The sequence below is a fragment of the Passer montanus genome, unplaced genomic scaffold, assembly GCF_014805655.1.
Source record: "Passer montanus isolate IOZ18808 unplaced genomic scaffold, ASM1480565v1 scaffold31, whole genome shotgun sequence".
Lineage (NCBI taxonomy): Eukaryota > Metazoa > Chordata > Aves > Passeriformes > Passeridae > Passer > Passer montanus.
Genome location: NW_024367819.1, coordinates 2461599 through 2605777, shown reverse-complemented (window position 1 = coordinate 2605777; position 144179 = coordinate 2461599). Strand labels below are relative to the sequence as shown.

General features: G+C 34.8%; 1 protein-coding gene across 5 annotated transcripts; it reads right to left on the bottom strand.

Annotated features, from left to right (window-relative positions):
- Window positions 1-39132: 39132 nt before the first annotated feature.
- Window positions 39133-134003, bottom strand: CDH10 (cadherin 10). 5 transcript variants are annotated; one of them, XM_039714813.1, is made up of 13 exons: window positions 133885-133998; window positions 133489-133703; window positions 95835-96212; window positions 73793-74087; window positions 63306-63425; window positions 62518-62685; window positions 57331-57518; window positions 54216-54469; window positions 52537-52673; window positions 50146-50267; window positions 43229-43337; window positions 41093-41344; window positions 39695-40207 (listed from the first exon to the last, which is right to left on the bottom strand). In XM_039714813.1, exons 3-13 carry the CDS (start codon window positions 96063-96065, stop codon window positions 39714-39716), a joined length of 2370 nt encoding a protein of 789 aa, XP_039570747.1. In that variant the 5' UTR covers window positions 96066-96212; window positions 133489-133703; window positions 133885-133998; the 3' UTR covers window positions 39695-39713. The 5 variants fall into 5 exon arrangements, with proteins under 5 accessions (XP_039570752.1, XP_039570747.1, XP_039570749.1 ...); XM_039714815.1 differs by lacking the exon at window positions 133489-133703 and having other exon boundaries at window positions 133885-134003; XM_039714814.1 differs by lacking the exon at window positions 133885-133998 and having other exon boundaries at window positions 133489-133870.
- Window positions 134004-144179: the final 10176 nt, after the last annotated feature.

Genomic DNA, 144179 nt, shown 5'->3' with positions numbered 1-144179 from the left:
TGCAGTAGTTTCACAAAAAAATGTTTAAAATGGGTGTTTCTGCCAGAATATAGATGTCGACTCTTATGGCCAGTCCAGTTGTCTTTGCCATTTACAAGAGATTAACTACCAAACACATGAATTTCTTTTCTTTAACCCTGAATGCAGTACAAGAAAAGAGACTTCTGAGTAGCACTAGAGGATAAAGTGTTAAAGTGTTCTTTCCTTCTTTAAAAGTGTTATAATATATAGCATAGAACATAAAGAGAGCATGTCATCAACAATTTTTTTTCACACAGTAAATCACAGAAGAACACTTCTGACTAAAGCCTCAATTATTCTGCTCTTACAACTGAACTTGCATGTGACAAAATGCTGTGCATTAGCTGATGGGACTTCACGAGCAACATTTCACGCAAGCTAAATATTATGCTTAACAAATATTGCTGAAATGAGATTAACTGACTGAAATGAGACCAACGTGTTAAGATCTTTCAGGGAATCTAGGGTTTAACTTCACAGTGGTACAGTAGGAAAAAGAGCTACTCAGCTCAATATTATTTCATCAGAGCTATTTTATTTCAGTTGTACATTATTGAAAGCAAACCCAAAAGCAACCTGGGCAATGGTATGGCAATCTTAGGAAGTAAATAAGAAAAGTTAAAGTACTGTTTGGTACAACTGTAAATTAATAACTGGTGCTTCACTGTACTCTAGTGTTGGGGTGCTCTTTTCTGCTCCTTAACATAAATAACTAGCAGAATTAAAAGGAAGTTTTAAGACCAGATATGCAGAGGAAGAATTGTTTTTCTCATGTCACTTTGGAGGACATCTTTTAAAATCTATGAAGAAAAAAACCTAAAAAGAGTGTAGGAGGGATTTTGATAATTTTACCCCTATGAAAATTAATGAAAATTATTGTTGAAATTTAGTGTGGAAACCTCAACTCTCTGACATCCAAAAAAAAAAAAAATGGAGCTCTAGTTGACGAACTCTGCAACAGGAATATGAATAATTTACAATATTTTTCAGGAATAAAAGGAGTTATTGGAGAATATAATAGAATGGCAAAACCCTAAAAGCTGAAATTCAGCTGCCACTGAAATTCACACAGCAGGATTGTATCATGCTCTTATCAGTTCAAAATAACATTAGGGCTAGAAAAGAGACTACTTCAGTGTTTGAACTTGAAATATAATAAGCACTTTAGCAATAGAGACATGAAGTTAAGGCAGAAGCTTTTTCCTGGGGGCAGTGTACATAAAGATTTTAGAGAATGGTTTTGTAATGATCTGATAAAAGTGAAAGTTTCTAGTGTTTAAGAACATTACTATTTAATGCTCTTATTTAATACTAAGTTAAAGTATATTTCAGCAAGTAGACTGAATACTAAAATCATCTATCTCAATCTTAAGTGCTTAATGCAAACTTATTTAAAAAGTCAAGACTCTAAAACATAAAAAAAAAAACAAATGGAGAAATCCTAAAATACTTTGAAGTAGGATACAGCTAGAGTTTGCAAAAAAAAAATTATAAATTTGTTATTAACTTTAAGATAGTGGTACATAAACATAAATTTTTAGTTGTGCTGAAGGACTGACACTTGACAGTTGGATTCAGTAGAAGGATCAAACTTTTTGCAGAATTAAGCTATAGTATGTGCTTTTTTTTTTCCTAGTCTCTGCCTTATTTATCTAATTTCTGAGCACTGTCACTCAGTAATATCTTTCCTGAAAGATCATTCACTCCTGCCATCCTAGCTCTGCTTTGGGCTGAAATGTAAATGAACCATGTACTTCGTTTTAGTTTCAAGTTCAGCAGTCAATCAACTTGAGGTAAACTGATTGTAAATAAAAGCAAATAAATTTTATTGTACTGTTCAGTGTAGTGATCAAAAGTCATAATGATCTATATATGCAGATATGGAGCTTTCCATGGCCATCTCAGTCACATAATTTTTCAGTCTATTGGATAGGTCACTAATAATTAGGGCATGACAGATTTTAAAACTGCATGTAAAATGCAATCTGGAAAATTATGGTTTTTGATCTAATCAAGTTACATGTTGCTTTATCATTTTAAATGTTTTTATTCTCTAGCAAATGGACATAAATGAGCAATTTAACAATACATTGAAATATTTTGTGCATGATAGTTTACTTCATCTGTAAATTGAAATGTCAGAAACGTTTCTACTCCACATTTTCAAAAGTCACAAGTGATCTATTTTAGCTCTTATTAAAAAAGCTAAAAATCAATTATATATTTGAGAGATATGAGGATGCAGCAAAATGCCTCTTTAAGCTATATCAGCAGTTTCATGGATTTGGCATATCTTTGGAGTCCTCTGTGTCTTTCCTGCTTTATTTTATATCTTTACTGATATCAGTGGAATATATAGTTGTAAACTGCAGAATTCTGTTTATGAACTCTGCTTAAAATTATTAATCATAATGGGTTTGGTTTGAAGGAAACTTCAAGATCATCTAGTTTCAATTCCACTGCTGTGGGCAGGGACCCAGGTTGCCCAAAGCCCCATCTAACCTGGCCTTGAACACTTACAGGAATGGGACCCTGACAACTTCTCTTGGTAACCTGTGCCAGTGTCTCATCACTCTCACAATGTAGAGTTTCTTTCAAATATCTAACTTGAAGTCACTGGCCCTTGTTCTATCACAACATATGCTTACAAAGAGTTCCTCTTCAGACTTCTTTTGGGCCCTTGCTGGAGACCCTAGACTGGACACAGCACTCCAGGTAGGCTCTCACTGGAGCAGAGTGGAGGGGAAGAATCTCCTTCCTCGCCCTGCTGGCCACGATGCTTCTGATGCAGCCCAGGATCCAATTTGCTTTCTGGGGTGAGAGTACCAGTTCCTGTCCAGCCTCTCATCCACCCGCACCACCAAGTCTTTGCAGAGCTGCTCTGAATTCGTTCATCCCCCAGCCTGTGCTGACACTGCAGGTTGCCCTGACCCAGGTACTGCAGGGTGCACTTGGCCTTGTTGAAGCTCATGAGATTCCTATCAGCACAATTCTCAAGATAGGCCAGATCCCTCTGGATGGGATCTAATTCCTGAGGTGTGTCAACTGCACCCTTCAATTAGGGGTCATCTGCTGAGAGTGAACTTTGTCCCTTTGTCTATGTCATTGATGCAGCTATTAAATAGCACTGGTCAGCACACACTCCTGAGGGACACCTGTCATCACTGATATCCATCTGGACTGAGCCATTGTCATCAATACTTTGTATGGATGTGCACCGAGTTAGTATTTGAAGCTGATATATGGAGCCCTTTACTTCTTTGCTGCTTTTCATTTTCTTTTCTTCTGCCAAGTCTTTAGAAGCAGCTCAGAAAGAGGATAGTTCAGAACTAGAAGAAAAGAGCTATTGCATTAAAAACTCCATTGCTGACCTCCATTCTAACCAACAAGCTGTCCCCATTTAAGGGAAAACTGTTTTGTCAAGGGGAGATTGTCAACAAATTGATTAAATCTAATAAAGATTCACTTCAGGTTGCCAATCAAGCAAAGGAAGAGGAATGACAAAAAGGACTGGAAATGGACCTGTTTGATTGTTCAGCAGTTAAGGCTGAGGAACACCATCTGCATCCAGAAGAGAACAGAGGAAGGATCCCTAGACCAGTCACAACACCAGTGCACACACAGAAGCATGAAGCCCTTTATCTTTGAAGGGTTCTTGCATTCTTGCCATCAGGTGAAACAGAATAAACGTGTCCTTCACTAGCAACCCTTCAAATGGCTACTGCAAAATACTCCACCATATTTGCCCTGCTAGTCTTGTCTCTTTATTCATTAGGTTTCCAGGTAATACTAGGTAGTTGTTTGGTCTGGATCAGAGATAGTGATGATAGGTGCTGTTGGAAATATTTTATAATTATGTCCATTTCCAGCTGTCTTAAGCTTCTGCCTTCTTTGCTCTAATTCTTACACATAACTTATGTTTTTCCACATGCATCCCCTATCCCATCATGCAACTCCTTTTGTTTTCGGTTTTCCCTCTCTATCTCCTTGATAGACTTCCTGTAAGTATAAGATCTGCAGACTAGTATGCACCAAGCATGACATCAACTGAATGAGCACAAGTCATGTCCATCCTGGAATAATATTCTGATGGTTCATAAATAGTGGTATTGCCAGAAAAAGTGCAATTTGCATTGATTTGTCATATAGTGAGTAGTTAAATTGAGTGTATAATAAGTGAGCAAGAGATGTTTTCTCAGGAAATGCAGCTGACAGGAGGAGGTGAAATAATCTTCGGAAGGAAGTGCTAATTTTTTACACACTTATCTCCATTTTTCCATCATCTGCAACTCTAGGATCCAATTTATAGCTGACATTACTGTTTGCCATCCAAGTTTTACTATAAAAATAAGCAATTTCCATTTTTTTCTTAGCTGCTATATTAGATCAACATTAAATTCAAATGTTTTGTGGACCCATGGAAATATGAAACAGCCACAACTTTTTCTACACTGATCCCCAAGCCTTTTCCTTCCTTTTAATGCACAGATGTAGCATATTGCTTTTATGCACCTGAGTTGCTTAATTTAGTTTAATCGCAGTGAGAAATTTTTAGATATAATAAAGAGAGATGCTTGCCATTGATGATTGTAGGTTTAAACTCTACCAAATTTTGAGTTGAAGATACAGTAAATAAAAAAAAAATTAAAAAGTGGTACAACTATAAATTCTTATTTTTCCTGATTCTTATCTGAGTAGTGAGTTGAAGCTGGCTAGTGGCCAAACACACTTGCCACCTCCTGATCACTCTCCTCTCCATTGGGCTGGGATGAAAATCAAAGGAAAATGATAGGTCATGGATTGAGAAAATGACAGTTTAATAAAGAATGAAAAAGCTGTGTTTTCAAGCAAAAGAAAATAAGGAATTGATTCACTATTTACTGTCCCAGCAGGCAAATGTCCAGCCACTGCTGGGAAGCAGGGATTCTGCATCTGTAAATGTTTCTTGGGAAAAGAGCAGACCTTTGAAAGTCCTGCCTTCCTTCCCCTTTCCCTGAGCTTTTGCTGCTGAGCACATTTTGTAGTTTGGAATATCCCCTTAGACAATTTAGATCAGCTGTCCTGCCTGTGTACCTTCCTGACATCTTGTGCCCAAGTCCGTTTGCTTTGGGTCAGAAAGTGGGAAGGCAGAAAGCCTTGATTTTGTGTAAAGACCATTGACCCAAAATACTGATGTGTTGTCAACAGTTTTAGCCACAAAGCACAGCACCATATGGGCTGCTATGAAGAAACTTAACTCCATCACAGCCAGACAGAGGACAGAGCATATTTTACTGCTGAAATTCTGTATACTTACTCTGTAGTCTGTGTCCATGATGACAAAAACAAGAGGATGGTGTTTTAAGGCAGCCAGGACAAGTTTACTTGCAAATTGTTTATTCCTTCCAAGTAAAGTATTCAGTAATTTTATATAAATATGTTTCAAATGTACTAATCATACTCTTGCTATGTGTTTTGCAATGCAGGATTAGATTTTGTAAAAAACAGTGTAATTTACTACATTTCTTTATAATGCATTTCCCAATGCATGTTATATTCATTTGAGCTTGTTAGGTATGACATTATTTGCCTACCAGTTAATGTAGGAATTGCTCAGGAATTTATTTCTATTTTGAGATTAAAGCATTTGTCTTATGTTCTTGATTTCCAATTATTATTTATCACTTTTTATCTATTTCAAATATATGAGAAGCAATATTTTGACTTCTTTTCTTAAAGACCATAACTACTTAGCTCATACTGTATGAGAATAATCCCCTTAGTAAATTGGCAGCTTCATTCTATATTAACATTCCCTCATTTGAAACTGTACATATTTTACATCTTTTAAAGCAGTCTAGATGACACTATTATTTCACAGAAATGTATCCTTTACTTCTCTGTTGTTTTCATAAAACTGTGAGCGCAAATTTGTTTCTCTGAGAAAAATCATGTACTGAATATTGTTCTCATGTTCTATACAAAGAGGGGGGTTTCTTAAATTTGTACTTCCACTGCAAGTAAAAATAGTCATATTAAGAAAAAAATCCTTCCGTGGAGCAGGACGATGTATTATAGAGACACAGTCTAATTTTAATGTGTTCTGTGGAATATTGGAATCATTTTATCTAATAAATATTCTATTTTTTTAAAGTCAGCAATAATTACCTATAACTAGCTCTTGTGATGCTTATTTAATTTTTTTCAACTTTTACTGCCATTAAAGATACTCTGACTGAAAATATTCAGCTTTAACACAAAACAGCTTTCAATAACATCCCATTCTCCCTCCTTCTCTTTCATGTTTAAGTCACCAGCACTTTATGGACTGGGCCTCATAAACTGTGTATAACTGGACCTTATTGAACAGGAACAGATTGAGGGTGAAGGGAATTTTCAGTATCAACTCTGTTGCCAAAGAAAACATGTAATTTAATTAGCTCCATAGAATTATTATCTCCAGATAATATTTTCAAAATTCTTAATTTCAGTTCTTTCTTTCTTGAATACTTACTATTTTTATTACACAGCATTTTAATTTTCTATATCCATAAAATACAAAAAATATAAAATAGATATCAGAGTGCTATATATATCTGTTACATGACAGAAGACAATATTAATCAGCTTAGAGAAACTTTAGGCAATTATGAGGACTGTGATTGGGCCATAACAGGGAGTATTCAAAAAGATATTGATGTCTGTTTCTTTTTTCACTATTATGTCTTTTTTCGCTATTCTCTCTACAACTCCAAGTATGAGCTATGATAACAATACAGGTTTTTAAGCTGGATTATTTTTCTTTTTATTTATAGGTTCATACATAGGTTCATGCATATGTTTTTATAGATATATGGGTATACATGTGTTTAAATACATAAACATCTATTTATATGTAAATATATATGTATAGATGTATACATATACAAATACATCTGCATGTATACATATATAGATATCAAGGATAGAGTTAGGCTTTTTTACTAATAATTATATATGTATATTATAAAGACCAATTTTGGGAAAAGCATGAAGTTGTCCTTCTGAAGAGAGAAAAATGAAAATTATTTTTATATCTATTTTTAAAATATAAAATTAGAAAGTTGTTAGGGACACCATCTATTTGCTATGCATTTATTAGTTTAGTCAGGATTTGTTTAAAAGGTCAAAATCACAGTTATCCCTGAAATATCGTTTAGGTGCCTGAAAGTACCACAATCACTACTCAACATTTTGATTCAACCATCTCTTGATATTCATGTCAGTTTTCTGTAGTAGCAGTAGCAGCAAGACTGAACATTACTCAGTAATAATTCAGTAAGTAATTATATGTTGGTTCAGTTATACTTTCGGAGAGACTTTATTTTGTAGGAAGAAGGATCAAAGTTCAAAAATCAAAACAGGGTGAGCTCTTGTAAGCCATTGCAACCCACTGTTCCACAGGGGATGTATACTCAGATGGGGCAGATGGGAACATTTCTAGAAACATCTGTTGTCCATCATTCTTCTGCTCAGCCACCCAGATGCTGTTGACAAGTTGTATGTAAATCGTGCTGACAATTTGTTCAATGTCTGTCCTGCTGTGACTGAGGTTGTTCTGGTGATACCATCTATCAGATATACAAGACATTGTGGTCCTGAGAGAACAGCTCCAACTGTTTTGTTGGTCAATGAGCAATGGTAGTCATTAAATCAGTGAAAAACTTTCCCTACCTAGAATATGTCTCTATCTTTCAGAAGGAATTGTTATCTCTTTCCCCCATTCTGTGTGAAATTGAACATTAGTTACTGAATGTTATGCACACTAGAAAATTCTAAATTGCTTTCTCTGCCTTTTTCCTCTACTTTTTTAGTGACATTGGCAGATATTTCTCTACTCTTGTGTTTTAAAATTATTTTCATCTTAAGCATGTGACATACAAGTGGGAAATTATGCATACATTATTGTATAAATGTCAGGCTTCTTAGTTTGGAAATGCTGCTATAAAATCTTTACATTGATAGAAAGATGATTTATACTCCTTATCAGGCTTAAATTTACATCTTAATTTTTTACCCTGAATGAATCAAAAAGATTTTGATATGTGTTAGGGTCAGGGAAGGAAAGAATTTTAAATGTTTGGGGATTTTTTAAAAGTAGGTTCCCCAAATAATGAACTAAACCAGTGGATTTTAATAGCTCAATATAGAACTGCTATAGATTGTTTAAAATCTCCTCTGTTGTGAGTGAAAAAAAACCAAAACAACCAGGTGTCAAATGTTATCCTACTTAAAGACATGGGGATATATTTATGGACTTTTTATAGGATGGGTAATGCAAAGTTCTCATGTGACAAATAAAGCCTTGAAGATTAGTTTTCATTGAGTTTAGTATACTGACATTAATGGCTTGGTGGTTGGACTCCCATGGTCAAATGGGAATAAATACAAGTTTCACAGGATGGTCTGAAGAATCACAGAAAAAAACATATAATGATCTCTGAGTGCTCCCTGAGAAGTACTACATATACTGCTAAAATTATGTAACCCTTAATGCATAAATATTCCAACAAACTTTCCAGGAACATGTAGAAGAAGAAAGACAGAAAACATTTTATAACTGCAGTCAGTCTGTCTATATTTAATGAAATCTATTCTTTATAATTAAGTTAAACTTATGTCAATTGGACTATTCTTTGAATAATGTAAATTTGCAATGTTTCCCATTTAATGATATCAAAAAAAATTTGCTCCATTCAGAAAGATATTCAGAAGGCCAGAAAAAATAATCACAATGGTAACATCGTCCCTAAAACTTCACAGCAACATCCTTTAAGAATGCACATATATAGGACTAACATATATTTTAATAAATGCCTGGTAGTTATTTACAAACGTTATTTCAGTTTGTTGAAATCTTTTAAAAAGTTAAAAATTGACTCATTTTAGTCCAAGTTTCTCTATTTTTATTTCCTTTATGTACTTTTGTTACTAAAAATCTTTTTAATATCAATAGCAGATGTACTATTTCTAAATAAATATTAATCCATTCTAAAATAATTCTAATTAGAAAGGTAAAAAATAATGGTACTTATTCAGAAGCGCCACTATGTATTGGTCTTCACCATGATTCTAATGGATTTTAAATGTCACTAAAATTATTTATTTTGCAAATCAAAAATCAATAATGATTTGGAGCCTAGTTTGCAAGAAGATTAGAGGTAAAAAATCAGGCACTTCATATTTTGTGACAGATATTTTTCATAAATTTATCCTTTTAATAGAGTATTTCATCACACCAAATAATAATATGTATTTGTAACAAGATACACAACAGGAATAGCTCTCGAGATGGAAGATTAATGCAGCATTATGGTTCTACATCTTGGTTCTAGGTCTGAATGACATGCATTATCAGGAAACAAGTAAGAGGTCTGCATTCTGCAAACTTTTCTGAAATTAGGAAACCACTATTTCCTATGTTTCCAGCTGCAATCAGAAATAATAATTAAACTACAATAATACAATAATAATAACAACAATAATTACAATAATAATTATAAAATTGCAAAGGAGATTGAAAATAAACTGCATGGAGCAATGAAGCCCTGGTTTATTAGATTTATGTATATCATATAGTGTACTTAATTTCTGTTAAATGGTGCAGAATACCATGCAATAAAAACATTCATTCATTGAAGAAAGTAGAAAGTGCAGTAGGCAGATAATAATTTGTAAACTTCTGTCCAGTAATATACCTAAAAATAATATGATAGTTATGTCTGGGACGATAAAGCCCAAACATCAAAAGCTTAACCAACAAAAACAAAACAACAATAACAAAACCGCAAACAAACAAACAAAAACAAGCCAGAAAAACACCCCAAAATTAGAGTTTATTAGTGTGTACTTCTAATTAATGAAAAGTGACTCTGAAAGATTTCACACTTTTTTTTTTTTTCTGTTCCAAAAACTGTAGTTGGCACATTTTATTTCTCTACTGCCACTCATCTAACCTCTTCAAATGACAGGGCTAACGTATTTTTACAGTCTTTTTAAGAAAGCAGCAATACCTTATGTGTGCATATTGGGTTTGTGCGGCTGGATTTTGGTAGTGGAAGGACTACAGGAGTGGCTTCTCTGAGAAGCTGCTAAAAGCTTCCCTGTGTCCAGTACAGACAAAGCCAGAGGGCTCCCAGGCAGACCTGCCTCTGTGATAACACCTTTAAGAAGGGGAAAGTTATTGCATCAGAACAACTGGAGCCAGAGAGGAGGGGAATGAGAATATGTGACAGAAACAACTGCAGACACCAATATGTTAAAAGCGTAAAGCACGAAACAGAGAGATCTTTCAAAGGTGGTTCTGTCACTTCTGTATTCTGATGAAAGGGTACTCAACGAATGTTATCAACTGCATACATAGCACCTATAAACTCTTTGCAAATGTGGACTAAGTAAAACATTGTGATTTTATTTACCTTCAAGTAAATAAAATTCTATAGCACCTGCAGACTCTCTTGGAAATATGGACTAAGTTAAAATGTTGTGATTTTATTTAGCTTCAGGCTTCTGCTAACTTTTAAACATGGCCACTAACTGTTACTTGCTGAGCTGAACAGCTGCAGTACAGGCACATCCTTCAGCAGAGTGGAGATGAATTTCACAGCAAGTACAGCAAACTTCTGGAGCCAGGGGATCTGCAGGAGAGCACTGAGACCCCCATGGAGACAGCAGCTTGCCCTAGGGTGGTGTCAATGTGAGCAGAGCCAGCCCTGACAGCGGCTGCACCCACTCTGTCATATGGGGCCCATAGGGAGTGTGAGTGCCCAGGAATGTGGTGAATGGAGCAGGCAAACAGGGCATGGTGCAGCAACTTGCTCAAGTTTGTGCAACAGGGAGGGCTAGTCTCTCACCATCTGGGAACATCTAACAGAGGCAGTGACCAGACCCAGAATTTTGTGACAAAGGGCACAAAGGAGGTCTTTTCATGACCAGTCTCATTCCTGTATTCTTTGTCAGCTCTGGTTTTGGCAGGCTGAAGGGTTCATTCTCCTGTCCACTGTACCAGCTGTGTCAGAGGCCTCCAGCCAGATCTTCTGATGGTAGATGTAGCTCTCTAGATCTCAGGTTGCCCAGCATGCCTGATGTCTCTCTGGGCTGACAATCATTCCTTTTTGCAGAAGGTGTGCTGTTGTTGCTGAGCTCTGCTGTCAGGTGAAGGAGACACAGAAGGAAGAGAACAGGCTGTGAAGCATTCCTGAGAATGAGTAAGAGAAAGGTAGCGTATCCAGAGAAATACTACAGTCTCAGGAATCTCAGACTGCCACTGGAGACACATCTAAACTTAGAACCCTGCCAAGTAGTTAGTCAAGGGTCTGTTTGAACATGAAGGCTGGAAGCTGGTCACTGCCCATACTACGAGGAGGACTCCTACTGCTGAAAACTTAGAATCATAGATTCACTTCTTTGGTACCTGCACAGAAGTGCAGTAATTTTTGTTTGAAAACTGAAAAAAACCACTGGGATCAGGATCTAAAATATAGGTCTTCCCATCAAGGTGAACAGTTAGTTACAAACTAAAATCCGTTATTTTAAATCACATAAATCTTGAATTTCTCTCTATACCATGATCAAGTTTCACTAGGCAAGGAGAAGAAGAGACTTAACCTATAACTGGTTCAAAACCAAATAAATTCTTTTTGTACCTTTGCATTTTGAAGACTTTATGTTTTCTGAGAAAATTCACTCAGTGTTGAGGAGTTGCTGTAGTTCCAAAACATATTATTGCTATTTCTTTATAACAGAAAAGGTAATGAAAATAAGTCACTGCTTGAAGCTCAGAAATCAACTAAATTTTGTTTGGAGTCTTCTAATGACTTATTTCAATTATGTTATCTAAATGTTGCCCAACTGTATGGCAATATCTATGCTACTTCCTCAGAAAGACTGAAAAGCTCCTATAAATACCCAGTTTGGGATGCACTTGTGGAGCAAGTCAGTCCTCAAGTTATTTCGAAAAAAACCACATGGCTCTTAAAATGGATTAAACTGCATCCTTTCTGCCATGTTGAAAGTATTTTTGTTTCAAAAACAACAACAAAAAGGAAACTTGAAATGTTAATATACTACTTAATATTTTTGCAAAGCAATGACAAGTTCCATTTCCTTCACCCCAAAATGTAGGGCAGTTGAATCAAGAAAACTTACCAGACATGTTAATGTCTATAAAGACATACTAATGCTGATATAAGCTAGAATATCAGCAAGTTTATTAAGATACTGACAGGCATGAAATAGTTCCAAATTGTTATTTAATATTCAACTTATTGGCTCATGTTTTTTTGCTAAATTCCTAACATCTCTTTTTAAAATTATTTGAAATAGCTTTCATATAGAAGTCAGAGCAATTTTATAATCTCAAGTGTTAATTTCATGTTTTTAAGATACTAATGTTAGTTCATGATTCATTTCTTCAATATAGCCAATGCCAAGAATCTTTGCAGGAGTGAGAAGCTTTGTTTGCTTTTTTTATAAGTATTTTTTCTTTTGTCCCATCATTTTATAGTTCTTACTATAATCTGTTAATGCCTTTAATGAATCAATTCTGTGTATGACACAGTAAAAATAAAACTATTCTGCAAAGGAAGAAAATATGGGAAACAATATATACCTATGGAAAACGGGTGAAATAAGGTTACTTTTGTTTTTTAAACTTATATTTCACAGGTGATATAGACCAAAGCTTTGGAGTAATATTCCAGACTTGATTTTGGTATGTAATTCATTTGCTTACTTTTTTTCCTTCACAGTCCTTTACCTTTTAAAATTTTCTTACTATAATACCATTTAGTATTTAGGCAATTGGTCTTGCAGCTAAATTTGAACCCAGAGTGCTTCTTACTCTGCAAAGCATTTATGCCTGGATTTGAATATGATAGGTTTGAATTTGTTTTCTAGTTTAGACCAGGTCCATTACATTCAGATTACTTCATATTTCTGCTGTGACATTAAATTCTTTGCTGTAATGGTGCTCATTACTTGAAACAATTTATATAAGTATCCTTTCAGCAACACTGTTTTTAATTTCAGTAATGTATTTTTTTTCCTAGAGATGAATGCCAAAGTCTTTATTTCGGTTTGTTTTATTGTCCCTGTGAAGGAAATGAAAGCATTTGGGAAATCATTACAAGTAGCCAAACATTTGTCGTAACAGCGTGAACAACAGCAAGGTTTCCATCACTTGTTCTCTTTCTAAAATATTTAGAAGAGTTTTGGGGGGACAGTAATATTTTTAGCCCAATATAGGACATAAATTATATAGGGCTAGTCAGGAAACACAAAATTGAGGTTATAGATCAGTACTGATGACAGTAATAAGATTCACAAAAGTGAATTTTCCAGCTTTGGATATATAAATGGGAGGAAAAAAGCACTATTTTTAGAGGCATAAGTCTATTTCCACATTTGGTAGGTACTGGAACATGAATACTTCTTATTTCAATTTGGTATGGGATTTTTATAAGTTTTCCTCTGAAAAGTTTGGTAAAAAGGATGCTCCAAATGAGTTACAGTCAGATTGTCACAACTATTCCTATCAGGCGATGTACAGTGAAAACAATTTCATGCAGATCTTCTTTCTATTATTTTTTTTTTCAGGAATGACTCTGAAGAAACAGATGGAAATATCAAAATGGATGGAAGTCCATGGACTGATTTAGTTCTGCAAGTCTTACTGCTTGATATACTGAAGTATGATTCACAGTACTAAAGTTCTCTAGAAACTTGTGATATTTTTGCTGTCCTCTTGATGGGGAAGGAAATCCCTGTAGTCACATGTAATTCAAATTGAGTGAACCTCCCACCAAATAAGCCACAAGGTCAACAGCTTTCTTAATAAAGATAACTTTTTTGTTTGTTGTAGGGTTTTTTTGTCATATTCTACTTAGGAAAGCACAATTATTGCTTTAAAATGCAATGAGGTAGAAGCATGTTCTTTGTGAATTATTCTCTGAAAGATAAGCAGAGCAACTTTAATCCAGAAAATGGATATTTAAAACTTAGAGATAATTAAACTTATGGTATTTGTTCTAAGTTCTGTTTAGAATGGTTTCAAATTAACTTTTGGTGAGAGGCTGCTATTATCAGAATTTTTTTATTAATTTCTAAAGGAAAAAGAATTAAGACATCAGTGTCAGCCTTCTTCCTTTCAGTTCCCATTATAGTTTTTCAACCTATGAACACTCAGAACCAAATTTCTCAGAGATGCAGAAGTCATAGAATTAACTTCATATGAGTTAGACAATTGGAAGACAAGTAAAAAAAAAGGAGAAAGCCTCTGTGACCTCCAGAATGCCTGTTACTTGGTGTCTGTTGTTCAGGAAAGAAAATGTGGATACTTTGATAGAAATGAGTCGAAGAGGTATTGGAAGAAATACAGGAAATATAAGTAGGAGGAACAAGGTCCCTGAAAAAATGAAGAAGAGAAATATGAGCAACTTTTTCATCTCTAGGAAATTAGGTTTAATTATTCCATATGCCCTTGCAACAGCTTCTTTATTGTTAGGAAAAAAATGTACTGGAGCTGCTCTGAAAAGTGAAGTCGGTTACAAGAAAGAGCAAATAAGACAAGGTACCTTCCATTTCATGAGAATCATTTTATGACCCTGCCCATCCAACCATGATTTTCAGCAGTGATTATTCATGTTATGATCTTTATTCTTCTAATAGTCAATATGAGATGCAAAGGACCTAATGGTCAGCAATTACTAAACACAGCCTTTGAAATGTAGAATCTTTTTTTTTTTTTAACTGAGAGATTATAGGTAGAATGCTTCTTCCTTTCAGCCACTGCCATAAGAAAATTAAAAAGGCTGGTTGCTGTCAGATGAACCATGTTGTGCTTTTATTTTCATTCTACAACTGTCTTGTTTAGTAATTAGGATTCTTTAATTGGTGAAATATTCCCCAGAGACATGTACATTATACTACCTAGAGCTACACTTAACAGTTATCTTCACAGTGTTTTCTTCCTGATTTTTTTTTTAAATTTCTATAATAAATAATTAAGTAGTGCTGAGATTGCCAGTGTAAGGACGCAATAGTGTAAGCTAGAAGATATAAACTTGAAATGCTGTTTGTAATATAGATGGGAAGAGAAAATAAACTAACTGGGATTTCAATATGCAAAAAAATAACAAAGACTGAAAACATTACTAGGGTCATCATACCTAGTCAATTATCTATCAGTCTATAAAACTGCATCATAATTTTCATAAATCTCATTAAGAAAAAAGATACAAAGCTATATCAAAAGTAATGCATTATTAAATGAAATGCAGTACTGTCCTAGTTTCAGCCAGAACAGGGTCCATTTTTCAGTAGCCAGTAAGGATGCATGGTCAGACCCAAGCATTATTTAATGCCTTATCATGTGATGAGATGCAAGGGGCAGGAGTAAGGGACTTACTCCAGGTGTGAGAAATCAGGATGTGGTGGGGAAGAGCCAGTCAGTATTTTGTCACGGTTTTTCTATGTAAATAGTGTCTTACTCTAATACCTTTGTAAGAGTGTTGCTGTTTCTGTTTTTTATCTTATCTGATTGCTGTTTCCAGTAAATTGTTCCTGTCTCAAACCTTAATTTTCACATTTTAGAGCCTCCAGTTCTCAACTCCATTCCTGGAGTGTGAAAGTGGGGAAGAATGGGTGGGGAATGTGCAAGCAGCATCTGGTTTGGGAGAGCCTCGATTGCAGGGGGCACTAAGATGCAAAGTGCCATTCCTGAACCATGACAAGCACAAACACTGGAAGTGTCATCTTACAAGTACTGGAAGTCTAAAGTTCATGTCTACTAGTGCCATGTTTTGTGTCTGTAACAATAAATAAGAGGCAGGTTGCTAAAATGTGCTACTGCTGTCTAGTCTCACCCACTTGTCTACTTTGACTGTCAGAAAAAGTTCTCATGGAAATTCAATATTTTGATAGCTTGAGTTTTGTGTATTATTTTGTATAATATTTCATACATTACATATGTATATTTTATTTCTGCATACATACAGACTAATACAGAGAGAAGCAAAACACTATATAAATATGTATAAAGGGAAATAAAAATTTGAAAAATCAATAAAATCAATAAAATATTAAAATTATTGAAATAATTATTAATCATATTAGACTGATTATGCTTTTATTAATTATATAGACTTTGACCATAACTATGATGAAGCCAAACTGTTCCATATATGTTGTTGAAGAAGGTATACCCATAAGATACTTCAAGGTGTTCTGAATATCTCTATTTTATTCTTAGTCTGGTGATTGTGCTTTAATTTTCAAGTAATTTCATTTCAATATGTCATTGTTGTATAATGCATGTCTAGGAAATAAATGCATTTCCACCAAAAATCTGTTTTTGGAAACAATTACTGGAGAAAACGATTTTATTTTTTGGAGGATAGCTTTTAATGGAACTTTATGCCCTGAATACAGATCAAGTAAGTGTTTTGACCAAGCTGAGTGAAGGATATGTGCTATTCTTAGGATAATCCCTCTGTCCCCACCTTTATAAAAGGAACCTTAGAAAGAAACACATCTAGGATGTGTGATGCGGAAATCTGTTTAACACCTAGCGTTGTAATTGTGTAGCCATTATTCAATCACCCATTTTTCCTCTAGAGACACAAGAAATGGGTTCCTACCCCTCCATTCAGGAAGGATAATTTTGCCAGGAAGACTCTTGTGCTATATTACCATTACACTATATTACCATTTTCTATGAAGAAATATTGCAAAAGATAGGCTTAATTCTTAGAAATCTGGAATCTAAATGCTTCTAATCTGTAATAAACTAGTAGGCTTTATATATCTGTTAAATGTTTCTCAACATTTTATTTTTGGATTGCTCACACTTAATAACAAGATTTTGCGCAATTGCAATTTTTGTTGCTCTTATTTTCTTCTCTCTGTGAGTCTTGTTCATTGCTGTCTACAAGTCTCGTTTTTAAAAGCTGTTAGGGCATTAGTTATTGATGTTTGTTTTAAGTTGGGCCCTTCTGGGTGCTCCCTGGATGGGGGAAACCCTCTTGTAGCAGTTCTGTGCCAGGAAAAGTAGATGCACGGGACTTTTTCGGTCTTCAGCTTCTTGTTTGTTGTTATCTTATCTAAAGTCTTGCACGTTGTCCACATCATGCTTAGCGCGCTGGAAAAGCACCGCAAAATGGCCCTGAAATGTACAGTTTCAAGGTCTTTTAAAGTTGTCCCATCCAATTAACTCCTAAAACATGAATTATTTCTCTTTATCTACCAATAACTCATCTCTTGACTGTCCACATAACCTTTGCACTGTGCTTCCATTGACCAATCACCCTGTGCCACTAACACTGCAGAAAATGGAGTAGATGAAGAGGAAGACAGGGACTACACCCAAATTGCTCCATCTTGCTTCTTATCTACACCATAGTAAAAATCCCAAAACATAGATTTCCCCCCCAAGTGACATACTATACTACTCTCCATTATCTATTTCACACTTTGGTAAATTCTGGTCTATCTCAAAGCCTTAGAAGCCCTCTCCAGGGTTGAAGGTTAAAGGCAGCATTTCTCTGGTGGTCAGAACACCTCAGAGCAGACAGAGAAATATTCCCTGTGCCCTAGATTCCCACAGAAGCCTGCTTTTTTCTTGGTTTTTTTTTTTTTTTTTCCTTTTTTTTTAATTTTTTTTTAAAGTTTTTTTTTTTTTATCTATTTCACACTTTGGTAAATTCTGGTCTATCTCAAAGCCTTAGAAGCCCTCTCCAGGGGTGAAGGTTAAAGGCAGCATTTCTCTGGTGGTCAGAACACTTCAGAGCAGACAGAGAAATATTCCCTGTGCCCTAGATTCCCCCAGAAGCCTGCTTTTTTCTTGGTGTTTTTTTTTTTTTTTGCTTTTTTTTTTTTAACTATTATTTAAAGCTTTTTTTTTGTTTGTTTGGTTTGGTTTGGTTTTTTGTTTGTTTGTTTTTATTAAAAGCATATTATATCATATTACTTTTTTACAGAAAAGAAGTTAGAACTGTATTTGTGACTGAAGAAAATGTTAAATTATTTTCTTGTTATTATGAATAAAACATGCATGAAGAAAATTATTTAAAAATTAATAGCCTAAGCATTCTTATAGTACAAATATTCAACAACTATAAGGATGCTGTATGGCTCTCATTTATTATACATAATCACTAACATCTCTATGCTGTGCTCATTGTTACAGCCTATTATGTAGTAAGAAAAGTTCATACTACCTTTCCATCATTTAAACATCTTCTATATTGTCTTGGTCACCCCATGACATATATGTCTTATTGAAATGCAATGACTCTTACAGAAATGTTGTACATCTGTTATTAATATTATGATAATAATTTGAAATATTATTTCTATTATAGATATGTAATTAATATGTCCATAATAACACCTTTGGCCATGGACAGTCCTTCCTCTAGAAGATGGCTGCTAAGAAGACCAGCACGTGTTCAGGCATCATGTAATTAGCATAACTTTAGTAGCTGTTACACACCCAACACCTTCTGTACAGGCAGTTTTGGACATGGACTGTCAATTCAAAGATTTCCTTGATGTAAAGTTTTTGAAGGTGCACTGAAGAGGTGATAAGTGGAAATGTATATCCCACACAGTGGAAGAATAAGTAATATTTCGTCCTGACTTCACATTTCATACTTCTAAAGCCTGACAGAATATAAAGATGTATTGAAAAGCGCTTGCAGGTAATTGAGAACTACCTGACAGTACTGAGGAGATTAGGTCAGTGCATATTTGATTTTTAATCTAAAATATGAATTTTTGTAATAATACTAAGGAAACTGTAATCTTCCCACTCATATATATTAATATTCTGACGCTGGCAAACTGTGTGAAATATATTTTCAGCAGACAAGGGATAGTAGAGATCCCATGAATGGATAGTTGCAGAAACTTCCTTAGAAGATAATAAATGAATCTAATTTTAAAGAGATGTTGTGATGATCCTAAGTAAGGTACAAGCTTAGCCTACTTTTTCTCTCACATTTTACTTAGAATGTTTTGTGCTAGCTAATCAACTGATATTAATCATTCAAGTACCATGAAATACGTACAAGCCCTAGGGGCAGTACTGTTACATTTATCTTATTGTGACAGAACTGGTGCAGAACTGCCTTAAGATATCTGTATTCCTACAGTGTGTGTAATGTCACCTGGAGCTACCCCATGAACATGTGGCAGACTAATCAATTCTGTGAGCTTGCTCCTTCTCACTCGTGCAAAGAGGGTAGAATGGAGGCAGAAAGAGAGGAAAAATTATTACTTTAAAGTAAATGTCTCTGGAAGGGTGGAAAAACATGGAGAACTCCCATTTGTGCAGGAAGTGTCATATTTCTACCCTATGTCATAAATGAAAAGCTAGAGGTCTTTCTTTTTCTTTCTTTCTTTCTTTCTTTCTTTCTTTCTTTCTTTTCTGTTGATCATCAAGCACTTCCTAAAATAATTGTTCTTTTTCATTTTCCACTTGATGCTTTTTTGTGAAGAACAGGCACGTAAGAGGGGTTATATTTACTGAGTAAGGTTGGCAACGAAAGGTTTTCACTACCTGGATAATCCATTTAAAGTTTTAATGCATTTTTTACAGCCTCTTCCTCCATATTTATTGAATGGGCCAAAGTACATGGAAACCATTCCTCAACTACAGTGTGTCAAAATGAAAAACGTAGCTTGACATAAGGCACATGAAAACTCAAATGTTAGTGGTGTTTTGATATTTGTTTGACTGTTTGCTCCATTTAATTATTATTCACAATAAAAAATGTAGGTATGTGGTATTTCTCAGGCTTTTGCCAGATGAAAAGCTGTGGCCTTGTTCATATCAATTCTAGGTCAATACTATTTTGTTTAGAGCCTGGCAAAATATTATTTGATGTGATTTGATCTTCATGGGTTAGAACAGTGTTCTGACCCCTTGTGAAGGTTGTATATTTATTTTGTTCTTCTAGTACAACTTCTTGTTTCTAAATGTGTTTCTTCATAGACACACAACAAATTTGCCAACTTTTTACATTCTCAATAACATTGGAAAACTGAAGATGGATTAATCTAGAGTCTGATTTTAACATTCTTTTTTCCTTTAAATGGGACTTGAAAATCAAATTACAAGTTCTGTAACCCTCCTTCTGTTATTTGTTTGTTTGTTGGTCATAATAATATGCACTTACTGCAGAAAATTATAAGTCAAGAGAAATCTTCAGACTTGTAGCTCTAGAAATTGGTTTGTACAATGATAGAAAAATCTTGGTGAAGAAAAAAATTCAGGATTTATTTCACAAGAATGAAACATGTAGAAAAAAGCTGAAAGAAATAAGAAACTGATTTCCCTTGCAACAGGTTTATGCTACTCTTTTAATCCCTATATTTTTAAGCTTTAGCAGAATTAATCCTGATATGTAGTAATTTAAAGGTAAGCAAAAATCATATCCTAAGATATCCTTTCAAACAATAGCCTGATGAAGGTATACTCTGGCACTCTTAGCTTCAAGCAAGTAAAGATTTGTAAACAAAAGTATCAAATTCCTTAAAAAATATATCTATTTCATAGGGAAACTAGCATTCCTTCTTATTCAAATAATGTGCATCAATCACATGAAAATTCAAAACTCTTTTGACTGTTCTAATTACATATACTGTTCCTATTCAGATTAATGCTTCAAGGAAATATTTAGATGCTTTTGCTTTTAAATTATTTGATTTAAGTGAAAAACTGAAGGTTCTTTGCCATATAACAATCTCATTGCTATTCTTGGATCCACACAGCATAGGAAGGAGTGGTATGGTTTAGTAAAGACCTGCAGTCAGTGGAGTGGAAAAGAAAGTGCATTAGACCAAAAATAGTAGCCTCTAAAGGAATTGTGCCATCAACACAAAATGTATTAATGTCATATACAGCAGAGTATTTGAATTTCTCTAATACACTTTGTACGTACAAACATACAAAACCCGAAATATTGTGAATGTACACATATAAAAATAGAGTTTAGAATAGAATATTCCTGTTCATGAAGAGATGTTTAAAGTAAATTACATCCAAATAGCTAACACATGCTACTTTTCCCCATAGCAAAATGAAAGTTTTCCCTGCTAGGCTTAAAATGGGTAATGACTTATTTTCTAATGGTTGATGCAAATAGATTAACCATCTAAAAATTTCTCTTGATTCTTGTGATGACCTTAGTCTAAGTCAGAGCATCCTAATCCTGTCTGCCACCTTTTCTGTTGTAATTTCAATTCACCTAATTTCTTCATACTTAAATATTTCTACAAAGTTTTTCTTTACCTACTGTACCCTTGGGTGTATTAGGTTCCCTTTTGAGGGCTCATAAAACCCTGGCCCAACGAAACAGAACCTAATAACCTACACCTGGATAGAAAAATTAAATACTCCAAAACATACATCAAACTCAAGACTCGTTTTGAGATTCTTCTTGAAAAGTCAGCTTCTCTTCCAAGTAAGTCTCTTTGTATTACACATATCTCAAACATTAACTGGGTATTTTTGCATTGCATTGCATCTTATGTGAGCTGTCAGATCAGGTCCTGAGTTCATCTTAATCTTCATATAACTGTTTTCAGATATAAGCTTGCTGCCATTAAAGTTGCTTTCCAACAAAAGCAAAGCACATTTGCTTACTTCTGATTGCTACCTTTCCAATTGTTCTATTGATTCTATGATTTTTTTTCTGACCCAAATAGGAAAAAAAGGTTCTGCGAGGCTGCTGTGATTAATTTACTCTTTGTTTGTTGCATTCCTCAACAGTCAAGTTTAAGTGTCAGAGTTGTCATGGAAGCATAAGAATGTTGCAGAATTTCAGGAAATTTCAGGCACAAGAGAACCTTGTGAGGAATAAAACCTCTGGTTTTGGTGTCAGGAAGCTACTAAATGGATCACCTGTATTTTTTAGCCATTATCCATTTCCCTGTTTACTAGGCAATGATTTCAATAGTCTTACATAAATAAACATTTGTGATGTGGTTCAGACTTCTTGTTTGCTCTACCTGTGGGTTTGAAAGGTTCTCATAAATACATCTGTGATTTCATCAGACAGAAGAAAACCACACACCAAACAATTCAGTACCTTGCCTGTCTTGATAACACAATGATGATACTTATATTGACATATTTCCTGTGGTCATTATCACTGTCATTCTCTTGAAAGGTTAATGTCTTCACAAACTCATTTGGACTCATTTAACACACCAAAAAAAGTATTCTTCACTTCCATCTGTGCAATAAAATTAAATCATAATATACTCAAATTATGAGGTCTCTGCTAAAAAAAAAAAACAAACCCCAAAACAACAACAAAAAACCCCAAACAAACAAACAAAAAACCCAAACAAAAACAAACAAAAAAACCCCACAAAAAACCCACAAAAAACAAACCAAAACCAAAACCAAAACAAACCAAAAACCGAAAACTAATTTCCATTGTTTTTCAGAGTTCTGATTTCCATTTGTGTCTGGCCATCTTCTCCAGAGTAGACTAAAAGCAGACATGTTAAGGGGAAAAAGAGGAGTAGAAGCTATTCCTGTCCAAAATCCAAACAAGAATATGCTCACTGGGTTCCAGATCATGAAAAAAGCATTGTTTAATTAAAAGCTGTATTTAAGAGAATACTTTTATTGTGGTAGCTGGAGCTGTGTGCTTTAATTCACCACCTTAAGGACTCTTCTGGTCCAGTTATTAATTTGTCAAAGAGATACAATGAAGAATGAAGAATGTACCAAAAAAAAATGTGTTCATCACCTATAATGTAAAGCTGCTTTGGATTGACACATTATTTCCAAGTTTAATGCATCTAATAATGCTTTATTTCCTATTTTTAAGCATGTTAAGTTGGCATTTGGACAACTTTGAGGATACTTCTTGTATGCCTCTCATTAAGAGGATAGGTACTTTCCAAGGGTAAACATGAAAGCTGATAAAATTGACACCAGAAGCAATGTATAATGAGCTAAGAAAATTCATAGGGAATGTTAGGATTGTCTCTAGGACCCTTGAGTAAGACATTGTCAGCTGAAAATGAGCTAAGACAATTCTTCTAATTGCTGAAGGGATACTTTGGAGATTTGCAAGTTATCACCACAATTTCTTTTTCAATCTATGCAAAATGCATGTGTGAAGTGGTACATGCACATTAACTTGCTATATCTAACGAGAATAAAATCACTATATATCTGGCTCGGAGCCCCAGCTGTCTGTTCTGGGGCCAGCTATTGCCGGTCACTACCCACAGAGCAGAAGCCCAGTGGGGAGAGCCGGAGGCTGGGATAGCTCAGGGGGAGCTCAGGCAACCTAGGCAAGCTATAGTGATTTGCAGCTCTTAGTGATAATCAGCTCTTTTGTGATCTCCAGCTCTTTTAGCTTACTAGGTGCCGCGGCAGCAGACACAGGGGAGAGAGGAGAAAAAGCTGTATAGGGTTCCGCAGTTCTGGACTCTTCGTGGAAAGATTGAGATTTGCAAGTTATCACCACAATTTCTTTTTCAATCTCTTTCAATCAAACTCGACCCTTCGAGTTTCCACGAAGGGTCCAGGGACAGCTCTTCTGCCGAACCGGGCAGAATTAGGGGTTTTTATACCCTACAGGGGTTTTAAAAACTGCCCAATAGTAAGGGTCAGGGGCAAGTGACCTATGGGCTTACAGGGAGATAAGCAGGGTCCGAAAGGCAGAAGAGAGGGACTGCTGGGTCATGCTGACTTGGCATTTCCTAGCTCTTAGGCCTCTGATCGCCAAGGCCTTGCAGGCCCTGTGCCTGCTACAACTATATGGCAGTTTTCCATTACTTCCAGCCCTAAATAGGTAAGTACAATTCTACCCCTCTCTGCTGAAAGACTGCTCACAGTTGGAAAACCAAAATGATGTGAAAAGAAAGGCTGGAGAGATGGGACTCACAGCTGAAGAGCCTGAAGAGCTTGAACCTGAAGAGTTTGAAAAACACCAGGTTGAACCCAGTCAGTTTAACTACTGAGTTACCTATGTTTCATACTTGCAGAAGGTATCTTTGTATCAAGAGTGATCAATGACTTTTTATTCAGTAATAAAACCCAGAAGAAATCAAGAAAGATGGAGCATTTTTTCTTATAAATAAAACCAAATCATAGAATCATAGAACCCTTAAGTTTAGAAAAGATCTCCATGATCACTGAGTTTGACTGTACACCATAATATCAATTGAACCACAGTGCATGTCTTGTACACCTCCAGTGATGGTGGCACTACCACTTCCCTGGGAAGCCTGTTCCATTGCTTAACCACCCCTCCAGTAAAGAAATTCTTCCTGATGTCCAATCTGAACCTCCCCCTGGAACATCTTGGGACCATTTACTCTTGTCCTGTTGCTAGCTGCGACTGAAAAATGGCAACTCCCACCTGGTTATGGCCTCCTTCCAGGAAGTTGTAGAGAGTGGCAGGGTCTCCCCTGAGCCTCTTTTACTCCAGGCTGAACAATCTCACCTCCCTTAGCTGCTCCTCACAGGACTTCTTCTCCAGACCCTTCATCAACTCCATTGCCGTTCTCTGGACATGCTGCAGCACCTCAATGTCTTTCTTTTTTTGGTGAGGGACCCAGAATTGGACATAGGACTTGAGGTTCAGCTTCAGCAGCACTGAGTACATGGGGACAATCACTGCCCTGGTGCCGCTGGCCACACTGCTGCTGACACAGGCCAGGATGCTATTGGCCTTCCTGGTCACCTGGGCACTTGCTGGATCATGTTCAGCCAACTGTTGACCAAGCAACCCCAGATTCTCTTCTGCTGGGCCACTTTCCAGACACTCTGCCTCCAGCCTGTAGTGTTGCATGGGGTCATTGTGAATCAAGAGTTGGACCTGGCACTTTCCTTATTGAACTGCACACAACTGGCCTCGGCCCATGAATTCAGCATGTCCATACCCATCTGCAGAGCCTTCCTACCTTACAGCAGATTAACATTCCCACTAATTTAGTGCCATTCCCACCAATTTAGTGCCATCCTGTATGGATGTGCTCGATCCCATCAAACAGATCATTGACTGGCCCCAGTCCTGAGCCAATCCTGGGGTACACCACTTTTGACTGGTAGCCAGCTGCATGTAACTCCATTCACCAGGTAGACTAAAGCCACAATTTTCGTTTATCCACTGGGTGGGTCATGAAGTTTTGTTTACTTAAATTCTTCCAAATATCTATTCCAAACTTTGTCAGCTGCAAACAGTATGTTGGAACATATACTCGTTCTGTTGTTTTGCTTTGCATTTAAAAACAAAACAAAACAAAACAAAACAAAACAAAACAAAACAAAACAAAACAAAACAAAGCAAAACAAAACAAAACAAACAACTCAAAAAACCCCAAGCCTGTCTACAGTGTAGTGTCTCAGAACATATTTTATGCATAAATGATAATGGCCCAATTTTCACATTCCTATCTGGAAAAGTTTTTCCACCCTCACCCTGGCAAAAGAGCAAAAGTGTTAATGTGAATACCACAGAATAACAGACAGGTTTATGAGACCTCTGGTCACCAACATTCCTTGTCCATACATTTAAGACAAGGAATGTTGACCAAGCACCCCCAGAGAGACACTTTATTTAATCACACATAAAGAAAACTTCTCACAGGAGTATTGTGGTCTAATAAAAACAATTCTGGAGGAAACATTTCATATCAGCGTTTTATATTTTTCTCTATGATAGCACTGTATGTTGGTGGACTCCACGTGCAATTGATCACAACTGTCTAATTCTTTGCCAAAATCTCACAAATTACCAAGAGAAAAGAAAACAGCATGCAGAGAGTCAAGTCCTGCAAGACAGCATACACAGCAGTGAGTGTTTCAGAGAGTCAGAATTCAGGTTTTGACTTTCATAGAGAACTCCTGCCTCACAAGAATATGCCAATCACTTTATAGTGCAAACCCTCTCACAGTCCCTGGCAAATAAAGACCTGTGAAAAATGTGTGAAATAACTAATTAGCATGAAAGTAAGGAGCAGTTCAGAAGTTATAACATCTGCGGAAATGAGGTGTGAAATACTTTTTCAGAAGGGTTAAATGAAATAGTAATCAATGATTTTCAAAGAAAATTGCTGGCTATTTCCCCCTACCCTGAATTTTGCCAACAAAAGATATTTTTAGAAAAAAACCCACTCAATGTTTATCTGAAAAAAGTATGCCAAAATTTGATTTTTTTTCCTGTTAAAAACCCAAAGAAAATAATTGAAATGTGCTTCCTTTCCTTCAAAATTTGCATGGGAGGAAATTAGATCAGTTTCACTGCTGTCAATGTTATGAAGGCAGAAGCTGAATTGGTGAAATCAGGTATTTTATTGCCATATTTTAGAAAGTATTTTAGAAAAGATGAAATGCTATACAAAATTGTATTTTTTCTCAGCCTGAAAAATGTGTTCCATAGCCTGCAACAGCTGATGTAGCTTCCTTAGAGAAATAATATATCCTAACTTTAATATTGCAAATGCCATAGTAAAGCATGCTTCACATTTAATCAGAAAAGAATAAGACTTCAGAAAAGCTTTGAAATCATTGCATCATCATACTTTGTTGTTTAAAAAAGCAATATAGGTCCTTTAGACATTAAATGAACCTGTCCAAAGGTTTTCCGTGGAAAGAATGAATAGTTACAGCCTGTGGCATTGTTATGAATAAAAAGTTATCTATTTTTTTTTAAGGTTGTAGAGTTAAAACAAGTTGGACCTGTTGCTGTTATGTTAGCTTAATTGTTAAGAGTTCTTCTTCAATTACCTGTTAATGGTTGGTGATTAACCATTGTCTCCCTGATGCTTGCAGGGAATGACACCTGGACCATGTAGGTACCAGGAGAATGGGAGTGGCATCAGAGCTAGTATGCAGATGAGAAATGCATTGCACCAAATTTTGCAGTTTTCCAGGAAAACTCCTAAAAATAACGAGCCAACATAGAACTAGGGGACCTAAGTGATGTCTAAGGATGGGAGTGTAGTCCAGTGCCTGCTTGGATCCTTTTTGCTTCTCACCCTAACCTCAAAAGATGTTGACTAGAAAGAGGACCAGAGATGTTCGACCGAAAAGGTGGAATCTCCTGATGTCTCGTGAGGGCAGAATCCCCAGCTCTGCCTGCAGACCAGCAGACAAAGCTGCATCCTCCTCCTCCGTGCGTCGTGGGGGCGACCCATCGATTTCTCCCCACCTGAGCTGATTCTTTTTAATAAAGGCATTAAAAAGGAGAAAGATCTCCTGCCCATTTATTTCAGGCATCAGACATTGAATTTGACCAAGAATGAACAGCCAAGTCATGAGCAGGATAACATGCCAAAAAAGAGCTAAAAGTGTTCTGAGACTTCAACCCAGAAGAGATGGTATAGACCCACTTTATTTTTTTTTTTTTTTGCCATATTTACAATGGTGGTTCTTAATAGAACATCACTCAAAGTTGTAGTATGGGGTTGAGATATGAGATTTATTTTCTATGAAGATAGTATTATGTAATATGAACAACAACAAGCAGAAAAAATGAAGAGCATTCTAACAGATATTTCTTTAGTATGTAAAACCACTGAACGGACACCTGGATTCATCTTTTTCTAACTCTTCCTAATGTTTTAGGTTTTGCATTGATAACATTACTACAGGACATCTAGTTTTGAGTATATTTTAAATAAAAATCTTAAAATAATAGAATTGAAAAAAACCAATTATTACAGCAATATAATCTTCCATGAGGGGTCAGTTTATGCCATCATTATGTGATTGAGTCGAAAACATTAAGGTGAAAGAAGTTTGGCAGCATTTTTGCATAATATGCCTCTGTTTGAAGCATCAATCCAGTTGAAAAAAGATGATGTTTGAAGGGGGTGGGAAATGGGGGAAGGCAGATTAAAGGCACAAAAATCAGAATAGGAGGATTTGAAGCCCATTAAAAAAAAAAAAAAAGCTTTTCATTTCCAAATATAGAGCATCAGATTTATTTCTTTTCAGTTGGCACATCCTACTGAAAAGCACTAGAAATGTTTCACCATGTACTGATGCATTATCCTAAAGCAAAGCCTCACTAAATTAATAAAATGTACAATAACAGTTTTGAATATGTTAACATAAACATATTTTAATTCTCAATGTAACTCACTTTTTTCTCCCACAAAACAGTGTTGAAGGCAAATATTCTATATGGGAAGTTGTTCACTTGGGCATGAGGATTAGTTGTCATTAATTCAAATAATGGCTGATTTTGTATTTGTAAAACAAGTTTGTCTAGAGAAGAAATTTCAAATACTCTAATTTACAGTTTGTGAGCCATTTCCTATTGATCTGTTAGTGAGATAACAATATGCATGTCCTGTGTAGTCAGAAATCTACAGACGTTACTTGAGCTGTTCCATCTTTGTGAAATTGATACTTCTAATGATGTGCTGAAATGTGTCAGATATGTTTCAACAGAGAGACATAATCAGAGCTCTTTTATCAGAGAGGAATGATACACCTTCATTGTGAAAATGTTATGAAATATACTAATACTTGTGAAAAATTATTTCTTTTATTCCTGTACACTTTTAAAATGTGTCTTCCTAAAACAAAATGTGCAGTTAACATGGGAGTCAGGAGTTCAGTTTATACAAGCTCTTGGTGATATCATAAGACCTAATTTTAAGTAGCTTTATTTTTTTCATGCTGTAAAAATATCATTGTTGCTTGCTGAATATTTGGCTTTCTATTTAAGTATACTCAAGATGATATAACTGAAATATGCTGATATTTGCATATCATCAAGAAAACAGATGACAACTTGCAGAGACATTAGAAATATAGAGCTTCTCACTGAAAGTCAGAAGTATTTGGTTGTATAGAATGTGTTTTAGACAGCTGTACATTGAATCCCTCCTGAATGGCTTAGGTGATATTTTTGAAATGCATACATTTCAGCAGGAGCACCAGCAAAGTTCAAAAAATGGAGCAGGTTTGTATAATTCTTGCTGTTCTTCATAAGTCTTCTGGTTAAGAAGAACATGTAACCAAATATGTTAGAATCAAGTAATAGCTGTGCTCTGCTATTAACATATATCTGATTCTCAAAGTAACTGTGAAATATTAACAACAGAATTTCCCTGAAATATAGTAATAACAGGAAGAGATACGGGTCATCTTCAGTCACAGTAATGCCAGGCAGAGATATAGATAATTTTAGGTCTCAGTTTTCTGAAAGTAATAAGTAAAAAGAAGAAAAAAAAAATAAAAAATTTATATTGCTCCTAGTTGTTTTTATGAATCAGGGAAGGGTCATAGACTTTGGACTTGAAATTGTCTTTTCCCTAGACTCATTTTGCTCCTTATGCATCTGGAAGTCAGGCCTTTAAAGGAAATTAATGATGCTTCTCTCTAGAACTGCACCAGGATATAGTAGTAGAATCTACTACAGCTTCTTTTCAAATGCAATTCCCTTCATGTCCAGTACACAGCTTAGTTTATGCCCATGTCCAATGAAGAAGAAAGTTAAAAAATCCATAGCCCATTGTTTTTCTTTTTAAAACTCAGTGACTGTTCTTCTTTACTGAAGTACTAATGAGGGAAAAGTAGACTTTTAGAATTAATAAATTAGCTGATTTTACTAGTACATACTGGTTTCTCAAAACAAATTTGTTTTAATAGAAGGTTTTATTTATTCATATGTTTTTATCTTTGCAAGTTCTACTTCCTTGATTGTGCATGACAAATCCCACAATAGTTATGAAAGAGATGAAACACTCAGAAGTCATAAAGTAAATGGTCCTGACTAACTCAAACTGGATGCTTCACTTTAGGGTTCTACTTTCTTTAACATCAGCAAGGAATATCAAGGTGCCAACAGGGACAAAGTCCTAAAAATATTCAGTTAGGCTGTGAATGGATCATTTGTGCTTATCTGAACAGAACTGAACCTGTTAGAGGTACATCCACTGGAAGAAATAAAGGCAAGCTAATGATAGCAGGAAATTCACCATTTTTTCAAGTAATACAACAATATTTTATTGCTACATTATTTTAGTACTTTTTTCCTGTAATAACACTTTAAAAAAAACCAAAACAAAACACACCCAAAACATATTTATCTTTCACTATTTTATAAATAAAAATTAATTTATATTCAACTTCTGTGGCAGCATGAATTGCTGTTAATTCATTTCACAGAATTTGGGTGCTAGAAAAAAACTAGGCTGCTTCCCTCTCCTGACATTTTACTTTTAAACATAAAATGTTTTTCCTTTAATATCTTATGTAAGATAATTGTTCATTAAATGGCTTAGATATATATAAATAGCTGACAGTGGCCAGGAGTAGTTATTTTCAGGAGGCTTAAAGATATTTTATCTGCACTTATGAATGTTGATTGCTATTGTTTTTACTTATATTAATTAAATTAAGTGATGTAATCACAAAAATATTTTTGTTTTCATTGAAATGGACAGACCTGACAAATAGCTATGAAGCTGAATCTTAACTGTGCAGATTCTCGTAAGCTGTGTAGGTTGATTTGTTTTTCCTTATACGAACTTTGAGAAAGGTTTCCTCTGTTTTTCAGTTACAGGTCTTCAAACTTATTCTCAGTTCTGGTTTTAGACACCTTCAATGAAGATTACTGGTATTCATTTTAATAGCGTTAAGGCATTCTTTGGGTGGTTTGTAACATGATGTACTTGATGCTGAAAGAAATGACATCCTTCTGTAATGAGCATTATCAGGCAGGTTTGTAGCTCTGGAACTACAAAGATTTGAATTTAGAAAGCAGATACACAGGACTGCTTGCATGCTGTCTCAGTAAAAAAAACCAGTTTCAATTAGCAAACATGTATTACATCTACAAAAATGTGTATTGAACCAAAGGTAGAAGACTAGAGCAATTTATAAGAGCAATTTCACATTACATATTTGATTTTATTCTGGCAGTTCTTAGGAGTAGGGGTAAGGCCTATGGTATTAGTCAGACCATGCCTGTGAATAAATATGACAGCAATAAGTCATACTTGAGGGTTTCTTAATGTGTTATCCGAAAGCACTAAATACTGAAAAGATTGTTAAATCTACTTTATAGAATGTTTACAATTTATTATTCAATCATGTTTTTAACCTATGAACTGGAATTTTGGGGAAATAGAATTTGCTTTTATGTCTCTGCTGATAAAAAGGCTTTTTAAAAAATGTTTTATTGTTGAAGGTTTAGGGTGTGTTTTTTTCTATTTTCCTATATGACAGATAAGAACTCTGAAGTTTTACTAATATTAATAAAAGATTCTATTTTTTGCAGGAAAAAATAATCTGGCAGGCCCTTATTTACAGTAAGAAAAACAAACAAAAAACAACTTTTCCTTACATTTTAAATAAGCTAAAACTACAAGGGAATCTTAAACCAGTCACAATTTCCAATTTTATGTATGAAATGTTTCCTCATACATTACAATACCAGTATAACTGAATTTGTAAGGAAAAATCTGATTAACTTTATCACATAGTAATGGAAATAAAACTCCAACTTATTATTAGTTAACAAAATTAAGTCTGTAAAAGCAGCTCAGAAAATTATTTTCTGTTATTGAGGCTGTGCTTCTTCCTTTGTTTTATGTGTGTGTTTGTGTGTTATAGGTGAGTTTTACCCATGTGGTGGTTTTTTCAGGTTGCTTTTTCTCTGCTGAAGGAAAGCTGGCTTGCAATTCATAAGTCAATTTCAAAGTCAACTATTGACTTTGTCCAATGAGTAGCCAAATATTTAACTTGCCTTATTCTCCTTGGAAGGGGCCAGAAAGTATTTTGCTTTGTTTTGGTTGTTTTTTTGATTTCTTTTTTTTTTTTTTTTTTTTTGGAGGGGGGGTGGGGTGGTTTGTTTGTTTGTTTATTTTAGCAGACTTATTGTGCTTGCCACTACAGAAGATCAGTGTTAGACAATTAATTGAACAATAAAAATCCTCATGGTCCAAAAGGCTTATTTATATGCCTTTTACAAATAAGACCTGAGGAATAACTACTAAAGTAAGAAAATACCTCCCAGCTGAGATATGTAGCTGTGAATTCCAGGTTTGAAGGACTGATGGTTTTGTCACAAGCTTGGAGCTCAGAAGTTCAAAACTATATAGGTTATGGTTCTCAATATTTATTTTATTTTAAGACTCTCCAGTAGAAGTAGAAATAGAAGACTGCTTCCTTGGGAAGTGGTATTTTGTTGGAATATTTTTACTACAAATGACAATCTCTGTGTGAAATGAGGCAAATCTCTACAGAAAATAGTCATTTTACAGTAGCCTCTAACTATTCCCAAAACAATTTTACCCAGTGTGGAACTGTGGAAAATAGAGCAAGCAGAACTAAAATAGGGGAGCATAAGAGTTACCATAATACTTGGAGTATATGGAAATTTGCAATAAGGGAGAAGATTTTTCTCTCTCTCTCTACTGCACTAGTATGGAAGAAGGCCAGACCAAGGCCTTAGCTACAAAGGAATATTTCTTTACAATAACTGTTTTTATATTATATAATTAAAGGTCAGAAGACAACCTTCATTATTTTCTTTTTTTCTGTCATCCAGCCTCATTTGTGCCAAGGCTGCTCAGGTCACTGTTTTGAGTTGGTGATGCAGGAAGGTTTATATATCTTTGGTATAATAGTGCATAGCAGCTTCCTAAAGTTTCTCTGCTGGGAGTGTCATTCAGAAAGGTTACTGTGACATTTCCAAAACTGTGTCTTATTAATAGGAATGAAACATGGTTGTTTCCTTTTTCATGCATCAGTACTGTATATACATTTATCTATGTTGTGATGTGTTTATCTAGAACATTAATACATACTTGTATATATATATATATGGAATATTGATGTTAGAAATAGTATTTTCTTTGGGTTATATTTTGCTTTGAATGTAACATAAAGAGTAGTAAGCAAAACTATTTCTCAAACATGAATAATTTGGAGAGGAGAAAGAAGTTGGGCAACAGTTTCCTTCAAATAATACTTTTCAGTAGTGCCTGAGTTATGAACAAGGTTTACCAACTTCCATTATTAAATAAAGTCATGCTTATGGCAGCTTAATTAACTATAATATCCTCGACTATGCCTGACGGAATTTCATGTAGAGGGAAATATTTTAAATTGCAATTTATATATCATCTCATTAAACCTACTATTTGCTAGCTGTTATGCCAGCCATGTCTTAGAAAAGTATCCACTAAATTTTCTTAGAATAAATTTATATTTTGGCTCCGCTTATATTAAAGTGCAACTGTAGTGAAGGAAAGGTGAGTTTAGCTGAGTAAAGGTAAAATAGAGCTCTTCTGTCAATGCCATCTAGCATTTTCCTGGTCTACTCCTCTTCTGCATACACTTTGCGGCATGACAATTTAGCAGCAGTTCGAGTTGTATTGAAAGAATTTCAAGGCTTTTTGATCCATTTGATCCATTGAGAATTATATGGTGGGATTTGTTTCTGGGGACAGAGGGAAGGTCATAAAAATGAGACTATGTAACAGAAAACCAAATGTCTAGGTCATCAAAGCCTGTCTTTGGTGGTGGCCAGCCGTGGATGTTTATGAAGAGTGAAACCATAAAGAAAGCATGTAGTGATAATTACATACAGAAGTTTCTTCTAGGATCACATGCAGTGTAAAATTGTGGGGCTTCTTGGTTGATTATAACTTACATGGAGGGGCTTTTGAAATATTTCCTTCAACACTTTTTTTTTGTAATCCATTTAAGCAGCTGGCATCTACAAAATCTTGCAGCATGGAAATCCACAGTCTAAAGTGTGTTTTGTATCTGAAAAATAACATCTTTTTTTTTTTTTAATTTCAAAGCTGGTATTTTTTGGTTTTATTACAAAATTCCTGATTGTGTTATTGAAAAACACAGTGAATATTAGATCCTGCATATAATTCATGTTTTCATAGACATGAATTTCCTATCAGCTGGAAAATCCCAGCCTGCCTTCTCCTTCATAGAGAAACCATTTTCTGACTTTGATCACTGCTTGTCCTCTTCTTTATTTTTGCTAGATGGAGAATACCTTGTCTGAGGGAGGACATGCTAATGACAACAAAACCTTCACTATAAGGACATGACAGTTAGTAGCATAACATTTTTTTCTTCTTTTCCTAATAATTCTTAATACATTATTCCCTTTATTTACTTAGCACTGAGGTAATACTTTCCCACAATTAGCTGTTACAACTATAGGATCTCATTTGTGAGTAATCATGTTGTACCACTTCATCAGTTCACATTCTTTTGAATGGCCTTTTTATTTACTCATCTTAATAACAATCTCAAATAAGCTCTCATACCAATTATTCATTTCCTTTGCCAGATCAAAAGATCAGATCTAGAAGAATTCTACTTTTGCCTATCCTCTATTAGGATCATTGAATATTTACTTTAATTAATTTTTTCTGTATTTTGTTGAGGAGAAGATTTTCTAGCTTAATTTCTTTAGAAATGTTGATCATAGATCCTGTCAAATATCTTCTGGAAAGCTCAGCAGAAACTCCCTCTTCAGATGTAAGAAGTGTAACTGCCTTGATTCATAGCATGCAAATGAAATTCCTGAGAGTGGTCAAATCTTAATTTCTGTCCTTGTGAACAAGCAGGATACCACACTATCCAGAAACCAGCCAAAATTAAGAAAGTTCACTGATTTTGTAATGTTTTACAATTCCGAAATTAGTAGGATGAGACAAACAATAGCAACATGAAATATGATGGAGATATTTCTTATGCACCTATGTTAAATACACTGAAGTAAATTAAAGTTTTTTAACAGCGTCATGACTTCCAAATCTTTTCAGGTGTTACTGATCAATTAATTTGTATTTTCTGTACTTTCTGTGATGGCAAAGTTGGAAATCATGCTACCTGTTTGGAACATAAAAGATACTTTCTAGATTCAGCTACTGACTTTCCTCTGACCTTTTAGTGAGTATAATAAATTAGAATTTGTTCTGCTTCCCTCAAAACGTTTTTATAAAAATTTCCACACACAGTAGCTGGACATGGGTAAAAAAATACTTATAAAGTGCTTACTTTCCAAAACTTAATTAATAAACAAAATACCATTCAGCAAATATTAATGGAAATGTACAAAATTATTTTGTCAATATAAGTTCAAAATGTATATGATTTCTGGTTTGTAGTCAAAAAAGAAAGGAATATTTCATATTTCTTTCCAAATATATATTTTAGTTTTCCTTGTTGATCAGTGTTTACATCAATTTAAAGACAATGAATTTTCTCAAAAATTAAATTCTTGTTTTGATTTTTTTTGGTGGGAAAAAAATCAAGAGAAACTGACATTCTGAAAAAAAAATTGGTTTAAAGACTGTCATTTTGATTTCATGTTTGACTATATTCGTTTAAAATGGAAATAAAAATATCTGTGAAGAAGGAAAAACAAAAGAATTTAAAAAATAAATTCTGTCTGGCTTATTTTATTTGTGAATTCCCATGTTACTAGTTCTGTCATGTAGAAAGTGACTTTTCATCCAGCTTAACCTTATTAGAATAGAGTTTAAATAAGCCTCTCAAAAACTGGAGAGACAATAGAGAAGCCCAGAATACTTTGTTGGAAAAATAAAAGTTGTATTCACATGTCTCCTTATATTTCCAATTATCTCCTTATGTTTACTATTTATAGGATGGCTTTGAATGTAATAGAAAACACTGTCATGAGTAAGTGAAATTGTTTTAGATTGAACATCTATTTGTGCATCTTGCTATGAACAGATTACAGCTGAGTGATTTCTGTGCCGTTCAAGTGAGCTGGATAATGATAACACAGTGTTTGAAGGCTTCTGGTAACTTTTATTTCCTGATCTCCAGTTCAACTTACTTGACACAAAGTAAGGAGACCTAAACTCTTTATATTCTTATATAACATGTATGTTACTAACCAGCTTCTTGACAGGTTTATAAGTTGTTCTTTTTTTTGGTTTGAGTAGTGATGGGCCAAAAGAGAGTATTGGCTTTTTACTCAATATTGGACAAACTTAGAGGAACATTGTAAAAAATTTTAATTCTGAGAGAATTAGGGCAAACCAGTCTGAAACAACCTAGAGAAATTATTCCCTTTCATTTTCTCCATCATTCATGATTATTGTTGTAGGTCCCTTCCAACTCAGAATATTCTGTTAATAGCATAACAAGCAGCTCTGTAGCCATTAACAAATGTTTATGTACTTAACCCAGTAGGAGCAAATTATAATAACAGGGTTGAAGGGAAATAATGTAGCAAAATTGGTCCTCTTTCTTCCACCTCTGTGTGACAGGTAGCACAGGAGGAATTTAAGAAGTCATAGGAACATGTGATTCAAAGGCAACAGAGTCACACTGGACAATGAATGAGAGGAATGAAGGGTAAACTCTTGACAGGCAGTAATGTAATTGATAAATAGTTTGACCTGGGAACATTATTACATATGATTGAAGGAGAAATTATGGAAATATGATATGCTGTAAGAGTGAAAAACATCTGCATATACAGAGATGGAAGTGGGTGGATATTACCCGATGTTTGCAATGTGAGGATTTTGTTGGTTTAAGTGCTTGTTTCGTACTCTGGTGTTTTTTTACTCTCCTTAGACTGTTCTTCCTATCAACTACTTTCCTGAAGGCCCTATGAAATACTACTCTTTACATTGTTGTCATTAACACAAGGTCTTGTGCACATCTGCTTCCATAAAATCCCTTTAAATGTACTTTTTTTGCCACGGACTCTAAGAACTCACCGTCAATTGCATGTCCAGTGGCTACAATAGTTTTTATATACTTCTGACTTTTTAAACATTCTTAAGGTGTCTTGTTGTAAATAACTTGTAAGCTCCAACTGAAATGCAATATTAGTGTATTTTCTTTGTTTCTGTGGTCGGGTGACAATTTTGTCTTAAGAACACACAGAAAATTCATTCAGACTAAACAATACCATGATTTTGTTTACTACATGTTGGTATATTTTGTTAATTTTAATCTGATTTTATGTGGCTAAGCTTAGCAGGTACTGCTTGGGAAGCAGGTATCCTGATTTACAATTTTTCCACTTTGAGTTGTCTAGGAGTTTCACTTTCCAATTCCTCACTATTTTATGCATGCAAGAAGACATTGTAATAGTGCCCTTGATTCCTAAAATTTCCTAAAATGTACTGAGAAATAAATGTCCAGGGATACGGTAACAAATAAAAAAAATATATACTATTGATATAATAATATTAGTAGCATGTTTATATATGGTTATATACTTTCACAATGTATAATAATATTTTATTTAATAACACACACAGGATTAAATTTTAAACATCAGATTCAGATTCTGCTGAACAGTTATAAAATAACTTCCTCCAACACAGTAATAGAAAAATATTTCCTTATAGTTACTACTTGGAAATTAGTACTGTAATGTAAATCAAGGTCATAGAGTCTTACTTGATGTTTGCTGATATAGGAAGATGTGTGTATTTGTTTTTTCTTTGTGGAAACAAACCAGAGATTTTTACTGAGTTATATGTAGAAGTGTTCTCTGGACCTGTTCAACCTTTCTTTTTTTTTTTTTTCTGTAGGCAAAGAGGTAAAAAATCCAGATGTTTTGCAGCCTACTTCATCTCCTGCCCTAGTATGTACTCAGTGAAATACATACCATATCACTGATCTCAGTGTTGCTGTAGACAAAATTAGTTTTGGAAGAGTGCCTTTTGTCTATTTCTATATTTAATGGCTGGATATTATTTGTTTGTTTCCTCTTATTGCATGCTGTTGAAGGATTAATGGGGATTTGGAAGAAAAAAATTTGGTCCTCTTCACTAAGTGATCATAAAGAAGATCAACTGTTTGCATCACCTGTAAGACTTTTAAAAAACTTTGTAATGCTGATTATGTAAAACATTTCTCAATATTCTTAGATTCATATTCTACAAAGGAATATAAAAATTCATTAGTTAATTAAAGTACTATTGGTTGACATGAATAAAATTCCATAATATTCACAGTTTGCTAATAGATCAAATAGTTTAACTTGATATCAAGTCAATAAAAATTTGGTCTCCATTGCACCAAAATAGTTTGTTTAATGGTAGTGTATGCAGCTTTCAACTTCATTGGGTTTTATCAGCCCATTAAGGAGACGAAATATCCAACTAAAATTGAATGCAGCATTTCACTTTTCAAAGGACTAATATATTTCCAATATCTCTTGGTGTTATGCCAATAATTAGTTAAGAGAAAGTGAGGAGAAATAAACCTTCAGGTGTTTTTCTCCCACAGTAGCTAATACAGACCTTTTAACATACTGCTTTGGCTCTGAAATTGTTTAATCTCAGCAGTATTTCAAAATTCTCTTCAGTGCTTGTCTAGTACAAAACTTGTGTAACCTAAAGATTAAGGGAAAAGATGAAGCATTTCAAAATGTTTTCAGATACCTAGTCTGTTTTGTGATAGCTTAAGTATATTTTGGTTACAGTTCACTAGTTGCTCAGGTTTCTTTTTACCAGACTTGAGAAAACTCAGTGAATTGAGGGGAGGAGAAGCTAGTTTTTGTGACACTTTCTCAGTCTTCAGATTGACAGCTTTAAAAGCGTTTGAAAAACAACACATAGTGCTTGTCAGCAAATTATTTGTCTTTGGAAAAATAGAGCTTAAAAAGGATTGAGCATCTTTTTACGCTTTATCTGCTGCACTTACAGATCACTTCTGATAATGTAAGTATGATTCAAAATGGAGAACTATAGAACAAATAAACTGAGATTTTGAAACTAATGTTATGTGTTTGGATAGATAAACTGTGCCAACATGTTTTTAGAATAAGGCTGTTCGAGGTGACACAAGATAGTATTTCATCTTTCTAGACTAGAATATGATTAGTTTAGTTAAAAAATAAAACCAAAAAATTCTTATAAACATTGAACTGCCGAAAGTAGCACTTCTGAGCAAGCAGGTGACTGTATAACTTGCTCCTGTCTCAGTGAGCATAAGCACTTCAGATTGTATTGCATGTATGGAGAATACTTCAGCACAGAACTATTAGCAATCGGTTGTGATGTCACTGGAGAAATTCCATTTTATCCTCAAGCACGAAACTCATGGCGAGAACAGGCAGGCGATCATTAACATAGTTGTAAAAACTGGTTTATTTTTTAAAAATAAATACAAAAATATAAATATAAAACATTGGCAGATAGAATTTGATGAAATGAAGTTGCACAAACTTTTTTTTTAAACCAGCTGCATATTACACTTATTAACACCACGTGTACATTTTGTTTTATTTTAATGTACAGAACAGGACATATTGGATTTTTTTCTTCTTCGCCATCTTAAAAGCTGAACTTGCAGGAATAGGACATGTACCTAACAGAAGCGGCTTGTACATGAGGTTGCTTAAGGGATTATCACCCTGTTCAAATTTCCGAAGGTAAGATATTTTTTATTTTACTTACTAAAATGTACAACACTGAATTTCCATAGCTTTGGCTCTTGGAAGTTTGATTAAATAAAATGTTGTATATATTCCAAGTGGCATCCTACTAGAAAGAATGAATGACATTAATGGACAAGTTTAAAACAAAATTTAAAAGGAAACCATTGTGCTGAGTGGCAGGAAAATTTTCCTGAATGTTAAATACTGTTGAGTGCAGAAGGTGTCTGTAAAATTACTTCCGCTCAAAGGAAAAGAAAAGTAGCCTACTGTAGGTTAAGAAGTGTCTTTGTCACTTTCTCCTCCACCGTACATCTCAGCTAGCTTATTAAACCGAGGGCCCCACTCTCGGAGGTAATCATAGTTTTGGTCTCCTTCAGTAGTACCTGACTCCAAGGAGCTCAAGGATTCAGCTATGGAATCATTTCCTTCATAGGCATAGGTTGCAAGTGAGTCGTACGGCGGTGCAGAGGGATCAGTGTCATGCTCTTTTAGCCTTTGGTTAATGAAATCTCGGACATCCGTGTTGTCTGGTGCCGAAGGAGTCCTCCGTGGCACAAATAATGTTTCAGGGATAATGTCTCGCCGAAGCTTCTTGTCTTCGATAGCTGCAGGATTCCTCAGCGTGCCGATATCAAAGGCTTGGGTGTCTTCCTCTCCACCGCCTTCGTCATTGTAACTCACAATGTTGTCTCTGATGTCCTCTTTAGAAAGGATCAAAGGCTCCTTCTTTCGTTGCCTCTTTAGAGCAGCAAATAGCACCACTATAACTTAAAGAGGGAAACAAAGAATGGGTAAAAATCTCTATTTAACAATTTCTTAGCAGCAAATCCACCGGGTGCAAGAACTATATTTCAGCTACATTTCACCAACTCATTTTTTTTGATAACTGGATAAACACCTCTATCTGTATAATGGTAGTACAATAAAGTCTATATCAAAAACCTATTTTACACACATTGTATGTTCTGCCTTACAGGACCATGAGCTTGTCTGCATGCTCCTTCTGTAGCTGTAATGAGCATTAAAAGAGCCAGGTCTATTCTGAAGATATTTTTCCTTTTTCAAGCTCAAAGGATATTGTTAAAAAGTGGGTTTGAGTTGAATTATAGGTCATTAAGTGTTATTCTGAAAACCACAAAATGGAGGTATTGCAAAATTTTCCTTTTTTTTTTATTATAGCCGTGAAACCACTGCATAGATAGGGCTTTGATGTAGTAAAATTGCTGCTTACTGTTATACTGTTGTATTATATGTGAAATATATACTGCATATTGATTTTTAGTAGTTATTCAAATGAAAAAGGGACTTTTCCTCAAAAAAAAAAATAAATGAAAGACATGAAAGCAATTTTTGATTATACTATTCATCCTCTCTGAACTTTCTTTTTTTGCATAACTTAACAGAAGAACATAAATGAGCTTCTGGTTGCACAGTGATAGTTTAACAGTCTGGGAGCTGAATTCTTACTTACAGTGTTAAATTAGCAGATAACGAGGGTTTGCCTTTGTTTTTTCCTTTGTATTTTAAGCTGCAGTTATAGTCTTCTTGCAAAATCCAGGATCATTAACTCTATCAACCTGCATAACTTTGTGAAATGAGTCGGGCCTTAAATATTTGCTCCTGGGTAGGGGAAGACGCGTTTCTCTTCTTACCTAGCAGGATGATGATGCAGAGGAGAATGGCCACCAGTGCCCCCGTGCTGAGGCCGGCAGGGAGCAGCAAGGCCTCGGCGCTGCAGGACTGCATGTTGCCCCGGCTGTCACAGGCACACACGCGGATGGTCAGCGTGCCCGTGCTGCTCTGGATTGGGTAGTCATTGTCTGAGATCACCACTGGGAGAAGGTAAGTACTTATTTCATGTCGACTAAAGCCATTCCTCCTCGTCAAAATCCTGGCAGTGTTATCTAGATCGATTAAAATATACTGTTGTAGGCTATACAAACAGAAACCATATCATTTATAGCAGATGCAAATTATCGTATTTTATATGACTTCAAAAAATAGATCCTGATATCATAGTGATATCTGTTTTTCTAACATTCCCATTTGATCTGAAAGCTATTTATAACATTTTAGGTACATCTGGCCTGCTTCTCTGTGCCTCTGCACCACTTTGGCATGTGATTTGAAAAGAGGATTTCTCAAAGCTTAAAATGTTTTATAGATTCATGCATGCAGTGTGTGACACAGGTAGAGCTCAGGGCCGAAACCCTGAAATGCAGAAACCAACCGAGGAAAAATAACCTTCCACTTTGTGCAGTTCAACAAGTACTCTGTTCTAGAAGATTCTTTCTATGCATCATCTGTGACAATACTCACAGGAATGCTGTCAACTCAGTATGAGATTTGCTAAACCAAACCACTTTCAACACACTGTAGAACAATGAATTATGTACCTTAGCACATGAAGTAGGGCTTTTTTTGGATTGAAATTGTCTTAGGAATTCAGAAAATGTGAAAGATGGTAGGTATTCCTGCACATTATTGAGAAGTGAACTTACTAAACTGTATTTGTAGCAGATAAATCTTAGTGTGTGCAGGATATGTCAGCATCAAAAGCTGTCCACTGAGTGGCCAGAGGGAAGGGAAAGAATGAGTAACAGGGAAAGACTACTTCTTCTACTGCTAGAGCTACAATGCTAGAGTGGCAGCCAACACCAGAGTTGATAACTGTTTAGTCCAAAAGAAACAAAATACAGTTTTAGTGTGTACTAAAAGGAAAATTTAATTTTCATCATATTTGAGGGTTGCCTGAACTATGTGGTCAGCTCTCTTGACAGCTAACTTCAGGCAAAACTAAAATAATCCATGTGCATAAGGAAAGAAAATTACAAATAATAAGAAAATATTAAGATCTATACCTCTCTGTACTGAGGACCTAATCACCAAGATATAACCTTTGTTTAAAATATTATATCATGTATTTTTTCAGACTTCAAGATGTGAAGCACAAAGATTTTCTTTCTTGCTTCCCTTCATTGGTTTTATGTATTTTAACATTATTTGATTTCACTCAACATCAAAAATTAAGTGCCTTTAGGATCTTTAAATACCTCTTCTGCAAAGGATTTTATAAGGTATGCAAAATATTTTATTTAATTACTCCACTTTCACTACCATTAGAAGTTTGGGGTTTTTTTCTGCTGTTGTTTGTACTCTACTACATCCTGAAAATTCATCAGGAACAGAGGATTATTCCCTTTGCCTTTGTGCGTTTGACACATTTGAAGGCTGATACCACATCCCCTCTCATTTATGTCTTCTCTAATCTAGAGTCCTCTCATTTAGTCATACTAATAATGAAAGACAAAATTCATAGTCTCACTTCCCCAACAGAAGCTTCTGAAAATTTTCTCTGATAAGACAGATTGAGAAAGGATCAAAAGAAAATCCAAAGTGGCTCTCAGAACCATTATTTTCATTAATGGTTAGAAAGAAGCAAAACAGAAGGCCAGGGGAATCAGAACTATGTCACAAAAGCCTAAATTGAAAAATCTCAACTTGTCAGATGAAGGCATTTTTGAAAGCTTTTTTTCTTTCGTAGTCAAGTATTTCATCTGTCTCTTACCCCAAGCCAACACTTTTCTGATTTTCTTTATCACTTTTTTTTTTTTAATCACATTGTTGTTTTATCTACACAGATACAAGTGTAGAAGTCCTAAACCTCATTCAGGTAAAGTATTCTTGATAGTAGTAACCTTCACAACTTCTCTACATATTGATAGACATCAAAAGCAAATATATTTTAGGAATGTAAACTCCTTCCTTGGAACAGGCATGAATTTTACCTTCGTTATCCTGAACAGTGAAGTTAGGGTTAACGGCAGCTAAACTGAAGAAAAATTTTTGTCCACCAAGAGGGTCATCTTTGTCTACTGCACTTATGGTCTGAATAAGCTGCAGGAATAAAAGCAAGCAAACAAACAACAACAACAAAGAGACCAAATGCACCTAGGTTTTTGATAGAGCTATCTGATCAAAGAAGATGAAAAGCATTGGAATCACAGAGCATTCACACATATTGACTTAATATTTATTCTGTAAAATATAAAAACGAAACAAATGCTCAACAAGTGTTTTGTAAAAGTTTTTTTGAAAGAAAACACCTGTATTTTTCATGTGATAGTACATGTGCACCTATATTTTTGTAGCTACATAGTGGACAAAACTTGCCAAAATAGTTTTAGCTGTAGTTGGTACTTTTTATACTTCATCTTTGATTCACCATTTTAAATTCAAATCAACACCTAAGACAGTAATTAACATGAAGTTTTCTGGTTTTGTGATAAAAATATCATTTTATCAAACAAATATTTTTTGAAAGAGAAGTTAACATTTCAAATTACATTGCAACATTAAAGAATTTTATCTTAAACATGGTATTTCTATTTATTAGTATAGTATATATATTTTTCTTTATATTAGTATAGGAGAACACACTAACATGATTCCTGAGATTAAAAATGCCAGTTATATTTTATATGTATTTCTACTCTTGTAAAAAGTGTAGCACACCCTAGAGATGCACAAGTTTGGAGTGGGATGAGAATCAGGAGTCATAATTCTCAGAGTATGCTGCACCAGGTCAATTCCATACTCAGTGCTTTCTTTAATGCCTACAACAAATTTTGGGTATTTTTGGGGAAAGTAATGGTAGCCCCTTTATCAGTACTTATTTTCCTGTCAGGTAAGTGAATATGTGGCTTTTTGACTGAAATTTCTATAGCTAAGAGTGGCTAAATATTGTTTCCCAAGCAAAATGAATTTCTTTACTTTTATTTTTGACTTTATTGCCTAAATTCAGTCTGGGGATTTTTTTATACCATGGTATATAAAGTGAATTTAAGTCTGGATTTTTGTGCATCCATGCTTGAAGGTTCAGTTATGTTCTTAAGTTTAACTTCCAAATATAGATTATCTTTAGTCTAGGTCATTTTTATTCTTAATTTCTTATCCATCAATTTAAATTGCACTGCTCTTTCAACCATGGAAATATCTAATTTTTAACACTATTCCTTCCCTGTGGTGTACTTGTTAAACCCTGTTTGTTTTTCCTCTTCCAGTTCTTCCAAATACAGCCATTTCTCTTAATATCATAGCTTTTGTCAGGTCTGATCATCTTTCACATCAACTGCAGTGCACTCCTCTTTGCCTTAATGCTGTTTTGGCTGAGACCCCTTGTGTGAGGACATGAGGCTTGACTCCATTTTCATCAGAAGGCTGATTTATTACGTTATATATTATATTAAAATACTACATTAAAACTATACTAAAAGAACAGAGTGAGAAGATCAGAAGGCTACCAAGACAAGAATAGAATAGGAATGCATAATAAAATCCTGTGACTGCTCACAGCCTTGGCACAGGTGGCTGTGATTGGTCACTAATAGAAAACAATCCACATGGACCAATGGAAGATGCACCTGTGGCCTTCCACAGCAGCAGACAGTTATTGTTTACATTTCTTTCCTGAGGCTCTCAGCTCCTCAGGACAGGAAAAATCCCAACAGAGGCTTTTTCACTAAAATATCCTGGCTACACCTTAAAAAATGCATGACTAACTCCTAACTTCTCTCTTGTCCATCCAGAAAAATAGCAGTAAATATATTGATGAGGCAAAGATGGGATTTCTTTTAATATAGCAGCTTCCTTGCCTTTTCAACAGGAGTTTGGTCTTTCTCTAAATCTGTTTTCTTACATAATCATCCAATAATTTTTAAATGAATAAAACTGATAAAGCAAGCACAGAATATTATTTGTTTTTGAAGAATGAATATTTTAATTATTTAGTGGGCAATTAGCATATGAGTTTTCATAGATATTTACTAAATGAAATAAAAAAACTCCACTAGTTTATTTTATTTAACAACTAGAGACCATGAATACGGTTAATTGTAGGTGTTAGGCTGCTGAAAATCAACTGATTTTCTGAGTGTTCATTATCATAGTTTTTTTAAAAGAGTGAGTAGAATTGAAAGAATTACATTGCAGTTCGAAATCTGTTTCCTGATAATATTGATTACTATTTTAACATGATAAATCCTGTTTTACATGTGGTTTCAAACAGATTTTTTTCTTTTAGACCTGGCCAGCCATGGGAAACCCCAATTACCTTGTAAATAGGGGTGTAACACTCTAAGTTGCCACCACAAAGCAGTAACTGGGAAGCCAAGGACGTTACTCTGTCTGGTAACAGTCAGGAAATTAAGGGCACAGTAGCAATCATGAGGGTCCTTAGCCACTAAAAAACTGACAAACCACTGTAAACAAGTTTGCTGTATGGTCTGTTCTAACAAAATCCATCTTTCTGCTTGGTAGGACTTCTGCAAGCATCAGTTCAAACAATTGTTTAGGTAGATATTTTCTTCTTAAATATACCATTCATTTGCTTTTAAATTCAGGACAAAGAAAATATAATCTGCTATTTAGAAAAAGAAAGCAGAACTCTTTAGAAACCCTACATCAATTTGCAGTTCAAAAACCTTCTTGGCCAAGTGAAAATAAAAAAACCTTTGAGAGTTTTTGAAAAAGTAAAGCAAAGACAAAATTCTGATACTCGTAAAACCACTGGAAGGTATGAAATCTATGGCTATATAGTGAAGAAACTAAAGTAAGAATGAATAAGGGGAATTGGGAAAAAAAGAGAACAAAATTTCAAGTAAATTGATCACAAATTGTCATTTGTCAAAAGAAATGAAAGATGCAATAAACACAGATAAAATAACACTTCAGATTAAAAGATTTAAGAAATTTTTATAGAAGTATCTGAAAAATAGGAAGGGAAAATTGAAAGCTAGAACAAAAAAAAACTTCAGGGATTTTTGTTTTTCAAAAGATATGAATTTTAGCTATTTACAATTTTTAGAAAGACACTTGGTGAATATAACAAGGATGGAAATATGAAGATCCCAGAAGCCATGTTTAAGCAAGATTATGGTGAGAAAAGGATATCCTTTTCCTGATAAGGATTGTCATATGGGTCAAATGAGCTGATAACATGAAGAGCAGCATAAAAATAATTGGTTCAAGAAACCTAGTGTGTTTATATAATCTATATTGAATTAAATTACAGGAAAAAGGAAAATAGACCCCATGATTCAAATTTTAAAATGTTTTTGAAAGGGAATCCATTACAAGCTAGACCTATTTACTTAACATTTGGCCATGAAAAGGATGGATTGGGTAAAATGAAGGCTACTAACAGCAAGATAATAACAAGCCATTTGTTATGTTATTTGTGTTTCATTGGCAGACAATAACTTTTACTTTGTAAGACCTGTATTCAGTTCTAAATTCTAGAAACTACATATTCTAAAAACATCACAGTGGACTTGAGTCAGTTGACGGTGACCCAGTGCTGCCGCCGGGGCTGTGCCGGCGCTGCCCGGGCCGGCCCCAGGCGGTGCCGGCGGCTGCAGCGGCCCCAGCGCAGGGCACGGCTGAGCCCCTCAGCCCCGGGGAAAGCCTGGCCAAGGGAGGCCAAAACGCTGCCCGGCAGCCAGGGCTGAGCCAGGGGAAGCGAGCGAGAAACAGCCCTGCGAGCCCCGAGGGGACAGCGGGAGCAGGGCCGGGGCAGGAGAGGCCCGGCAGGGATGGCCCTGCGGCCTGGCAGACAGCCTGGCCCGGCTGCGCTTTCCCTGCGGACCTGAAGGCGATCCCAACTCAGGCTGCAGAGTTATCCTGAAGGAATGCAGTCCGTGGGGAATGCTCACACGGGGGCAGGGAGAAGTGTGAGGAGGAAGGGGTGTCCGAGAAAAGAAAATCAGTAGTGAAGGGGGAAGGTGAACCTGGGAAGAAGGGGGGTATTAAGGGAAGTTTAGTTGTTTCTCACAATCCTACCCCATGTTTAATGGACAGCATATTAAGTTACTTTTCCCGAAGTTGAGTTTGTTTTGCCAGTGATGGTAATTTGTAAGTTTGTCTTAAGCCATTTATTTTTCATCTTTTCTCCCCCTATACTTTTGAGGGGGAAGGAAGTGGCTCCTTGGGCACTTGGCTCCCAACCAAGGTCAACTCCTGCCTTCTTTTCTTTTGGCAGATCATTTACAAATAGAGAAGAAGGGCCTCTGTTCTGCCATCTACTATAGGGAAAATTAATATATAGAAAAGTTATACTCAGCTTCCATGCAAGATCTCTCTAAAGCAGGACTGACTTCTGCTTTCTAAACTGATTCTTATCCTTTACATTAGCGGATCTTTGGAGGCTGGCAGCTGAGCTGCCAGACATATGGCAGCTGGAAGCTGACAAAACCAGTGGGATTCCATCTGTCCAGATGCCCAGCTCCTGGCTCTTCTCACCTGGGGGCAGAGGACAGCTGAACTTCTTTGGTTGCAGGGCTGCAGCAGTCTTAGCATTTTGCTGCTTTATTTCCCTGAACTCCTATTGAGTCAGCCTTGTGTAGGTCACATGGATGCCTGTGTCCTCTTTATGCCATCATACCAAGACTGTCCTCATTTTTGGGAGGGGTCAAAAGAACAGCAACCACCAAAATAGCATTCTGCCAGAGGTGCTGCTTGTGTATAGCTTCAGATTTTTGAGATAGGGTATTTGCATAGTTTGTAAGTTCACAGTACGATCTGACATCAGCAGTAATAGCAAGCAGGAAAACCATGACAGGCTCTTTCAGTCATTCAGTCTACAAAAGTCACATTTCTCTCTTGCTATATATTTGCATATATATGTATATTTGTATACATGGATTTATGTGCACCTCCATAGGTATCATATGTAGTATGTGTATGTTTATATATATGTATGTATAAAATTTAGGCTTCTGTACAAATTAAGTAAATGGGAAAGTCTAATATTCATTATAATATCTGTCTTAGTAGATGGGAAATGCTGAAATGAATACTACAGAATTTGTGACTGATGAAGCATCATTACTTTCAGTTACCTAATAGATATAAATTTCATGGATCAAATGCAATTATGAAAACCTGAAATGGAAGAAAAATAGCAGAAATGTGGGAGGAATCAAGCTCAGAGAACCATGTTCAGTTTGGATTGATTACATTCTCTCAGGACAGATTGAATTCGAAAAATAAAAAGTCTTATTTATGAGCTGCCGGTAAACAAGGAGAATATAATTGCATTCAAATAGATTATTCATGTTATCCTGCATTTCATTTTTTCTCTTCTTGTGAATTGTTTTCTTTAGCAATCATTTGCAACTCAGATTTCTTAAAAAACGTTTATATTTATGGCCTTCTCAATAACCTTGGCAGGTTTTTTCTGGTAAAGATACTATTGAGCCCTATAACAATTTAAATAAGCGTTTGTGGATATATATACTCATTTAGTATCTCATTTAATAGTTATAAGTGATTAGTGCTATTTTATTCAACTTTTTAACTGACAGCCTATTCTGACTGTAAGCAATAAAACAATGCAATGTCAAAATAGTTTTATATATACTTTTAAATTATACTGACTTTTATAGTCTAGATAGCACAGAAAAAACTGTTCCATAACATACATTTACATGGAAATTTAACTGCTTTCTTAACATTTCCTGTGTCTAGACCTAGTAACCTGCACAGAAAAGAATCTGAAACCTTAGATGAGTAAAAGTTGCAGATTCATGTTTTTGGGGGTTTTTTTGGTTTTTTTTTTTTAACACAGGAAGGTTTTTTGTGAAACTGGAAGAGGAAAATTCTATGTTTTTCTTTTACAAGTCTTAATCCACATATCATATTAAAAATTATTAAAATATTATTTTAGCATTTATAGTAAACACTTCAACTGTCCAAAATTCTACATTTTTAGCCAGTGGTTTCTCTTTATCTAACACCTTGAATTGTCTTGTGACTGCCACAGCAGACAAAGCACTTGCTCAGTACCTTTAGATATTTTATGCAATATAAATTTGGGCCTCAAATTCTTTGTTATAAGTTCAAACTGATGTCACTTTGGAAGGAAGAATGGCAAGCTCAATGCGAAATTTGCAGTACAACCTGAGTGTTATCCCTGTGGGACTCCAAGAGTTAAAACAAGCTGGCACTCTTACCACATTCTATTCAAATGTACTGAAAGGGTTGCACTGAGGTACTACTGCTACCATTTTAAAGGCTTTATTATGCTCTGGGATGTGTAATAGGAAAACATTTTTTAAACAGTTCTAATAAACAACTGCCTATTAGACATTAGGTATTACGCAGTCTTTTTACTTAAATTGAAGTACACACTGTAGCCTCTAAGAAGCAAAAGAAAATATTATGTTGCCTTTAAAAAATGTATGTCTTTACAGAAATTTCTGGTGTGATAATGAAAGATGAATCTAACAATTGAAAAAAAAAAAGTGACAGATTTTTGGTTTGTAATCACTGTCAGCATGAATTGAAATACATCTGATTTTTGCTATTGGAGAATTACTAAAAAATACAGATCAAACTTTTTAGTTACATATAATGTTCTACTTTGTGAAATTAAAGGCAAAATGAATCATGACCATGTCATGGACATGTCTCATTGGGATTTACCAGCAGTACAAGGTTAGTAAGGAAAAGTGGTCATTGAAAACTGATGCACTTGTAACATATTGACATTTCACTCTAAGCTTCACTTACAGAGCTTCTTTGCTTTAATTTTTAACATTTCAAAAACTAATTTAGATATAATATTTCTTAAGCAATAGGCAGGAATGATCTACAATTGAGTTCTGTAGCAAAACTGGATAGTGGGAAGTGTTTATCAAAGGCATACCTGTCCAGCTCTTGCATTTTCACAGACAAAAGTGTCGTAGAATACTGCAAACTGTGGGGCATTGTCATTAACATCCAAAATTCTTACATAGACAGGAACACGAGTAGTATCTTTGGGGTTGTCTGACAGTAGAAGGCAGAAGAAACATGAGATTATTTTCTTATTAAGAGTTTTCTGTTTTCTTCCAAATTTCATGAGCAATATACATGCAAGATGAAGTCTGAATCTAATTAATATTTAATGTGCAAACCAGTAACAAGTCAGAATCAGGCCTTCTGAAAAATAAGGAAATTTTTTGTATGGAGTAAAAAAAAAAACCAAAATATTGATATCTAGTGAGCAATTAAGTTTTGCATGAAGATAGGGGGCTGCAAATGTTAATAATATATTCAAATATTGTATATAAAAAGTATGCCCACTACTACAATAGCAAATTTGATCACTTGGTGGGCTCAAAGTTTTGTAAGGTTTTGATCTTTAATTTTAAAATTCTTTGTATATCTAGTTTGTTTTACAGAGAAAAGGTATCAAGTACATAATTTGTGAATTGTGTTTGTTTTGGCTGGGATAGAGTTAATTTAATTGAGGACATGCATACATATTTTGAAAAATTTTCAAGTCAGACTTTTCTCTCTTACCCCTCAAAGAAATTCCATAAAACAAACTCCTCCAAATATTTGATAAAGAATTTATTAGAGTAAGATTTTTTTTATGTTTCAATTGTCTTAAAAAATATGAATGTAGATTTTTAGACCTTAGGTTCAGAAACAAGAATAACCTCCTCCTTACGAAGTTCCAAGATACTACTATTATTTAGAGTGCTCTTTTGTTACTATATGTTAATTCAGGAATACAAGTGTCCGTGTTCTCACTTGCTGATCTTGTTGCCATATAAAAAATAATAAATAATAAATAATACCTGGGTGTAAAAAGTGCAGATGTTTCTTGGAATTCTGCTGCATGGCAGCTAAGCAGCATATGATTTTTTAACATTAATGGAACTAGATAAGTAACAACAGTAACAGATTGTTCCAAATTACTGATTTTTTCCCCCTTTTCTTCTGCTTTCAATAAAACAAAAGACATTTAGGAGCAGCTGGATTACATTGGCTTTTTATTAGTAACACCTCTGCTAAAGAGCGTGATGTGGATCATTTTGACATCCTGAATTATTTCAATTTCCAGGTTTAGGATGTAGTTTTTCATAGACTTCTGTATGTTTGTACTAACTTTTCAAATGAATTCTAACACTGCTTTCATTCTGTCATGCTTCACGGGTAGCATTTTAAAATATTTAAAGATCTAAATATCCCTTTTTACTTCTTTATCCAAAATTCACATATTTGTGGAGAATGCTAGCTACTCCAGATACGTCCACAATGTAAATTGCTCTGAATTCCTGTCAAGGAGATAAGTTTAGCACTAAGATCTAGTTCATGCAAGGATGCTAAGTTTCATCATTATATAAACCTGAAAATAATTTGTACAGCATTGGACAGCACTCTGAATGGTTGCAAGCTCAGGACAAAGCAGAAAAAAAAAGGTTTTTGAAAAAAAAAACAAACCTCTACTCTTTTTTTTTTAATAAACACAGAATGTTTGATTAGCAGGACACAATGTTCCTTTCATTTAGTCCTCTGCAGTGTAGCTCTTGGCAGCCACGTTTCACTGCTGACCAGTATTTTTTCCTTACTTTTTTTAAACTGATACAGAATTAGCCCTAAAAAAATTAGTGACTTTGAGAGGAAGTGATTCTTAGATGCTGGTTTCAAAGAGCAGACCTTTGTCCCTTAGAAAATTTTCTGTCCATTGATTAAAGCACAGTAACTCAATAATGTAGTAAGTTTAGGAGGACATCTGCTCTTCTCTTTATAGTCTTAACATGAAAATATCCACAGACAGGTGTTTTAAATGGTCCAAGAAATGCTACAGCTTCAGGATGAAGCTGAATGGAACTTGTAAGATATATTGATTCTGAGAGTTGTAGGTGTAGATACCATAGGAAGAGATAATGAAAGTATTTCTAAGGAAATGAAGGAAATAATAGAGACAAAACCATAGATTACTACGCTAAACTCGGCTATTTTAACAGCAAAATCATGTTGTTGTCCTCCAAGAAAAGGAATAAAAGGAATTACTCCAGTCTTATAATTCAACTGGCTAACACTTCAGAAGTAACTTGGACATTAAAAGTCAGTGATGGAGGTAGGTGAGCAAGAGAACAATGAGGAGACAGCTGCTGTTAGCTACCCCAGAGTACACTTTTCCAGAACATCTAGTATAAAGGGACAGAGGGAAAATAAAGGAGAGATGTTTTCATCACAAAGCTGCAGCTGTAACTTTACAGGCTAAGGAAAACTGAAAGGAAAGAGAAAACCCAAATTAGCTTACTTATCTCAGCTGCTATAACACTAAGATTGTGCCATTGGGATATCTCACGGTCAAGTGGCTTAGAAGTATAGATGGACCCATTTCCAGAATGAATGTTAAATATCCTGTCAAGATCAGTGTGACGATCCAGAGAAAACCTAAATATGACAACAAAATAAAAAGTATCATCAAAATTATAAAAAGTCAAAACAACCCATGTATTTCACAAGTCACTACATGTTTTATGTTCTATATTGCAAAGGTTGGTTTTGCAAAGACATATATTTAGTTTCTATAAATACTTCTGAAAATTCTGAAAATTAGTTCCATAGAACAAGGAATTAAAATTTTGACTTTAAGAATGTGATACAATAGTGTAATATTTGATAATTGGAGCTTTTACAATATAGGAGAATTATTTTAAAAAATCAGAATTTCAGTGTCTACTTAAATAATTAATTTAATCCTGAAAGGAAAATGGTCTTTGATATACTGTTTCTTCAGACTGAGACTGACAGCTAATTTACAAGCTGTTCAAAAGTACTGCTATAAGCTCAGCTTCTACTATTCAGGATGTATTAATTGACTAAGGATCAAGATTAAAAAAAAAAACAAAACTTGTATAAAAATAAGTCAAAACTTTTGCGAAACTTTCATGTATAGATGTTAAAGGACCTTCTATATTTCTATAGTTGCTATACTTCTGGCAGGCATGATGTCCACTAACTTGCTATGGTAATGTCAAACTAGTATCAGAAAATTTCTCTCTCCTCTTTTTTTTTTTTTTAATATTTAACATTACCTTTAAATTATAATTAAGCCTTTGATTTGGAATTAAATGTAGGATTTTGCCAAATACAGAATAATTTTTAGAATATGTGTCAGAATTGGGCCAATTTTTTTTAAAAGTTAAATAGCACACTTGTATAGTACAACAGAAAAACGCTTATGTTTCTATGAAAATTTATGAGTGATCTAAACTGTTCATCAAGTGCGTCTGGTTTCATTTACAGTACTTAACTAAATTAAGCCAAATAAAAAAATGCTGTCATATGAAAATAGCATCTCTGCAGTTTTGGTGGCTGTTGTTTGCTCACTCCACTACACACAACTGCAGTAAATATGAAAGACAAACAAATAAAACCCCAATAAACAAGTCAACGCCAAAATGAAACAACATAATAAAAACAACGAAAAAAAGGAAATTAGAACAGCCAATGAAAACTTCTGATAGTGCAATAAAGGCTTACTCAAAAGTTTTTGGTTTTTTTTTTACTACTCACTGACTTTAATAACTCCTAACTAGAATAAAATAAAATCCTGCTATTTTCTAGAGAAATTATATTTAAGACTGTTTGGCTTATATACATGATGTTAGTTTTATTGAAGACTTGAACTTGTTTCATCAGCACTCTAAAAGCTTTTCACAGTGCGAAGTAAAAAGTAATCCTGATGGGCCTACTTGAAATCAAGTTTTTATGAATTGTGGCACTGGAAAATATTTTGAGTGTCTCTTGTGTGCAAGTAAATTGCTGTTGCCTGACATATTTTTAGGTTTACAGATAGCACCATTCTCAATTCTGTCTATCTCTGGGACACTAATAAATAATAGAAAAAACCTCTATGTGAAATTAATGTTGTATTACTATTTACCTTAATTTCTTTAGCAAATAATGTATTTACAGACACTGAAGTATTACCTTATTGGACTTGAGGCAGAATCAGGATCCCGTGCCATTACTGTTCCTATTATTGTCCCCAACTCAATATCTTCATGCACCTCAAAAAGGTAAGAAGACCTGCTGAAAACAGGAGGTTCATCTACATCTTCTACAGAGATTTTCACAATAATTGTGTCTTTGAAAGGCCCAAGGTAATAGAAACGGGGATCTACATGGGTATTTTCAGCTTCTACTTTCAAAGTATAAAGTCGTCTTGTCTCATAGTCCAGTGGCTGAAAATGAAAATTGTGATAAATTTTATTAAATTAGATATACATATTGGCAGATGTTGACGTATGTACATAATGGAAACTGAAGAGGGCTCAAGCCTTATCAGATCCTGCCCCTGCATTGTGGGAACACCAACACAGTTAATATTTTCCCCACCACGGGAGTCACTTTGTCTAATAAGAAATAACATTGTTTTTAGAAGAAGTATCTTTTCCTGTATATTAGTTAAATTATCTGAGCATGAATGACAAGATTTTCAGTGAAAATTAACCAGTTATTCAGGGAATTCTGCAGCTATTTCACAAGAATATGGATTTAAAACAATCATATAACCATGCAAAACACATGAGATACTGACTAGAAATACAAACATTCCAGAACAAGGTATTTAACACTAATGGTTCATGAAATTCTGTAAACTCTTGGATAGTCAAAATAACCAGAGTATTCTTATTGTCAACCCCATATAGCGGGCCTTAAATATCAGGAATATTTTAGGTGTCTTTTGAGGAAGGTGTATGTGTCAAAGCTCTCTATATTTAGAGAAACAGTGGGGTTTAATCTTGTTCCATTTCATTTAATTTAATGAATCCGACATCAGAGGGTTTTTTTTTTTATTAATATATTTGACATTTTTGTCAGCAGTTCCTTTTTAAAATGGGAGGAGGAGCAGTTCACAGTTATAATTAGAAATCATTTTGGATAGAAAATAATTCTATTCCTTCAAATTTTTCTAGCTGTCATAGATGAAAAGTGTTAGCTAATTAATGATTCTAAGGAACTGAGCAAGCTGAAAATCTACCTTTTTGACACAAAGAAGACTTTATTAACTCCCACAGATTCTTAGAGAGATATAGAACTGGTGGTTTTCATTCATTAAAATGGGTGGTTGATGGCTTATTTTTTTCTGCCTAGCTGCTTTTAAATACTAATTAATGTTCACTAAAGATGCCAAAGTGACAGGTTAGATATTTAAATACACTATTCAAAAGCAGAAAGATGCAGTCCAGCAAAAGAATGAGTTTCCCCACTGCCCCAGACTTGTTTTAAAAAAGTAGTCAGAGCAGATGGGAGCGTATCTATGAATACAAATGAGAAAAGCAACTATTTAACCTAGATCTGAGGCTATTGCTGTGTCTGTAAAGTGTATCACTCAGCTGTTAAGGGACACTGGCTTCAATCCTAAAAGCAAAGAAGACATGCTAGTCCTGATTTATTCTAATTGGTTTAATCTGGCAGAATGTGCACCATGAATATGTAAACTTCCTACTATAACATTCACATCCAATTCGGGCATCTCTTCCACCTACAGTGCAAAACATGTTTATGAAACCTGTGGATTATACAGGCATTCAGCACATCCACAGTAATGAAGAAAAGTCTTGCCCAAATATATGAAATTGTGGAAAATCAATTATTTTGTCTGTGACAAATTGTATAGAAAAATTTGTATAGAAAAAGTTATTTTACAGTACATAATAAATTCAGACTTAATAACTTGCAGGCTTTGTAAAGGAACACAAGCTATTTGGAGTTATTCAGCACTGAAAACAGAAATTACAATCAAAGTGGATAAATAACAACAAAAAAAGGGACTATTTTAATGAATCAATGAACTCAGCATTCTCATCTCCTTCCTTGCTTGTTAGTGCTGTTGTCTGTGGTATTGAATAAGCTACTTATTCATGACTGAGAGAGCATCCTGAAAAATGCAAATTCTGTCAGACTGTTAATAACAAAATCAGAAGATCTTGTTCATTAGTATTTATTGACGTTTTTGGAATCACTGTATTATAATTTAGGAAATTTCTTGTGCTTGATTCAGCTACTAGACTTGTTTTTCAAGATGCTATTGATTTAATATAATTGTGTAAAAATCTGAAGCAAGCAAGAAAAGAGCATCTCAAGAGAAGCCTTCACAAACTAGGAAAAGAAAAAAATATAAGACCTCAAACTTTGGGGTTTTTTTCCCAGATAAAAAACTACACTGACTATGAACACAATAAAACACAGAAATTAAAAAGGAACACTCTTTGCAGAACTTCTCTCTTCCTTGGTTGCCATTATCAAGAGATGTGAAGGTATCTTTTGTATCACTATTTATTTCATTATTCTAGGCTTAAGGACATTTGTTTGGAAAGCTAATATAAACAGTGATTTATCTTAAAAATGGTGCCTGAACTCTTTGAAGTTCATATCAAAGTCCCAAAGACAAGGACCAAGGGACTTCTGGAAGGGCAATTTTTGAGTAGGAGAGTGGCATCTCTACTTGTGAGATCTTGAAGACAAGCATCTGAAAATGTTCTGACAATGCAAGACAGGGGGCAGAACTGAAGCTAGTTCTGGACCAGGAACAACACCTTCCATACATACACATTGCTCATGTGGCAGCCCTCTCTCACATTGGAAACAGGAACAAAACCATATCATTTGCAACTCATATCTGTGTTCTGGCACACAGATCTCATTTCACTCAAGTAGATGAGAATCTCACAGAGAAGGAAAATCTGTGTCTCTCATTAGTGAGTGAGCTGCTGGTTGCTTGCTGAAGAAAACAGGTAATAGAAATATATAAGAAGTCTGCATTTGAAATAACAGAGATAATTAGTGATAACACATTGGGGCTGGTCCACTTTTTCAGACTTTGTTTACAACAGTGCTTTGAACCTATGATGCATCTTAGATATGGTCACCACCTTTTATTTCCAGTTCATCTTAAAAGGAAATACTACCTTTCAGTCACTGATGGTGGTTGCTTGCAAATGTTAAGCAATTAGCATGTGTTATCACATAATGTAAGCAATGAATGCTTGTGACATAATATTGACATCAAAATTATTTAGTGAATGCTGTTAATAGACACCTTTCGCACAGTGATGATGCCTTCCTGCGTGTCCTTCTGTGTCACAATATCAAACATATCGGTCCCATCACCATCTATGATTCTGTACTCTACTTCTGCATTTTTCCCAGTGTCCGCATCTGTGGCTTTAACACTGCCAACGGCTGTCCCAACCGGGGAGGACTCAGGAATGCGGAGATGGATGGTACCTGTCAAAGAGACAAAGAGCCATTCAGGACCCCCACAAGCTGGTACACGTGCATGAAGTAACACTGTGTGACACAACAGCTGGTAACATAATTTTGTGTATTCTTTTGTTCTAGAGAACTTGCCATTCAATACCGAGACAATGGACAAAATATGAGGCAGAGAACTATCCAGAGGAAAGTTTTATATAGAAGACTGAAAACAAAATTGTAGAAAACACATTCATAGAAAATAGGGTTGAGAATGACCTTTATTCTGTCTCAGAGAAGAATCAACTATATCTGCACTCATCTTGCCTTTCTTTTCCTTTTAAGTTTCTTGTCCTCGTTTTTCTTTCATTCCTGAAATATCATCTGGAAAGACTGGTTAGTGCGCTTGCCAGGTTTCACACTTCTTTTTTACCCCTTAATATCTAAGGGCAATCTTTGAGATATATGTTATATGTATTTTATCATGGAAACAATAACAAGAATACAATTCTTTGATTTTGCTGGCCAATTCTATGCGACAGGCTGTCAAAATTAGATAGGAAGATATCATATTAAATAAATTTGAATAACACATTAATGCAGGGGGAGGTGTTCTAGAAATCTAGGAGCAGAAATTGTGCCTATACTGTTAAAGCAGTTAATTCAGACTTAAATAGGCTTATGAATATTACAGTTCTTAGGTTGTGCTACTTTTCTTATCTCAGTTATATCCCTTTATGGTAGTGTCATACAGCTGATAAAATACATAGGAATAAAACTGTCATCACTCAGACATGCTGCAGTAAATTGAAATAAGTATCTTACCATATATTTTAGCATTCTATGTCCTAGCTGTAGTGTGAAAACTGTAAATAAGCATTGAGATATTTGATCCCATCTGTTGGAACATACGCTAGAAAAACACAGGGGGGACATAATGCGCTATGAAGAATTCTCAGAAAAAGTATTTCAAAATTAATGCATCTACAGTTGTCATTCCAAAGATGAAAGTGAATTAATCAAATCTCTCTTGGAAAACATTTTCTTCTATGGCCTTTGTTAAGTTTTCCAAGATTTTCTGTTCTACTGAGAGACTACCTAAGTCAAAGGAGTTAGAGGTATGCTTGAAATAACACAAAAATGGAAATAGTAAAGGGCAGCAACCACAACAGTAAAAAGCTGAACAGGCTGCACAAAAAGTGCAACACATAAATACACTCCCCAAATAAGTAGTACAGAAAAGTCCATTAAGGGCATATTAGTTTTGTGCAATCAAGAAGAATCATGGGGAGAGATTGGCATGGCTGTATGGGAAGGTCACTGGCAATGTGATTTTATCATAACTCAGGAAAGCATGAGTCATTTGAGGATTATTGGTGTATTATAAGCCTGCTACAGAGTGATGTTTACTACAAAAATACCCTATTATTTATTGGGTCATTAGAGATTTTTTCTGCTTCTACAGAGTTTTTGGGTTTTTTTCTGTTCTATTATGTTATTATGTTCCCACTTGACTAAACCTAAAAAAGCAAAAATTCAAAAATTGAAAAATAAATGCACTGACATTTAGTTTGTAATTAAACATTGAATGAAAAATATTGAAATATTTAAATTTAATTTCTTAATATAATTTTACTTAAGCATATTTTATTATGAAACAGACCTATAGCCGCTGAATGATTTTTTTTATGGCCATGTACACCCCACATTCTATTTATATATGTTTATTTTGTCTCAGTCACATTTTGATGTTCAACTGAGTATTTTATCCTGCTTTTCTCTAATATTTTCATTACCTTTCTCTAATATCTAAACCTGTGTACTTCACTAGAAGAGAAACTGTAATCACCTAATCAAAAAAAAAGGCAAAAGAGAAATTATCCCCAGTTTAGTACTTAAGCAGCACTGTAGGACACTATGGTAAAAGACTTTTTTTTATCCCCAATTAATATTTATAAGTATTTTTATGAGGTGTCAACTACTCTTCCACATTTTTTTTCCTCAGCACTCCAAACTATATCCCTGTGCCTTGTGGACACTACTTTGACTCCCAATTTAATACCCAAGTCATTATCTAGTCTATAAAGTGGTAAGAGCTCATGTCAGTAATTGCTAATAAGGTGGTGGAAACAGAGAAGGAAAATAACCAGAAACTTATAATCTAAAAGATAATTTTTAATCTAGCCCATGCATTTCTAGAAATCTCCACCACAATATGAAACACTTCATTTTATTCCTTTTGTCACTGTATACATTTAATGCATTAACTAAGTATGGGATGCAGTGCAGCTTTGGACACTGTATCAGAATACAAAGTACACCAAAGTAGACTCATCCTTGCAAAACTCTGCTGTCAATCTTATTACACTTTTCTCAAGGAAAGTAGTTTACTCTTTGCATTTACTGCAGTGAATGATGTTCTTTCATTTGTCTGTCAGGAAAAGGAATGGGAGAATCAAGGAAAGGAATACTTTTCCATATACTAAGGAGAGCAGAAATCAGCTTGAGGATTAAAGTCTACACACTTGGGATTGCAAATACTTCAGCCAGTCATAAAGAATGAAAAACCAATCTCATTTTTCCATTTATCCTTCTTCCCATTTACTCTTGAATAGGCATATAATGTAAGGGCAACTATTATAAAGTACTACAGGCTATAGTCCCACAGGATACATGGGCTGCCATAATTCAGGTCCACTGAGATTCATTCAGACTCAGGCTTCTAAGTCCATAAATCACATTTTCCATTTATCACTGATCAACACTATCTCCTTACTTCTGAGAACACCTGAAAATATGATAGTTGAAACAAAGATCCAATGTCTGAGGTCTTTGAAGACCTTTCTGTAGCACCTTGAAAAAGTTTAAAATCTCATCACCACTGTTATCTGTGTGGGTTTTAGTATATTTTTTAGAAGAGAAAATATTCTGAAGAATCATCCTTGCTTCATAATGTAAACAACAGAGGAATCAGGGGTTCTTCGATATTTATTTTTTTGGAATGTATGATACAATACATTATGTTAATTTTTCCACAATTTTCATATGAGTTTCTTGTGAGTGACAAATAAACTGATTTTAAACATTTTATTGAAACATATAGCTGTAATATGCTGAATCCTGTGGAAATATAATGGGCATTCTAATACTTAGACTGATAATTTATAAATCAGATATAAATATTATTGTTTCATTAACCTATACGTCTGATTTTTTATTATTGGAATAGAATAAGAATGATTTAACTTTGTCAGTTTCAATTCCAGCTGTCTCATTGAACTCTGTTAAAATAATGAATCATTATAATGTCTATTTCCATTTTGAGGTTAAATATATGTTTTTTTAAAGTCAATAGCTATTTTTACTTTCACGTATCTAGCAAAATATGTCATCTTTATAAATGTTTTAGTTTTCATCTCCAGTAAAACATGCATTTATATCTAACAAAGAAATTGGCAGAGAGAAAGTAGAGAGAAAAATCAAACAACAACAACAAAAGCCCATAAGAGCAAAATTAAGTTTCTTTAAAGCAAATGACACATTTGATTTAAACTGACATTAAAGAAAAATGCAGAGATGCTGCATCAAATCCTTCTCTATCTCAAATACTGTGTTGGAATCCCAGATAAGTAATTTTAAAATGGTCTAGAAAGTTGATTCCATCATTCTAACTTCTAATGTAACACGCTGTTTAAGAAACAAGAAAAAAGAGAAAAAGAAAAGTATAAATATGCACTTTTGAAGCTTCTATGCTGTCTTAAGATTAACTGTTTTGGTTTTTTTTCCTGTAAGGCTTTGAACATGACACCTCTTTGAATAGTCTTCTTCCGTGTGTCCAGAGAGGAGTAATACAGCATTCCTGTCCTACACAACAACGTAAATACCATAATCTTCAATATACAAATGGAAACAATAAAAACAATAAATTAAAAAATTGTGGAAAAATGAAAAAAAATAAAACTATAAATTAAAAATAAATTCTGTTCAGAATACGACCTTTGTATAAATGCACAAATTCTACTTACTCAACGATGTATGACTTTTTTTATTTCAAGTGTGTATATGAAATTACATGCTGATAAACATCTTAGCTGAACGCATATATATTAACTTCAATATTAAATTGAGCATAATTAGGTACTCCAGTTCTGCCATAAAGAGCATAATTTGAAGCTGATTCTGTTATTTTGATCAAGAAGAGTGCATCAATAACTACTGGATTGAGTAGAACTATACAGAGTGTATAAAATGTGTGGTGAGGATACTCTAAATCCTTTACGTATTAAGTAAATCTAAATCATCGTGCAAATATTGCAACTTCAATTTATGCAAAAGGCTTCAAATGTATTTAAAATGCTTAACTGTTACAAGTTCAATGCTACATAGTTTCATATTTCCATATCAGATAGAGATCAAGAATATTTTTATATTTTGGTTTGAGGATACAAAGACTTGACAGCAGTATTATCAAACGGCAAAATGCATTATAAAAACCTTCACTAAAGCTGTAAAAAACCCTAAAAAAGTTAAATGTAATTTGCTTTAATTTGGGAAATTTTCTATGTTGTTTCGTAGTTCTGTAGCTGGAAAAGTACAAATCTGTCTGATTCCCTTTGAGTAATTTCTTTTCCACATTCATCATGATTAAATATTTAAGCAGATACCTCAATTCAAACATTTCTGCGTATCTAGAATTACAACATGTTTTATTCTCCAGTGGGAGAGCATGCAGGATTTAAGCAATAGGTAAGGAAAGCAAAAACATTGCTCTAATGCTCTTATGAGTCCACCTACTATTTGCTCCCCATATTCCTGGGAGGAATTCCAGGTTTACTGCAGTTATATTTCATCATGTAACTGTTTCTTAACAAAAAATAAAATGCTTTAACATTTAATATACTGCTTTAATAACTATAATCAGCACATAAGCCTTTTGTTTATGTGTCCCCCATAATCTAGATTTACTCTAAATTAAACCAGATGGTGATTGCTTAACTCTTACTGCACAAGTCAACTATTAAATGCAGCTTACTCTGGGGGAAGCGAGGTGGATTGTCGTTGACATCAGTCAGTGTGATGTTCACGGTGGTGGTCCCTGATAATCCACCCATCTGGCCTCCCATGTCCTTTGCCTGAATAACTACTTGGTATTGCTCCCTGTTTTCTCTGTTCATGTTCGGCAACGCAGTCCTGATGATGCCTAAAAGAAATAAATTGGAAAACAGAATCGCTAATAATGTATTTGTTGCTTATGTGCAGCAATCTGCTGCATCTTTTGTTTATATTAGTCTTTAAATAAATCTTGAAAATAGTCACTTAATATTTCAAAGTACAAATTTCTATCCATAAGTTTTACTATTGTCTTATAGTTATAGTACTCTTTGTTACAGGCTATTTCTTGGTTGAGTAATTGTTTAACATCACAGGTACTTTTCCAGTTTCATGCAAAAAATGCTTCAAGATATTTGTGCCAAAGGTTTAGGAGAAAGAACACCTTTTATTAATCTAAGTACAATCATTAGGGGAAAAAACCCCAATATTTTCTAAGAAAAAAACTTTTATTCCTGCCTTTATCAGAAGTCTTGTTATTTAAATCTTAAGGAATAAGTAGTCCCACTGTGAAATTACTTATACTTCATAATTTCAGATGTCTTGAGTTTTTATATATGTTATAAAAGTTATAAATCATGAGAAAAGGCAAGAAATGCTCTTTCATTTCAGTTAGTTTTTAATTACATTTTTAATGTGATCTACAGTCTTTTAAATTAAAGAAAAAGTTTAAAGTTTATTGTAAATGAAAATAATGAAATTTTTCATTACCTGTTTCTGGTTCCACAGAGAAATATGGCTGCCCTTGAAGTATGCTGTAAATTATTCGGGCACTGTTTCCATATGAAGGGTCATCAGCATCAGTAGCTGTAACTTGGACCACAGAAGTACCTGAAACATCCAAAGCCAACTTAGTTGCATGCGACACTATATGGAGGTGTCAGAGCATCAATTTCCATTCCAAAAGACACCATAGAAAATTTAAGCTCATACTGATTGGATTTTCCAAATACATTTGTGATCTTCTAGTCAACATTAGGTACATTCTTCTTTATTCCGGGTCTCCTTCTGCATAAATTGAAAATAAACTTCCCAAATCCCACAAATATGATTAAGATTTAATAAGAAAATGTAAACAATAGCTATGTCTGAGCTGAATTCTTATCTTACCTAGCTACAATAATTTCATGTATTCATATCCTCTTTGGAGAAGATGTTGTTTTTAGTGGAATAAATACCTTAATTCCATTGCCTAGAATGGGTTTGGGGTGTTTTGTGGTTTGTTTTATTTTTCTTATCTTTTGTTCAATGATATCAAGATGATATGAAACTACACATGCAGAAACATGACAGAAAAAGATGATTAAACCGGTAACTGGAACTTGTGAAAAACAAGTCATCCGTTCTCCCTGCTTTCTAAGTGTTACTATAGATATATATTACCGGAAGAAACATTGTCATATGAACTTTGAAATCTGCTGCTTATTTAGATTACAGAAAATTTCCTAACCTTAAAAACCTTCTCTAAATTTTAGTAGAATATACCAATACTTTAAAACATGAAATGTTTAAGGCTGAAATAAGATTTTAAGGAAGGAAAAGAAAACATTATTGCCAAGGACTGAGGGCACGTTTTAATCCCACACCTCACACTGCAGGGGATGGGTAATGCAGAGACACCCCAAAGACACGCAGAACACTGGGCAGAAGGCAGTGCTGGGTGTTCTCCTCCCCATCCCAGCTCTGTTCTGGGACAGTTCTGAGATCTGGTCCTACCGTGAAGACATTGAATTTTATGGTTTATTCATAAAAATCCTGATTTGATCCACAGCTAAGTGCAGTGAGTCCTGTAAATGCTGGACAGGGAAATAGTTTATGAGTAAGGCCCCAGTTGTGAAGCTTTTATGAACAGTGGAAATCTTTTGGGCTGATAGTCTAGTGTTCAAAAACTGTTACCATGAATAACAAATCTTAGAAACATTCTAAATTTGTGACACTATTTTCCAAATCCATTTTTTCTTATTTTAAAGTACTTTTTACTTGACTGAGATATTGCCATTGCCACTGATAGTGCTTCCACAATCAAAACATTTTCTACATCTTGTTCAACTTTTCCATTACAGAAACAAAGTATGAACAAAGATCCCCCTATTGTGCATCCACAAAGTGCAGACACTATTTTAATTATATAGGAAAAATTGGAAAAAAAAAAAAAAAAAAGGAAAAACAATCACCATAAGCGCATGACTGGCTAGCCATGGGCTAATCTGAGGATCAGAAGACTTCAAAACTTGTTTCTCCTTTTATCCTAATTCTTTCAAAATTCTTTTCCCCACCAAATATGAAAAAGGCACCTGTAAATCCAGAACCCTTGGCACAACTATTTACTCCCTTGCATAATCTGCATTGTCTGTCTATATTACATAGTTATTCTAAAATACATAGAAAAACAAGTAAAAGTAAATGCAGTTTCTCCATTTATTTGGGATTTTAGGTCATGACAACAAACACGCTTTTTACAAGTAAATTGTTCAATTATAGCACCATTATATGAGCATGTGCCTAACTGTTGAAACAGAGATGAGTTCTCTGAAATATTCAGTTTTCAACTGCTACAGAATCAAAATACTTGATTCAGTGAGTCCCTGAAAGTACTGGCTTCTCATTAGGAAGGCAAAATGGGCATATTCCTGGTTATATTATTCCTATTAAAATTGAGTGAATCATGAATTGGAATGAATCATGAACAGACAAAAGACTCAAACATAAAATAAAATTTAAAGAATAAAAATTGCTATACAACTAAAAAGAAATTAAGAGAAAATAACTTTCTATTGTATTAAAGATTGTTTTGGTAACCATCTAGAGTATGGCTGAATCCAAAAATCTCAACTTTTTTAAAAAAATAAGAATATGGGGATGATGGGTCTGTTCTAAAAGCTTTGTCTCTATGATTCACAAAAGTCTCATGTCCTCAGCCACACTGAACCCCATGTGTAGATATATGTCTGTATAACTATTCTGCAAAAAGGTGAATAGGCCTTTCTGTTTAATATATTTAAGTTCTGAAGAGTGTTGTCTTGATTCTGAAATGCACTTTCCATCCTACTACTATAGAGAAACTTCAGTGCTGGAATGTGTACTTGTCCTAAAGAATACCTTATCTGAAGTAGCAGTTGTGTAAAAGAAGGACAAGACAAATCATGTTCAGTAACTGAAATGCTGCAAGTTAAAAAAAGGCAAAAAATCCCCAAGCCACTGAGTACACTAACCAACATGGAATTGTGCAAGTAGTTTACAGCTCCTCTATTTCATATCCATAACAACAGAGAAAGTCATAATCAAGACATCTGTCACAACAGCCTGATGTGTTAATCAGAAACTTCTACATTGTAAATACATGAAAATAAATACTTTGTCTGTGTAACATGTAACTGAATAATTTCTTTTTTATAGTTTACCCATTTCCTTCATCTGTGAAACTAGACATATCTATTAATAGGTCACTTGTATGAGACCTTCATTTTAGTTTAAAAATATAAGGAAAATCAATTTTGAAGAATGATTTGGAAGGAAACGAAAGTAAATGTTTAATAAATTTAAAATAGATTTAAACCAATTAAATTTTAAATGTAATAATATGTGTCTAACAGGTACTGTTTTATTTGGGTGTCATAATGAATATATTAATTAATACTCTCAGTGCACATGCACATGAAACAGAACAAATTATATCATCTATGCTTCTCTCCAGCTGGAATGAACATGGCTGCATACATACACCCCAAAAAAACCCCAAACTATCAGAAACTTCTGAAAAGTGTAGATTTGTACTTATTCCCTTTAAATTCTGTGAAAAGTGACTTTTGCTCTTTAATTTCATCAATATCACACTGTGCAATTGGTGGGTTATGATCAGGACAATGTACACTCTATTACCCAAATGCAGAAAGGATGAACTTTACTTTTTAATGTTACCTCAGCTCTTTGTCTTTTATGGGTCAGGTATCTGGGAGGAGAAGTGCAAGGGCACTATTACACTTTCAAGTGCCATTCAGGATGCAGAATTCCCCTTTGATCTCAGCCCTTGCTATGAGAGGAAAATACATGCGCTCCCTAGGCTTCCACAGGGGGATCAGCAATTCCTTTAAAAACCTGACAGAAGCCACATCAAGGAGTGAACAGGAGTAATGCTATCAGTGTATCAATTACATTCTGCACATCAGCTGTCAAAGCACCAGCTGGTTTTTCTTTGCTTCAGTACACTGAAGACCACTGATGCTCAATAAAACAAATGAATTGTTTGTTCTGGTTTGAAACCTGGACCAGAAATCCAAAGGCATTGAAGATGATCAGTTATGCCAGGGCTTAAAAACTTCAGTGTACGGATCACTTAATGATAATCACTTGGTCTAGATCTTGTTCTGTCTTTTACATAGTCACAGGGTGGTTCTGATGAAGCTGGTCTTTGACCTTCAGAATTTAAAGCCTAATCCGAACTCTATATCAGTGCATAAAGGAGGCAGTGATAACATACAGGAGAGATGGAGATGAACATTTTACAAGGCCATGTAATAGGACAAGTGCTTCAAACTGAAAGAGACCGGGTTTAGATTAGATATAAAGAACAAATTTACTGTGAGGGTGGTGAGGCATTGGAACAGCTTTCCCAGAGAAGCTTTAGTTGTCCCATCCTTGGCAGTGTTCAAGGCCTGGTTGGATGGGGTTCTCAGCAATGAGGTCAGTAGGTGACATCCCAGCCATGGCAGGGTGGTTGGAACTAGAAGACTTTTAAGGTCCTTTCCAACTGAAGCCATTCTATGAATCCATGAATAAGGCACCATCTATGTTATTAATAACACGCTAGTGAATTCTGTTATTTTCTGCTCGCATAATTGCCTATTTTACATACCATGAACTAGAAATCAACAGTGGTAAACTTGGCCCAGAAACAAAGTCTTTTGTCAGATTATTGTAGTTCTCAGAAGGCACATTTTAACATAACTTTAATTATGGTGTTTGACTTTCCCTAGAGTCTAGGGCTATAACAGTAATTAATATATTTGGCCCTTGCTGCTGTTTTCTGCAAGCATCTTCAAGCACAATACAAGTATTAATGACTTTGACTTCACAATTCATTTATGATGCATACATATTAGATCAAAACCACTGGAAATAATTATCTAGGAAAAGGAATCCACAAAATATCCACTGTAGAGCTGGATTCTAAACTTAGGTTTTATTTTCTTTACTCCCAGCTGAGTTATGTGATACTTAACTAGAGCAAGTACCCTCTACAGTAAATTATCCATACAAATAACAAGCCAAATTAATAGAAATTTTTTGCTGTTTTTAGTGGAAAAGACAGGAAATAATGACACCTATTTTGCCCAGAAATAATGACACATGTTTTCCTCTGAAATAATATATTTCAAGCTGCAAAATACAGAAAAGAACTGAAAAGGGCTGCGTGTTAAGAGACCTCAATGTCAGAAAGATCTCTGACTATAAGGTAGTCCTGTAACTTAGAAAACAGTAAGTTGCAAACAAGCACAGGAAGGAGTGGATAATTTCAATTATTTTAAGATGTCCTTTATAAGTAAAAATAATGTTTTACCTTGGTGGGTTTTTTTTTTGTTTGTTTTTGTTTTTGTATGTTTGTTTGCTTGGGGTTTTTTTTTTTGTTTTGGGTTTTTTTACTTTTTGATTAATCTCCTAATGGCAGGCTTTGTGTACAGAGTGAAATAAAACTCTGGAAAAAAATTTTCAAAAATCCTGATTTGGGTTTTTGAAATGTCCTAAGTCAGAAGATGCAAACGGGTTTGCTGAGAGAACTTTATTTTTAAAAAGAAGATTTTGAAATCTCTTTGTTAGTGGGAAACCAGAAGGAAATTCGTAAGATGAATCCCATGGCAGAGAGGATAAGTATTGGGAACTGGTGAATAGCACTAATGAGGGAGTATAGAAGAAGGCAAGGTAAAAAGTTAAGCAGCTGTAACTGCTGTCTAAAGAGAAAGAAAAACATATAACAAGAGGTAGACATGACAGGCCAACCTGTACGTCACATCTAAACCCAAAAGGAGGTTACATCTTCTGAATCATATATTGATATCCCTAATTTAGAAGCAGAAAAGTTACAAGATGCAATAAGGATAAGGAATGATTATAGAATATATAGGCTGTGAAGATGTATAAATATAGAAAAAAGAGATCTAAATAGAAAGTTCTGAAAACTTTTCTAAAATACACTAATAGGCAAAATCCACAGGAAAATCCATCTAGAGGAAAATAGACTATCTGCAGTTCTGAAAAGAAATCTCCAAATGAGCAGAAAGAGATGGGTAAAAAATATGATGGACAAGAGCAGCAGACTGTCATAAAAACCGTAAGAATATTCTGGGTCACAAACTCTGAAAGTAAGGAAAGGAAGAAGTGAAAGAAGATGAAAATCCAGTAATCAGTACAAAGACTTTAGGAGAATAAGTTGTCTTCTCGGATATCGACCCAGCTGCGAGATCCTGAAGTTGGCCCATTTATGTCTGCCTTTTCAATGTTTAATAAGCAACAAAAGAAAGATGAACAAGACAACAAAGAATTTATGGGCCTTTGTCAAGACACTCTATTTGATAATAGAAATAGCCATATCCTCCGGTGTCTGTCTGGTTAGTACCACAGCTGGAGGAAGAAATCAAAATCGCTGTTGTGGTCTGAAAGAGGCTGATGTATGGCTACATCATGATGGGATAAGGTTTATGGATGGAGGCATATGGAGTAGATAAAGCCTAAACAGTGTTTTTTCTGACATCCTGATCACCTGTTCCTTCTAGTACAGGGAACTTCAGGATGGAGCAAACCCTGTACTCCAAGGGTGCACAGATTTCAATCACTTCAAGTTTTTGGTATATTAGTATTTAATTCTTTTCTTTGTATTATGTGATACCATGTTTGTCTTCTTTCTGGTATCCAGATAAGTGCATACAAGATTCATATGAACACCTCGCCATTGTAGCTGCAGTACCAATGTGTAGAAGTAGACAACGCAGTGGCAAACTGCAGAATAATTGACTTTTTGGGGTTTTTTGACTTCTTAAAGTGGACATAAGATTAAGCCCATTTGAAACACTGATATTCAGTACCAGGACAGAGAATCCAGTCACCAGGTGACAGCCAAGGTTTTGAGAACACAGTCATAGCATAACAAGGCACAGGTACAAGTTGTAAGTTAGTAGTCATATTAAAGACTGATATGGATTTAAAGTGTAACAAAGAAAAAAAAAGAGTAAATATTTACTATCAAACATCACTTGTGTGGTGAAAATACATATAAAAGATTATGACAACTTCCACAGGAATTGGAAACAATGAACAAAGATAATTGTTTCAGTGTTGTGTCCTCCAATAAGAGGCATCACATGTGATTTCCATCTGCACCATCTATATGCACAAGATAGTGCACACCTTTGATAGTGAAAGCGGCATGTATTTAATTTTTCTTTTCATCCCATTTTACTATTGCTTCTCGCCAATCCTGCTTTTATATATATAGATCTTTCTCAGTGCAGTTGGTTTGAATAAATGGGTATCTTAAAAAACACTGTTTGGGTATGTTTATGTGTCTGTCTAGTGGTCCAGCCTTCACATCTGATTGACAGTAAATTATTGAACTTGGATGTACCAATAGCAGCAGGAGTGCAAGTCATTCTCTAAAAATATCAATGTATTTTTGGTGGAAAATTCTACATGGAATAATATCATATACTGGGTTGGAAAGGACCCATAAGGATCATCAAGTCCAACTTCCTGCTTCTCATAGGACTACCTTAAACTAGACCATATGACTAAGAGAAGCATTCAGCACAATCTGACACTTTCCTGGGGAGCCTGCTCCAGTGACTGACCAATCTCTTGATGAAGAACCATTTCCTAATGTCTAATCAGAGCTTCCCTTGACAGTTTCATTCCATTTTCTTGTGTCCTGTTGCAAATCAGCAGAGAGGGGAGATCAGCACCTCCCCTGCAAGGGCACCTGTGACAGCAAAGTAGTCATGGAACAGATGCACCTGCAAGACTGGGCACGAACTTGTCACCGTTCTCCCCTATCCCTGAAGTCACGACATTCAGCGAAGTGGAACAGAGTGAGGATAGGGAATCCTTCACATGGTGTTCTGTCTGTTTGGCAGGTCTGACCCAGGAAAGGCAGAGTGTGGTTCCAGCAATATCTCTCTTTCTCAGACTACCAATATATAGCATAGTGCCACACCATGCTGAGTATCCTGGGTTAGATAATGAAAATATTACAGTCCTGATAGTACCACACTTTTTATAGAAACATATAACTCATCCGTATTCAGGTAAGGGCCATAGTAATTTAGCTTTGTAATTTCTCTTTCTGGTACCCATCACTGTGAAAATATTAGTATCATAAACTCCTCTTAATGTTTGCAGACATTTACAGAAAAATTTACTTTTTCTACTTTCTCACAGAAGTGACTACTACAGGGGACACTCAATAGAATGTGTAATTACATCCAAGACTGCAATTTCTATCTGCATTCCTTACGTCAAGCCTGACAATTTCTTAGCCCATGGCCAACAGCACTGGGGAAGTAATGGGCTGCTCACAATACTATAACTAAAAAAAAAAAATAATAAAAAAAAAAAAATAAAAAATCCAGAGGCAAAAAATAGAGAAATGTAGGAATTTCTTCCTATTTTCCTTTGAATGGGGAAGTGAAATTGTAATAAAAAATGTAATTGTTCATTTTTTCATAAATTTCTCACGTAAGTTGCAGTATTAAAAATTCCTGAATTGTATGATGCCAGAAAAAACACTAATTTAAAAATATTTTCTAATAATGATGTGATATATTGGTGCACCAAAATGTGAAGAATTTTAATATAATGACTTCACAATTTCTGATTAATTTCCTATTTTCTCTAAAGTGAGAAATAAGCAGCTTATTCTTTTAGATTTCTCCCCTTCTTCACTTAGCCTTTAGTTTTCAGATTACTGAGCAGCTTTTTTTAAGTTGGAGAATTAAATTAGCATTATGAAGAAATGAATCAACTTTGATGAATACTTTATAAAATCACATCATTCTCTCATGGACCACAGATGAATATAAACCTCTAGGGAGCAGACATAAAGCTGAAAGTAATAAAGCTAGAAGAAATGCTACCTGTCAGGTAGACAGTCACTCTAGCAGCTGAATGACTGCATTTTTAAAATCCAGGAACATGATAGATTTGAACTGAGTTATAATTCTCCTAATTATTATAATTTTCTTGACAAAATGAAGTCCATTTGTTTCAGCACAGCTATTTATGTAAGATACAAGGTTAACACACTAAGCAGACCCAAGTTGGTGTTTTTGTTGCTCTTTGTTTTTCTATAAATTATTGATTTCTAATTATTTTTTTTATCATGTTATCTCATTTTTGTTGTTTTAATGCTGACATTTTTCAGTTTCAAAATTTTAGGATCTATGTACAGCTGTACATATACACTGGAACCTTGCAATCTAAATACTTCAGAACCATTGAAATAATGCCATGAATGTATGAGAATACTTAAAGAAAAAAGTTATTTATGAAATTGAGACTGATGAAATGAAGAAACAATAGCTTATAACTTAGTATTATATAATAGCATAATATTTAATGAAAACACTAAGTAATTTTCTTATATTTTTCCAATCATATTTTAAACAATGCATTTTGGAATTTACAGAAAGAACATGAAAAATAAAGTTGAAACTCTGAGACATACTTTTTCAGCCCTCCTGTTATCTTGACAAATGCTTCTCTAGAAAAAGCTCCAGAAATGTTCTTTCAGGATGCACTTTCAAGATGCTCTGACTAAAGCTGTATATGTTTATGGAAATTTAGAAAACTGACCAGTACATTAGTAAACTGATAGTGCATTTTGTCAGATTTTGGAACAGTAAAGGTGCAAGACTTTTCAGTTCTCCTCTTTATGTGGGCTGATTTGATGAGATTTCAGTACAGGCCTAGACAATCATCTGTCAGATTTATTATTTTTCTTTTTAAAATTTATTTTTCTTTACCTTGCTGAATGCTGGAATTTTAAAAACTGATTGAAATATTGAAATATTTAAAAAGCAGATAGAAATATTAAGAACAAAAAGCTATAAGTATTATGCTTCCATACATTGCTGCACAGATTTGCTAAGGCCATTCTCTTTCAATAATTATCTATTTTTTTTCTCTTTTAGCATTTTCCAAGGTCCTGGAAATTAAATACTAAATCATCAATATCTGTATACATAAAACATCTTAAAAACTTGTAATCTCAGCATGCTAATTTAGTCATCTAAAATACCTGTTTCACCTATTCAGGCAGTAGAAGTGATTAAAATGGTAATAGTAGCCTAAAATTATATTGAATGCATTGTTTGTTTTATGATTCTTTAGAATTTAATATTATAGTAGCTACACTTATACAATTAATTAATTAATTAATATTAATTAAAAAAACCCATAAGATATATTTAAGTTTTTAAAAATTGTTCTTAATTAATTGTATGCACTAATATCAACAATAACTCATATTCCAAAATGTTATTGGTTATAAAATTCACCAGCTGGCATGATCTAGGCCACAACTTTGTAGTTAAGATAGGACCTGAAAATACATTGCAAAGAGAAGAAAGATTAACTCAAACAGCTGTTTGACATTCATGAAGGTGTGACTCGTGGATGGAGTTAAAGGAGGAAGTGAAAGCACAAAAGGATTTGTCTATAGAGTAAAAAAGTGAAAGAAAAGAAAATAAAGAGGGTGTCTACCTTCAGACAATGCATCAACATGAATGAGTCAATATATAACTCTCCTCACCCACAGAGGGAGTGGAGACAGCTCTCCATTCAGTGTTTATCACCACTGGGAACTTTCAGTGAAAATGAAAGAAAAAAAATACTGAGCTTTCAACAGGCTAATTTAGTCATCTTATTCTAACAGTTCCTAAGGAGGAGGATGATTCACCATTGTCTACTGTCTATAATATTTATATTCCAAAGAACTGTAAAGCTAATAATTTGGACATTCCAAGCAGAAACAGATCTTAGATCATAAAAAACTGGTTCTGAATGCCATTCCAGTATTTGAACAAATATGTCAAAATGAAAAATACTTAACTCATCAAGTAGAATTCTGCGCATGACTGACTTTTGAAAAGATGGGGAAATAATTCGTCAAGTAATGAAGAAAAGGCATGTGTGCCTCAGTACAGAGAACTCACCTACTACTGACATTTCAGGAACACTAGCAGTGTAAACTTCTTCTGGAAATGTTGGTTCATTGTCATTGATGTCATGGATCTTGATGACAAACTCAGACTCAGGTTCCACTGGTCTCAAAGTTCTTCTGTTGATAGCTTGGGCACGCAGAGTGTAAAATGCTTTCTCTTCCCTGTCAATTCTCCGAGTTGCATGAATATCTCCTGTTTTCTCATCAATTATAAAAAGAGTACCAGCCCCATCTCCTGACAAAATGTATTTGAGGGATCCATCTCCCTTATCCTGGTCAGAATGAAGCTGAAATGGAAGAAGACAGTATTTTTTTAAGAAGCAATTAAGCAAATGGTTGTTTTTAAATGTTATTATTATATTTTAAGTTATTCTGTATGTAACATATGTGGTTGATACCATTAAGAAAGTAATTTTTATTCACCACTGACTGACAGCCAGTTTCCTAACTTAGCTCCAAGAATCTTTCAACTTGGCTGTACTGGAAGATTTTGCTTTTGCAGGAACACCTGTTCTCTGCTAAGAAAGCTCTACACCACATTCTTAAAGAAGATTTTTATGTTAATACTGACCTTTTCTTTCCTTGAAGAGATGCTATTAAAAATTCACAACTGCTGTGCTAGTTGTAAATTCACTAAGCAGATAAAGAACATGGCTAAATACAAGACAATTAAGGAAAACAGAACCATTGGTTTCACAAAATAATTTTTTTTAAAATTCTATTTTGTATTATTTATACTCCTCCCAAATTGGGGAACATTTCATTTTAAGTCATTATCACTTGCACTCCATCAACTAATGTAATTAGACTAAAGGAAAAACACCCATATTTATTAAGCACTCAGTATTATTTAAGTTGTATAAATCTTAACTTCACATATATAACTTGCAGTCCTGACTTCCTTTATATGAAAAAATATTTAATTATGCTTTGCTGTTCAGCACAGCAATGTGGATGATGGCTTATTTGATCTTTTGGAAACATTTAGCGTGATTTCTCTAAACACCTTGTTGGAAAGGTCCTTCCAATCTCATTGCTTCCATAATTAACTGAAAGAATCTGGCACTCATATTTATTTTCACCATGAAATGGATTCTGTTTAGTAAACTTATTTTTGAGTTCAGCAGAAGGATCAAATAAAGTAGAAACTCTTATTACAAAACTGAAGTGCAAATACATTTTTTTTAAATCACACCCAAGATATATCAGAATATTCCAGTTTAAGAACTGGTGCATTTTTTTCCTTCTAAAATAGTTATTTGCACACGTAATAACAGCATCAATTAGATCCACAGGAAGATTGTATCTAGTCATGTGAAGAGCTTTTGTTAATTAAGACAAGACACTATTTCAGATAATGAAAAATGTTATACATGCAGCATAGTATAAATACCCCCCTTGCTATGCAGCCATGAAAATATTCCTCTTTTTCATCTATGATGCCCTTGTATTGTCTTTCATAGCATGTTTCATGTATTAGAAGTAAAAAAATTTAATTATTCTGGTTTTGAATTTGTCTTTTCTTGTCTTTTGTGCTGAAACCAAACATATAGAATGGAATGGTGGGATAAATCAAAGTCAAACAGTAGACTTCTATGTTGTGAAAAATTTTCAAACACTGAATATTTCCCACAGATTTGATGTTGTGAAAAATTTTCAAACACTGAATATTTCCCACAGACCTGATATATGTGGAACAGACAGAACTCACCAGGCATCTTGGATGAAAGCCTTCACGGTAGAAATTTGAATACTATCATGTTCTGAACTTTGATTTTCTACATGAAAGTATTTAGACCTATTAAACTTTGCTTACACTGCACAAGTGCATGTTTACTTTACAAAGTGAGTATTTTCTTAGTGTTTCTTTTCATTCTACAACAAATTAAAAAATATGAAACTCCACCAAACATAAAGAGTAGGAAGGTAGATGTTAAGAAAAATCCTTTGCAAATAATATTTTTCTTTCTTTGTTACTCTTGATGACTTCAAACTGAAGGTTGCAAGCCATTCTCACACCTTTTTTGAGGAACGAATTTTTAAAGTGAACTTTAATCCCTCATGCTCCTCACCTGATGGTCCACAAAAATGGTGACCTTTCATGCCTCCAATTAACCCTTTCACCCTTCTTTTTAAGGGACTCAACAGCATCTTCCAAGCTGTGCTCCATTTTAAAAGGTCACTAGTGTAAGTAGTCCTTGAGTGTTTTCTTCTCCATGTCTTCCTACAATATAATTTCCCTTCAAAAACATTTTGGTCCTAGGAACTCACTGCTGGTCCATGACCACTCTATGAAATATTTTAATAGCAGAATGATGAACAGCATGATAACAGCCTGCTCTTCCATAGACCTGTGACAGAAGTATACAATAAGGCCCTGTTTGAGTGGTATCTTTAAATGAGCACATTGCACTTTTCCCAGATGCTTTCCAAACCCCAGTCTGGTATTATTAATTCTTGCAAAAGTCTTACAATAGTGTATTGGTGCTGCAGTGCCTGTCCTTTGACTCAGAAACCAGTAAGCAGCCTGACAAAATCCATTCTAACACATTATCTCCAGAACAGAGCAACTCCATGCAAACAGTTCCCAGCAAGAGCCAAATTTAACATACACATAATGCATGGAAATTGTTTTGGAGAGTGATATTAGGAAAACCATGCCAGGAACTTGTAAAATAATTTAGCAATCCCAATAATCATATTCTAGTGCCTTAAAATATTGCTTGGCACTTGAAGCCTGAACAGTGGGGTGAAGAAAACTGAATCAGAAAACTAAGAAAATCCCTGCACTAAAAAATATGAAGCTTTTGAACAAGTATATTTAGATCCAATTTAGCATGTAAAGATCTTTTAACATAGTTATTTGTCTAATATGTAAGGTACTATCATTGCTGATGATTTTCCATTGCCTCTCCCACAGCTCTGTGTAAATCTTAGAAAAGTGATTTGAAAATGTTTTTTATGCCCACAAAATTATCAACCTTTGCCAAATCCAAACTTCCTACTTGTGTGGTTCTTTTTGTTTGTGTGGTTTGGGGATTTCAACTTTGTTTGTTTGTTTTTTCCCACATATATTAGCCAAAAGTCTGGAAAAAGTTGAATATAGGACTTTGAGATATCCACAAAAAGAGTTGTAGGGAGCTGAGATCTGACCTTCACAGTAACATGATTTAAAGGAATACCAGCCTACATAGTTAGAAGAACACTTCAAACTACAGCACTTTGTTCTCTAAAAAAATATTTATAATTTCTTTTGTATGATAATCCAATTTAAATTATGTGTATATACATAAGAGTCCAGAGTTGTGGTAGAAAAACTTCAAATTCAGAATAACCTTTCAGGTCTTTTTGGGTCATCAGGAAACACAAAACTATAGATAAAATGAGCATGTCTTCCAGACATAATTCAAGGGATAAGAATGTGTAGTACAGATAAACAGATAATATCTCCTATTTTGTTTTTTTAGCTTTTAATTCAATCCAGATGTTACTAGAGGAATCAAGGAGACTAAAGACTCCCCAAGGTGCTTCACAGCTCTGTATGGTGAATCCTTACTCAACTCTGAAATGCATGAGCAGTTTGTCAATGAGTGCTGCAGAGTTTTTTTTCATTTTACTCAATACTAAAAAAAATGTTCTGTAAAATATTTCTCTGCTACTTTTAGCATAAAGTGTTTCCTATAGTTATTTTAGCTAATGGGCATCTGTGATTCATGTCAGCCAAGCTGAGAAATGGAAAGACATCTGTTTCATTTAGCAATTTCATCGCACAAAATGATCAGCTGTGAAGATGTGGTTTTGTTTTCATATCTGTCACTGGTATTTTGCAAACTCCTGAATTTCTTGCTGTTTTCCCACAGAAATACTTCCCTTTTCAGCTGCACTGGTATACCTATTTTATGCATATTTTTTGTCACTTCATAGGAAATCAGAACATCAGTTGGTATTATTTTATATAGCCCTTTTTCATCATAAGTAATTGCAATTACCATGAAAGGTACTTTTGCATATCTTCTATCTAAATTGGTTGAACGGCCTTTTTAATCCAGAAGGATTTCACATAAATAAAAAAGGAAGATCTTGTTAAACAGAAGATAATATTTACAGAGGGCCACATAGTGGATTGTTTGGTGAATACTTAAAAATGAAACTGAATTACCAATCCAAGATGGAGACTAAATCAGGTTTTAAGAGACAGATTTATTTTTCTTCAATTGTGGGAAAAATACAGAATTAATGAACATATTACATCCTTCTTTAGAGTAAATCCAACCATAAATAAATGACCTCATGAAAAGATGCTCCAATCATATTCAACTCAATAACTTTTTAGATCTGTAAAAGACCATTGTAAAAATACTTGCAGAAGACTTTAGCAGAACAACATAAATATTCAGCTTAAAAAAATTACAACACATTAATTAACATGGATTTCCACCAATGGTTCAAATCAAACCTGCCCACTCAGGATTTTGGGATTGCTCCCCATCTTCCCCCGTGAAATCCATGCAATTCTGAAATCTCCTAAAATGAGCATGAAGTAGGTGGATTTTTTTTTCTAATAGCATACACAGTGTTAATCCTATTTTCACCAAAAAACAACAAGATGCTACAGTGAAAACCAGAGAGAAGACTGGGCTAGTCAGATCTATTTTATCACGCAAGCCACTTCTGGAATTCAAAATTATTTATGACAATGACAGATAAAGGCTTTACGATTTGTAACACATATTTCTATTTGAATTTCTGATTCAGAAGTCTCGCTGTGATTTTTCAGTGATTGGTATTCAAATAACTAGACACCAGATATGAGTGCATTAAGAAACTTCCCTCTAGTTATAAAACTTACTGTAGGCATTAATGCAGTTCAAGTTATTTTTAATCTTAATTTAATATACTATAATGTATAGGAAACTTTTCAATACAGTTTAAAGTTTTTGTTGTCTTTGCAAAATCACAGACCACTTTAATATTAACTTACTAAACGGACTCTTACTCTCTTATTTTATAACAGCCATTTTTAATTTTGTAATGCAGAAAATTTTTTTCTGTTTTCTTCAGCAATGTGTCAATATTTCAATTTAATCCTGGTATCATAGGAACAATGAGACCTCAGGACACTCTTAAATTACTCTATCTTTAAGATTTTATACAAATAAGTCCAGAGTGTCTCCTTATTCTGAGGATAAATTTCAGGGCAAATTGTAATGTATTAGCTTTTTTCCTAAATAATTATATTAGCAATGTGAAGCCGAAATACACCATAGAAGCATTTGCCATTTCATTCAGTGTTCTAGTACACATTTAGTATTAGCAACTTGACTGGATACTTAGTTGAATAATAATGACTGTGTCTCTAAACACAATCAAAACAGTGGGCAGACTTTACATGAAGTCAGCAGAAAATAATTGATACAGAATTCCCACAATACAGATATTTAGTTTAAGCATCATGAATGAACTATTAAATGATGCAGTTGTTTAACAGCAGCTGCATTTACTGTTAAAGATTTTCAGAGCAGCTCACATCCCGAGCAGTATTCTTGACAGCATTCTCTTGCCTTTAAGACACATTTTACTCACCAAAGTTAACTTATTTAAATGTATCCAAAAGATAACATTTTAAGCAACTCTTTTCAGCGATTCCGTAATTTGCACTAAGTTTTATTCAGACATGTCACACATTAAATTTTTTCACTCAGTTATACTGTCAGTTTGCCAGGACTGTGCTATTTTGTATTATTTAAGAGGAGACGGGCAGAAAGGAAAAAGATTTCAAAAAGAATGCTTTGTGAAACTGGAAAGGATAAGGGATGAACAAACAAAAGTGTACAAGTAATGTAAGATGAGGAGTACTCTGAAATTCTTTTGCGGGAAATGGAAATGAAAAACTCCAGTCTGCAGTGCAGACTGTTTTCAGACTGTGTTTGCTTAACTTGATTCATTATCAAAAGGAAAGATAAAAAATATTTTCCACCATTTTTACTGATAAATTTCACAGTAGTTCCCTGATGTCCAAATTTTTGCTTGTTCTTAACAATGTTTTAAAATGGTAAGACATAAATCAAAATTAATATACTTTTTAGCATTTCTTTCCACATCTCTGAGTGAAATACTATCTATCACAAAGATGGAATTATAATTTTCACAGCTCCCTACAATTTTCATTACTGATATAATCCTGAAGATTCTCAATTTCCAGAAAATAACCATACAACAATCATATTTTTTCATCACTAGATTTGTATCTTTTTCCTCTTACTGTAGATTATTTTTAAGGTAAGAGTCAAGTCCAGAGAAGATAAATAGTCTTTCACTGACAAAATATTCTAGGATTTCAGGTGAGAAAGGCTGGATTTTTTTTTTTTAAGACACATCACATGAGCAGCAGCAAAAGGTCTTTCATAGATTCAGTAAGTCAATACGCCAATACCCAATCTCCCTCCTCAAGCCAAGGTCTTCAGCTGATGTTCAGAGAGCTAGAACAAGAAAGTTTCAGCTTCATTAGGTTGTTGGAGCTTCCACTCCAGAAGACACACAATCATTGAGCTAAGATGAGAGTCTAATTGAATTTCATACACCAAAAAGTTCTTGCATAAGCCAATATGCATACTGTCTTCCAATTTTCATGTAATAAATAAAATCTGTACATCAGGTAAAGACAGAAAGCAGAAAAGTGCCAGTAGACCTGAAGTGCCCTTACTTCCTGGCACCTCCAATAAATGTCTGGCTATGAGTAAGCAGAAGGGAATTTTTGTGTTAAAGAGAAGAAAAAAAATCCTGACCCATGGCAGTTGTTCAGGTCCCCATTCATTAAAACGCTGGACTGAACAAAGAAACATTGTTTGGCTTTCCTCCTACTGAAATCGATATGGCACAAGCCTACATTCCTACTTCTGCAAGTAGTCTCTGTACATTGTCCTGTGGTCTCAGAATTAAAACATATCGGGTAAGATTTTCCTCAGACTAGGTTAGAGATTTTTTTAATATCCATGGTTTTTATGTGCAATGTTTTTTGACTAAAATAAAAATCAGTACTAAATATTATATAAAGGAATAAGCAGCTTCCAGAACAATCTCTCTATTCCACCAAGGAACAGTCTAAGAAGGCATATATGCTGAAACAGCACGTATTTTTCTTTCACTGAATTCACAATAGCTTCATGAATGTTAAAACATAGGGGTTTGTCTGTTTAGGTTGAGGGTTTTTTAAAGGAAAAGTCACCACTTATTCCTATGCTCTCTGGATTAATCACAACAGAGTGGTTGTAAGAAGCAATTGTAGGTTTGGGGTTACTGGTAAACAAGAATTATTTTATTACATATATGCTCATATTCGTTTTCCAAAAGTAGCCTAGTTATTAACAATATAACCATTGTTAATAACCTAGTTATTAACAAAATAACCAAATAACGGTTGATTTGTTTTATATCCTAATGTGTAATTTGCACTATACATATAAAGTACTGTATTTTTTTAAAACAAAAACAAAACACATTTAAAATATTGATGCTTGGTTTATTTTGCCTACTGCTGGAGGCTATTTAAAAACACGTTACACCAGATTGTCTTTGTTTCCATCTAAAATCATTGTAACACGTCAATTGGTAAGAACTTTGAAGGTTTTCTACCATTGTGATATATTTTTTTCTCTTCATGTATACTCTGTATTTATGACACAGAAATGAATAACAATGTCTGTCATCCCAGGAAGTGGAAAATGTCAACTTAAGTGGCGACTGTATATCAAAATTAAGGAATAAAAAATAAAAAATTTTAATAATCTACAAAACAATTATGTCCACAATAATAGAGTTTTATTGTTAAATTCAATACTAAGGAAGGGAAGAGAGAGAAATTACATATGTTTTTGTATGTTCAGGAGACTTCTGATGAGTGTGAATTGATACTATATTTAATCATGGCAACTAAAACAATGAGAGATAAAGACGTCCTGTATCAATCCTGACCTCATTTATATCATAGTGAAATCAGTGTGACTATGTATCCAGGAGAGAAATCCTATAACCCTAAACAGGTAGGTAAGGCACTAAATGAGTATCAGTGATAAAAAAGAGATGGAATATATATAAACTCTTAAATGCAACTCACATTTTTATTTTTCCATCAAATTTGTCTCTTCTTTTAGTAAATTATGAAATCTGTTTTTCTGGGAACACTACTCTCAAGAACAATCCTATGTACATACCAGTTACTAAATAAAGAAGTTGTAATTTAAATCATTACATAAAATTACATTGCATTGCATTGAATTACTGGCAGTGCTATTCACCCTCACAGGACAAAAACGTTTCCTGATGTTCAGAGGAATCTCTTGCTTTTTGGTTTGTGCCCATTGCCTCTGGTCCTGTTACTGGGCATCTCAGGAAAGAGCCCGGCTCTGTTCTCTTTGTCCCCTCCCCTCAGGTGTTTGTGTACATTGGTAAGATCTCCCTGAGCTCTCTCTCTTCTGGTGCAAAGAGCTGCTCCTCCCTCAGCCTCTCTTCATATGTGAGATGCTCCAGTGCCTTAAGCATTTTTGCTGTACTCTCTCCAGTGTGTCCATCTCTTGTGCTGGGATGCCTAGAACTGGACACGGCACTCCAGGCATGGCCTTTCCATGGAGCAGAGAGGAAGGATCTCCTATCTTGGCCTGCTGTGAATGTGAGGCCACTTTAATCTGTTTCTAGGCAGCCTCATCCACTTGTTCTTCTTGGTCAATTGGACTATACCAGGCACCCATTACAATGTCATCTTTGCCTGTCCTCCCTTTAATCCTCATTGATAAACTCCCCACTGGCTCCTCTCCCATCCCCAAGCAGAGCTTCACGTGCTCTAGCTGCTCTGTCACATATAGGGCAACTCCCTCTCTTTGTCTTCCCTTCCCATCCTTCCAAAAGAGTCTGTATCCCTCCATTTCAGTGCTTCAGTCAAGCAAGTCATTCCACCAAATATCCATGTTCCCAAAAAAATCAGAGTACTGCAGCTGCATGCAGGTCTTTAACTCATTGTGTTTATTACCCACACCTCATGCTTTACACCATACAAGCATTTAGGTGTGGAATCCTAGCATGCTAAGTTCCTGGAGACAGTTTGGGGATTTATCCAGAATGGTTCCTTGTAGACACCTTGTAGGCACCCCAATTATGTTGGGAATTACAATCACATAATGAAATTTAATTGAATTTAATAATGTTTATATTAATACTAGCTGTATACGTAGCTATAATTACAATTAAAACTTTTTCTACCAAAGCAGCATATTTTATTCCACTACCAGAGTGCAAAATACCAAAATAACCAGCTTTGGGTGTAAGTCTTGGCACAAATCATACAGAGAATTGCATGTTATGGTGTATACAAAAGGACAGCATCATCAGCCCCAGTGAACTCTATTCCTCAAATACTTCTACTGGGGACAAAAAGCCCATCGTGATCTTGAGTGATACAAATTAAGAACTGTATTCCATAGTAATTATTCTCCCTTGCAATGTTAATTGCTGGTTTCAAAATATGTGTTCTGTGGACTATAGCACTCACTGATGAAAAATTATTTCTGACTTATGTGAACTCTGGTAATCAGCTGATAGGCCTAGCCAGTATTTCCATAAAGCTTCTGTGACATTTCCTGACATTTGTAAGACATCAAAAGCACCCTTTACTTAATCTCCCTTTTCCTAATTACAAATAAAGTACACTGCATTACTTATGCTGCTGGTGTTTCATTTTCTTTGTGTGGGGTTTTATGTTTTGTCTATAGAAGAAAAGAAATCTTTTACATTCTCTTTTTTCCCCCCCAGAATTAGTTCACTTCTGTGAAACTTTAGCTCTTGCCTTCTGTATTATTTGCTCCTACTTTCTTCTTTTGATAGTAAAAAGAATTCTAAACTATCCCTAGAAAACTTCTTAATTCTCTTTTATGATACACAGACTTTTACATGGCACTTGAAATAGTATTCCTTATTCCTTTAATGACTTTGTTTTCTATAGCATGTTATTATCCTTTCCTAGGAAATGTATCAGTATTACTGAATCTTCTGCCATTATTCTTAAATGACAAGCCTTGATTAATCCTATGCAGCTCTTTCCAGTGTCACAGCCATCAGCAGTCCTCTAGCTATTCCATTTATTTTACTTAGCTTTTCATAGACAACATGCCACTCCTGACACATAGAGAATGGTCTGTCACATAACCTGACCCAACTAAATAGGTAATTAAGCAGTTTCCTTATATTCCAACTGTATTATTTATACAGCAGTCTCATTATCCTTTTTGAATGACCTAAGACATCCTGCTGATTGCTAGAGGTATTTCTAAGTCCTCTGTGGCATCTTCAGTAGCAAAAATGTGTAAAAATGTGGCTGTATTTCTGCATAGCAGTTCTTAGAAGGGAGAGGCATTTTAAAAGTACAGAAGTGTCTTGTAAAAGATTTAATTTAAAAAAAATTAAATTAACAGGAATTATTTTTTTTCTGTCTCGTCATAGATTTATTTATTTGCTGTATGGCTCTACCCAAGTGGCCTCTCCTGAAGCTCATATATTATTCTACTTGCCTCATTAAATTCACTTTTTACAAGTACTTTCACTTCATTAAAACTTTTCTTAAATTTTAGTAACATGGCTTGGAACACTGCCTTACTCTATCTATTTTTCCTGTTTGCTTTTTCAAAATGGATTTTCATGGCATTTCTTTAAATTCCCACTGGTTAAAACAAAAATTTAAAAATATAACACTCTTTCTCTCCCCATTTACTTCACCTCTCACAGAGTTGCATTAATCAATTTTCTCACTGCCAAAACTTAACATATCCATGTAATTTTAATAATTTAGTATTAAGATAGATAATTTCTATCCAAGATTGCCTAGGTACTAATAGTTGTTAATTATTATATTCACTCTAAAATAATATTTCTTAATTCCTAAATATTCCTTATTATTTCTAATTTCTAATGATACCATTTATAATGAAATTTACAATCATCAACATGGAGACTCAGAAATTTGAATTTATGCACACTTCACAGCAAATGTCATACATCAAAATGGATATGCAAATGCTGTCATTAGAAGATGGAGTTCTTAATATAGAAAAAAGAAATCTGTATTACTACTTCATGTTTCTGCATATCAAGTGTAATTTATTCTATTAATTCCTATATTGTAACATATGTATTTCTAAATTACATATAATTACTAAGAAAACGATTAAAACATTTTAGGAATAAAATCAAGAAAAGCGCTTTTGTAACATAAACCAACTTCTAAACCAAATGGTTGGAAAGAGTAGTTGTTCTTGAGTGTGGAAGAGACAACGTATCCCATATTATCATCTCTAATGCATCATACAGTCTTCCAAACATTTTAAAAAAGTAGGTTTTTCTGTGGGCATCTGTTTCTTTGTACTACTTTTTGCCACCAGTTTCACCCAGAAATATTCCAAATCATCATTCCAACCTGCTTCTTGTTGTGTTAATAAATGTTATTTGTTTGAGAATTACTAAGAAAGTACAAACATTCTCAACAAATAAACAAAAAAAAGAACAAAAAAACCCCCAACCAACCAACCAACCAAACAAACAAAAAAAACAAAACCAAAAACACAACCCCAAAAACCAAACAAACCTAAAAAACCCAACAGGAATCTCAAAAAACCTCAGATCAGCAAACCACTGGCAGTGAAGGACAGTGTGATTACTCCTAACTTTATAACAAGAGTAAGTTTAATTTGCTTATGTCTTCCCCCCAACTGCTTTGAGATACATACTTAGGCAAGTATGAAAGGAAAGGCAGGACTGAAGAAATATAATTTCAGAGGCAGGGAGAGCATCTACACTACTAAATGAAAATCACCAGAAAAGTTAATTTGGTATAGGTTTGCATTGTGTGTGTGTAAGACAATAATTCTACATCCAGGTAGAATAACTGGACTTTAGACCACAGATCTAGGAAACAGATTAAAGGCACAGCCACTATGAAGAAGCAAGGCTTTTCTACAAGCTTGATAAGTGGAACAGAAGAGATGATCAGAATTGCTGTTGAGCACCAAGGTTTTCTTCAGCTGTTACATGTTCTTGCAAGTCTGCAGTCTTTTCCCACTCAAATTTTGCACTCCCAGTCATCTGAGTATACAGTGCAGGCAGCAATCTTTGTAACTTCTTAGTTTCAGAAACTACAATACCATGAATATCCCAGAACATTCTCTTTCTTTGTTTAGTGCATATTTTCCACCTAGCTCTTTGCATAACTCTGTTTATGCATGCCTTTTTAGGATACCAAGGCTCCTAACTTTCACTAATAATTTTTTAAGCTCTGACATGTGTTCAGATGTGTAAGGTACATTTGTACTTGCCTTTCAAGCATTTGGGTGGTCTGTGAATTCAATCTTTGAAACAAAAACAAGACAGCTTCTGTTCTCAGGCTTTAAGAGATTAGGAACTCATCTAGGGTTATATGTTAAAAATTACTACAGACCAAAATATTGTAAAATTAAAGAATAAGTTTTTCCCTCAGTGGTCCTGTCCTCCTCTAATGCTCTGAAGTAAATAGCTGTTGAAAAACCTCAGGAATCAGAAATAACTGTTTGAGAAAGTAACACTGATGAGTTGGACAATGATGTTAATTTACCCCTGCAAGCAAATCCTACTCTGTCTTCAGGGACTTCAGATACTTACTGCCTCAAAACAAAAGGTATTAGAGACTTTGGAAGAACTTAGCAAGTTCTTCCAGTCTTTTTGTTTCAGCTTATTTTAATTATCTTGAGAGACAAAACCACTCAAAATATAAGGAAAACCTTCTAGCAGGAAGACATTTTAAAAGGGTAAACATCAACTTTTAACTTCTTAGAACTCTCTCCCTCATGGGTATTTTGTTGCAAGTCACCAATTTTTCCACAGTATTACTCCCAGATCTTACTTGCTATCTGTGTATACAGGATATTTAAAAGGTCATCTGCATCTGATTTAACAAAAAAAAAAAAAATCAAGAGAAGGAAAAGAAAAAAAAAGAAACCCCTAAGGAGAATCAGACTTTGAATTGCTGCTGTAACTATTGGCTATTTACACATTTATAATTTCAAATAAGGTATAGGTCAAAAATTTGTAATGCTCTCTTTTATGTTATGTTTTTTAATTCCTTGAGTGAATGAATGTACTGTGATGAAGCGGACTCTTCCTTTCCTGAGTTGTGGCTCTGAATATAAATTATTTCACTTTTATCAGTTCTTTCCCTTTTTGACTTTTTCTGTAACAAGCAGATAAATTTCTAAAACCAAAAGATAAAATGAACTGAAAGGAACTGGAGAATTCAGATTAAATTATTTCCCAGTTTCTTATACCATTTTGAATCATGATGTTGTTTTAAGTACAGTGCATAATCAGATACAAACTCTAAATAAAAAACACCCAAGAGAGCTATAGGTGTTCTTCATAAAGGCACCAAAATTGGTGATTTTACACCTGCTGGAAGTATGTCCATAATTTAGACTATCTTCCTTCTAAATATTCCTGACAACTGGTATATGTTATTTCCCTTTGTGCTTACACAGATGAGAATTATCTATTTTATAAATTATTTTCAAAATTGCAGAATACTGCTACTGGGATTACTAAAATAAATATTAAAATCTACAATTTAAAAATAGTTTTCTCAGATATTGAGAAAAGGAGTTTCAGGAAACCTGCCTCCATGTCTATCAGAACCGTATTGACTCCTCAGACTCATTTACCAGCTCTCATCAGATTGATAAATGGCTTGGACTCAAGTATCAATGTAAAAAAGAAAAATGGAGAAGTCAAATAATATTATTCATTCTTCCATCAAAACCAGATAATTTTCATTAAATTATTTAGGTAAAGCTAGCCTGCCAGAATTCAAGAAAGATTGGACAATGCACTCAAGCACATGGTGTGATTCTGTGATTCTTGGGGTTCTGTGCAGGGCCAGGAGTTGAACTCAATCCTTGTGGATCCCTTCCAGCTCAGGAGATTCTGTGGTTGTGTGATTCATACATTCCCAGTGTTTTTCATTTATCATGCTATCTCGAAGCAATCAATAACATTAGACAAGCAGCTTCCATTTACTTGACAGAAGAGGAGGAAAAAATATTTAGCTACTTGTCCCTACTCATATTTTCATTCTTTTATGAGTAGACTTGCAAAGTATTTGCATAAGGGTAAAGCACTTGCAAGCAATTAGATGGATGGACTTGGAGACACATGAAGTGAAACACCCACACTTTTTTGAAAGTGGTATTTGTGAAGCACTCATAGCAGATTAAGTATGAACATAGCATGTAATTCTGCAATACTGAGAACTATTGACACATGGACAAGGAAATAATAAAAAGCTGTTTTAATATACATGGGATAAGCATGTTATCATATATAGAGCAGGTGCCTGGGCAGTGGCAGCGGCAGCACTGGGGGCTCTGACAGGCGTTCCCTGTGCTGGGCTGGAGCTGTGCCAGGGCTGCCCTGCCAGGCTCCAGGCGGTGCCAGCGGCTGCAGCAACTCCAGAGCAAGGCATGGCTGAGCCCCTCAGGGAGCAGCAAAACACTCCTCCTGACATATGACAGCAAACAAGAAATACCTCTTAGTTCTTTACCTCAAAAGTTCGACATACCAGTTTTAGTATGCAAAAGATGTGCTTGAAAGAGAAAGCTTTAAAATGCCTGCAAAGGGTCATAGGGTCATTTTGATCAGGAAGAACAATTAAGTTCATTTAATTTTCAATTGATTCATAACTTTTTTCAGTAGAACATAAAATTTCCTTAGTATCTTCCTCCAGTTTGCATGTCCTACATTCAGTTTTAGTTTGTTTTCCTTAGGGGTGGAAAAAAATAAAACCACCTTGTTTTTGTAAAGATCTATTGCAGATTCCAATTAAAGACCATTAAAAGTATTAAACTTGGTAAGTAAAATGCTTAAGGTCCTATAGAGGCCAAAGAGATATAAGAACAGATTATAAAATTAGTATTTGCTTGAAAGCTGAGCAAATATAATTTTAGAAATTATATCCCATTTCTTTGACTGTAACTCCTTCAGTTATCATGACCTTTAAAACTGCAAAGTATGCCTAAACTACTCATGGAAGTGAAACAGGTCCTCTACTGCGCTTAGTTTTTAACTTCAAGCTGTTGAATATAAGCACATTTACATGTGTCTACCTGAGATACAGATATGTGTACCTAAGCAATTTAGTGTCTTACTGTTCTTTTTCCATGTATTTTGCCTTGCTTCTCTTTTTGAAATTGCAAGGAGTTGAAGAGCACAGTTACCTGTGTTGAACACTGCTCAGCCCACAGAAGGAATTTGCCATGAGATAAGAACAGAATGGAGAAACAGAATGGAGTGAACCCCAGGCCTCACAGAGGTGAAGTCTGGTTAGCTCATCCTGGTTAACACATCCAGGCAAAAATTCTTCCTATGGGAAACTGTGTAAGGAAGCAACTGCTTGTACAAGCAACTGCTTGCACACATACCACTGATCAAAGAAAGATCACCCCAAGTTATGGGACAGATGGCATCTGTGACCACCAACGAACACCTAGGTCCACCCAAACATCCTTCGATGCATACCCAGCACCTGGACTGTAAGAGAAGACCTCATAGCAGGAACTGGGGATAAGATAAAGGTTGTACTATTTTCCAGGTGTTACCTCAGATGCAGGACGAGGTTAAAGAAAACTGAAGGAGAAGAACATATCACTGATATTGGACACAAAGAATACAGAATTTATGGATTACAAGGAAAGCCAAAGCAGCAACTGTGGTGAATCAGCTCTGATTGGGTAAAAAGGTCATTCTGGCCAGGGGGACATCATGACCCACTAACTTAAAAAACTCAGTGGTGCAAAAGAAAGGAAAGTCTCAAGAGGCAACTGGAAGTGTTCACTTAGGTCCTATCATTTAAAGTGTCAGATAATTTGGATACTGGAAATCATCCCCTTAAGCAGCTGGGTTAAATATGCCCTCAGTATGCCCTACTCAAGTGACTTAACTTCTCTTCTGAGCAGACAACACTTTAAAGAAACCTATACACACAGACATCTGTCCAAGGCTGTGAAGCCACAGTCTTTGAAAAAATATATCTGGCTTCAAATTCAAGCACACAACTGTGGCCATTTTGGTCATCACTAAAAGACTTGTGGACACTACAAAGCCTTTGCATTCTTCAACAGTTGCAAATTGTATTCTGTGTCATCCAGGACAGTACCTAACAAACAATTCATTATTTATGAGAATAAAACCTAAGTATTCAGCCTGGTTAGCTTTTTGCCACCAGCACCTTCTGCTGCTGTTTCCTGAAGCAAGAAATCGGAACCTCCAGCATACACTGAGGTTTCCAAAGGAATAATCCTTTTGCAAACAGAAAATATCAACCCTCTGCACACTTAACAATTTAGAGTAAGTGATGAATCTAAGCATTTTAAGTCATAAACTTCCACTAAGCTGAGACTCAACAGACTATGAGAATGAACCTTTCCCAGACTCACTGAGAATCAATCAGCCTTCAGGACAATCCTACAGGAAGCATTTAATGTCTCTGATGTTATAGGAAAACAATATTACACTCTGACACTGTTGACCTGTTCTTAAATTTCTAGGAGGCCACACGTGTACCCCCAAAAGCAATCTTTCATATGCTTGAAATGAACTGGTGCCTTAAATAACCCTCTACACATTCAATATTTTAAGTCTTGCTGAGAAATAAATAAATTTCTAAATGTTCTTGTGTCTCAAATGTCAATTTCATCACACTGCAGTATCCTCAATAAGATAAGGTTTTTGAAGATACACAGCTGTGAATAACTTGGACTTTGCTTCCAGTAGAATTATACCAAAACCACCTCACATGGAAACTGTTAAAGGACTAGCTGCCCTCTTTCACCTTGACAGATCACTATTCATTTATTCAGTTTGCAGAATATCTTCCATCCCTTTCCATTCTTTTTTATTGATCTCTGTCATGAGAATCTGCTCTAGCTGAAAATTCAGCCTCTACAGAACTTCAGTGCCACAGAGCTGATTACCTTCACTGGAAGGAAAAGGCATTTTATATCTCAGTCAGATCTCCACACCAAATATTAAGCCTGCACATTAGCACTTGCTAATTCAAAACCCTACTCTTCAGTCTCTCATAGCACCAAAGGTCTTCAAAATAAAAAGAACTATGATAGAAACATCTTCAGAAACAAAAATGCAGAGATTTTTAAAAGGGTTTGGTAAGTCTTCACCTTACCACTACAATAACATCACTTCATTATATGTGTCACACCTGATGATGAATCCTTTGAAATCAAAACATGCTATTTTGTGCCACCCTCTTCAAACCAGTACTTTTGGGAGCTGCTTCATGAGAAAGAAAAATACAAACAACATCTGAGGCGTCACTGCCTTATGTCTTTCTGAGTGCTATGTGGTACATCATCCACAGCACCAACAGTTGCTGAAACTGTAACTGCTGCCCTTGAAAACGTGTCATGCTCACACAGCTTGCTAAGACTTTCCCTCAGAATCACGTCTGGGTTGGGATTCTCAAAGTGAAAGGAACTAAGTGAGGTTGATATGTTCTGCTCTTTACACCATCAAAGAGAATGACTACACTTACAACCACAGGAAAGTGAATACTGCCAGGATAATCCTTTCTGGTAACAGTTCTAATATGACACACACAAATGTTATACACATTTATGTGCAAATATATGATTAATTATCCCTTGAGATACTAAAAGGCATTATACTAAGTGTAACACAGTGTTCAGTCTCTCAAAGTGCTGAAATATTTGTCAGTTGATCATTTATGCAATAAAACTACTGTAATGGAAATTGCTAGAAAAAGTCAGTATCTATCTCAGAAAGCTAAGTTGGGAAAATATCTGCAAAAATAAACAACTGACAAGATCTGTTGAGATAATAAGAGGGGAAATGAACTTTAATATGGATAAATAATTATTTGAAAATTTATTTTTAATGACTCTGTACTATGATATTGTTGGTACACAGTAGTGCTTCCTTTAGGTGACAACTACTAGAAAACAAAATTTTGTTTTAAAAGCATTTTTTTTCTGGACATACTTAAAGTAAATTGAAGTTTTTCAGAACAGGTCTGAAAATGCATAATATTTTATAATTTCAGCACTTAATTTGAAAAACAGAAAATGGGCCTTGAAACTGTATACTAAGAAAAGAAATAAAAAGTATGACCCAACTTTCCATAATATTAATGAAGTGGTTTTCTGACATGAGGCTTACACTTCTTTTAGAATATTCCTATATTGTTTAGCTGAAACTGGGAGGACCACTGTTGCTCAGATTTTCTTCTAGTAGGAAATTTCTTCTAAATTTCTTCAGATTTTCTTCTATCTTTTGTAAAGATACCTCAAAGACAAACTGTATTTTATATATATATATATATATATATATATATATACACACATAGAGAGAGAGAGAGAGAGAGAGAGTAAGAGAGAGAGGGAGAGGTTTGGTTTTCCACATGGTTCCTCTTTGTGACTTCAGCCTTTAGTAGAAATCCAGCTGGAACCATTATTTGAGGTTCTGCATGTACAAAAATCACTTACATAATTTTGATTTCTGTTCTAAGGATGCTCTGTATTACACGAAGAAAAGGATGACCATCCTTTTTCTTGTGATAATAATAAATACTGATCTAAAGAAACCTGGGAAAACCCAGGCAATAACCAGCTAATATGCACTCTGCCACCATTTCACATAGATTAAAGAAGGCATGCTTCAGTTGTTATGAGATTATGTATCTCATTAATTCAGTGAACCCCATTTCCATCGTATTATTGTAGTTGAACATTCTCAAGATGACCCAAACAGTTAATAAATGAGTGCATAAATTGCATTGTGAATTGTAGACACTTGTTTCATATTTGCCAGTTATTAAGTTTCCCTGATAGATATTTACATGGAGGTTACGAAACAAGAAAAAATATATCAGTCCTGAGATCAGAAAGCAAAAGATGTAAACCATAAACCCAGATGAATCAGCTTTGGAAGTTCTGCTGATTTGTCCACTGGTACTGCACAAAAATTCTCTCATTATCCTGGGCCGTGAATCATTCAGTTCTCTTATTATCTCCCAAAATTTCCAAACACACTGCAGAGAAATTAACAAGGAAGTGGCATTTCATGCCACCCACCTATCAAAATAATTTTGTCTCTGGATAAAATCAGATAAAGGGAAACATCCAGAAATGTTTTGAGTATAGAACTGAGATGGTTGTTGGAAAGGTAAGTGCAAAAACAAGAGAAAGGAGATAGGTACTATAAAATTCGTACAGAAAAATTTTATCACTAATTCTTTATTTACCTAATCATTTGAGATTTTGGACTATCAGAATAAAACATTATTAATGTAACAATCATTTTTTTATTCCACATATAATTATATTTCTTTTCATTAGCTTCCTTTGTGTAAAACTCTCCCTGAACAAATACCATGCTATGATACTCTTCATTTTATATGTGTTTTCTATCCTTTTCCCAAACTTGTCACAAAATTACTACTGGAAAATTTTATATACTGTTTAATTTTAAATTTGCTTTTGCAAATTAACAACTCTTTTATTCTAAGCAGAAAAAACTAGATGAAAGCGCTGTCTTAACAGCTCATCAAGTTTCTTCTCAGTGCTGTACTCTTAATCCATCATCTTACTTATCTTTACTTACCACTACATTTTTGCACTTATTTTCTCACAGCCAAAGCAGTTCAATGTTTATGAACAGATTTTCTAATGCAGGTGAGTTAATCTAAAAAATGTTAACCCTTTCCTCTCTAATGAGTTTTCCTTCAATTATTTATGATTGGAAGAAAAATTTTAAGTAACACCACTCCCTCTTCATTATTTGAAATCATAAATATTCAAAAATAATACAATAGGAAAAAAGTAATCAGCATGCTTCTGAAGGTCCTTAAATATGAAGTTCTGGGTGCCCTGGAAAGCTATTTATTTCCTAGAACTGTTGTAAGCAATATACTTTCAACACAATAATAAAGTTTTGATATAGTGACCCTTCTTACTTTGTGGGCAAGGTCAATTTTCATAACCTATCAACCTGACCTCGACTGAGGACCTGACCTACTTGCTTTAAAACACTTGGGAGTCATCACTTTACAGTTGAGAACTGGATGAAATAAATATAGGAACTATTTACAAGACTCTCAATATGCTTTGGAAATAGCTGCATTATTTAAATGCTAATATTGCAGACTCAAGGCAACAAATAAAAAATGGCTTACTCATCCATAAGCCTGCACTCCTAAATTTTTCCTTAGTGTTTAAATTTCAAAAGTTTTAATAAGCATTTCCTGTCACAAATCCTCCAGTGTCCTTAATTCCTCCAAGAAACGTTTTATAACATAATGCTCCCGTACACCAATACAGGCTGGGGCCCAGCTGGCTGGATAGCAGTTTTGCAGAGTGACCTTGGGGTCCTTTTGAGCAACAAGCTGACCAGGAGCCAGAAACGTGCAGCAAAGGGCATCAGCACCCTGGGCTCCATTTGGAAGAGATCACCTGGAGATCAAGGGATGATCATTCCTCTCTCCTCTGCCTCAGTGAGATACATCTGTCCTCTTGTGTCAAGGTCTGGGCTGCCCATGTGAAGAGAGGTACAGAACTACTGGAAGGGACTCCAGGAAATAGCCAGAGAGCTGAGTAGGGATTTAGGGCATTTTTCATATGAGGAGATGCTGAGAGAGCTGAGACTGCTCAGCCTGCCAAAAAGAAGGCTCAGCACAGACCTTATTAATGTATATAAATACTTGTTGGGAAGAAGTGAGGGAGACAGGTCCAGTTTCTTTTCAGTGGTGCTCAGTGACATGACAAGAGACAAAAGGCACAATGTGATATACAAGAAATTCCCTTTAAATATAGGAACAACTCTTAATGTATATAAATACTTGTTGGGAAGAAGTGAGGGAGACAGGTCCAGTTTCTTTTCAGTGGTGCTCAGTCCCTTTAAATATAGGAACAACTAATTTACTGACTGGATGGTCAAACACTTGAATAGTTTGACCAGTGAGATTGTGGAGTCTCTATCTTTGGAGCTATTTAAAATCTGACAGGACACAGACATGAGGAAAATCAAGCTTGCCCTGCTTTGAGCATGGGGTTTGGACTAGCTGATTTCCAAACATGCCTTACAATCTTAGCTTCTCTGTGACTCAATGATTTTCAGTCAGTATTTCACTGTGGTATTTTGCAAGTTCAAAACCACGTAAATACTGAAAATATGCTTTATAGAAAATTGAATTTCTTTGTTTAGAACCAACATTGGTGCTAAGTTGTACCCATTACTGCTGACACTATATTTCATTTTTAAGAAAATTACTTTGAATTAACATCTGGTACCTGTTTAAATGTTATTGTGGCATTATGCATTATATATATTTTTGATAAATTCCTTGGGAAAACCTAAACATCAACAGAAAATTATTTAAAGGACACCTCCAGTGTAATTTATGTAGACCTCTAGTAAGCTACACAGTCACATGTACCAGTCTGCTGTCTTCGGCTGCAGTTTACTTCCTAACCACGTGATTTCTATCACATGGTTTGCAAATAAACTTTACTCCCTGCAGTTAATTGATTTTCAGGAAGAGGTAAAGAGGAAGAATATTATTTTCTTCAAAATAGGTTGCACTCCTCAAAGATGAGCATAGAAAAAGAATGCAATATCTTGTATAAAACATGAAATATTCACAGACAAAGCTGGAAAATTATTTTATAATGATTTATACAATATTATGCTTTGACAATGAAGACATACTGAGTGGGCTGCTGGAAGGTATGATGTTCTTAAACAAACAAGTCTGTCAAAAATATTTTCATTTGTTTCTTTCAAGTATTTCTCAGTAGCTCTAACTAGCAACACTTAGTGATTCTAGTAGGAGAAACATACTGGAAATCTGCTTCTTACAAATTAGATTAAAACACAGAATGCAGGACTGTAGAAAGAAAGAACACTTGAAAATTATACCGAAAACCTTATGAGAAACCTACCTTGCCTACATACTGATAGTCAGATCCTGTGTATTCCTCTAAAAGAAAAAACTGATTCCACATCCAGCCTCGCTTCTGGCGGTGCATTGCTTTCCCATCATTCCCTAAAGCACGTCCTCCAAAGCTTTTGGGTCTGAGATCAGGAGTCCTTCTGAAGAGCATTTCTGTATGGCAAGGATGTGGCAGCCACATCCAGAGCAGCAGAAGTAATAGGACTTGCTGTATTGTCATAGTTCTCCACTGCTGATGCTCTTCAAGCCGGTCGGCAGTGGAGCGTAAAGTTTTGTTTTTCTTGGCTTGTTTTTTATGTATCTAGTTTCTGATTCTGCCAAGCAGTTTCCAGCAGCTCATCTCTGAACTGTATACAGTAACTAAATCCTGAAAATAAACACAGAAGAGACAATGTAAGTTGAAATGCATTCACTCCTTACTGTCCAACATCACTGCTATATCACCTTCATATAAAAAACATGATGACATAGAAAGCAATCTGGTCAGAAATATAAAGGTTATCCATATAGGAGGAACACTGAATCTATCAAGTAGCTGCTGTAAGAATACTTCCTTAAAAAATGTAATAGTGCCATTTAAAAAAAAATCAATTTAGAAACTTCTGAGAGTGTTCTTTATTTAGACTGGTGGATAAATATTGCTGAAACTTACACATTAAATACTGATGCCTTTGCTTCAAATGTTTTCCACCCAATTTCATTTACAAGAATTTCAGTGTTTTATTAATCTTAGTATCAAGAGACATGAAACTCTAACACAAAGTAGTTTTAGAAAATTACAAATGGTAAAACACCAGTTCTCCAGGGTATTTTAAATGGTAAAAGGAAATATCATATGCATCAGAAGAACTACAACATGATACAAAGCAAACTTTTAAACAGAAAACCTTCTTGAGATGGTCTTGCAATATGGAGTGATGCAAGCTTAGACTTAAAATATAGGAAACATTTTTATGTTAGCCTGTTTTCCAAGTATCCTGAAATACTGAATTTAATCTCGTTGTGGGAAATTATATTACAGAGAGAGAGCAAGCCTCTCCCAAATCACCCCTTTTTTGTCCCCACTTTTGTTTTTTTCACTTTGCTTTATTTGATTTCTTTCTTCATCTAACAGAACCATGAGATGTTATTTCAGCAAGAGAAATTCAGTCAAGTCCTCCTTACTTCTATACAAGCATTTAAAGAATAACATTTTTTGTTAGTGAGATCATATGGTAATTGTTTCCTCCAGTAAATAATAAAAACCTTTGATTTGTCATCTTAATAGCGTGTAGCTTCTGCAAACTTTAATCAGGATGGTTTTGCTATTTTTCCTAGCATACCCATAAAAAACAATGGTGTTTGTTGCACTTCCTAGAATATTCTACCAGATGTGGCAAAAAACTCAAGTAATAATAAGCTTGGGTATTTTTTTCTCATCTTTTCTGATTTTAATAGGTAAGTAATGTGTTCTTCTTTCAATAACTTTACAGTATATTTCACTATAATCTTAAATATTTTATTTTTCAAAGAAGAGCTATGTAAAAAATTCAGAAAATCTTCCTGTATTTCAATTTGATATTGATATGTTACTTAAGTAACTGTCCCAGGAAGCCTGTGTTGATTAAAAGAGCTTGTAATAAAATGTCAGGATTTTTGAAGTGGGTACACTATGAAATATAGTGACAAAGTTTAAAAACTGTGTGTCTGTGGGCAGGCATGTTAATACCTGAACAGATACTTTTCAGGAACCCGTTATTGTCTTCAAGTTATATTCACTCAGGAGAACATTTTCCCCACTCTCCAAGTATTTGGAAGTCAAAAAAACTTCTCAAAGCCACTGCTTTGATGCATCCACATTAAGGATGTTGGCCCCTGTTCTCAGTAACTCACAGACACCCATTTTCATTGGTCTAAACAAACACCAAGTTATATATAATTTCATTTACCCCTTTTCCCTTTCTCCTAAAATTTTGACATTTACCTCATTTGTGAACTCTGATTAATAGACAGAACAATCTGTTCTAATATAAGCTACTAATGATGAATATGCTACATATGCTGAATTATATTAGCATGTACAAACTGGAGATGTGGCCGTCTACCTTGGAAATTATTTATCACAACTCATACTTTCTTTTAAGACAAAGGTATAATGAGTGAGAGAAGAAGGCAAAGATTTATTCTACGATAACGAGAAATATGTCTTCTCAAAGACCATAAGAAAGTCAAAGTTGAAATTCTCTCTCTCAATTTCCCTAAAATTTTGACAATTATTTCCCTAAAATTTTCAAAACTATTGCGTTTTCGTGAAAAGGATATGCAGAACTTTCTTCTCTCACTCTCTCTTTTTTTGTGTGTATGTGTATGGGAGAGAGTGTTTCCTTTCTTTTTTTCACTTTTTCACTTTCTTGTTGCCCTCAGTATATGTATTCCATTATCCACACATTATTATTTGATGTAGAAGTGTTGTTAAATGCCTCTTGGGAAATAATGCTTCAATATTAGGGGTTGTTATTGAATTTCCTTCTTGTTAAATTAGGTCAGCAGAATGAAAGCTCAGATGAAATTTGTTAAACTCACAAAAGTAGCTAATGTACTTGGCAAGCACAGCTGCTTAATGGATGTACATACCAGCAAGGACTTTTCTCTCCTTTGAGAGTCCTGTTGGAGTTCAGTTTCCTGCTTTAAATGGGATGAGTTTGATAGTAGTCTACTCTAAAGTAATAATATTTACCTTTTAAAATGAGCTAGCAAAAAAGAAAGAACAGACTAAACTAATAAAAAGCATTATATAAAGGTAAAATTTGAACACAATCAGATGAAGGAAATCTTTTAATCCATAACTACAGAAAGTAAACAGAAATCTGAGTTCTGTATTAGATTGCTTATCTGGATTCTGTGCTGGAAGAGTGAATGGAGGAAGAAACATTTTTCATTTTGCTTTTTTGGTGTTTGGGATTTTTCTGTGGTTTTCTTCATTGTTTGTTGTTTGTGTGGTTGTGTTTTTTTCTTTTTAGTTCCCTGGAAATCAAGTTGGATAACTGTCAAACTTTTGACAAAAAAAATATCTTAGGGGAGGGTTTGAGAACTCAGAAGAGTTAAAATAGCTTTGCTGGCTTAAAGTATTTATTTTTAAAATAATTTAAAGAGTTTAAAATAGTTTTAAGTAATTTTAAACTGTTTGACCAATCTTTCTCATCAAATCTATCTCTACCTCTTTTTCTAGATAACTTCTTGAATTTTTGTCACAATAGAAAAGATACAAAGGAAAAAAATAATTTTTAGTTCTATCAGATATGTCCAACTTTTGTGTAATATCCTCCTGTGTAACGCCCATATTTTTGTGTTATATCCTTTTAAATTACATTAAAATTACTACAGAAGAACATTGTTCCCAACTGTGTTCTTGTTTATACAGGTTTGTGGATTTGTATTATTTATAATGAGTTTTCTTGGAACAATTTCTAGTATGCAAAACATGGATCAATCATCACTGAAGCTGTTAAATCACCATTAACTTTCAGGTAACAGTTTTGAAACCATTAGGCAGTATTTTCCATGTTTTAATGCTGCTCAAAATGTATTCAGGTGATTTTCAACTCCTACAAAATCTGAAAAACACTATATATAGCTTCTCATTCATGCAACCCCTCCCTCCAATACGAAAACATACTTCATGCCATTTTAAAACTTGTAAGATTTAACATCTCTATAAGATGGGCCGTGAATGCTTTCAACTGATGCATATGTCGAAGGTCCACTTACTTCAGGAGATGGAACTTTTACACCAGGGATTTTATTTCTATATTAAATTATGCCTTCCTTTTGTCTGTTTTTTGGCATTCATATATAGTTACTTTCGGAATTCAGCAGAATGAAATTTAAAATAGAAAATTTAATACAGATCAAAAAACTTTAATTTTTTCTAAAAAAGAAATTTTAGTAAATTTCTCTTGTGAGGAGCAAATTTGAACAACAAAAAATTTACTTGGGATACCTACCATTTAAGAATTTTGTTCTGTAGTTGACCTTGGTCAAACTTGAACTGAGTTTTAATTATGTGACATTTCAAAAAGCTTGTTTAAGGAAAGATATTTATGCAATGCTGGTCCTATTTTCTCAATTTCTCTTTCACATGGGAGCCATTTGCATATCTAATCTTGTCTTTCAATCCTTTTTGCTATGTTTGTACAAAACAAAGAAATCTTTGGAACAAAGATGCTTTCTGAAAATTAGATTAAACTGTGTTGGAATCTCATAAGGAGAATAATATTTAATTTTATTATACTGGAGGCAAGCAGAGCATGTTTTGTTCTTGTTTTGTTCTTGCTCTGCAGAGCTGATGCCAACAGTGCCATTCTTATATACAGCCACATTGAGAAACTTTTCTTACTTTCGGTCTTCTCCAAAGTTTTGGACCAGCCACTGGTAGAGAGCTACCACCATAGTCTGTAGACCTTCTATCACAGTTCCTCCAGCCTTCAGCCCACTGCCAAAGTTCCTATGGCCATCAGCCATGAGCCATAATTCCTACCATTTTGGGTCTTCCCTGAACTAGTCAACTTGCTAAGGTGCTAAGGTTTCATCGGAACTCTGATTCCTGGCTTATGGTATCAGAAATTAAAGTCAAACCTCTGGCTAGGATTTGAAGTAATAGGGACTATTTAACAAGCTAGTAAAAGTAGAAGTAAAGTAGAAGCTAAGTGCAGAAAAATCTGTATTTTCACCGAGCCTCAGAAAAGCTCAGATAATTTAGGTGTGTCTATTTATCTGCCATCTCTATCAAAATCAGAAATTCTTATGCTTTAGAGCACAGTGCAATGAAGCAAGGACTTTAAACAGACAGCTTTGCAAGAGCCTGCAACTCAAAATGCAGCAAATCTTTCTCTCTGTATGTGTAACCCATTGGTGTAAGATATCAAGGTAAAAGAAGACAATACATTTTTATATATTAAGAATATGTGAAACAGACAAATTAAGTCTGTCAAATGATCAATTTGTAATGGATTCTAATATCATCATTCCTTGTATTATTGATTTATGTTCATTCCTTTATGTATTATATTCCAATGAAGTCAACTGATGTCATTCATAATTTAATTGCTTGATTCTGAACTACGAAGATAATCGGTAAATTGTCAAAAAGCTGCTTATTTCATAGCTTGTAGCAGAACCCTTGCACACCAGTGACCACACTTCAAGTTATTAAATTATAACAGGAATTTGTGAAGTAATCAGTTATACCTTTGAACCTTATAATTCAGTCTTTATGAAGTCCTGCAAACATTAATCTGCTTAGGAAATTGAGTTGAATGTACATAGTTCAAGGCTAAACTAAAACAAACCCCAACAACTAACATTTCAGCTATTAGGTATTATAATTTTTAATACTAATAATATTTCATAATCATCAAAACAGCTTCATTTAAAGGAGACTTTGGGGGGAAAGGTACTGAAAAACCAGCAGAGAAAAGAAAGGAAAAAGAAATACTGAACATCACAACTTTTGCTAGAGAAATTTATTTTTTGGGCTATGAGAGATTATATATAAGCATACCTTACATATTTTTAAAGTATATTTATGTACTAAAAATTCTGGTTGGTTTTTTTTTTTTTTTAACAAGTAAATATGCACTATACGAAATTCAAAGTGGAAGGTTAAGGATGCAATCCATGTTCCACTGGTAGCTCAGTAACTGGATACCCACAACAATAGTTAAGCAAACAGAAATCCAAAACATGGAAAATACAACTCCAAACTGCTGTTAAACTGAAGAGGAAAAAGGTATCAAAACCCACTTCCCTTCCAGTTCCCCTGCTGTGAAGGATATAGTCCTCCACCCTCTCACAATCTCTGTATGTCTCACCAAAACCTCTCCCTTGTCTTCTAACAGAAGAGTGAAACCCTCAGGCTTAAGACAGAGCGGGACATTCAAAGGCTGAACAAAAGACCAGAGGAAAGGCAGAAGATATTAGTAACTTATCTTGCGTAACAATTTTGACTCTTTATTAATGACGATTTTTTGTGTTAATTAGATTACCTGGATAGCTAACAATAATTGTTAGCTCTCTACATACAGTGAATATACCTTTTCTGACAGTAAGACATTGAGAATGCCACACTATTATAGCAGTTTTCTACATAGATAGTTAAATTTACTGCTGTCGCTGAAGTTTTGTGGGAGACATTATACATGCAGCAGTGACTAAATGGTGGGAGACTTGTGAACATGAAAAGGTTATTTGAATCTTTTAAATTTCTGTAAATTGTGAGGTACCCACAGCATTTCGTTACATGTGGCACTCTACTCTCTCTTCTGGATTACTCTTTCTCATCTGATTGTATATACTGAGTTAAGTTCCAGAGGGTAGCCACCCAGTACTCTTCTGCATGATCAGGATGAACAAGTATAGTTAATTTATTACATTTATAGAGTGTATATGCCCTCTCTGCTGAATTAAAGAAAAAAATCAAAGTATTTAAAAAAATAAATAAAGACACTATCTGAAATTTGCAGGATGTAGCAAAAAAGTGGAAAGATCATAATCAGTTGCACAGAATAACAATAAACTACTGTGTTGAGTTGACACAGGCAGGCAGCCAGAACAACCACAAACCTATGTGTGAAATGAAAAGAGTAAAATCATTTTGTTACTCACTACCCAGAGTATCCTGAAGCAGCACTGGGCACAGACAGCCAAAAGGGAATGCAGGCACCATCAGGCTCAGTCCACCCTGATGGACAGCAGCCCTGCTGTTTGCACACATTTGTCAAGGGCCAGTGTACATGTAGTTTACCACCATGCTCTGATCTCCTCTGTGGCTTTTATGATCTTTGCTTTGATCTCTCTCCCAAAGCAGGGAGCTCAAGCACGTCTGTGAGAATGCCTCCAAATCTCTCAAAACAATGACATCATCAGCAGTAGGTGTACTATGTGAGGTATCCCATATTGTTATTCTCCAGGCCTTGGCATTCCCAGATGCACAGTCACCTGAGCGATTCTACCACCCCCCCTTGCCATTCTTCTGCTTTTAACCCTGTCCTCCCACCTACCGAGGCACAGTTCTGGAGAAAATAATGCAGAAGTACAATAGTTCTGAACAATCTCAATATAGTGGATTTTTTATCACTTATCTTAAAAAAAAAAAAAAAAAGAAGAAAAAAAATGGGAAAGAAGATATGTGGACAGGAATATTATTTTTAAGAAGTATGAAATAATCCTTCCTCTCCACTCAAGTCTCATTGTAAATTCAGCATTCAGTTTTGAACACACATCTCATTATTTATAACATGTAAATTATTAGACATCAGGCTAGCAACAAAACATTTAGATTAAAAAAAATATTTTTAAGGGAAGAACAACTACACGTTATCCAGTCTACAAAAAGAAAACAAGAGGAAGAAATGGCTATGGTTGTAGCTTTTAGAACCACTTCTTCAAATTCAGAAATTATTTTTAATGCACACTACAGACAGTCTAAGGAATTTATTTTATTCACAGTCACAGTGATTTAGGTTAAGTGTTAACAAAAGCTTCCTATATATTTGCAGGGATACTTGGCAGCTGAAATGAGATATGACTGAAGGATTTGAAGGACAGTCTGAGCAAACTCCTTTCTGAAATGGGCTGCCTGCAGCTGGTATGACCAGAGTATTTCTCATGATATTTTCAAGCTACATCCCACTGAATTCCTTCCCTTCTTTTTCCATGCCATTATTTATTTTCATTATGTCTTCCTGTGTCTGGTGCCACTGCTACCAGTGACCACTGCAACCACTATTCTCCCCTATTCTCCTGTATGAGTATGGATTGCTCATTCCAGATCAACTACATCCTCTTCCATTTATCTGATTTAATCTCTAAAGTAGCTTTAGATTTGCCTTTGTGGGTTGAAAGCAACTGAAATTCTCTTGCTTGCCAGCCAGCATAACATGGCTTTTCCACATCAAATGATACAGTCCTAGACACATGGTTTAGAGAAAGTCTTGCTAGTCCTCTGAATTTCCCTCCATAAGATTTTGTAGTTGTATTTATCCCATAAATTTTCTGCTATAGTCTCCCCGATAGTGAATTTAGCTCTTTCTCTGATGAGAATTTATCCCACTTATATCTTCCTAAATTATTATCCTTTCCTTTCCTTTCCTTTCCTTTCCTTTCCTTTCCTTTCCCTTTTTTCTCTTATTCCTCACACGTCATCTTTGACAGACCATAGCTTTTCTGGAAATAAATATATCAGAAAATTCCACATTAATTTTGCCAAGAATGAAATCTGAGAGATCACTGAGTATCTAGACCTGGTGAATATTCCTTCTTCATGTACTGAAGTGTTTGCCTGAGCAGGGTGAATTAAAATGAATAATGCTGAACAGTTAAGAGAAAGACATTCTTTTCCTTAAGGGCAGGTGGAATTTTAAATCTCCCAGCCTTTGCTATCCAATGCTTTCACCTGCCAGCAAACTCTAAGCCTTATTAGGGAAATAGAATAAGCACAGAAGCGTGCCAAATACCTAAAAACTCACTCTAATCTCATCAGGAGTTTATATCTTCAGCTCAGGCTGAAACCTTACAGCTTTAGAGAGCAGAGGCAGTTCACTAAAGCATAAAGAATTGGGGCATTGAGAGCTGTGCCTGCTTAGAAAACTGTGTAATTTAATAAAGTGTTCATTGATGTCTACACAGTGGCTCCTCAAACTTGTGTTAGTGCCTGTGCCTGCAGCATGGACAGTCACATTCCTGCTAATTAGATGATAGCAGAAGGATTACATTCTTTCTTAGCAGTCAGGAAGAAACAGAAGGAACCATTTCTCACGAAAAATCGCAGTTGAAATTAACAAGAGGATCAAGTTTTAAGAAAGTTTGTAAAATATATGATTTTATTTCCCAAGCTCATTTGAATAAAAGTGTAAGTATTGAAAAATTCATTCAGTTATTGACAAATTTCATAAAACTCATATTTGGAAGAAAAATAAAATCTTGAATGACAAGAAGGTACATTTGCAATGCATTTGATTTTTTTTTCCTATAAATGTTTCTTAAAGTGCCTGAAGTTTCACCTTGTGCTCAAGTACTTTATAATTATTTTAGCATGCTAAAATTCTGCTATGGCTTGTTGTATTGTTCTCAGTTAATCTAGCAAAGCAAAAGTCTCCTTATGCAGTTTGTTGGAGCATGGTGATCTGATATTATGGAAAAAAAATTGTAGGGAGTGTTAATATTCATTGTACTACTTTGCTGTGGCTGGATGAAATGATCAAAATTTCTTCACTTTCAGTGAGTCAGAATTATAGATCCTCTTTTATAAGCTTGTTCATAAGCTGTTACAAATGTCAAATTATGACAGGAAATCTCTTAAGAATATACCAGATACATGTAGACAGTATAACAGTCTGTAGCCTTTTGTGCCTTACATTAGACAATCTGCAGTACATTGCAGCATGATGAAATGTTTTCAATTTAGGCAATATAATATTTTCTGTTGCCTATGCAATGTGAAACTGTCTGTTGAATGAGGTATGCAAGAAGAGCTCCTTCTTCCCAAATGGTTCTTGTTTTAAACCAGTACACAGCAGGCTGCATCTGACATTTTTCAAAATTAGTTTTACAGAGGGATTACATGAAAAAAAAACTGCAAATCAAATAATAAAATTTACTTTTTTTTTGCATATCTTAATAATGAAAAGGATGTGTCTTGACTAGAAGTGTGAAAGGATATCTGCTCTTAAGTAGCACATAAGCATGGGCATTATAAACTGATGATGGATACAGGTCAATTAGAAACTTTGGAGGCAAGTAAATTTTCACTTAATGTTTCTGTGTATGTAAAACTGTACTATAGTTACACTGGCATTCAAGGGTGCTTTTCATGCTCAGAAAACATAATTTATACATATACTAACACTGCTGTATATAAAAAGAGAGGCAAACATTGATAAAATAAATTAAATTAAGCATAGTCTGACTCTGGGTTCCATACTTGGATCAAGTGTGTTCTGAATACCTTCTGTAGTATCTGTATAATTCTGTGCTTCACAGAATCTCTGTTTATGTCTAAGCCTTCAAGGTACAAGAGGTCAGGACAATGCAATAGATTCTGTTGGGACTACCAAACTGAACTGGAAACATCAGTTAAACCTGTGGCTTTCGGAAATATTCACTGGACAAATCTGTTGACATTAAAGAACATATTTGTATTGTACAACTTCTTTTGACACATCTGTTATGTTTGATGGTTATACAGAGATATATATGTCAGTTTGCTTGCCTTCTATATGTTGTCATTTTTTGAGGTTGACTATAGCATCTGAGGAGACAGTAGTAATATTGGACTATTGCAGAGATAGCCTGAAGAGAGACACTAAATTTGTGATAAAAGTCAAATAAGGACATGCCTACTTTTTCCTGCTCAGGTGTCATCTAGGTAGAACACTTCCTGAAAAACAACAAATACTTGAAAATTATTTCAGGAAAAAATCAATGTGCTAAAAAACACTTGTAAGACCCACATCAATAATGTGAGGAGAAACTTTTCTCAACATCACTTCTCTGGAGAAGTAAATCACTGAATTCTACTTTCATCCTTTTTTTTTCTTCCATAATGTTACACATTTCACACTCTTTGCTGTGTGCTTTTCTGAGAAATACATGAGTGGAAATCAGCAATCACTTGCACTGGAAATGACCTTTCATAGGTAATTGGTAAGGGCTACATCTAGCTGCCACTAGAGAGATTTTATTCAAAACAGTTATTTCATCTCTGATCATTCTCTCCTGATTTTCAAGGGTAACCAACAAAACACCTTTCAAAGATAAACCAGAACAGAACTTCAAAACTCATCCAGGAAACAAAAACAATGAACTCAAATGAGTTACTCTTTTTACTGTGCATCATATTCTCTCTCCCTTCCTTTTTAACCTCTGTATGTCTGCAGGTTATAAACTAAATCTCTCTTTCCCTTGAGAGCTAAATATCTCTTGTTATTCTCTACAACAATATTTTCATACCAGTCTATTTCATTGGTGGCAAATATATATGTATATACATTTTTTCTTTACAGAATTAATGCAATTGATAGCTATCTAATTAAAATTAGAGAAATTTCTTCAACTTCTGTATAAACTCCACTTTTTTTATTTCAGGTAGAAAGGGTTTCTACACCTGAAAGAATATTTTGGATTATGATTTTCTTTTTTTCCAAATACATCCAGATAGGCTAGCAAAATATTTTGACATTATTAAAAGAGCTATAATACCTCATCTGTAACATCTTGGATCATTAGTTACAGCAACACTAGCAATCTTTATGACATTCACTACTGCTTCATCTATGATACAGAAAAGGAATATACTCTTTTCTATTGACTCTACAGAATGCAGTAATAAAATATTATTGTTATTCTAGATCACCTGAGATTGCAGAGAAAGTATGTGATAGACAAAAAGGCAAATTGCACCTTTTGAACTCTCAGCATACAATACTGAGTAGTCTTTCATGTAACATCTTCTGAGAGGCTTTTATCCTGTATCCTATACTTGTGTATCGCATTCCAAGCCTGCCTGGTAAGGTCATTCATATATGACTAGCAATAGACTTACTGTTAGTCAAGTGAAATTATTTGCCTCCTCAGTAAGGAGGATATGTGGTAGAAAAGAAAACAACAGTAAGCTCCTACCTGTAGGATAAACTGTGCTCTGGAGAGCGATAAATACACTGAACTTATTATAGCTGCAAAATGCAAGTAATAGAATATTATGTTTAAAATCCATGTGTTCTGTGGGGGTCAGTGGTTGGAGACAGAGACAACACACACACACACACCAAAGCTTCCTGTGTCAAACAGCCTCGAGTTTATTCCTGCAGCTCCGTTTATAGGAGCTCCAGTTACACATGTGATTGGCTGAGGTCTTAGCCCCATCCAGCTCTCTAGCCAGTGACACATCTGCATTTAGTACTGGATGACATTGGCTGAGAGTCCCCGTGTAGACTGAATCCAACCTACCCTTGCTCACCCAGGGACTCCAATGCCACAACAGAACACTGACATAATTGAGTGTGGACTAATGAGCAACTACAAAATGGAATAACAAGCAGAATCTCCTTAGTCCATAGGGAAAATATCTGCTTTGCTGCACCAAATGAAGAAACAAAACTGCCTGTCAATGGAGTATTAAGTGAAGTTATGTGGGTAAGCATAAGCAGCCCTTTTCTTCAAAACATGCAAGAAATAAGGCAAACTCAGGAGGACTTTTGTAACTTCTGCATGAGGGGACTGCAACTTGAAGATTTGTTTCACAGTTTCAGTTTCTGGACAATCACTAACTTCAACAGCACTCATACTGACAAACAGGACAAAGTGGAGAGTGAGAAGAAAAATAAAGACTGAAGAGAATCAACACCCTGCATCTCCTTTCCTACAACCAAATCTTGCTTAGCAGCAAGTAATGTAGTAGCAACAACAATGGTGTAAAGTGTAAAGATATTCCAAAGTAATGACTTTTGCAAGGAGAGGGACTAAGTAGCAACAAAAAAAGTCTGATTCGTGGTATAAATAAAAAGGAATGATTAGCCCATAGTGGTGTGTGTGGAGATATATTTGCTTAAACTCAGAAACTAGAGATCTTCCAGAACAACTCAAAATGAATGGACACAGTGATTTGACTTAAGAAAGCCTGGAATAATCCCATGTAATTACAGATGAACATGTTCTTAAAAGAGCTGTAAAAAGGAAGAAAACTGGAGAATGCCTGGGAAACTACCCAGACCTTGGCATTTATCTGAGACATTTTCTTGTGGTATGGAGAGATTGCCTGAAGGAGTATAGAAGCCAAACCAACTTTTTTACCTAGTAACTTTCTGCTATTTTGGGGGAGTTGGTTTTTTGTTGTTGTTGTTGTTTTTTGTTTTGTTTTGTTTTTGTTGCTGTTGTTGTTTGCTTGTTTGTTTTGGCTGGGTTTTTTGGTTTGGTTTGGTTTGTTGTTGATTTTGGTTAGTTGGTTGATTTTGGTTTTGGTATTCATAAAGCAATGATCTGCAAGTGAGAACTTATGTAAGGTTTACTTTGATAACATTTTACTTTTTAAAAACATAACAGTTTTTGGCCAACCAGTCTTCTAAGTTGGAACACTGGAATAGAGTGGATTGGCAATTGGCAGGTAATATACAGCATGTACATTGTTTATTGGTGTATTATTTAAAATGAGCATCGGCTGTTTTTGTCCTTTTCAGCCAAGAGAAATAAGAAATTTTTCTTTTGGATAAAACTGAAGTCTGGATAAAAATGAAGTAGTCATACAAGCAAATTAATAGTCTGTAATTATTTGCTAAAATAACCAGGATCTAGGACTAAAAGAAGACCAAGATAGAAAATAAAAAAGTTTGAGGAGCACAGAGAGAATTAGACTTTTTGACAGATTTTTAGTGTTAGCTAGTTTCTTTTACATCTGAATTCTGTTAGACAATTCCATTAATGGTTTTGGAATTGGGATTACAATACTGGAGCTCTTTAGACAGTAAATGCTTTATTTTAAGTACCATCTGAAAGGTGGTTGGATAGCTGATAAAGTTTCAAATTTCTAGTTCTGGGTACTGTTGCTTATTTGTTTTCTTTCTGTATATGTAAGCATGTGTACATGTATAAATTTTGCAGCTGTAGGGATGATTATTCAGCAAAGCATACATTAGCAGGAATATTATATGAAGATAGAAAATATATTCTGAAGAGAAAACAAGTGAAAACTAACAACATGTTCTTTTGCTTTTAATTTGTATTTTATTGTTCATTCTTTTCAATATTGTGTTTCAAGGAAACTCATGTCTGTTTCTCTGGTAAGTCCCCTCCAATAACCTCTGCTAATTTTTTCTGTGTTTTTTCCTTTCTTCCTTTCTTTTTCTTTTTTTCCTCTATCACTACAAATTCCTTCTACATGGCCGCTGACACTCATAAAACAGCAACCAATATTGGCTGTTCAACCAATACTGACCAGCCCTCTATGTCCCATGTAACACCAAGCAAGACAATTTTTTACCTAACAGCTCTTTTTAGTACAAACTGAAAATACAAACCTGCAAGAGACTCTGCTAGGCAGAGTCTTGGCCTGTCCACACCATATCCAAAGTGACAATGAGTCTTGATATTTTGGTCCAATGGAACAACAAAAAAAATAAAATCCAGAAAACAAAATCCGAACAGTGCTTATGTTGTCACATTTAGGTAGCTAGCAAGCTCACAAGAAGCTGTCTGACAGTTTAGGAATACAGCATTAGAATAGCAAGGTAATTGTTATGGTCAAAGGGAAGATGGATTCATACTTTATAGGTTTATCCAATTACTTCCTTTGTTAAACAACAAATAGTCCTAATTAAAATGATACATTTCCACAAATAGGTAGAAAATCAATATTTTTCCTAACAGATGCCTGTAGAATTACATTTATCCCAATAAAACTTAGTCATTTATAGCAGTATACCTGATGAACTGTGAATTCTGTGGTTTTAAATAAGTAATTCATGCACACAGTATTTACAACAGTTTCTAATAACCTCTTTTTTTTTTTTCTATTTTGGATCTAAGATGAATAAAATACTATTACAATTGTAAAACAAATGTTTATAGTTTAATTGCAATTGGAAGTCAGTAAGAATACAAAACATATTTCCATGTGAAAAAAAATCTCATTTATTGGTATTTAATGTGACTGAACAAAAATTTTACACAAGAAATACAAGGAATTTAGTATATAGAAATAACTTATGCCTGTCAATTATCATCTGGTCTCTGAGTTTTGTGTTTTTAAGATTTTGGTTTTTTAGAACAAGGGACTGTTCCACTAAAATATCTACAGCTAATAATTTAACTTCAAATACTGTTGTTTCTTAAACAACAGTATTTTTTTTAATGGAAAGAAATTACAAGTGATTAATGATATATTGTTCTTTGCAGTTAAAGACTTCTTAAAGTGTTACAATGTGTTACAGAAACTTATTCCTACCTTGTCCTATATTATATGCAATATTTTGATATCATTTCTGAATGAGTGATGCTGTCCTAGGCAGTATCTATACATTTTTCTCTAAATAATATTCCTCTGTAAATTTACCAAATCTCAAGAACAGCAAGTGAAATCTCCCTTGTAGAGATCACAGATGAGTAACCACAAGAAGACTGAAAAAAAAAAAAAATCTCTAATTTCAATTCTCAGAATTAAAAACATTCTCAAAGTGTCTGTTCAGTTATAAATATACTTCCATCCCAGCCTCATGACTGAAATGATAATGATGTATATACCACCCAGATACCTAAAAAAAAAAAATCTGGGAAAAAAAAAGCTGTTCTTCTTAGGACAACATAATTTTGATAATTCTGTGATTGAAGGCAAACCCTTTCAAAATGTGAAATATATAGAAATATATGCAGCATACACCTGAGATATTTTTCATATAGTTTTTTTTCACTATAAAGTAATAGTTTGAACAAACACAAAGTATTTCTCTAAAATAATTAATACCTTAAAATTTTATTAAACTAAGGCAAAAAGAAATTTCACCACTTAATCCCACTAGGTGCATAAAATACTAGAATCCCTTGATTCATTTCCTCATTGTACTGATTTTGTCTGTGGTAGAGTTAATTTTCTTTACAGTATCTTTTATTGTGCCATGTTTGGGATGTTTGTTGGGAACTGTGTGGATACCACAGGGATGTTTTCCTTATTGTTTACCATCACTTGCCTGGGGTTGAGGCCTTTTTCTGGTCCATATCCCACCCCTCCAGTGAGTAGACTGGGGGTGCACAAGAAGATGGGAGGGGACACAACCAGGACAGGCCACCCTGACTCATCAGAGGGATGTCCCATGTCGTGTTACATCATGCTCAGCAATAAATCTGGGGGGAAAAAAGGAAGTGGCGGACATCAGAAGCAATACAGTTTGTCTTCCCACATCAGCTTTACCACATGATGGATCCCTGCTTTCCTGGCAATGGTTGAACACCTGCCTGCCCATGGGAAATGATGAATTAATCGCCTTCTTTTCCTTTGCTTGTGTGAACAGCTTTTGCTTTCCCTATTAAACTGTTTTTATGAGTTTTCTCACTTTTAGCCTTCCCTTTCTCACCCTTATCCCACAGGAGGGGGAGTGACAGAGCAGCTCTGTGATGTTTACTCCCTACCAGGTTTAAGCCAGAAAATCCATGCTTTTGAAAGTTATCTTCAATAAAGTTACTCTTTTTGGATATCAAGAACCAGATGATCTGTCCATTTTTATTAGCAGATTTCTTCATCATTTACAAGGAGGAAAACACCATAGAAGATCACAAAATGTGACAGAACATCTATATGTGATAGAGTCTCCTTACAATTCTTGAGTTACAAATTCAAGAGAAAAATCTGAATCTCCCATCTTCTATTAATACTAATGTCTAAAAGCTGTCTAAGAAATAAATCCATAAAGACAAAGCTACAAGAGTACACACACTCCAATATATTTAGACACTTTCTGCACAACAAAATTCTAGAAATTGTCAATATAGGAAATGTTGACCATCTGTTATCAAAATCACTCCAGGGGAAGGAAGTCCATTTCTATCTAATGCATACCATGACTGAACTAGTAGATAAAGAATTACTATTTTATCCAATCTGCTTTGATATTTTTACAGGGTGGCATCCAGCTTCTCACTTCTGAGAAGTTTATGTCAGACTGGATCTCTGTCATATTGCTACAAACATCATTTGTCACACCTGGCAAGAAAAAGAAAGCAGTGGCCCAATGGTACTGTCAGCATGGAAGAAGCAATGCTGAACATTTTAAATTTCCTATTTTCATTTATATCTTGCTTTACAGTAAAGCAAGCAATTACAAGAACATTAGGACTTTAGACAAATATAGGAGGAAGGTTACTTGAGGTCCTACATCAATTTCTTAACATCCAATGGATCAATGGCTCCAAATAGCAAGTAAAGGTGATTCTTAGGAGGCTGTAAAGGTCACATAAATTAAATGGTAATACATCACATTGAATGTTTTCATACTTATGACTCATTGTGTTCACTTTTCCAATTTCCATCCAGTGTCACTCACAAGTTGCTACTTGCTCTAGCCTGAATTTTGAAAATGGATTTTCATTGGCATGTTGACAACTATCCTTTCTTTTCCCCACAGCTTCTTTTTTATCTCTGTGTTTCTTTTACTCTCTTCCAAACACCTATTTGAGAAAGGCAGACTAGCATAAGAATCTAATGTCAGTGACAGTACTATCCTTATGTTACTACAAGAATGTCAAGGATTTGTTCTCAGTTTCAGCAACAAAAAGCCATTACTTCAGTGAATGAAGTGTACTTGCTAAAGATATTCACTGATGCTACTCAAAGGAAAATGTGATATGTAATTAAAGTGTATATTATGATTCTGAAATAAACTATGGTGATTTTTTTTCCTGAGTGTTGAGAAGCACAGAACTACAATATTATGAAATATATATACATACACATTAGCAAAGCTTAGTGAAAATGTCAAGCAATTATTTCCTCCCTCTTCTTAAAACATTATTTTAGAGTAAAACAGATATCTTGTGTCTAATAACTGAAGAACTCAAGTATCATTTCTTCCAGTGCCTATAAACAAACCTTCCAGTTTGCAATCCCTCTTCATGTTACTCAGTGGAACTCTTTCAGACAGACAGCTCTATGACAGCAAAAAAAATAAATACCAAACCTAAAAAAAGTACACCCATTTTGAGAGAGAAAGGTGTTTAAAAAATTTCCATACACTGAGTATGATAGAAAGTCACTCTCACGCTATTGCAAATTTTGCGCCTTTCTGGAAACTAGTGTGGTGAGATGCTAAACACCATTGACAGACAATGAGGTCAGCAAGAAGTCATGTCACAGAGCAACCAGATCAGCAGCAGCACTGCTGCTGTCATTTCTATCCTCAGTCCTGACAGATGCTGCATGTGAGTCCCTTCTGCTCTGCAACTGGACAGAAGCTTCTTCAATGGTTCTGTGCCTTGGGGTTTTTCCAAATCCTGTTCCATAACCTTTTCCAATTTAATTTCCCCTCCAAAAGCTTTACTTATGCAAATTGTTGAGATCTGCTACAAATGCTCCTCCCTGCCAAGGTTTGCAAGCATTTTCCACAGTATCAACATTTGCAAAAACACCTTACTCTTTTTACTTATTACCTTATAGAGAATATTCTCGTAAGAAAAAAACTCCAGTTCTACGGAACAATATTCTGGAAATAAATCTGTGACTGATTGTGTCACCTGGACTTCTTTGCCTTTATCACTTAGGGGATATTTTTCACTGAGTTATTACATACAGATGATTCTTTTTGTCTTAGGGTACCTGGAGGGGAATAAGGAAGGAAAAAATATGTACTGGCTTAGTAAAAAGGATTCTAGAGATGAAATATGTGTATGCTAACACAAACATGTTAGTTAGGTATGGATAGGAAAAAAAAAGAATATAGGACTGAATAAATAAGAGTTGAGGGGCAAGAAGGATTAAAAAAAAAACCAGGTGATAGCAAGTCAGGGTGAAGAAGATACCACATTAGGCATCTAATCAGATGTCGTTGGCATCTGTACATTAATACAAAAAGCACAGTGAGTAAACCTAGAAAATGGCACCATTTTTTGGTTTGAAAGTTCAAAACCATATAATAAGCATCTTAGAGAGCTGGTGCAGTATCCCAAATGACTGGAAGATTATGATAATATTATGTTCAGGAAAGACAAGAAGAACAAAGAAGGAGTAACTTTTGAAAGAAACTGTATGGCACAAAAAAAAGCTTTTGTAGTGTAAAAGTGGAATAGAAAATGCAATAAAGAATAGACTTTGGCTAAGACACTGTAATTTCATTCAAAACATAGTGAAACAAACACCTCAAAAATATAATATATATTGTGTTTTTAAATATGAATATAAAGGAGTAACAGGGAAAGAAGAAGGTAAAATACACAACATCAAGGCACAAAAAAGAAAAGTCAGAGATGTCTAGGATGAAATAATTCTGTAAGAGAATTAGGAACAGAAGCAAGATTGAACATTTTGATTCAATACTCATTGGGGGAGCAGCATTTTACAGATAAATTGAACGAAGCTGGAAAATGCTGTCTTAGCACAGCAGCATTCTTTTTACAAATCAGTGTAGGACAGGTAGCTAATACAATTTCTATTGGCAGCAAGATGTTATGATCTCTGCATTAAACAGGAAAGAGTAATTTAAGAATTTAGATGTGAATGGGCACCTTTTGCAATCCTATTAGCTGGGTTACAATATGTTTTACAACCAAGAGATGTAACATACTGAAGAAATCCACAAACACTTTCTAGGTGAGAAGCGATATAAACTCTCCCTGAAGGGGACAGAGCAACACTGGACAAGGTGTGCAGCTGTAAGCAAGGCAACTGCTAAGCTATGGGATGACTCAGTTAGAAGACATTTAGAAAACCCAGCAGCAGCACATTCACATGTTGATAAAATAAAACCAGCTCAGCAGGAGAATCAGGGATTCTCAAGGACCACACACTGTTCACTGCAATTTGCAGGTTTTCAAAGCATGGGCTTAATGAATTTACTACTAGTATAGAACATGAATTGGCTGAAGCAGCTTCAGAATAATTAGTCATTCTCTGATTAAAAGTATACATTTTCCACTCCAGTTCCTCTCTTAATTCTTCCTGTGATTGAATAATTATCATGCCTGGTGGACAGAGAAAAATTACTAAATGTCAACCATCTTAATGCTTGTGAGGCAAAGATCACTGAATATGATTTAACGGCAGGCATCATCTGGATTTAAAAAAATAAACTGATATATAAGGAGAATTATTACCTCTAAGAAAAATAAAGTATATCTTCTCTACTCAATGGGATGGGCTCAGCTAAAATAATAAATTCATTTTGAACACCACATTTTAAGAGAGGGGTGGAGGAGAGAAACTCTCATGACTGTCATGGCACATGGAACAAACTGGTGCTGCTACACTACAGAAAAAAAAGCATGTGAGAGGGAAGAACAAGATACAACTTAGAAATATGAAAGACTTGGAAAAAGGTTAATCTGTTATCCATATCTACTGAATGTGCAAGAACTAATGTTTAAAATTATTTGTAGCTGAGAAGAACAACTAAAAAAAGTAAACCACAAACCTCAGCCCAGTGATTTTTTTTTTTAATTTTTATTTTTATGATAATCACATCCACAGACAGAACTAGCACACATTAACATAGTACAATTAATCTCTTAAGACTGTCTTGGAGATTAACTTCCTTCTCCACCTCTATCCATCCTTAATCTTGTAAGTGCTATACCCAAAAGACCAACCCTTCATTTTATTTAGACTGAAAAAAGTAATAAAAGGCTATTACATAATGTATGCTTTCACATCCACACAACTGAACAAAGGAGAACCAAGCTTTTTGAGCCAATCTTAATCATACTGGCCCCATTTTGTGAAAGCAAAAATAATGAAATGTTCCATTAATGTAGATTCCACATAAAATGGGTACTATTTGCAGGCTGGCTTTCACAGCTGTTCAGGGATTAAACGTAATTTGAAAAACTAAATGCTTACTCATATTTTGTTGACTAGTATCTCACCTTATGTTTGCTTTTGTACAGATGTCCCTTTAGACTACTGGATTTTCAGAAGTGCTTCATAACCTCACTGGAAACAGGAAACAGCCCAGGGGCCTGAACACAAAATGGTTAATGCTTATGTGCCCACTGTGTCTTCAAGGTAAGAAAGATGGAATGATTCTAAGCAGAAGAAATGCTGTCTGAAAGAGGAAAAATCCTATGAAAACTGTAATCACATTGCTATTAAGAATGGCCTGTCTCCAATATAACATTTGATTCAAACAGCTATTTCAGCTGTTTCAAATCACACTAAGCTCTAATGTGACACGTCATTCAGCATTCAACATAAAATGTTATGTTTCCAAAGAGACCATGGAAAGAAGCAGAGGAAATAAATCAATATTGTTTACAGAAAACTTCTTAAAAAATAAAATCATTTTATTAAAATGAAGTAGTTTATTGGAAACTACTTCATCAGACTGAAAGTTCCCAGATTTATCTTATTGTATATTGCCATGTTATTTTACTTAAGTGTACTAATACAATCCATATCCAGCAGACAGGGATGAACCTGAGTTAGGCCACGTTATTTCCAAACTCTGTGAACTATTCCCCACTCTTAGTTTTATAAATGCCTTATCTTTGTGACAGTCTCTAACATGCCACAATATTTCCATACAAAGGATTCCATAGAAAGACTTCCAAAAGTACCAGAAAATCCAAGCACCTAAACCTGGCAGTTTACATAGGTCTGCCTTCATGCTGGAAACCCAACACCAACACACTGTAGAAAGATTTTGTTTGCTTTTCACTCCTGTGTAGTGAAAAATGGGTAAAGCTGCATATCTTCAGAGAACTGTACATCATGTGTACCCTGGGTTATGTTTCACCTCCCAACACACAGCTCAGACATCCTGGTTCTTCTCTCCCCCATGAACATTTATTTTTTCTCAATGCTTACGCAAGCATTATGGCACAAGACCTCAAGGACATGGAAGTCTTCTGAAGAGGATAAGCAAATCCCACCAGGATGTGTTTACAAAGAAGGGCCCAGAGATTATACGCAAAGCAGCCCAATTATTAGGAAAAATTCCCAAGATGAAACTGATACAGTATGCTGTTTTCAACAACTATACACTTATAACTGTATTTTATAATTTTTGACAATCTCAAGTGATCAAGGAGACTTGATTTTAAGTTTTATTTGCTATACAGTGGTAATTTCAGTGCTCCTCTCTAGGCTAAATACTGATTGTTAGTTTAGAGTTCAAAAGAAAAAAGCAGTTATGGAATTGTAATTTAATTCAAATTTCACTAAATAATTTTAATGTGCTACTCAAGCATCCATATAACATTTTTAGGAGGTAACAGGACTACAGACTAAGCAGAGTGGATATAGACTGGGGGTGGCAGTGGCTGTATTCTTTAATTATATTATTTTGAATGGACAAAACATAGCCTAAAGCTCTTCAGCAATTCTGAAGCCATTGCTGTTTTGCAAACAACCAGGCAGTGCACAAACAGATAGATAAGAGGTCCGTGCCTTTGCACAAACACTGTTGCAGCCTAATAACCCCCATTACTTCACACACCTACTAGGAGCTAATAACTGATACACGATAAAAACTGACTTTTCTTTATCATTAATTATATCGTCATAAATAATAGCCTTTATACACTGAAAATTATCTAGGAATTCTAGCTGTACATCATGAAGACCTTTGAGAGCACTGAATATTTTTTAAAGCAACAAAGTACACCATAAATCAATGTTTAAAAACTAGCAGAAGGCTGAAGAAACATTCAAAAAAGTCTATTTGTAAGCCTATGCAAAGTATCATAGTGTCTCCAAGAATAATCTGCATGTGTGTGCACAAAGACTCTCTCTTTTCTTACGGATAGATGTAAAGGGACTTATCATATGATTGTTGATGTCTGAACAATTTCTCAATTTTTCTCCTTGCTACTGTGCCATATGGTCCCTTACATGGTTTCAGGGCATTGCTGCACCAATTAGGCCTGTTCAAGTTTAACCAATTTTTGTGGATCCTGGTGATACAGCCCAAGAAGGATATACCTGGAAGAGGTATGACATTACTTAGCAGCCCACTACAACAGAAGTTTTGTATGCCCAAATTAATATATTTTGATGCTAAAAAATCATGTGTTCTATGTTTTAGCTACACAATGAAGTTTCTCACACAGGACTTCAGACTCCTTTTAACCTGTCACAGTAAACCTTTTGTTCACAAGCACCAATTGTTTCAACACACTCAATTGTTAATTGAATTTCAAATGATTCAGTTGATAATTTGCTATATTACATCACACAAATGAAAGATAAACATCTGTGATTGACAGGAAATGTGAAGTGGGAAGCAATCAACAAAAGAAGGATGTCCCAGGCAAAGAACATGACACATACAAGAAACTTTGAAATACCAGTACTCACACAGCAGAGAAAACCAGGGATCGAGAACTGAATGAGAGCTGGGCCACATTGGAATAAAAGTAACATTACAAAAACATTGCTTATAATTTTGGAAATTTTATGAACAGAAACACATAAAGGATAATGCAACAATCATTAAAATTCTAGGAGTAAAATATGCGTGTTGAAAAGGATTGTAATTTGATTTCCCTAATAATTTTATATTATAGTCTTATGTGGAAGATTTAATAATTCTAAAATACTTGGCAGTATTTGACTTACCACCCTGCAGTATTTCAGTGAGGTAACTTATTAGTATTCTATTAACTATATAATTCCATATATTGCTTTGGATGTGAAAATTTCTGCTCAATATACCCTGAAGCAAAAGTGCAATTGAGCACTTCCTAGGCAATAAGAATGTTCAGCTCAGTGCAAGTTCTCATTTTGCACTTCTCTTCCAGGACAAGCTCTGATCATGCAAATTCTCTATAAAATTTAATCATTCCCACAGTCCTCTTCATTTCAATACTAAAGCAGGCTGCTCATTGTGGTCCTTAAATCAATTAAATCAACTTCCTGACACATACTTATTGGACATCACTGAAAGGCTATGAAAAAAGCCACTGCCTTCTAAGAATTATGTGAGCAATTAAAATTACCCTTTCATTAAAATGAAGGTGGAAACCAATGAAGTGTCAGAAAAATTATAAGTTCTGAACATAGTAATACTAAGCACTACCTGAGACAAATATGTAATGTTGATGGTTAACTGGAAGTTAGAAAAAGTTAACCGCAGAAATACAAAGCTGTTTTATTCTTATTTTCTGCTAGAAAATTAGTCTCAGAACAAGGCACAGCTTTGTAGAAGGACGAAGTTGCCCAAAGCACAAGTGTGTACATATCTGGAAAGAATTAAAAAAAAAGTGCTGAACTTTGTACATCTATACATCTGACCAAACCTTGTCAACAGCATTGGAAATCAAACACAAGCTTAAATAATTTTTGAACTGCTGGGGTCTCCCCTGCAAAGAAGCACTTGAGTTTATCAACATAACCCGGCCTCAAAATTCTGTTGTTTCCTGCATATAAACTCCAGGTTTGAAATATATAGTAGGAGGCGGCTTTCAGTCCTTCCTGGAGGCAAACTCCTTCCCTGTTACCGCAAAGAGGGCATCAGAAATCCACTGACAGTGAGGAGCTTCTGCAGCGCTGTCCAGCCCTGAGTCTCCTGGTTCTTCACATGCATGACTCTTCCGCCTGAACAAGCCCCAGTTCTTCAAGCGTGGCCTAACTGACACGAGCACCTGACTGTTGCTGTTAACCAAAATGCCTTTCAGAGAAGTACCAAAACACACAGAAAGGGGCAGATTAATTCTTACTTAATCTCTTGCAGGATGTTTGGGGTTTTTTTGTTGTTTTTTTTTGTTTGTTTTGTTTTTTTAATGAGTGGCAAAACAGACTAGTATGGTCTTTTAAAAGCACAAAATCTGTGCAGTCCTTGTGGATAGCAATGTGGACTCATAAAAAAGAAGCAGGAGAGAGCTGATCATTGTCACCATTCCTTTCCCATGTAAATCAGTTGTCACAAACACCTAAGGAGCTAGAAAAGAGCTGTAGACTGGTCTAAAACCATCACAAAGGCTTCTGGAATATCTGGACATAAAGGTGTTTTTTTCCTTAGCTTGAGGAGAACTTAATTGAATGAAAGAGAGACACTTTTACAGAAAAAAGGTTTAGTTTCTCTGAAAATGTTTCTACCCTGCACAAGACATTGTGAGGCTATTAAAAATCATGGTTAAATTAGGGAAAAATACATTTTAAAATTTCTTAAGGCTGGACATTTTTTCTCATTTTTAAGGAACAACAGTTCCTTTTGCCTTTTGCTTCCTCAATTCTCTTAACAATACTAAAAAGTGACAGCTATCCCCATGACAGTCTGTCATAATGCTTTACATCAGACAGGATGGATATAAATCCATTGCAGGAAAACACATTTTTATTTCTGAAGCATGTTGACTTCATCCCATCAGATAATTTTTTTCTTATTTCTATAGTCATACTTCATACAAATTTATTATTACTACTATTATTATTAATTTAAAATATTTCTACTCTGTAAAAGGTAGGGAAGGAAAAAAGTGCATCATTTGCAGGTAATACATACCTAGGTTTCTCTGTTTATCTCCACAAGAAAACAACCAAATTTACTTTGATAAAGGTAAGTTTAACTAAATGCCAAAAATCACATATCAGTGTCACTACTTCTAATTTTGCAGCTCTCTTTTCTATCGAAAAAGCCCTTCCCAGTTTGTCCTAAGAATTGCGATCTCCGAAGGACAAAGTCACAGCTACAAACTCATTCAGACTGTTTCTACAGGAGTCTGAAAAGATGGCACAGCTACATTGTGCACAGCAATAACAGCACCCATGATTGTCAGGAACCTGTGCTTTTGTGACCTTTATGTCTTGTTTAAAATTTCTGTAGGCTTGTGGGCCCTGAAACATGTCAGTTATTTACTACTGCAATTGTACAGCAGGATGATGTTTTTTTTCTTTCACTGCCACAGCTTAGGTATGTGTTGCTTAGACTAACTGGTTGTCACACCAGATATAAACAATTTTGACAGTCAGGAGAACACACCAAATACACAAGCTCCTCAGCTCAGTTATCTGACAGACGAACCCCAGAAACAGTTTTAAAAAGCATTTTTTCCTTTTGATCATCTAGACAAGTTCAGTGACAGACACTTTTCAGTCTCCCCTTTACATACAGGATCCAGTAGTTTCCAGCATAAATAATGTATTTACTTACCTAAAATTCTAACTAAATTATGCACACTGGGATTGAAAGAGCAAAATCTACTGTTCAACAGGTGCCATTTGAAGAAAGGGAACACAAGGAACTTTACAGGAGAAATGAGGAGATTCTAGCATTTTTTTCAAAAATTTATTCTGAAATTGTGCTATACATATTTCCAGGCTTTTCTGAAGACAATCGCAAAATCATTAACTTTTCACCTCCAGAAGCCCCACAAATAGGAAGAATGACTTAAATTTACTATGTTTCCTCTTCCCTCCCTAACTTCAAAGAAGACATGCATAGATTGAATCATTTCATCTTTCTAATGCATTTGCCTACCTACATATTCTTTTTAGCCCTTAAACTGATTTTACCTCCCTCTTATCCACATAATACTGTCTGCAAATTTTCTTAATCTCATTGGAGACTTTCTCTTTGGTGACTTATGGCATGCTGCAGCATCTTTCTGTACCTGTACTTGCTCTTTTGCCCATCTCATTCCACGTTTCATGTGAAGCACACTGCCTGACTTTGTTGAAGCTTTTAGAAGAAAGTACATTTTAAAAATGACTTCAACTAAAAGTTAAAAAAAAAAAAAAATCTGTCCAAAACGGATAACAGAATTCTACTTTCCTCCTCTTTTAATAATCTTTAAAATATTCTGTACTAAGTTTGTATTAAATGTAATAGAAATAAATTTACACTGACATGCATAAAAAAATGTGTATTAATCCAGAATAAGAAGATAGGAAGATATTGGCAAATATCTATCTAGAAAACTTTTTAACATTTAGTTTGTGAGGCCTTAAGCATCACACTTTTCTTGATAGAAACACTTTTTTTTGATAGAAACACAACACAAAGTAACTTTTTAACATTTAGTTTGTGAGGCCTTAAGCATCACACTTTTCTGTCTGTGTTTCTATCAAAACTTTGACACATATTTAGATTTATTGTTCTTTTAAGGGCATATACATCTCATCAATTCACTGGAATGAGCAATTACAACTCTTTCTTTAGTCTCTTACCACTTTAGTTTTGTATTCTATTACAGGAGGCAGATATAGAAAGAGACAGAAGTATTCAATACTTAACTGTTAAGGGACTTTTACTGGGATGAGGAGGAAATAATCACATTATCACACAACTGTATAAAACTGTTGAAATTCTGTATCTTATTACATTAATGTTACAATTTTTCTTTTCATTCCAGCTGCCAGGCAAAAGAGTTTTATACCTAGCTAATCTTAATCAGAGAAATCACACAATCTCTAACCAACCAAAATGAAGGCTTTACCTGTTGACAGACTTATCATCGTACACAGAACTTATCACAGTGGTATCTCAGCTACTGACTGATTACTAAAAATCACATTCTAGTGACTAACATTTTAATATTTACCATATAATTGCCAGAAAAATATATATTGAATTTTTATCCTTCTAATATTATTTTCTGTACAAATATAGAAAGCATATAGTACACAGAGAATAATAGTCATGTGTACAGAAAGTAATGGCAACATGTGACATGAAAAGAACAGGTGGGATCTTACAACAGTGTTCTCATTTGGTACTAATTCTGATTGATAGTATTTCCTTCTTCAGCTGGGAGGATATTATAATAACTCACAAAGTAAAAACCTGACAACTACTTTCAATAACTACAGCATATTTGGATGTTATTTGAACAGGACTATAAATTTCTTTTTTTTAAGAATAAAAACATCCTTGCTTTTGAAAGAATGAGAACCCACCACCATAAGTAAAAGCAGGACAGACATCTCGATTTTCTTTCCAGCTCTTTACAGAGAATAGTATATTTGCATCTGGAAACTTTGATCAAGCTGGAAGTGAGAGATAAGTAAGCAAATATGGACTATTGTAATGAAAACTCCTTCAGAAACTGAGCAAGAATGTGATCTGTACTGATTACAGATACCTACAAGCATTATCTTTAAAACCTCCCGGTATTAAGCCAGTATTTATTTAGCACAGAACCAAAACCACTCATTTTTCTGAATCCCAATGAAAATACCAAAAAAATATACAGCACTCTTGTGCTGTTCTTGCTCTTGTTTTTAGATGCAGGCTGGTATGAATTTTCCCAAGCCAAAACCAGAAAATAAAATGAAACACAAGAATGCTATCACAGATCCTGGCTTTCTGTTAAACATTACAGGATGCTGAAGTGAATATAGCCTTGAGCTAGCTAAGTATTAAAGTATTCTACAGAGATGTAATGCACTGCTACAATAAAAATATATTGACAATTGCCTTGAACCAGTTAAGTATGTTACAGAGATCTAATGCAGCAGACTAAAAATCTATTTCTATGCACTAATGACAGTCAATTTTTGTGAGATTTCTCAAATCGATACTTATAGGCTCTTAAAAAGCAAGAAAGCCAAAAATCAAAGATAGTTTTGTGCTATGCATGAATTAGTTTGTTATTTTACAGTCACTATTAAAATTCATACGTACATATCTATCACCAAACCAAGGTACATTTTTGCTAAGCTTAGAAAATACGTTCTGAAAAGACTACTTCTTTGTTTCATATAATTATCCTCTTGCCACAAGATGGCACCAAAAGATTAAAAATATCTGCATTCCAAAGGTTCCCATCTGAAAAAAGGAACACTTTTCAGGGAATTGCACAAGAAATGTCTTCAATATTTGACTTTCAATTTGGTTAGCAATTTATGAATATCATTCTGCTTACTTTGACAAACTACCAAAATGTAGAGACTTACCATAGAGTTAAAGGAGAAAAAAATTGTTATACTAAAGCTTAGGTTTCCTACAAATTGCAAAGAACTAGCTGTGGACATTCAGAATTATATATTTCCTCTATAGGACAGGGAAGTAAAAACCTATCTAGTATATTAATAAAAACAGACACAATTAAAAAAAAAAAAAAAAAAAAAAAAAAAAAAAAAAAAAACCAAACAAAAACCCCTCTGTTTATGCATTATGAATTATTCCTTTACTCCACTCAACTATCCCTCCCAAATGGAATTTTAAAAAAATTATCTCAAATTTTTGTGCTCTTTAAAAAGCTGTGTCATATATAAAATGAAAAGTGAAGAAACTGTTTCTAGCTTGTAGGATATCATATTGTCAAATGAATGCTTTTCTATTCCCACAACAAAACCTCATCCTGTATGAAGGGCATTACTTTATGACATGAACAGCCTGGAGTGGACTAACTGCATAAAACCAAACCAAAACCAGACCCCACAGTCCCATCCATGAAGGACAAAAAAATTCAAACCATAATCACTTCACTGGCAATTATTTCATGTAACACATGTGCCTAATAAAATTCCAGCAAAACTACTATTAAAAATTGTTTCATAACCTCTAACCAGAAAGAAAGCAAGCATCTCAGAAAATAAAACTACAAATTCCAGAGCTGATTTCAAGTGACTATAGGTTTTTCCCTTAAAGAAAAACATTAAGATTATAAAATAAATATGTTTGTGTCAGTATTGTCCTGTTCATTATCAGTATTTCTGATTGTACAGAAACACATTAAGCTACCTTCAAACATTTTTTTCTGCAAATCACTTCATTTTAGCTCATATATTTTAAATGCTAATGGATTACCCTTGAGAAGTCAGCACTTGATTAAACATCAGATCATTGAGATGAATTCTGTTTACTTAGATAGAATTGAATACTTTGAAGTATACTATTTTTGCTGTATACTTATTTTGCTGTCTACTTTTTTTGCTATCATCATGCCATTATGACATCACATTTTTTTTCATTTTGTCTTCCTCATAACTAATAGCCCAGGCTTAATCCACTGTAATGATAACTAAATCTAAACTTCTAAACTTTCTAAACTTATTCAGGGAAGTTTTTGTGTTGTACTTTTTTTTTTTTCCCCTTGGGAAAAGAAGGATTTTAATACACTAGAAGTAGCAATATACTCCAACCAGCATACCCAGAGTAACAAGGAACCAGTCACATCACTAAAATGATGCAATAGTCATGGATACCTCTAAGGCAAAACCACCTATGTGGTTTTCCAGAAATTCAGCAGGAATCACATAACTGGCAGCTGTGGGACTGATCCACCTAGGCTGCTTTCATCCCATCAGCCCTGACTTTCACAGCCTGTCCAAGTGGCAAAACGACCTCAGATCCCACATGGACAAGCACTTAGTAGTTGGATCTTGACAGCTGCAGCCATGGAGAAAGGAAATGGCAGGTATTTTCTCTCCTGAATGTACATAACCTGAAATTTAACAAGAACTCACTGCTCTGTTAACTCAGGGGGTCCAGTCCTGTAATTTAGAAGGCTGAACTACTTTGAGCTTTACCACTGGTTTGTAACTCCAGCTAAGTGGCTGTTGCTAGAAGTAAAAACTTAAAAGCTCATTTGTAAGTTCTGTTCTAAAGCACAATATAGCGAATACCATTTAATAACCCTGAAAGCAGTGAAATGTATTTATACTGGTATGAAAAATAAAAAAAACCTTCTGATTTCATAGCTCAAATAATTGGTTTTTCATTGTCACAAAATTTTAGGCATCCAGTTTAGAATATCTCAAGCCTAGTGACCTTTTTTAGTCACATTATAGATCCTTAAATTCTTGAGAAGATTTATGCTCATCAAAACTTTAATGGGATTATTAATATAATGCACTATGTCTTAGTTATTTTTCCTTTCCTAATTCTCATTATTCTGGCCTGAAATAAAAAACTGAAGAAAACCAACCATATATCCAGTTAGGATATATTCACTAATAGCACATGTGTTTCAGAGTGATTCAGATGCTTTGTTAAACAAGGATAGAAAGAATAAATGTATGATTTTGTCTTAACTTTCCATCCTGTACAAATATTCCACATATGTGCTTAAATTTTAGAGAAGAGCTCAGTTTTTTTCTGGTGATCAGAATGATTAAGTACTCTCTAAATAGTATAAACTAATAAACAAGAAAAAAAAATATTTTACTACCTTAAGAAAGGTTTTCTCAAATTAATTAGACTAATCCAAATACTGTTTGGTTTGAACCCACTTAAGAAGGGAAATTTGAAGGAACAGCATAAACTATTCGATAAAATAGTACTATTAGAGAGGAAAATCCATCTATCTCTATCTGTTCATATTCCATTCAGCTGTGACTACCAGAAAACAAAGTAATTCCAGTAACACGTGGTACAATTGCTTTTCACTTCTTATCAGAAACTTAATAAAATGCCCCTAAGTCATGAAGGTACCAAATGTACCTAACATGCCTGGGACTCTGTTCACGCATTTTAATCAAGATTCCAGCATGAGTGCTATCTTCACCATGAGGGCCAAACTCTCGCTCAAGGGAAAGAGCACATCTCAGCACACTAATGTCAGAAAATAATCTTTGTCCAACAGAGGGGGAAAAAATCACACTAACCTAAAATGGTTCTCACAATAGTGAGATCCCACTCTTCCACTTACCCTAGAAATTTCTGCCAAAAGAATGTGGAAACTATCCCTGAGAGAAACAGAATTAGAAGACTATTTATTTATGACTATACTATTTAAAACTTGGCCATGGGAAGTGGAAAGCAAAAGTATATTTAGGGAACTTTGATGTAACATGCTTAAGTAGATATTAAAATATATTTCATGCCATAATGAAATGTCTTACTTCTGCAGTCTCAGAAGCAAGGAAATTTTTTGATTTGGCTGCAAAGTAATTAGGAGCTCCCCATTAACACATTCATAAATTGAGGTCTACACTTACTTATACTATTACTTAGTGCTTAATATAAGACTTTTCTAATTAACAGCGCTTTTATTTTTCAGCAAAAAGTCAGGAGAGCAGGGTAGTAGCTCTACATAGATTATGCCACAGAATCAAACTTATAATGCATGAAAAAACAACATAGCATGAAATGGTAAAAATATTTAAAAATTGTATCCCATATTAAATAAAAACCCCAAAAATTAGGAGGTATCTCTACTCTTAACAAAAATATTATCTATAACATGATGTAAACTTTTTGTAAAAGATTATTTGCATAATTTGTTATTAAAATTTATTTTTACAGGTGGAAAGAAAGTAAGAACTGAAATATTGTCATTCTCTTGCTTCATTTCATTATGTTTGGTGATTTTTTGTGTTAAACACATTCATTTGGGTTTGTTTCTTTCTATGCTTTCTATTTTTCTTGGGTTTTGTTTCGCAATTATTTCTAAAAACTGAAAGTCCAGATCATCTTCTGAACAATCTCAACATTTAAAAAACAAATATGCAAATATACACCCAACAGTAGCTTATGAATTAGCACATGTAAGCTTTTAGAAAATGTATTACCTATAATTTTACTGACATATAGAAACAATGACATTTTATCATAGAGTCATAGGAAGGGTGGGGCTGGAATGGACCTGAGAGATCTTCAGCATTAGGGAGTTTCAAGCCCCTCCTACCATGAGTTATGATGCCACCCATTAGTGTGGATAGGATATCCATAGCTTCCCTGGGCATCCTGTTCCAGTGCCCCACTACCCTACGAGTAAAGAATTTATTCTTAATATCTAATCCAATTGTCTCTTTTTAAGTAATTTTCTGGTGACACAGAGGTAAAATGGATGTACATTTATGATTCCCAGTTCCATACACCATGGAAAAGGCATCAGGGAAATGACAGCTCACCACCTCAAAGAGAAAGGAAGGAATTGATGCATTTATGGGATAATTTTTCTTGGAATTCTTAGAATCAGAATAAACCAAATCACCCTCCCTCTATTCTCAATATTAATTCCAAATAATTACACATGGTTCGGGTTCATCTATATTTTCTCACTCTCACTTAAAATCTCATAGATTTACTCCATGTATTTTGTCTTTTGTGTAAGATACAAAATGTTTGAAACTCTCTTGATTAAGGCTGTGATACTTAAAGGAACTAATGACAAAATGCACAGCTTCTAAGTTTTCTAGACACAGGTATATCTCTATTTGTGATTGCTATTAGGAGAGTATGACAATTAGTAAGATAATCTTTGCATACATTAAACAGATGGAAAATGTGGTAGACACATGAACTAAAAAGTTCAGTTTTATATATTTAATGTTAGTTTGGGGAACAAAAGTTAACAGTCCTCTAGGACACTGAATTTTGAGTCTTGCTAATAATACTGCAAATTACATTGTTATACATTCTTCATGTTCATAAAAGCTGGATATTATAGCATTGCAGAGTTCATGAGGATTGCAGTCATCTTTAAGGATGACGTTCTGGTCTGGATAAGTGGTGTTATATCATGTTCTTTATGTTGTAATGCAAAGCATTGCACCAGGGTGATACAATAAACACAATCTGTAATGTGGTAGGTGATGGAATATTAACAATAAAATATATATGTACATACATTTATATATATCATACCATATACAGTTCCTCATGAGAAAATATTTGAAGAGGGTTTTTTTTTGTTTTCTAAGAAAATAGAAGAATACAGTTGTAGCTTTGAAGCAACAGAATTCTGGAAACATCTATTTTCAAGTAATTTCTTTAATCATTACATAAACACACACACATGAACTCTTCATTACATGATTCCCTACTGTTTTAAATATGGTCCAACATTCACTTTGAGTTACAATTAAGAGAGACCATAATAAGTTACAAATAAAAACTTCAAGTGAAGAATGATGTACATGTGGGAATAATATTAAAACGGACACCTCCCATGTTGCTTTTCATTATATCCAATTAACTTCCTAAATCTTTGGACTTCCCTGATGCAGCCTGTTGGTACATGTTACGTATTTCCAGGTAGCAGACCTGAGTTTGCACCCCAGGGCAGATCCCCTCTGACAAGCTAGGAAGTACCTGTGAGATGCTACTAGAGCTTTATGCCTCCTGCTGGACACACTCCTATAACAAAATAATGATAAACATTGTCTATTTCATCAAAGTTAATAATGACTAGAAACGGTAGTGGGACTCGCAGAAAAAGTCAAGTAATAAAAGGCTGAATTAAATTAATAAAGAAACTTTACAGTATTCTGCTTCCTAGAATGCAAGCCGTGTTTAAAATAAAGGCTGTCCCTGTTTTACCTCTACTGTAAACACACACACACATTTGAGGTAATTTTCTCTGACATTAAATAATCAGGAAGACTGCATGTAAAAATAAATGTGTATAAGGCTTCAACTGGCAATTTTTTGCCAGATAGCCCACATATTAAAAAATAGACTGATAGGCCAGTAGAGAGAACATAAAAGCTCAATAGCCTTTGGCTGGGTGGTGTTCTGGCTTCCCTTCAGATGAAAACAGAGCAAAAGAAAAAAAGTGTTCAGGTTCAGCTGATACCTGTTGTTTTTTGGGTTTTTTTTTCTGTGTGCAGTAATGCAGTCTGGTGACTATAATAAACACAGCTCCCAGAGAGGATAATTTTTTTTCTATTGCTCTCTTGTAGAGTCATTAACCCAGAGAAAGAGGCATGTTAAGGAAGTCACCATGCCAATGATTCAAAGCTGAAGACATGTAAATCCAGGGAGCAAAACACAAGCAACTTTTAATATAGGAGTTCCTCTTGGCCTAAAGAGAGATATGGAGAACATTTAGAGCTCACAATACCATTGCTGCTTCTTTTATTTCTTTTTGCTTTTAAGATTTTCCAGATGTTAGACAATAGAGGAATTATGGGTTTTTTTCTCAAAAGGCAAGTTCACATCAGCATATTTGAATGTGCAGAATGTGCAGCATGTGTGCTTTTTAATCACCTAATGTTTCAGTGAATTGCACCTTTAGTTTCTATGAGCTTTCATTGATAGTTACATACTGTTCAGAGCAAATGAAAGTGTGCTGTGATGTGGCATCCTTGTGGCATCACTACCCTGTATGTAGTGAAGTTACCCATCATAATATTATACTCAGGCATATTTAAACTGGTTTTTTAAAAGATGGTTTTTACTTTTCTAATTTCAGTTTTTCCTCCTTTACAAAAACCAATGTATCAAATAGTATGTTAGTAAAAAAGCCCATAGCAAATGCAGTGGTAATATAGAACAAATAGTGATGTGGTTCACTGAAGTCACTCACAAAGTGTTTCTTACACCCTTATATTCTGCCCACATAGTTAGTGGGGTTTTTTCTATTTCTGTCAGTCACATAATTAATAATAATGTCAAAGAATTAGCCATAGAGCAGGTTTTTTTCAAATCTATGAAGGACAATGTGTGAAGTCCAGTTACAACACCTTGGTGTTCACAAACATGAGTTCAGGTGATAATAATGAATGAATTAAAAATCATGTTGTCATAACCCCATAATCACCCCATTACTACTATTCAACGATAGTTCAATCTTACTTTGACCCCCTGTACCAGTGCTGCAACCTAGTGGAACAAAATTATACTCCTTTTCAATCAGCCTGTAAGTATGGTTAGCAGACCTAAAAAAAAAAAAAATTGCTTGCACAGAATTATTCAGATGAGACAGGGTCTATTTCATTTATTTCTTTCCTTGGAAAATCACGTTGAGATCAGGAAATTACTCTCTCAGAATCAGAGGCAGATATTATCTTCAAATTAACCTTTTCTGACTTTTACATTTAATTATTTAACAAGGGAAAAAACTTACATCACTTAGCTGAAATTTGTATACTGCTTTGTATGTCTAGATGTATATTTTTTTAATCTCTCTTTACATTTAATTAATTCTATGCTCATTTCCCTTCATATATAACATTTTTTCTGCATTTGAACTATTGCTAAGCACAGAAAAGAACAGTAGAGCCAGTGTCTACTGTGAGCACATTTCAGTATTTCATCATTCTTTAAAGACCCTTTGTCTATTGAGAGCATGCAAGTGTGAAATTTTAGTATATCCATACTCATTTATTCTAATGCAAAGCCAAAAAGATAATTTAGGAATAGATAAGATTCTACATACAGTCTTTTAAAGCTGTATTTTGCTATTTTCTTTTCCACAAACTGTTTAAAGTATTATAAATGTAAATGGTTGGTAAGGAATGTAGCCAAGATATATTTTCCAATGCTACTCAAAGTAACAAAAAAATCAAATAATCAGGATCAGTTTTCTGCTTAAATATATGCATTATAATCAACATTCTTGAGACATTTCAGTGTTCCTATTTAAGTGTACATCATTGTCTTTACACCACACATAAAAAACCACAGAAATAAATATAAATTAAAATTAACAGAAACTGCTGCAGAAATTATTACCTTTTCATTCAAACTTTTATATAACAAAGTATATAAAAATATGAGCCCTCAGGCCCAAACTAGATTGAGTTGATAATCCAAGAAGTATTCTTCTCTTGACATAAACCCATATTGACTCTAAATATGCTGGTTTGCAACTCTTGAGGAAGATAACCTGTTTCCTTCTTGCTTTCCTTAGTTCTCTAAGTTCCTTCTTTCATTTCCTCCTCTAAAAGAGCATAGACTGCTATTACATTCAGAAGGTAAGCAATTAATATAAAAGTTTGTGTACCTGTAAAAATCTCAATAAATCCTAGTACCAGACTCGTAATATTGCTAGTAAATGGCATATGTGAAAAGGATTTAGTGATTCACAAGTGTGTTTCAGTCTCTCACTCTCTGCCTTTCCCCTCTAGTAATATCACCATGTAAATTTAAAGCCTACTGCCTTTAAAAGAAGAAGAAAAAAAGCAAGAAAAGAAAAAAAGCCCCACACTATTTTTTACAGACCTGCTTCCTCACTCTGTGCACATACTCACACACTCACACACGCATCCACACATACAGGCACAACAAGTTGTACAATTAAAAAATACCTTCAAAGCAACGGGAGTGCTGTTGGGATAATACAGAGGCTTTTACTGAAATGAAGGATGAAGATTATAGGCAACAGCTCCATTTGTGTGGAAGCAACAGAGATGATAGGTCCGTTTCCAAATGCTGGTTGCTATTTGTCACTGATTGCACGTGTAGATGCATTCTCCTAAGCTGAAGGGCTGTCAGATTTTTACAGCTGCAACTAGTATCATGTACAGTATGAGCCTATTGAACATTTCTTATGCAGCTGAAAATGCCATCACTAGTTAGTAGTTGGGAGCATGGATTTAGATTTGTATTGTGCTGAATTAATTTAACACCACATCAAATATGGATTTTATTGCAGCATTGACAATAAATGCTCACACAGGTGCAGACTGAATTTTTCCCCCCTCCACCTTTTCCCTTCTACCCCCTGTTTTTTCCTTCTCCCTCCACTCCCCCGTTCCTGAAACGTCAAACCAGGCAATTTTATCCCCATCTGTGTGCATTATAGCTCTGTACAGATATTTGAAATATTGCTTGTATCCACTTTGCTATCCCTCTCCACAGGGATTTCCTTCATAAGAAGCATTTTCTGTGAGTGTAGGTAATTATTCTGAAATTCAATCCAGGGCAGAACGATTAACAGTGAAAGCTGCAACAGACTTGCACAGGTATACAGAAAGTGAGGGCACGTATGTGTATGTTTCATGCTATGTTCATAACTGTTACACTATGAAACGTGCTTTTTTTCAATTCAATTAGACTTGTTCCCCCATACTGAATTTTCAAGAACTGACTGTAGATGGAAACTGGTGCTCAAAAGACAGCCTGTGTACTAAGAGAAAAAAAAATATATATAAAATGCTTAGTGTTTCAATCCTGAATGCATATGATATCAGTTTACTTTGAGAAGAGATAATTCCTATCCCTTGTCTCATTACTCCTGACACATATTTATAAAATGCAGAAAGTTGTATACAGTAGAACAAATATAGGAATCTCATTAAACAACATACTGCTCGAATACAATAACTGTAATAATAGCAACAGAAAGAAAACGAGAACGGTTCCTACCTTTTATTCTGCTGAGAAAGTGGTGTCCACCCCAACCAAACTGAGAAACGAGCTATTAGAGTCCTTTCCTTGGTCAGTTTTTTCCTGTTATTTTTTGAGACTGATTCTACTTGGATCTAACTCAGGCTTTTTCTCCCAGCATCACTTAACTCTGGACAGTCCGGAACCAAAGCTAAGGGGGAGCTCTCCCTCCGACTGGCTTTCATTCAGAGCTTCTGATTTACGAGCGAAAAAAAAAAAAAAAAAAAAAAAAAAAAAAGAGCCACCAAAAATCAAGAACACACACACGCGCGGCGTGCACAGACACACAGACACGCAGACACACAGACACCTCTCAGTCTCCCTCCTCGGAGGGGAGCGGGAGAGAGGCGCTGCTGCTGGAGCCGCAGCACTTACCCTGGGAAGGTTGGAGCCCGGGGAAGTGCAGGCTTCCCGAGCACACAGTGATTTGCAAGTGAATGCGGTGGGAGGGTACAGCAAACGGAAAGCTTTTTTTTTTGTGAAAGCCTGTCGCCCTCCCTTCGCTGCCAGAATGGTTCTCTGGGTTTGAAGCCTAAGCCTCATCTGCTTAGCTTGTCGTAATAATGAATACTGAAAACACGTCCCCTTTTTGTGGTGTGTTTTTCAAAATTAAATGTAACCACTTCATTGTACCACCAGTGGTCTTACAGCAGTGTTTATAAAAGATATATCTATTTTAAAAAGCAGCATGCTGCCAAGTTAAAGGAAAACCTTTCAGGGCTGAGATGAAACCAGTGACTAATTATTTTCTTCACTGAACTGCTTTTTTTATTAGATTAGTAATTTTTCCTCACACCTCACTATTTTGCCTTATGATTAATACAAAACAGGACAGGTTCATATAAAATTAGGTATTTTCACATTTCCAAAGGTTCTAAAAGAAATTTAACATCACTACTAATTCCCCATTAATATTTTCCCCCTGGTTGGTACTTGTGATGCCTGCTTTTATTTTAGTCATTGTATTTGGACTTCACATTTTGCAATGTGTTTCTTTTCATTGAGTAATCTGTATTGGTTTCATGTTTCTAATACAGCAAATTGGACTTAGCACAATCCTCCTTGGATCATATCAAGTTCAATCCTTTCATTGTGATACTGTAGAGAGTTATGTGTACATTAGTTAGAAGAGATTTAACAAATAGTCACATAAGATTAAACCAATGGATGTCAGTATTGCTCTATTTAAGAAGTGTCATAAGAGGCTTTCTCTGGTTGCAAAAAAAGTCTTCAATAAAAAAAAGGGAAAGCCAAATTCTCTTAAAACAGGGGTTGAAAAATGTATTTGAGAGTGAGGAAGAAAGTAACAATGAAAACTATTTCACTATTAAGAAATTTAATACTAAAATATGTAGCTCAATGGGTGTTGTTAGGCTACTCAGTTTTAACAGTTCTGCTTGTTTTTAGGTGCTTTCAGGAGAAAAGACAATTTATATTTAAAAAAAGGGCAAGATCCTTGCCCCAATTTACCATAATTTCCTAGTGTAACCACCAGCTGTTGCTTCCCCTTATTTGTAATCATCAGTAGGAACAGAAATGACCCATCACCTAAGCACAACCTTTTGGCAGATGAGCAAGTCAGCATTTTAGTAACATATTATACTAGCATGTGAAGGTATCATCTGGAGATAGAAACAAGCAAAATGCCAAGTTGTGGGGGCAGAGGGAATCTCTTTTTACTGCCATATATGAAATTATTTTGTTTTGAAAAATTCATCTACCCTGACAGATTTTTAATCTTTCAAGGAAAGCAATTAATTTTATTGGCTTTCATTGTATTTGGGCTCATAAATACACAGTGCCATGTATAACGCCTCTGTAGAAAAAAAAATCCTTCCTTCTCCCTTTCCCATTCTTTAATCAATATAAAAATCAGAACTGCCATGTGCCCCTCTGCTCCTGGTTTCCAAAGACTTTAATTCTCAGATCCTTGTCTTTTCCTTTCCTGTCAAAGGACTAACTCAAGCTTCCTAGTTTCTACCACCATTTGACACTACACTATGTAAATATACATTCACAGTTTCCATTGATCCATGTGGAACTGGCAATATTATTGAGGCACCTGTGCTATCTTCCAAGTTTGCACGTTTATTTGTGCTAAACTGGAAGCATAAGATTTTTTTTTATTTTAGGCAAATCCTCTCATATCAATCTGAAGGTAAAGTTCATGGAACTTCATTTTCGGACTGTACCAACGGCGCTTCTGTCTCCTAACATATTAGATTTAGGTTTTGATCCTGTAGCAGAATGCTAAGGATTATGTTAGAATAAAAGTCGCACTTTCAATTTAGTAATACTAACAAATTAAATTATGATGAAGGGAGGCGCAAATATGTGCAAATGTATATACATGGATGCAAAATAGCTTTTTAAAGCTGGACTACTTTTTGGATGATGAACAGAATATTAAGTATTTTATACTAAGGTAAAAACCTCATCTCTTTTTCGCATTTTTCTCATTTGCAGCCATGAAGTTGGTAATAAATGACAATTTGTGTAAATGCACAAGAATCTATTCTACACATGCACACACACATACACACAGAGATCTATGCCAAATTTTGAAATCAAGAAAATTAATTGAATAATTCAGGAAAAAGGAGGTTAGAGACCCTGACTGTGTGCTTACTCCCTTTTCTGAGCAGTATTTTGGTACATTTCTTCTAGGGTTTTGTTCAGCTGAAATGAACCTATCTTATCCTAGAGAGATATTAATTTATTCAGGCATAGTTACTGCAAGTCACACTTGTACCCTTAAACTGGACTGACTTTGGGAGTTGAGGTTTAACTCTAGAAAAGCCATACTTTGTCTCAAACTACTGCTTCTGTTGGTATGGTCAGCTGCTTAAAATTCAGTGCCTATGAATGCTGATAGCATATGGTGATCTAAGGAAAAACATTTATTCAACCATATACTTATTCATACACATGACAGTAACTTTAAAACAAGGTGGCATCATAACCTATTTTTAACACTGCCTAATACTTCCCATTAGAACAGTCCATTTTTAGTTGCTTATAAATTTACCAAACAAATTATATAGGATTACATTTTCTACACTGATGGTCTGCCTTGGGCAGAAATAATTTAAAAACATTTCAGCCAAAATGACACCGAAATTTCAGAGAATCAGAAAAAAACTCTACAGCTGAAATTTTCTCACAGTAGTGAAACAACCTGCATGTTTTGAAGGCAGAATGTGAAACTCCACAGGGTACAGCTGGCCTTTGAGTCACAGAGGCTTAACAATGGGGACAGATTAGGTCAAGGAGCATGAAAATAAAGGGTGGTAGAAGCAGGAGTGGAGGTTGGAGGACTCATTCTTCTTGGACAGCAAAGGGAGAGAAAAACAACAACGTATTTCTGATAAAGAAGCAAGAAGGAAGAAGTAGTGGCAGAATAGGGGCAAAGAAATAAATTCACAGAAACTGAACAAGGAAACCTGAGGTGGGAAAAAAAGAAAAAGAAGCACACAAGATGAAAAGCCAGACAGATAAAGATCTTACCAGAGACTGTGGGGTTGCTTTTTGCCATCTCTGTCTTCAGTTTTATAATCTGAAATAAAATATCTACTACCACACTACCATGGATATGCTTTCCTTTTTTTTCATTTCTGGTTACAATATTGGCAGGGATACCATAGGCCAACACTTTTTTGCATTTTTAGCAAGATGAAAAGGTATAAGAAAGATGAGAAAGAAATATCTGGAATTAGACTCCATTTTCCTAAGCATTGCTACTGGCAAATGTATGTCCTACCCACTGGAATTCTCTCTACTCAGTGTTGGCCCACACAGAACATGACAGTGCATTAGTAGCCTCATGAGCCCTTGAAATATTGATCAATGTGGTGCTTGTAAAGACTCTAAACCTAGCAATGGCCTGTATGGAACCTAATGATCCTATTTCTCCATGATTTCCACATTTGGTACATTTTTTGTCCCTGTAATATTGTATACAGAAACCTAATGATAAAAGTCAAGTGCTCCAAAATCAACAAAAGCCAGAATTGTTTTTTATAAATAAAGAAAACTAAATTAAAATATTGTTGAGCATATATGAAAATAAATCAATTTATTACACATATTTTTTACATCTCTCTTCACACAATCCAAAAAGTACACTTCCTTGCTGCACAAGATGGATTGGTTTATGGCTAAATCACAGTCTGGCAACAGTTATAAAGAAAAAAATTTGTCTTTTATGGTGGCCAGAAAAGTTTTAGGGAATGGAACCAAATGGAGGGGAAAAGAGAAGTTTTCACAATGAAAACATTCTTCTTTGAATGAGACCATATCTAATCCTCTGCCACTTACACCTGCTTGATGCTGAACACATTACATGAACTACATATCTTTAGTGGTTACTGTCCTGTTATGTCTGATTGTTTCCAAGTATCTGATTGAAGTGCCAGGTCTGATATAAAGAAGTGCTGAACACGCAGTTTCATGTGCTGAAGTAACAGCAAAAAGTGTGAAAGTGAAGTCTGTGTGTTTTCACTCAGTCTGCCACTATTTCTGATCATGGCTTCTCTCTGTCTTAAATTCTATTTTTTTGGAAAAGGTTAAATATCATGGCCCCAAGTTAGACATTTGGTAAGAGGACAGGCTAATGTTTGTAAAACATTAATGCTGGGAACTACAGAAGTTCTTAAGAATTATGTAAAAAAGCAGGATTTGAAAAGTGTGCCCCAAACAAAGTCATAAACTACATTGAATAATCACACTGAAGCAGAATTTTTTAAAAAGAGAATATGTGCCTTTAAGACAATAATCTAGGAAAATATAATGATCATTATGCACCACATTGTAGCTGCAAGATAAGCAAATAATTTTAATATTTCTCAAATTTCTGTAATTTTGTGTCTGAAGTTGTAGCTGTTTTCTTCTACAATGACTACATGTTCATCTGTAATGCTGATTATTTATTTGTGAAATGCCCATGAATGTACTTAGGTATGGAGTCTAGTTGGAGGCCACTTGTTAGCATTGTATCCCAAGAATGGGCATCAGGGACAACACTGTTGAACACTTTCATTAATTATTTGGATGATAGGGCAGAGTATGCCCTCATACAGTTTGCTGATGACACCAAACTGGGAGGAGTGGCTGGTGGGCCATGCTGCCATGCAGAGGCACCTCAACAGGCTGGAGAAACAGCTGATGGGAACCTCATGAAGTTCAACAAGACGAAGTGCAAAGTCCTGTATTTGGGGAGGAACAACCCCACATACCAGTATATTCCAGAAATTGACCAGTTAGAAAGCAGCTTGGCAGAAAAGGACCTGGTTCTGCTGGACACAAGGCTGAACAAGAGCCAGAAACGTGCCCTTTCTGCAAAGCAGGCTGATGGCTGCATTAGGCATAATACTGCCAGCAGGTCAAAGGAGGGGATCCTTCTCCCTGCTCAACACTGGCAAGGCCATGCCTGGTGTCCTTTGTCCAGTTCTAGGCATCCCAGTACAAGAGAGAATCCAGCAAAGAGCATCTCACATATGAGCAAAGACTGGTGCAAACTGCAGCTGTTTGCACCAGAAAAGGCTTTTATCAGCCTGAGAGGATGTTGCAACAAGAACAGACCCTGGCACTTTCCTGAGTTGCCCTATGGTAGGACCAGGGACAATGAGCACAAACAAAAAAGCAAGAGGTTCCTCTCAATATCAGGAAACACTTTTGTCCTGTGGGGGTGACTGAGCACTGGCACAGGTTGTCCAGATGGTTGTGGATTCTCCATCCTTGTAGATATTCAAAAGCTGTCTAGGCATGGTCCTGGCCAACCAGTTCTGGATGGCCTTTTGTGAGAAGGGCTGGGTTGGATAGGACAACCTCCAGAGGTCTCTTAGAACTATAAAACTAGAACAATAAATAGTGAAGAGAGGTGATGGTAATAAAGGAACAGAGGTTCCAATGTCAAACTAAAGTGTAAGTACTCTGGAGGAACACACTGGTAGTACTAGGAACAAAAAGAAGGAGGAGCAAAATATCTCACAGTGCAGGCATTAAGAAAAAAATCCAACACAGCAGTACCCTATTACTCTTCTAAAAGTAGCATCACCTCTCCATTCCATCCAGTAGTGTTCATACCAGCTGCTGCTCTGACAATACCATTATTTCCTTTAACTCTCCATGCAGTCTCAGCAATGTCTTCCAATGCCCTGACTTCTGTTATAAATTCCCCTTGATCTATTGTCATAGTTAAAAAACCCCCAAAAACAAAACAAAAAACCCAAAACAAAACAACAAAATGGTTGTTTGATTTCTTTGAATTTCTGGCATCTCATTTTGACCAAAGCAATGGGGTTTTTTTGCAGTTTTTGAAAGCTAAAGCCAAGTAGCTGTCTCCAAAGAATCAGTTTAACATCCAGTCTTTCATTAATTGCATTTATTTCAGAATGTACACATCCTGATATCTGCTAAAACTCCTTTTCTTTTATAAATCATCTGCATTCCTAGTCCTCTATCTTAAGAGTCTGGATGTTCTGATGCTACAAGTGAATTTTAGTAGAATAAACTAAAAAAGTTTATACTTACATGGAAACCATCTACAAACATGGAATTATGGGCCATTTATAAATGAAACATAATTTGTACAGAAGTCTACACACAGAAAATATTAAATTTTCTAAGGTGTAAAAAAATCTATATTGTATAAAAACTTGCCTTTGGTTTACTTAATAATTATGGAAATAAATTTATAGCAACCAGCAGGACAAATCTATATGGATTATTGGTAGCAGTCATCAAAGAGCCTATTATTTCTTTAGCAGTTAGAATAGACAGTGCTTTTATAAAATAATGTTTTATTAATACAAGCAAGCAGAAGCCTTTTGATAGAACAGCTATCCTCTGATTTGCACAAAAATTATTTCTGTATAATACTATGAAAATAAATATGAAAAAAAGACATCTTGACTTGACTTCACCAAAATTGCTCTGTGGATTTCCCTTTTTCCAGGTAGCCAGTTCGTTATTTTTTTGTTAGTACTAGTTCAAGCCTTGTTAAAGTTAATTTGCAGGTATAAGACATTGCATGGTGTAAAAGACCCACTACACACCAAATTGTTCTTAGTAATAGTTATCTGAAGGTTGCCAGATCTCTCTTTTCCTTGATCTATTCAGTGATAACTGCACCAGAAATGTTACAAACAATTCCAAAAATTTCTTCTTTGATTTCCATTAATATGTCTCTCTGCATTCCTAAGTAAATTGTATTTTTTTGTACTTCAGGCTTATTTACATGTTTGCTTTAGATGCATGGTTTTGATTTAATATCATATAGCAATGCTGTTACACATAAATCTGTCTTTGCAGGTTTATAAGGAGGTTTAGTGTCATTTTATTCCATTCCATTTAAATAAGAATGTGCATGCAAATGAAATAGAAAATAAATTAACAAATACACAAGAAATACTTCCTCCCTTGATAACATAGCATATCTGGAAGAACACAGATTAAATGTATCAATTTTTCGTTTGGCAAGTGTGATGGTGATACATTAAGAACAGCTAAAACTGCTAACCATCTTTAGATCAATTGCTCACGATTGAAAGAAACTATATTCCCTCAGAGAACAAAATCAAATTCAGCATACATTTTCAGTCTAAATAATACAGGAATTATATTTATAGACAAAAGCAGACAGTAAATCATCACCCTGCTTAGTAGAAAACACAAAAATAAAAATTAAAAAAAACAACATTTCAACATGTGTATAATGTTTTTGCTATATTACATTTGAATTCAGAGACTTAGGGACATTTTAAGCTCTTTAGTCATTGAACAGTTCATATGCAATTAGCAGGATCCACATTGACTCTTCTCAGCTTTAACAGATTATGAAAAGTGCTACCCTTGTGCTATCATCTGCTTGTCAAGAAGTACACCTTCAAGTTAGTCTAGCATATAAGAAATGAAATAAGAAGTGAAATAAAGAAAGGAGTTATTTCTTATGCTGTCACTGTTATGGGTCAAGTTGCCAATGTACACCTGAGGAAATGTCTTTTTCCACAGAACCTGTCTCACAGAGAATGACCTATAGCGGGCACAAGTCAGACAAAGAAAAAAAACATTTAAAGAACAACAACAACAAAAACTTCCCCAATTCTTTCTTAGCAGGTCTTAGGTGATTTGCAAGTCAAGCTGCAATTAGCAGACCTGGAAGTTCCATTAATAGTCTTTCCTATTCCTCCTAAATTTTACCTATAGATTCTCCTACAGGAATTGGCCATGTGCTTGTACTCCAGCTTTACTTTGAAACACCTCCTTAGGAGAGATTTTACTAGGATCTGGATAAGAATTTGTGTTCTGACTGAGAACACAAAACTACATAACAGCAGAGGTTATAAAATATTTTATATTTTCTTATATTAGAAATTGATTTATATTGGAATTGATTCAGATATCTTTTCTTTTACAAGTTCTATTCACAAAAGCATGTGGTGACAGGACAAGGGGAAATGACTTCAAATTGAATGAGGGCAGATTTATATTAGATGGTAGGAAAACATTCTTTACTGTGAGGATAGTGATGCACTGGAACATGTCCCAAGAGGCTGTAGATGATCCATCCCTGGAAGTGTACAATACCAGGTTGGATGAAGCTCTTTGCAACCTGGTCTAGTGTCCCTGCCTATGGGAGGGGGCTGGAATGAGATCATTTTTAAGGTCTCTTCCAACCTAAACTATTCTTTGACTCTGTGGTTCTTGATTAGCAAGCCTAAGTATATTCAGTCTCTTCTATCAATAATTGGACAAGGATAAACTCATTGGTTAGAGAGGGGGAAGTTGTCTAACAGCAGAAAAGTGATGTGGCATTGAATGTTTCACATCCTATTTACCCATCAAAACTAACGGTAATAAGTCCCCTATTAAATATCAACCTGGTGTCTTCCAAACAGTTCAGACAATATTTATTTCTATTCCAGATAGTCTGAACAATAATCTAGTCTAGCCTTGTGACTAGGTAGAGGGTGACTTCTCTATAATTTCTTACTCAGTACCAAAACTCAGATAGAAAACCAAGACTTCATATGCTGAAATACAGGCATTTAAATACTACAGAAGTGGTAAGACAGAACCCAAGATTTTTGCAGAAAAGCAAATCAGATTAAAAACATGCAAATCAAATACTTCCAGATTCTGGTTATAGTTGTTTTATGCAAGATTTTTTAGGGGCATCAAATACAAACCAGCAACTCATCTATACATCTGAAATACTTTGTGTATATACACTGACCAAGACGTAGTCTGATATCCAGAAAGCTTTAGTGATACTGATGTATTTTTGACTAGAAGTGAAGGAAAATAAACAGTGAGAAAAAATTAAGGTGCCTTTGTAAAACAAAAAAGTTATAACTTGTATAGGTGGATATTAAAAGAAGTGTTCCAAGCAGCAGAAGGCAGTCTTATTATTCTTGTAACAAAGGAACAAGACATTGAAATAACAAATGTTAGCACCTTTTCTTAACATCAGAGTTTACCCTGAACTCCCAATCACAAAGCTGAATCTCTTAACTGTATGTTTTCCATTGAATTAAGGGGTAAAAGCCCCCAAACAGGCTCCCATAAAATAGAAGGATTACACTTTGAAACAAACAAACAAAAATCTGATAATTGACTGAAACTCTGCATCTGTGCATAAGCATTGTAGCTGTTGCATAATGTTGCACATGGCATATTTTTCTTTTTTTAACTCCTCCCAGTATGCCTAACTTTCTTGCCTTAAACTTTCCTGACTGCTACAGGAATAGCAGTATGTTTCTCTGAATAAGGTGTAAAAATACAAGGAGTAGAAATGCAAGGAGTAAAAAATTTACAAGGAGTAAAAATATGAAGTCAACTCATTGTAGTTTGTAAAACCATCATCAATATCTGTGAGCAAAATTGTTTTCTAACCTCTGTATTCATGTGTTACAGATTTTTTTTTTCCCCCCTGGAAAATTTAGTGAAATCATCATATTGTGTATTCAAAATACAATACCAGAGAGTTACCAGTCAGGAGACTTGTAGGAATTTAGGTATTAAGTAGCACCCTTGATTAGATTTCATGCTCTTTATATTTCAGTGGAGTGCCAAACAGACACAGAACTCACAGACTGCAGAAAAAAGACTGTCCTCATCTGACAGGAAAGACTTCAGAGTGCAGAGTGCTCAACTCTAACACCAGGGGCAAGTTACATGAAGTCAACAAATGCTCCTATCCATGTTTGCATGACACAGTTGTTCCTCCTTGAACCTTAATCTGATCTTTCTGTATTGAGAAAAGAATCCTACTGAAGTGTCACTGAAGGAATGTCTCATTTTCAAGTCAGTCTGTCCTTTACTGATTCCTGCAAAAATATCAGCACTTACATTGTGTGCAGAACTGTCATCATTAAGGTTTCTGAAAAAGAGACATGTTAATTGTCAAAAGGAAAATTTTAGCTGAATAGCAACATACTTAATTGCAATTCAAAATCATCTGATAGCTACGGGCAAATCTCCTTTTAGAAGTGGATGTTTCCAGAGTAGACAAATATATACGTAACCAAGGACATGACTATGCACATACCTTATATGAAAATTTAGTCTGTAGTTAATATAAGAAGTCACCATCATTTAATGTCCATTTAGTGGTTTAAATAAAATCACTTTATTGCTTGGACAACCACCCAACGAATAAGGACCCACAT

What these genes read in the sequence shown, in the direction of transcription:
- CDH10 (XM_039714815.1), bottom strand. Translation starts at nt 96,065, where the DNA reads ATGACAATACAGCAAGTCCTATTACTTCTGCTGCTCTGGATGTGGCTG. An exon ending in AAAATGCAAGAGCTGGACAG is followed by an intron (nt 43,338 to 50,145) that starts GTATGCCTTTGA and finishes TTATTCCTGCAG; the next exon opens with CTTATTCAGACCATAAGTGC. An exon ending in CTGCATCATCATCCTGCTAG is followed by an intron (nt 40,208 to 41,092) that starts GTAAGAAGAGAA and finishes TCCCTCTTTAAG; the next exon opens with TTATAGTGGTGCTATTTGCT.